The following is a 144,179-nucleotide window of genomic DNA, read 5'->3' on the forward strand; positions in this document are numbered from 1 at the left end:
AACGAGAGGGTCCATGGAGACTTTTACATTTTGAAATATTTGTGTATAGATATAATGACATGCCTCGGTGACAGGACCCAAATTTCAGCATGCGACAGGTTGCATGCACACCTTTTACAGGAGAATACGTTTGCACAATATTTGAATGCATCTGCCATTTGCCTGTGACCCATCGTGTGGGGTCAAGCGTGGAACTCCCTATTTGGGTTTCATGTTACCGCTCAGGAAGCTTCAGATTTGGGGGGTTTTAAGATTTGTAATACCAAGCAGTTCTGGTCATTACCCACAAGTGTTAACTGATGTTAATTCAATCTGTTTCTTTTGTGGTTGCTTTTCCTGTTTCAAATCTGAGAAAGGAAACATTTCTTTTCTCTTCTTTTCTTTTTATCCCCACCTTGAAAAGTAACATTTCTTAGTAGACACTTTTCTTAAATGTTTGACATTTCTCTACAGTCTGGATATTGGGTTCTAGAGCTGTATGGTGTTCCTTGCAAATCTGATGTTTTGTTTTGTTTTGTTTTTTTTAGTTGATTCAGTCTGACAGCACTTGGTGTCCAGCCTTTCCTCTCTCTCCACTCTGGCCCACTAATTTCTGTTCTACTTCGAAATATCATATTATTTTTAATTAAATTTGTCATATACTGTGGCATGCAATAAGTCTCCCTGCTTAAAAAAGAAAAAATTCACATGTAAATCTTAGATAAAAGAAAAATAGGCCACCAAATTGGCAGAATGTCATATCGTCGTGGAAGACCTGGCACCTAAGAGAGCATAAATAAGAACTTTTATTAAAGTTCGATTAAATTAAAGAGCCCTGGTTCTGGCTAGCACTTCCTAAGAAAAAGTCACACATATGCTTATCCATTTCATTATTTTAAGTAAGGTTTTTATAAGAGAAATAATAAATACTTTGAAGCGACCTTTAATTAAATTTGAAGGTCAAAGGAAATAGGAAAGCTCCACATTCATTTCCTAGATTAATTCATTTATTTCAACAAACATTTGGAAGGAGCCCATTGCATGGTAAGATCTGTGCCAGGCAAGGAATTGTAGCTGAAATACCCCCAAAATGGCCTCTACTCTATAGACTGGGGAGAAAATGACATTAAACAGGAAATTCTGAATGACATATCAGATCAGTGAATGAAGGTAGGTCAGCGGTGCTAAGCAGTTTGGGAGAATGGGGGAAAATTCCCTCATGGAAGCACTGAAGAGCCTGGGGGGAATTTTCTCGTCCTAGATAAGAGAAAGGGGCAAGTTATATCTAAAGATGCTTAAAAAAAAAATTGTTCCTATATCCTGTGCAGTCAGAATTGCCGTGCTACTCAACTGAGGGCAAGGCGTTTGGGAGTCTGGCTTTTCCATCCCTTGAAGTCTTTAAGCAGCCACACTGGTTGAAAAAGCTTCTGTGAGGGCTGGTTGTTGAGTGATGTCTTAGCTACTTTTCTTGTTGTAACCAAACCCGGTCAAAAGGAACCTAAGAAAGGAAAGGTGTGTTTTTGACTCATGGCTTCGGGAGATACTGTTCATCTTAACAGGAAAGGTGCAATAACCGGACCGTGAGATGCCTGTCACAGGACATCTGCAGCCAGGAAACCCGGAGTTGTGGAGTGAGGCTCAGCTCACTTTTCCTTTATCCCCTTTTGCATTCAGTCAAGGGTGCCAGCCCATGGATGCTCCTTCCCACATTCAGGGAGGTCCTCAATTAAGATCTGGAAACACCTTTGAGAACCTGGTATCCTAGGTGATTCACAAGCCAGTTAAGTTGACATGAAGATTCACCATCACACAAGAAGGTTATGTCTGTCAGATATATAAGTACCAGTTCGTGCTAGGTTGGAGTCAGGGTGGTTCCTAACGCTCTAGATTCCGTAGGAGATTTGTCTCCTTAGGTTGTCACTGTGAATCCTGACACTTGTGGCCTTCAGGAGATGAATAACCGTCTCTGAAATTACATACTTATGGAGATGGGGAGACAGTGAGTGGGGTAGTCTGTGTGGCAATGGAAAGGGGGGGGGAGGGCAACATTCCCAAAGGATGTGAGACAGGCACTGCAAGACAGAGCAGTCACTCAATACAAAGCTGAATGGGTAGCGCCACAGTTCCCAGGCTGTAGGATGGTGGTAACACACGCCTTTAATCCAGGGCTTGGGAGGCAGAGGCAGGCAGATCTCTGAGTTTGAGGCCAGCCTGATCGACAGAGCGAGTTACAAGAGCTAGCAAGTCCAAGCTAGGGCTATACATAGAAACCCTGTCTCTATTGAATGAAAGAGAAAGAGAGACTGACAGACAAACTGCTGAGGCTAGAGAGAGAGCTTAGTCAGCAAGCCAGAAAAGTACAAGTTCAAATGTTAGGTGTAATACCACATGCTTATGATCCCAACTTAATGGAGGGAGAAATAGGTGAATGCTTGAGGCTTCCTAGCCAGCCAGCCTAGCCTACTTGGCAAATTCCAAGACACAGAAATCTTATCCGCCCCCACCCCTGCAAAAGGACAGCTGGACAGCACATGAGAAACCACACCTGGGGTTGTCCTCCAGCCTCTGTATATACACACAGACATGTTCCCAGCACACATGCACATACTCTTTCTACACCTGTGCATGCCACATACACAAAGAAGTTATTGGAACCACTGACCCACAATCCAGAGGAATTCTCCCATCTGTGCCTAATCATACAGAAAGACAGGCATGTCTGCAGTAGGTATCTTAGTCACTGTCCTATCTTCATGACAAAGCACCATGTCCAGGTCAACTTATAAAAGAAGCATTTAATTGGAAACTAAAAGGCTAGTCCATGGCCATCACAGACGGGAGCACACTGCCAGGCAAGCACAGTGCTACAGAAGTAGCTAAAAGTCCTGGTCCAAAAGGAGACAGAGAGAGAAGGACTGGGCTTGGTGTAGGCTTTTGAAACCTCAAAGCCCGCCCCAGTAGAACACCTCCTTCTACAAGGCCACACCCCCTAACCCTTCCCAAACAGTTCCACTCTCTGGTGACCAAACATTCAAATAGATGAGCCTGGGGGGGGGGGGGGCTATTCTTATTCAACATACGCAGGTGGGTAGTCTTGAATAAGAGCTTTGAGACCCAAATGGTGAGCAGGATCTTCAGGACCAAGAGACACTAAGGCCAGTTCAGTCACCACCAGATACACATGTATTCAGTTAGCTCACCAGGGTCCTCCATACCTGGGGAACACTGGCAAAGCCAACTCCTAAGGAGCTCCTAGCCTAGAAGGAGAGAAAGAATTGTGAGGAAGCCATTACAATGATAGGACTGGCTACAGAGGCCTGCAGGGCATGCAGGAATAGATAGACTGGGGCTCTTGCCTCACCCAGTGGGTCTGAAAGGCTCCTAGACAAAGTGACACATGAAAGGCTTGAAGGAGAAGTAGTTTCCAACCTTGAGCTGCAGGAAGACTACCTATAGAGCTTGCTGAAACCAATGGCTGGGCCCTACCCCAACATCCCTAATTCACCAAATTTGTGTGGAACCAGTTAACCTTCCTTTTGATAAGTTCCCCAGGGATGCCAAGGACCTACACTTTCCAAAGTACAGAAACAAATGCCACAGCCCTGCTCCTAGGCTGGTGTGGCCAGGCACAGGGAGTCTCTTGGAGAGTGGACTTGGGCAACATCATCTGGCCCTTGTTCTCCTGCTGGTGCTGAAGCCCCTAGACAGGTAACAACTACAGTGACATCTACTCAGAGAGGTCTCGCCCATCCCTTCTCTGATCTCACAGGGAACCCACGGTGCTTTTCTCTCAGCAGCAGAGCAAGCTGAGAGCTCAGCCCAACTGCTCCAGACTACAGGAATTTCAGATTTTAAAAACTGAATAACGGGCTGGTGAGATGGCTCAGCGGTTAAGTGCACTGACTGCTCTTCCAAAGGTCCTGAGTTCAAATCCCAGCAACCACATGGTGGCTCACAACCATCCTTAATGAGATCTGATGCCCTCTTCTGGAGTGTCTGAAGACAGCTACAGTGAAATACATATAATAAGAAATAAATAAATCTTTTAAAAAACTGAATAACATTGATATATACATAATGAGATATCTCAGGGATGGAACCCAGGTCTAAACTCATTTGTTTCATATACACCTTATTGCACAGCCTGAAGATAACTTTGCACAATGTCTCATTTAATTCTTTAAATTAGCATACAAAATTTCATTACGAGATTTTCATGTAACTGTGTCACGGTTTGTTCAAATTCATCTCACTCCACCATTATCTGCCCCAGTGTTCCCTGGTACATCTCTCGCTGGTTCCTCTCAGCTCTGGCCTTCTGCTTTCATAGCACATGTAGAACTCCTTCATCTTCCCTCCCACTTACGATTACCTCATCTTTCCTCATGATCCCCTTTCTAGTTCCATGATCTACACACACACACTCACTCACTCACTCACTCACTCACTCACTCACTCACACACACACAAGAGCACACCTAATGAGAGAAAAACTGCAGCATTTGTGGCATTTGTGACTTTGGTTTATTTTGTTTAACATAATGAATGCTTTCTGGTTTGGTCCATTTTCCTGCAAATGTCATGGCTTCATTTTCTTTACAGATGACTAAACCTCTTGTGTATATAAGTTACCTATTCCTCTGTTGGTGGACATCTAGACTGGTTCCATTCACTGGCTATTACACCTTTTCTAAGAATTTTGTACATGCAAGTATTTCGTGATTTTCCAAATTTTCTGTTTGTGGCATTGCATCAGCACCCAAGCTGCTTGGGATTTCAGAACATTCCAGCTTTGGGGGTTTCAGAATAAAGATCTAAAAATGTTAAACCTGAGATTATAATCATAGCAGAGGTGTCAGGCACTGGAGTAAGCATGGTATGCAGGATAGCTGGTTCGTTACTCACTGTAACCCTCTGATACAGTCACATGATACCTCTCTTAAAGATGTGGGTGCTGGGTTTAGCAAGCAAGAGAACCCGAGTTCAGATTCTCCGTATCCCATGTACAAGATGGGCATAGCTGTCTGTGCCTGGAAGCCCCATACCGGGCAAGCAGACACAGGTGGATCCTGGAAGCTCGCTAGCCAGTGAGTTGGGCCAAAATGGGAGCTTTGGGTTAAGTGAAAGATGATATCTCAAACAATAAGGCGGAGAACTATAGAGGAAGACACCTGACATGGCAGAGGCACGTGCATCCACAGATGTGTGCGCATACACAACACACACAAAGGTAGGTAGGTAGGAGGTAGGTAGGAGGTAGGTAGGTAGATAGGCAGGTAGGAGGTAGGGAAGTAGGGAGGTGGGTGGGTGGATGGATAGATAATCTTTAAGTGATTTCATATACAAACAGACAAGTCTGAGTTTGCTCAAGGTCACACAGTTCTACGGGATGATATCAGGGCCTCCACTAAGCTCTCCTCCCTTCCGCCTATTGGTTGGTTTCATGTCTGCCAAGAGCCAATGGTCTAATTCTGTGGGTCCCACCAGGTCTGGAGTCATCACTTTCTGGGTCAGGTGAGGGTAGGCAGAAGCAGCAGATCTCTACAGAAGGCACAGGGTCTCTCAAAACAGCTAAGGCTGACCAGCTACCAGATGGTGTGAACAGACCAGTTGGTGAGTAGCCAATGAATCCCCACAGCTAGCAGCCTGATGCTCCAGTCATGCCAAGCTTACTTTAAACCTTGGCACCTGCTACCCATGTCTCCAAGCTCATTATGTGCACTTTCACTTCCCCGAGACAAAACAGGGTCATAATTCTACTCCCATAGAATCACCACGAAGGGAAAATGGAATAGAATTGGTCTGTCGCCTAGAATGTGCTAAGAGAATGTGACTCTTCCTCCTCGGTCCCTTCAGTGGGCCACCTCCATCATCTCCTGAGACCTTGCAACCTGAGAAGATGGAGACTGAAGAGCAACTCCTGGTAGCTAGAGTCTGGAGACATGATTTCCAGCAGTTGGAACACTCAGCCAGAGGTGCCCTGCTTGTCAACTCAACCGGTAACCAGGGCAACCAGATGGGTATGCCCTGGTGCCAGGCAAGGCCTCACCTTGGCTTGTCTCTTAAGGGAAACAGACAAAAGGCATGGGAAGACCTCTCCGAAGTGGTACTCTGGAGATCTCAGTAGAGTGGGCAGGAGGAGACTTCAGGAATTGATGTTGGAAAGAATATTGTCTTTGAATACATGTTTGTGTGGGTCGTTGTCTCTGTTCCGTTCTGTGCCTTAACATTGTGACTTTGGATCAGTTCCATGGCCCTCTTAAAGAAGACAGGATCAATAATCCTTACCTTCTGTTGTAAAGATGAAATGAAGTTATGCCTTGGGACCTTGGTGAGCAGTTAACTGTTTGTAAAGTTCATCTCACGTCCCACACGGCTGGACACACACATACAAACGCACATGCACACACACACTTACACACTTGCACACACACACACATATATACATACATACACACACACACATACACACACTAGAATTATTTGTTCTTTCCTTCAGATATGTGCACTGAGTACTCTGTGCCAGATGTTGTTCTATACGTTGGAAGTAAAACTCTGTATGCAGCACACAGGAAAACCAGATTTCCCAGAGCTTTACAGTGCAGTGATGAGTCAGTCTACACCTGGGCAAGTGAACCAACCAAGGAAATGCTATAGAGGTTTTTTAAACGGACAGTGTAAGAGTGACACTTTCTCCATCTTAGTCCACCAGGTAGGCTCAGAAGAGACACAAGGAAACCGAGGATGCTTGAGGAACCAATCTGCATTCACCCCGCTCCTCTCCATTTCCAGCCATGGCCAAGCCACCTAGTCCCACCTAGTGTGTACAGCCCTTCCCAAATGTGACAGCCTCTTTATTTGGTTTCTAGGAGAGCAGCACCCTCAGCTGAATTCTCAGTGGACAGGACACGCCACTTGATGTCCTTCCTCACCATGATGGGCCCCAGTCCAGACTGGAACGTGGGCCTATCTGCAGAGGATCTGTGCACCAAGGAGTGTGGCTGGGTCCAGAAAGTAGTGCAGGACCTGATTCCCTGGGATGCTGGCACTGACAGCGGCGTGACCTATGAGGTAAGTGTGTGCCCACAGCGGAAGGCAAACTCCCTCAGCAACCCTTCCTGGTCTGCCATGTTCTAGGTGTCCTGGGCACAGAGGTGGGTGTGACTCAGCTATATCCTAGAAATCCCTTGTCTAGTAGGGTGCATAGTTGGTACTGAAGCTATCACAAGGCCCAAGAAGTAGCTAAGTGGTTAAGAGCACTTGCTGTTGGTGAGGATTAATTCAGTCCCCAGGCCTTGCAAGGCAGCTAACAAACATTTGTAACTCTGGTTCTAACTGGAGGATCTAATACCCTCTGCAAACCGGGTACTAGGCAACAGGTGGTGTACATACATGCAGACAGGGAAAAACAAAAACCTTAAACATGTAAAATAAATAAATATTTTTATTTTAAATAAATGTTCTTTTAAAGTCTGGAGCCATCAGAAAACTAGTAGGGGATGGGTAGGGAGACAGAGAAATCAGTGAAGTTCTTGCCAGGACTCAGTCAAGTCCCCAGAACCCAGGCCTTGTTTTGGTTTTGCTTTAGACATGTTGTCACTGTGGAGCCCAGACTAGCATCCGACTCGCCATCCCCCACAGGTGTGTGCTGCAATGGCTAGCTGGTAAATGGGTTTTCAAGCCTGCCGCACTCCATTCTATAGTCTGGGGCTGCCTTCCCACAGCAATGGCTGAGCTGCACAGTCATCAGAGGCAGTGTGACTCACATCTGACCCAACACGGGAACAGTTTGCTGCCTGGCCCAGCAGAAAAAGCCTTGGATCCAGGTCAAGCTGGCTCAGCCATTTCTAAGCTTGGATGACCTCATTGGAACTTGGCTCCTCCGGCTGGGCACAAACTTTTGGTGCTGTGAAAGATTCTAAGCATAGATTTATGGATTTCTAAGCACAGGATCCGCACAAGTGGAATTCTGTAAATACAGTTATATTTTATAAATTCAATCAGAGCAAGGCTCCATGTTTGATGCCCAGAACACACACAGACATACACACATACCACACACACACACACACACACGGGGGGGGGGGGGGGCATGCAAGGTCCTATTAGAGTTTTTGTTCAATAACCAATTGCTTTGAAGTTTTCACACTGTATTTCCCACGTTGTCTGTTTTATTCCTGCAGTCACCAAACAAGCCCACAATTCCTCAGGAAAAAATCCGACCCCTGACTAGTCTGGATCATCCTCAGAGTCCTTTCTATGACCCAGAAGGTGGGTCCATCACACAAGTGGCCAGAGTCGTCATCGAGAGAATTGCCCGGAAGGTACCATGAGAAGGGCTAATGTGCCTAGACACCTTTCTAGAATCAGCGGGGTCTCCGGAGGGCAGGAAGCACCTCTGGGTATGGGATTTCTGGGCCTCCTGAGGGCCCAAGCATAAAAATTATCTTTTAGATGTAAATCAGTAAAAGCAACTCAGAGAGAAGCCAGGATCAGATGAATGATTTGATCAAGTTTATTCTGAGTTCTACAGTCAATTGCTAATGTCTGCCATGGTCAGGATGTCTGTTTAATCAATGCTTTTTTTTTTTCTTGCTTCCCCCCCACCCCCCGCCCCATTTAAGGTGTAAATTTTGGCCCAGAAATCTGCCATTGCAGGGTTTTGTGCCAAGATTTACCTATTCTACCTCTCCCTTGCCCATCCTCCTTTCTGGAATGTGCACTCTCCATTTCTCTTGCAGGGAGAACAGTGCAACATTGTACCTGACAACGTGGACGATATTGTAGCCGACCTGGCTCCAGAAGAGAAAGATGAAGGTATGTTGTTCTCCTTTGTTGCAGGTGGCAATACAAACTGATGTGACCAGTAGCCTCTGACAGGGTCTTTGAAACAACCAGGCCTGGGGTGGGGGGTGCTGGTGTCTTAACATGTGCTTATCATGGACCATGCCCTGGTTTCTATCTCCAGCACCCTAAAAGAAAAAGGCTAAAATCCAAGGCCAACACTGGGCACCAAGTGTCAGCCACCTGGTGAAGGAGTGATGTTAGAATAAGTACTTAACATTAGCTGTCTATCGTGGCAGTAAAGATGGCATTTGGTAGGTGTCGTAGCTTCTAGATCACTTGCTGTTTTGATGCTTGTTCTTCCATGACAGTTCATCTACCCCTCATGGAGGACGGGAGTCCAGGTACTACAGTCAAGAGAAAGAGGCAGAGCCTTGGCTTGAATTTAAGTTTCCCCACAGATCCTAGACTTTGTTACTGTTTATAACCCTGACAAGCCAACTTTCCTACCTCTCTTCCCTCAATGAAGAAATGTTCATAACAGAGGCTGCCTCGGAGAAAATGAGGATCAGTAGGCTCAGTTAAGTAAGGTTCTTAAGGATGCCAGCACAGGGCACTCGCTCAGTGAACTGACACCAGTGGGTGGAGCCAATGAGGTTGCAAAAAATTCGTGAGCTTTCTAAGACTGCCTATGAAGTACATACATGCATGGAAACAATGTCTGCCAAGGACAAGGCAGTGACCAGAACATGCACACATGCAAACGGTCCTTACAGGGAGAGCATGGTCGCTATTCATTAGATATTTACCAGCAGGATGTTAGAACGTCATTTTCAAAGGAAAAGGATGTCTGCTCTCATCCCTGGACCACACAGATGGGCCTCTATGCAAAGAGCCAGTCATAGGTTCCACAGGCTCCCAGGGAGAACATGTCAAACACTCTTTGCAGATGACACCCCTGAAACCTGCATCTACTCCAACTGGTCCCCATGGTCGGCCTGCAGCTCTTCCACTTGTGAAAAGGGCAAGAGGATGCGGCAGCGCATGCTGAAGGCACAGCTGGACCTCAGTGTCCCCTGTCCTGACACCCAGGACTTCCAGCCCTGCATGGGCCCAGGCTGCAGCGATGAAGGTCAGGAGACAGACACTCCAGGCCGCCTGGAGACAGACACTCCGAGGAGGGAGGGCTTCCTGGCAACATGGCTCCCTTACACCCTTTTAGAGTCGCATCATTGTCAATGACGTCCAGCCGGAATGGGTGCCTCCTACAGTATCTTGAGGCCTCAGAATACACAGCCCATCATCTGATAACAGAATTCCAACACCAACTGGATTCTTCCCTCATGCTACTTTTATGTCACCTAGACCAGACCACCTGTTAAAACATTAGGGGGAAAGGATTTATTGGCCGTTAGAGGATTTAGCCAGTGGTTGCTTGACCCATGTTCTTCATAGAACATCATGGTGTGGAAGAGTAATGCACTTTCCCAAGATAGGCCTGCTTCCCAAAGTCTCCACAACCCCTTCCCCCCTTCCCCAAAAGACCACTGCTCTGACTGGTGTCTGGACAATGCAAACTTTACTCTTAATCCAGAGAGTGTTAGGGAAGAGCGCACACACAGGAGACAGGAAGAGTATTTGGTTTTTACTCTAAAGCAGGTGGTGGCTATGTCTTTTATCCATTGGTTGGGGTCCCACCTCACAATCTTATTTAATCGGCCTGTCTGAAAAGAACTGGTGCACAGGACATGGAGGAAGGAAAGAAGGGTCCCTTCTCCAGGCCATCAGTGTCCTAGAGAGAGCACCATGTAAGGGAACAAGTGCTGCTATAGACGAGCTTACAAGGGGACAGGGAGAAGTCACTGTCAACACCGAGGCTCCTTTCTAGGGACTAGAGCTAGGACGCTAAATGCCAGTGGTAGAGCTGAAATCTCTGCCCTCCTCTTGTTTTTGTACGGGCAGGTTCTCCCAGGAGGAATGAGAGTTCTAAACCACTGAGGCTGTTCCTTGAACCTGGGGCACACTCTCTGTAAACACCTCTCCTTCCAGAGTCAGAGTTCTCTTATACCGACCCCAGATTCTTTTCTGCCCCTCCTCTGCGCATGCTTGGTGTGTTACAGATGGCTCCACCTGTACCATGTCGGAGTGGATCACCTGGTCGCCCTGTAGCGTCTCGTGCGGCATGGGCATGAGGTCCCGGGAGAGATACGTGAAGCAGTTCCCGGAAGACGGCTCAGTGTGCATGCTGCCCACGGAGGAGACGGAGAAGTGCACAGTCAACGAGGAGTGCTGTGAGTTGGGGGCGCCCTGGAGGTAGGTGGGGCAAGCAGGTGGATCCCAGCACAAGCTGCACAACTCCAACCGTTTGGACTCCCTAGCTCCTAGCAGCTGCCTGGTGACTGAGTGGGGTGAGTGGGACGACTGCAGTGCCACCTGTGGGATGGGTATGAAGAAGAGGCACCGTATGGTCAAGATGAGCCCCGCGGACGGCTCCATGTGCAAGGCAGAGACATCGCAGGCGGAGAAATGCATGATGCCTGAGTGCCGTGAGTGGATATGGGGAGGGCTTTGGGTAGGGAGCTTCAAACTGGTGGCTCCTGGATAGAATTCACCTGTGTTCCATAGAAGCATTTTCCTTGGGACAGTAAATTTACATAAGACATCACTGGCTAAGTCTAATCGATTCCTGGTTTTTTGTTTGTGGGGTTGATATAGGGTCTCACTGTGAAGCCCTGGCTAGCCTGGAACTCGCTATATAGACCAGACTTGCCTTGAACTCACAGAGATCAACCTGCCTCTGCCACCAAAGCACTGAGATTAAAAGCACACACCATTGTATGCAGCATATTACCATTTTACAATGGCCTTCTTAGTTGAAATAAGGCACAACTCTGGCCACTCTATGCACAAATGCATATCGATGTGCACATAAGCACACACACATTCCAGGGATTTCAGTTCAGACAAGCAGAATTGCAGCACTGAGCCAATCTCTGTCTGGGGTATTCTTTAGTGAGGCCCCATTAAACCTATTGTGACTATAATTGAATTTAGTGATCCCATTAAATCAGTGGTGCCTCTGTTGAGAGAGACCTTGCACTCTACTGCATTGTCCTCACCTGTATCGGGCCATGACCACCGGCTGGGCCACAGGAGATGCAGAAGAGTAGCAAGCCCAATCGGCAAAGAGCCACTTCCTACTCTAAGCTGTTCGCTCTGAACCCAGGGTCTAATTCTATTCTATTCCAGTGGCTAGTGGCTGGTGGGGAAATCGTAGGGCTAAGATCAAACCCAACAAAAGGTGCCTGTTCTCAGTGCCAAACTTGGCTCTTGACCTAGATACCATCCCGTGCTTGCTGTCTCCCTGGTCCGAGTGGAGCGACTGTAGCGTGACCTGTGGGAAGGGCATGCGGACCCGCCAGCGGATGCTCAAATCTCTGGCAGAGCTGGGTGACTGTAACGAGGACCTGGAGCAGGCGGAGAAGTGCATGCTGCCAGAATGCCGTAAGTCCTGGTTATGGAAGTTCACCGTTCCCTCCTCCAAAGTTCCTTGGTCCAGTGAGCCCCTAACCAGCTATTTGCTAATACCGCCAGATAAGGAGATGGCTAAGTGGATAAAGCATTTTGTGTGTAAGCATAAGGACCATGGTTTGGATCTCCAGAACCTACATAAAAGCCTGGGGCAAGCTGGCTAGACCAGCCAGAATCAATGATCTCTGGGTTCAGCAAGAGACCCTTTTTTCAGTAATGTATACAGTGGAGAACAATGGAGGAAAGTACCAGAACTCATCTTTGGGCTTAGAGATGCTGTGCACACACATACACATGCAAAAGGATATATGCTGTTAGATCCTATAGTGAGACTAACTTGTCAGAGAGTGGAGTTTGGATCTGTGTTGGCAGGAAGTCTTCAATCTTGTCGTCTGCAAAACACATAAAGTGACTGTGAGGTCTGAATGGGAGACTGACTAAATGTGAAGCACACACAAGCCAATCATCCCCAGTCCTTCCCCTCCCCTTACTTGCCAGCTTGTCTTACCCATTAACTTTCTGAATCGTTCAGTTCTTTTTTTTTTTTTAGTTTTTCAAGTTTTTAATTGAAGATAGATTTTTTTTCATTTTTTTATTAAATATTTTATTGACATTTCAAATTTTATCCCCTTTCCTCATTTCCCCTCCCCCTGCTCACTAACCCACCCACTCCCGCTTCCCTGTCCTGGCATTCTCCTACATTGGGACATCAAGCCTTCACAGGGCCAAGAGGGCCTCTCCTCTCACTGATGTCCCACAAGGCCATCTTCTGCTACATATTCGGCTGAAGCCTTGAGTCCCTCCTGGTGTACTCTTGGGTTGTGGCTTAGGCCCTGGGGCTCTGGGGGTACTGCTTGGTTCATATTGTTTGAACCTTTCAGTTCTATCCCGGCACCATGTGATCGGTTTACTTACCCTTATGTGAGGCTGCCCATTAAGCCAGTGACACCAACAGACCAGTAAGGAAAAGGGAAGAGAAGGAAAGAAAAAGGAAAGAAAAGCCCAGGTTCTCAAAAACACAGTGGCCAAATCTCCCTCTGAAATCTGTGTAGTCAACTACCAATACTGCTTCTCCCTGTTCCTCGGTTTTCAGGTCTGTATAGCAGTAAAACTTTCTAAATTACTCTGAGCACTAAAATCAGCTACTGGCACCAAGTGTAAGCAGGTGCAGGCCTCAGCCAATGAACAGTAGCCTCCAGCTTTAACTAACTGTAGTTAGCTCACAATTACCTCTATGACTGAACTCTAGAGCCTTTAACAAATGGTGACAAGTCACCAATTCAAATAAATCTTTATATCCATAGTTGATTATAGGAGATCAGGAAATGAACATCTGCAGGGCACTGCTGGAAGCAAACTGCTCATTTAAGCCTTGTAGCCTAATTCAAAAGCTGCCATTATCCCCATTTGGCAGACACACTCCCTCCGGGAAAGAGGCTGGAAAATGCTTAAGAGTGAGACTGGTCCAGGCTTTACAGGAACAGCGGAGTGTGGAATCATTTGCCTCCTTGGACACACCCTGAAAAATCAGACCACAATTGCTGTTTCCCCCTACATTGTGAGGTGCTGGCTTTGTAAGAATTTCCTATATCTTTTACTATGAGAAGCCATAAAACACCTCCCGCTCTTGATCCTTTGTGGAATTTCCTATCTCAGGCTCCTGTGTGCTTTACACTGACCATCATATGCAGGATGCAGACGAGATGCAGAGTAAGGAAAGCTGCATAGGTTTGGGAAAGTCCTAGGTGTGGGGCCTGTAGGGGACCACCTGCTATCTTGTTCTCTCCAAAAGCTACGAAGTAGGGGGCCATTCTCTGAAGACCACACTACACCTTCCCTGCAGAAATCTAAGGTCACTGAGGCTGGGGATGGGGGAGGAGGCTGGTCAGTCAGTGCTACTAGCTGATATGACTACTCCAGGAAGACACAAGGCAGGCCATGGTGCTATGAGAACCTTCAAAGTTCCCCATCACCTTCTCAAGTCATACAGGAGTCAGAATGGGAAGAGTGTGGGAAAACTGCCACCAATCTTTGCCCCTGCTGCTTACAATGTGGTCTAGATAATGCCACTGCTGCTAAAGACCAGTTTCTCCTGGGAAATGGCTTATTGCTCTTGGCAGCCTGGTTGAGATGGTCAAAAGTGTACACTGGACTATTTTGTTTCAGACATAGATATACTCACACCTGTCTGTATCTTGCCAGCCATTGACTGTGAACTCAGCGAGTGGTCCCAGTGGTCTGAATGTAACAAGTCATGTGGGAAAGGTCACATGATTCGAACCCGGACAATCCAAATGGAACCTCAGTTTGGGGGTGTACCCTGCCCAGAGACTGTGCAACGCAAGAAGTGCCGCACCCGGAAATGCCTTCGCAGCCCATCAGTCCAGAAGCTGCGCTGGAGGGAGGCCCGAGAGAGCAGGAGGAGTGAGCAGCTGAGAGAAGAGTCAGATGGAGAGCAGTTCCCAGGTACTGTTCCCCGGGGGCGTGTGCTGGCCTCCAGGACATGGGACAGCTCTGGGCTGAAGAGAGAGGCACTTGAATTATTCAGCCGAAGTTTTAATTCCTAAATACTAAGAAAGCATAACTTATATGGAAGAAATTGGGTTAATGTTTGTAGCAAGAAAATATTGGATATGATAATTGGCTGTCAAAATCCGTTTTCAAGCAAAAAGCCTCTAGAAATTGTACAGTTCTTTCTTCTAATTTGCAAAACACCTTGCTCACAATCAGCTGTGACTAACCAACCCCATTTGCTTTTACAGAAAAGGGAAATGCATTGTATTTCAATGCACAGATGTGTTGAGAGGAGCCTGGTTGGTAGGGAAATTTTCATTAAGCCTCAGATTAAATCATCCCGTTAAAGGGAGGGCTGAGACAAGACCACTCTGACCTGGTGGCTTCCTGGTTTAATGTTAACCACAAAGCTTAGCATTTAGATTTTTATTCCTTCAAATTAATATGGACTCAGGTTGCCACATAAGCAGTTAGCACTCCAACAGAATAATAATGAACCAAGAGCAAAGGAAGCCAGAGAATGGGCATAGTGCCAACTGGGGTTCCAGGAGATGCCAGAAAATGGGCACAGTACGAACTGGGGTTCCCAGAGAATGGACACAGTACAAACTGGGGTTCCAGGAGATGCCAGAGTAGAGAAAGCCAGACTGTGTCTTAGGGAGCTGTTAGGCGCTCGCCAGGAATCACAGCTGCTGAGGCAGAGACACCACAGGATGCACTAAGTAACAGGAGGGGTGCAGATATGGAAGGATACAAGGAGAGAATCGGGTGTAAGAGTCAGCGGCCAATGGTAGAGGAGTTGGGTCTGAGTCTGTGCTTTTGAGAGTGGCTTAACAGACCCAAATTAGGTAATTTAGAGAAGACAAAGACAGAAGCTGGTTTTGTTTATATCTGGGGGACAATTATGTGTCCCCCTTCTCCAGAATAACATGAAAAGTTATAGGACCCACCCCTCCAAAAAAAAGCCAGGCAGATGTCTCAGTAGATGAAGCCTAAACACTCAGGCTCTGGAAGCCACATGCTGGAAGAGAACCAGCTCCGAAAAATGGCTCTCTGACCAACACAAACACATACTGTTAACAGGCACTCATGCACAAATAAATAAGAGATATAAAACCAATCTTTAAAACCATCATCCCGGAACTGGAGAGATGGCTCAGTGGTTAAAAGCACTTGCTGCTCTTCCAGAGGACCCGGGTTCAATTCCCGGCACCCACGTGGTAGCTCACTCCTGTCTGTAACTCCAAGATCTGACACCCTCATGCAGACATACATGTCAATTCACAACAAACAAACAGGAAAACATAACTTTAAAAAAATCACCATCTGTGGGCTAGAGAGATGATTTCAAAGGACCCAGGTAGAACACCCAGCATGCACATGGTGGCTCACAACATTCTGTAACTCAAGTCCTAGGGGATTTGATGCCCTCTGGCCTTGACAGGCAAAACACCACACATCCACACCCACACCCACGACAAAGAAATTTTTAAAATAATAATCCTTACATGGAATGGCACTGGGGAACGAGCTGGTGCAGTGATTGGCAGGCCAACAGAATGAGTTAAGATAAGATCATCCAATGCTTACGCACCATTAAGTGTTCTTGGGATTCCCAGGGTGCAAAAAAGGGCAGCCATATAAAAATGAAAGTCTCTTAAGATAGTCCATTTGAGGGCTGGGGAAATGGCTCAGTGGTTAAGAGCTGGCTGCTCATCCTGAGTTCAAGTCCCAGCAACCACATGGTGGCTAACAACCATCTGTAATGGGATCCAATGCCGTCTTCTGGTGTGTCTGAAGATAGCTACAGTGTATTCACATACATAAAATAAATAAATCTTAAAAAGAAGAAAAAAAAAAAAAAGAAAAGAAAAGGAAAAGGAAAGACAGTCCATCTGGCTGGCATGCCTTTAACCCCAAGCACTCAGGAGGCAGAGGCCAGCCTGGTCTACAGAGCTAGTTCTAGGACAGCCAAGGACACACACACAGACACACACACACACACAAACCTGTATAAGGAAAACAAAACAAACAAAAAGACAGCTCATTCTCTGGCATAGAGATGGACTAAGTTGACAGATCCTTTCCTTAGGGAGTATGGCAGGCAGGCATCAGTCCATACCAGTTAAAGGCTATGTGCTCAGCAGTTTCTCCAGGAAACTGTGCTGCGGTGTGGTAAACAGGTATCTAATAATAGTCACGAGCATCTGTGTTCAAAGGAGAGATATATGGGAAGCGATGACAAGTGCAAACAGGAGGCTTCATCTGTGGAGTCAGAGGAGGTTCTTTTGAGGAAGGCATGTCCATGTTTCATAGGGAAAGAATTGCTCATTTTACTTACTATTGGGTGGGCTAAAAACTCAGGCAGGGAGGCTAATGAAGTAGCTCAGTGCCCTATGGCTGGTCCCTGCTTACAAGTCAGTGCTTTAAACAAACCTGTATTAGCGTGAGCCTGCTGCTCAGAGGCAAGCTGGCTTGGATTCCCTCTTCTGAGGTGTAGCTGTGTTGGACTCAAGTCTCATTTGTGCAGCCACAATCAAGTAGGGGTGGCGCAGCACCCCAGCCTCACCTGCTTTCCTGGGGCCTCTCTCCGAGAGGTCTCTGCAGTGAGGTCACCCAGTCTTGCCCTCACACCTAGCAGTGGCTTCTCAGGTATGGTGTCTGCTCACATCCCATTTGCCAAACCAAGCCCAGCTTCAAAGGGGTGGGGAAACAGACCCTGCCCTTCGACAGGCAAAGATCCAGTGCACTAACAGCCACAGCTTTTGCAAACCATCACATATGAGCTAACAGCCCCTAATGAGGACAGCAGGCATTAATGAATTCAACCACTCCTTACACAGAGGAGCGGTGAAGGGCAAGACAACGCATTGGACAGTCCTGCTGGAAGTCGCTGCTCTCATATTCTGCTGGCCTAACCAGGCGCTCTCTTACTTTCAGGCTGTCGAATGCGCCCGTGGACAGCCTGGTCAGAATGCACCAAACTGTGCGGAGGTGGGATCCAAGAGCGCTACATGACTGTGAAGAAGAGGTTCAAAAGCTCCCAGTTTACCAGCTGCAAAGACAAGAAGGAGATCAGAGCGTGCAACGTGCACCCTTGTTAATGGGGGTTCAACTCCCCACGGCCGCATTCCAGATTCTAGTCACCAATGGTTGGGTGGTTTGTTTGCTTGTGTAAGATGATTTCAATTGTGTCCACTAGTTTTCTTTCTTTTTTTTTTTTTATTACGATGTGGTTTGCCCAATAGTCTTATGATGCCAAGGGACAGCCTGTCCGAATTCTTCTTGGTGAGTGCAGGCCAAGTGGGGCATCCTTGTCCTCAGGTGGCCCTCTTCCTACACTGAGTGAGTAGTGTTGGCTCACCTTGTGTCCCTCTGGAACATCCCCCTGGTCAAGCAGGGTGAAGACCCTGGCCACATCCACAAGGAAAAGCAACCATGTTCTCGGGTGCCAGAATGCAGCATGCAGGAGACACAGCCATCAAATGCAGAGGACAGATTCTCCTCTCTCATCTGCGGCCTGCTCACTCTTACAGAAACCCGTTCACCCATCTCTTTTTTTATTTAGCACAACTCCAGGTATCTTGGTAAGTCTCCAGGGTCACGGGTTCTTCAGTGCCCTGAAGGAGGAGCTCTAAGGTAGGGGTGGCGTTTGTTACAAACCTCCTGATACTGCTTTGTTGACACCACAAGGGTAGCAGGTGATGATGGCTACTTTATTTGTGAGCCATGATTTCCGTTGAGTTCTGATTGTTGGTGCCATAAGTGTCCGAGGGTGCCGGACGGACGCACTAACCTTTTCTCGGCAGATCCTTCTCTGAGCCAATGCAGACGGTCTACTGGGCACTGGTTCCAAAGCCACCCTAAAATCTTCCTACACATATGCAAACCTTTTAGGTTCCCCAATCTTCCTTAGAATAAAACATTTTAGCTCTGAGAACTACCTGATAAGTCGGCCAGAGAGCCACCAAGTCAATCCTCAACAAAAATACCATCTTCCCTACTTAAAAGTTTTTTTTAAAGTCGTGATATTTTATAGTTAGAGGAGAGAGAGAGAGAGACAAACTATTCCCATGACTAAGATACAAACCTACAAGTAAGGGTTATTCAGTCATGCCTGTGCCTGATTTCTGGACCAGGGCCCTGGTTTTCATGGACAGTCCAGAGGAAAGTCGGGGGTTTCCACTGATTTCCAAGCTATCAGCAGCACACTAAACCCAGGAGTCTAAGAACCAACAGTCAAGAGTAAGAGGATGTTGATCTCAGCTGTGAGCTCATTAGCAGGTTTTACTCATGCATCTGTTAAAGCTACCACCACATCCTTTTGCAAGTCTGTTTATTACCGCTTTATCCAAATACATACTGTGGGCAAGATGCACACAGTGCTATGAATACAGTACTTTAAGAATCTCCATTCAACATATCAGAATATGTCCAGCCACATCTATGTACAACCCCTGAATATGTATTTTCCTTAACACACGAGAGCCTGTTCAATTAAAAAAAAAAAAAAAAGAAAAGAAAAGAAAATCTCGCTGGGTCTGTCTTTGTTTTTAGGATTATTAAGTGGTGGGAGAGTTGGGTCTTTTTCCAGTTGCTACCTAGTTCATTTGCAGGAAAAGATGGCGCTTCTGTCCCTTCTAGGTGGGCCGCTGCCATCACATCCCTCAGCCACCTGGATTATTTCCAATGCTATTTTTAGATTAATGAATTGCTTTCTCCTTCAAAGGAGTACAAAACAAAGAAATGAGAGGCTTGGATTTCCACCCTCCCCATAAATGCTCTGCTAAAGGATCTGTCCCGCCTACTTTGCAACATCCTCCTAGTGGTCTTGTCAACTTATCCTCAAACCATGACAATCTAAGCTCCTTCAGATGGTGGCAGGCTTCGCTAGCAGCTTGGGTTTTCACCCAGTCCCACTTGGGTATAATTTTAACCCTGGTTTTGGAGACTTTTTTAAAAACCAGAAAACTGACTAAAGAGAACAAGAAACATGCTTTCGTCATGAACTACATTGCTCCGTTTGTAATGGGGAGATTGTGAATGTCAAATCTTTCCTGCCAAAAGCCTTGAGTTAGGTGGTTGTCACTTTTCTGGCTAACCAATCATTTTGGAAATAAAGATTTTTCTTACTATGAGTGAACTCTGACTGGACTTCCACCCTGGCGAGTAACAACTTGCCACGTAAAGAAAACTAGAGCCAGGCGTGGCAGTGTGCACTCAATCAAAGAAAATTTTAATTGTATATATATTTTACACCAACCCCAAACCAGCTGTAATCTGGTCAAACCCACATTGTAAGATGTTTCCCAATCAGATATTGAGTCAATTTCCTATCACCATGCCAATGTGTTTTATCAGAGGGCAATCTACTGAAGCTACTGAGACTAAAACCTGGCCTCCTTCCCCCCTGAAGTGAAAAGGTTAAAAGACTCTGTGCTGTGCTTTCTTTGCAAGGTCTGCCTGCAAGCAGCAGAACGGGCACACTTTCTTGGATGCCTTCTGCACTCTGGAAACCCATCACAACCCGTCTATTGTATCAATACATAAACATTCTCTCTGTCAAATTACCGCTGTGCTCTGTTTTCATTAAGCCTCCATGTTTTAGACAATAACAAGTTAAAAACAAAATTTTGGATCATGCATGGTGGAAGCTATATTCTCAGAACTAGAGAAACTGTCCCAAGCCAGCAAAGGTTGTTGAAGTCAGAAAACTCTAAGAGCTACATTTTTGACAGTCTGACCTGAAGTTTTCAAAGCCTGGCTTTAGAAAATTCTGTTACATGGAATTATCTATGAAGAAGTAAAATATTTATACCCTAAAAAAATGCATACTATTATCCAAACAAGACTAAACCATAAATGTTTAATTCCTACTTAAAACTCCGAATCAAGGAAGCCAGCCATTTCCACCATGTTGCTACTTGGCAAGGTCGATTTCAATATCCCCATTCTTCTTGTTCATATTGCCCAAAGTAGACAGAATGAACATAAATTCCCTTTGAAAAATGATTGAAATGCAGTAACGAATTATAAATAGCAGCTACATGTTAATTAGCACGGGGCTAATTCTCCGATTTAGATCCTGTGGAAAAATGAAAGCAAAACATCCATATTAAAATGTCACATTTAAATGACGGTGCCTGCTTTCGAACCCCCATGGGCTCAGAGGCGATGTATGTATCCAATGCATGTATCCAGGGACAGAAGGGCAAGGACAGTAATGGTGGGGCCCAGGGAATCTGGGTTGGCACCTGAGCAGCTGTGACAGCCGGCCCAGGTGGGTCCTGCTGTTCTGGTGTCAGGACTGACCTCCGAGCCTTACCCCTCGCCTTCACAGTTTACCAAGTTCTCACGCAGAGAGTGGGTCTCCCAGCAGCCAGCTCTACTCCACCTGCCCCTCACTGCTTTGTAGTGCACACCTTTGTACTGAATCTGACGAGAGCTGCATTTTGGTCATCTGTAACTGAAAATGTCTCGACAAATAAAATTTGCATACATAATTTTTAACAGTTATCATCAGAGCGCAATGCTATCTCGGGCTGTTTTCACTTAACATGCATGGTGTCTTCACATAAGATGGCATTCATTAACATCTCACGGAGCTCAAAATACCCCCGCTCCGGCATACTGATTAGTAACAGGCTCATGTTTTAAGTCATTTCATGCTTAGACAATTTTCCTTTACCAAGAGTAATTTGTAAGTATTAAGAGAAGAGTGGGGGCTGGTGAGATGGCTCTGTGGGTAAAGGGCACTCGCTGCCAAGCCTGACGACCTGACTTCGGTCCCCAGGATCCATACGGCAGGAGAGGACCAATGCACAGAAGCAAGCTGTCCTCTGACCTACACATCCTCATGAGTGATCCTAACCCGGAATAACCAGTCTAGCTCGGTCGCCAGAAGGCTCACCAGGAAACACTTGACTTCCTGCTGATTGTGCGGGACGCCCGGTCTGCCTGAAGCAGGACCTGCCCTTCAGTCATATCCACAGAGAGACCTTTATAGTAACTTGACGCTGCAGTGATAGCCAATAGAATAATTACGTTCCTAGTTCATTTTCTTTTCCTTGCACTTAGCAAAAATATGTCAGTCCACACACTGGGGACTAAGAAGTCTTAAAACGGGCTTAAGCAGCTTGGAGAAGCACTGAACAACCATTCTCAGCCATAGAGAATCTGCCCTCACCCCACCCCCACCCCCACCCCAGGGCCCTGCTATGTAAACCACGGTGGCCCTGATATCACTTGTGATATCACGATTCTTCTGCCCCAGCCTCCTTAGTGCATGAATTCCAGGCCTGCTCCACCCTATACAGCCAAACTATAGACTTCTCTCTTCTAGCCAATCATCCCAATTTAACAACTAATTCTAGGTTTGCATTGCTACCTACTTGGACTGACCACTGAGCACCGACTTGCTCTCACTGTTCTTAAAGCAAAACATCTGTCACCCAGCTTTGTGCCAAAGAACTTCCTCAAACAGCCCACCCCACACTCACTGCCTCCATTTCCTTATCTGCCAACCACACTGCAGCTCCTACCTAATGCCCCAATCAAACAAACCTACAGGAGGCCGATTGCTGCTGCCCCTCACTCGCCACAAAGCTTCTTTCCATCTCAAGGTCTAGGGTTCCTTAAAATACAGGCTCTTGGGACCAGGAAGATGGTTCCACAGGTAAAAATCTCTAGCTTTACAAGCCTGAAGAACTAATCTGAACCTCAGAGGTCAATCTCTGGAACCCATATAAAAAGCCAGCTGTAGTAATGCACATCTGGAATCCCCAGCCTATGTAATGCACATCTGGAATCCGCAGCCTATGTGATGCACATCTGGAATCCGCAGCACGCCTATGGTGGGAACAGAAGTGGAGGTAGGAGAATGGCCCAGAAGCTCTGGGGCCAGCTATCCTTAAACACACCGTGCAGAGACAGAAATGAGACCCTGCTGTGCCAATCAGAAACTGAACTATGGTGGGCGGGTACTATTCATGATCCTAATGCCCCAGCAGTTACCCAGGAGGTTGAAGCAGGAGGATAACTTGAACCCAGGTGAACAAGGCCAGCCTGGATAAGACCAGGTCCTGCCCCAAAAAAGGAAGGTGTAAGAGAGACTAAATATATAGTTCGTGGACAGTGAACACAGACTGAGTCTTAAAGCTGCCCTGGCTTTCAGCCTAAAGCAATATTCCTGGCTATAGAGGAAGGCCTGGGAGATCCCAGGCAGGACACAAGTGTTTCCTTGAACTGAAATCAAGGAACCAGAGCTCAAGGAACCTTTGAAGCAGCTTGAAGTTGCTGTAAAATATTCTAGAATGTTTCAAAAGGACTGGGGAGGGTGGCGGGAAAGAGGGGATCCCAAACTACGCACAGGATAAAGAGTCTTTACCAAATACTAAGTATATGTTTGGATCAACTGGACTTTGGTGAGGAGATGAACCATGAGCTGTGGCAAGCTTACTTCTCAAGGGCTGGGGACTGTCTGCATCCCAGAAGCCATGCTGGAAAGTGCTGACCCGTCAGTCACCCAGGACGTTCAATAGTGGACTAATCTATTCTTAGAAGAAAAGCTACTTCAGACTGCATTTAGTTCTGGATCAAACTGAACAGCACATATACAGACTGGTTACCAGGACAAAGCCAAGCACCTTCAGATGAAAAACCTATGTCCAGACACCCAACAACATAAAATATTAAATTTCTATCACCCAAGCAAAATTTAAATATATACAGAGTCAGGATCATAGCTAAATAAAAACCACACAACAGAAACAAACACAAACTACAGAGATGTGAGGTCAAAAGACACCTTGCCATTCTAGATGTCCAAGGGAGAAGTTAAGGTGTGACCCAGCTTCAGGGCTCTCTGGGAAAGAGTGAGAAGGGCTGGGTAAGAGGCATGCATAAACCTAATAAGGAGTGACACTGGAGATGTATACACACACAAGAAGGAGGAGGGTGCTTTCAGCACATGGGAGGACTGCTGGAAACTCAAGGCCAGGCTGTATACACGGTGAAATCTAGGCCAGCCAGAACTGACCATAACTCAAGAGATGGAGAGGAGGAAGAAAGAAGGAAGGGAAAAGAAGGAAGAGGAGAGGACTGGAGGGGAGGATCAAAAACAGGCAGGAGTGGGAGACACACCTTACAACCCCAACACTCAAACTCAAACAGGAAACTCTTGGGTTCAAAGTCTGCTTGAAGCACACAGTAAGTTTCAGATCAACCTGGGCTACTTAGCGAGAACTTATAAAAATAAAATAAAATCCCTAGAAAACAAAACACAGTCTGAAATAACCCACTGGACAGGATTAACAGGAGACAAAAAAAGTGCAGAAGCAAGCTCACAGAGGTTGAAAATGCAGCCATGAAAATATACAGTGTGAAGTTCAGAGTGGAAAAAGGAGAAACAAAATCTGAGGGACCCCCCAGGAACCTAGATATTAACGGCTAGCTCCTGGTATTTAAAGACACAGGTGACAAACAGGAACCCCTCCCACAGGGATATACAATGGTTCTTGAGAGGCTTCAGAGCCAAAGATAAATCCACTAGCTTCCCAAGCAGTAATTTTACCAGAAACTTAAAAACAATAATGTAAACATTTTTGAAACACAATAAAATTAAGTGATTTTGTTTGTATTTAAATAAATACATGGCCCTCTTTGCCAAAGACATTTTAGGATTCATCCTCTGGGGGTCTATGTGAATATATTCACCTCCCTCTCTCCTCTACACCTGGGGCTTCTCTGTTAAGAACACTTGAGGAAAAAAAGTTAAAACCCACTGACCTCAAGAAAGCAATGGAACAGTAAGATCCCCTGCAGAACTCCCTGAGACACGGTGCAGGAAAGGCACAGGCTACTCCAGCCAGGTCTATTTCCCTCACCAAAGCCCTGGCACAAAAAAGGAGCCGTCAAGCGTCGTCTGGTGACAACAGATCAACTTTAATTCTAGCACCTGAAGCTATACAAGGGTCCACTTTATAAACTTCATGGGGCTGTTGTACACATTCAATAAAGTGACCACTGTGCAATACCACTGAGTCTCAAAATCAGGAGCGCACTTCGAATTGCTTAAACACAATCCACAGAGTTAAAAACAAAGTCAGAAGCCATCCACAGTTACACTAATTGTCAAGTAGAGGTTTTACACGTAATACTTGATATAACAGTCAATATCTAGCGGGGACACTGAACGTGACTTCGCACTCTCGTCCTGTTGCGTTCTGTTGGGAAGGTTTTCTGATTATTGGCCACCAGTGGATGTAAAAAGGACCAAGCCAGCAAGCAAAAGCCATGGTCTCTTTGTCAGTTAACAGTGAACAGTGAGACTTAAATACTCATCTTTACATATACACAAGGTGGAAGCATATCCGCTTACAAACATATAAAAATACTTGTTAACTAGTTTGATAAGAAAATAACGTATAAAAGTATATAGCAAAAACATTAATCATCTCTGACTTTGGAAAGATCAATTCCATATTTTATATTACATCAAACAAAAACAGCTTTAGCTTGTGTGGGTTTTCTTTTTTAATCCCTTAACCAGGAATACTTGAGAAGGAAGACAAGACAGGAACCATCCACTCTTACCCTTACCACGGCTGTGAAAAGATAGCGAGTTCACCAAAACACCCAAGTGCAGAACCAGTCCAAACATTTGGCCACAGAGAATATTGTCATCTTGAAGGAAGCATGATAACAAAGGCTTAATCAGCAGTTTTTAATCCATAAATACAACAGGCATTTTGGTATTTTGGCCACTGGAAAAACAAAAGCCGTAGCATCAGGAAAGGTCTGAGATGTCTCACTTGTGTTGATTCCATTCAGTGTATTTAAGGTTAATGAAAGTTGACAACCAAAGTTTTAAAGATAGGCAAAAATTCACATTTAAAAAAACAACAACAACAAAAAAAAAACCTTCCCTATATTTCTATTTAGAGTAACAGTAGGCAACATGATTCCAGAAGTTAAAAATTACTTTCCAACCTATGACTTCAGCTTAGCAAACAGCTCAGGCTCCAAACTTGGTTTACCTCTATTAAAAGCCCTTGAAGACTGCATCTGTGTGTGTAGACATGTGTTTTAAAGGAATCAGATAACGTCTGAAGCAGCCTTAGTGTTTCCTTTACACAAGTCTGGGTAAGACCGTTACATTAGCTTCACATAAAGGATTTGCCAGCTTCTTGGTGTAAGGCTAACACGGTGATCATCGGTCTAAGGCTACAAAGGTACCGGATGATGTAAACGGTAGCAGAGATGAGGGCTTCCCTGGCAGTTGTTAGCTAAACCTCAAGGGACTCTTAGAAAATGACACAATGGCAGCCTTTCTTGTCTTTTTCTTTCCGGGTTGGTTCTGGTGAAGGAGGGCATTCTTGCTCTTGAAATTTCCTGTAAGACAGAGAAATCCGAATAGCATCACCACTAGTAATCTCCCAACACATGCAGGTCCCTTCTGGACAGGCTGCACTGAAATGCACTCACTTCTCAGTGTTCCACTAGAACAGTGGTTCTTAACCGTCCTAGTTCTACAACCCTTTACACAATGGTTCTCAACAGGTAGGTCATGACATCTTGGGGGGAGGTTGTCACATATCAGACATCCTGTATGTCATAGATTTACATTACAATTCCTAACAGCAGCAAAATTACACTTATAAAGTAGCAACAAAAATAATGTTATGGTTGGGGGTCACCATAACATGAGGAACTGCATTAAAGGGTCACAGCATTAGGAAGGTTGAGAAGCACGTATTTAACACAGTTCCTCATGTCGTGATGGCCCCAAACATAAAATTACTTCATAACTGTTATTTTGCTACTGCTATGAGTCATAAACATAAATATCTGTGTTTTCTGATGGTCTTAGACGACCACTGTGAAAGAGTCATTTGAACCCTAAAGAGGATGCACCCCACTGGCTGAAAACTGCTACACCAGGGGATGAGAGCAAACCCTTGGAAAGTCCTCAGAGGAGCAGGGGAAGCTCAGGGGTCTGCCGAGCATGTGTGAGGCCCTCACAAGAATGAAGAGACGTGCAGACTGCTTTCCTGGTCAAGCCTGAATCAATGCCTCTATAGTCTCTTCCTAAGTTGAAATTCCTGGACTGAAAGATATGCTTAGCAATAAGCATGCATCATCAGGGACAATGGAAAACTACCTCTTACAGATGCACATAATTAATTACCCCTCTTCTCTGCCACTTAAACAACAACCACAACAAAAATCAATACTAGACAAGTTAGTTGGTTCTGACTCTTTAGTTTTTACATGGGAATAATAAAAACCTACCCCTTCACAACGGTCCTGAGGGCTTAAGATTCCGTGGTGTTTAAAAATAAAATCTTCACACCTAGCTGATTGACAGGTGAGAATCTGGGATTCTTGAGAGTCAAAGGGAAATATGGGTATTTGATTAAGGTAGTAATTATTTTCACAAAGAAACTGCCTCATAGGTTAATCATTGAAACGGAAATGGGGTGGGGGAGGGCTGGGAAGCAAAGCCCCCCAGGTCAACACTGTTAAGTTACGGTTCTCTACTTAACCACCGTCACTGCCGGTCCATCTACATCAAGAACGTTTCCATCCTGCAGAGCTGAAACTCATCAAAAACTAAACCTTACAGCCTCTTCCTTCCCCTCTCACGGAGACACACAATGAACCAGGGCCCATTCAATATACCCATCAAGGCTATCTAACTAGCAGGGAGAGCCAGGAGATGGGAAGGGGGGTGGGGGGGTGGGGGAAGAGGCCACAGGAAACCACAGTCTAGTCATGAGCAGCTTATCCTGGGCTACATGCACAGCAGACCTTACCTGCCACCTCAAGCCGCTGACTGTCCACGAGGAGAACTCCTAGGCCACCTATCAAAACACCTCTTTATAGACTGAGTGTTTGCATCTGTGTCTTAGTGGGGCAAACACCCAAGACATGATGGAGTCTCTGCTGCTTGGCTTGCCCTGAGCCTGGCAGGGATTTGGCAGGAACTAGGAATTTGAGATTTGGATGGGTTCAAGTCCCACAGCTTAACAGACATAGAGACTGAACAAGTTATTTCAGTTGTCCGTACCGTTTCTCACCTGAAAGGGAGAGTAAAGAAAGCATCCAGCTTTCTGGGTTGTCGTAAGGATCCAACGTACTAACTTGAAAAGAATGTCACTCAGTATCTGACAGGGACTTGATTAGTGGCTGTCATCACTACCGTCAAAGCATTTACTATTTTCAAATTCCTTGCATGTACTTTCCTCTTCAACTTCAGACAAATGAGATTTTTATGGGTTGGAAATGCCTAGAATACACCATGTATTTAACTGAAATGTAACCCACAATGTGGACCAGCCCCTACTTCAATCACTCCTCCTTCCAATTCCGTCTTTCTCACTACACAAGCTGCACGGTCATCTATTAAAAACACACACACGTAGCACATGTTCTGCTTACCTTATAACCCGGACAAGTTCGTGGAAAGCTTGGTCTACATTCATCCTGATCTTTGCCGATGCCTCCATATATGTGACCTTGAGCTGCCTTGCTAACTGCTGCCCTTCTTCCTGTGTTACCTGAAACGGACGGCAGCAGTTGTGTTTAAGGCACAGTATTAGCAACCCCACTGGACCACATCTAAGCCTGGCTACAGACATATGTTGCTACTGCGCCACCCGGAGTCCAGGCTGACTTATTGTAAGGAATAGACAGATGCCACAGTGCCACACTCTATGAAGCCCACCTCTGCACAGCTCAGAAGACTGCACCTATAATACCAACAGAGTTGGCCTGCAATGTCCATGGGCTCAGCCAACTGTAAGTCTAAAACACTTGGGCTGAGCTAGATGTGTTAGTGGAAGGAACATCAGGAATTCAGGGCCATCCTTGGCTACATAGCAAATTGAGAATACCAGAGACTCTGTCCCCAAAATAAAATAAATCCAACTCCTGGGCTGAATGGTAACTAGAGTGAGCATATTCATCTTTAACCTGGCCATTATCCCTAAACAATACAGAACGAGTGTTTACATAGCATTTATGCCACATTAGATATTATAAGAAATACAGATTTTTTTCAAATATACAGGAGAATAAGCAAAGGTTATATACAAATTCTCTGCTTCCGTTTAAAAGGGACTTTTATACATCTAAAGATTCTGGTGTCTATGGGGGGTCCTGGAACCAGCCCCTATTGCTATCAAAGGACATCCTGTAATGCTCAAGGTTTAATCTGGAGATGACACCAGAAACAGATGTGATGGTAAAGGAAAAGAAAACAGAAAGTGCTGAAACTGTGCCTATCAAGGGGTCAGAGAGAGCCTGACTGAGGCAGTGATCTAAGAACTAAATAGAGTCTCTAGCTAAGTGTCAGCAGAGTAAGAAAATAGCCATGGCCAAAAAAAGGTGTGTGTGGGGAAGAGGGGGATACTGGTGGGAGACGACCTTAAGAGGAATCAGCTTGGCTAGCTCAGGCTAGAATTTAAAAATGGACATAGGCTTCTCAGGCCACAGGACCTCCTTGTTGTCCTGGCCAGTACCTGGTACACAGGAAGCATCAGGATGTGGGGAGGGGTGGCAAGTAGGAGTGTTAAACAGGACCACGGCTGTGGAAGAAGACAGACAGACAGACAGACAGAGAGAATGGGGGAGGAAAGAAGCAAGCAAGCAGGGATAAAAAGGCAAGGCAAATGCCATTAATTATCACTAACCCGCTGTATTTTAAACACAAAGAATCCTAAAAGCAGTACTTCCCTAAAGTTATTATGCAGTATTTGTTTATATTTGCATAAGCCCCAGAGCTTTAAGCTGAGGTTTGCTGGTGCACACATCTCACTGCTGTCTTCAGAGTAAACGCTGGAGAAAAGTTGGAAAGTCAGACATGAAGAGCACTTGAGACCCACTTCCCCTCCCAAATATCACAACCTTCTGTTCTCTCTTCAACTATTAAAGCCTGTTCACAGTAAGAATGCAGTCATAACTTGTATATATTTCAAACTCTGGCACATGCTGAAGTTATCTGAGTTTCTGGACACTCAGGAGCCTTTCCCACGCTGCTTTGCACATTCCTCTCTGGCTGCTCTGGGGTCTCTGCGCTGGCCAGCAGCACCCACCCTCTACACAAGCAGTGGCAGGCAGTGAGAGTGTGCTCCTGACTTGTGTGGTCTGGGGTCAAGGCACTCACTCTGCCTCCTACCGTTCAGTTGTCAGCTGTAGGATTTTATTAAAAACTGTCCTTTATCTAATTAACAAAATTTTCAACCATCCTTCTTATAAAGAGAATTATTGAAAACAAACGTTAAGATGTTATCAAATGTTTTTTTTTTCTCTCTCTATTGAGATAATGGTGTGATTTTTCGTTTTTGGTGTGTTGACATGATAAATTGTGATGGTTTGTTTCCACTCCTGAAATAAACTCTTCTGGGCACACTGTCTACTGTTAAAATTTGATTTACTAACGTTTCGTTAAGAATTTTTACATGTATGCTCGGCAGAGAGAATGGACTGTGATTTTTTTTCCTATCTGTCTGATTTTGGTTTCAGAGTAATCCTGGCTTCATACAACAAGCAAGAAAGAGTTCTCACATCTTCAATATTCAGGAAAAGTTTGATACCAGGACTATACCTTCCTTAAAAGTTTAGGATAGGCCACCAGTGAGTCCATCTGGCTAATGCTTTACACACATACTGACTTGCCCTCCCTTCCTTCTTTTTCAATGGAACTCAAACCTAGAGCTGCACATGCATTCGTTAAGTTCATGTCTGGTTGGTAGGTAGGTAGCTAGACAGATGCAGACACACACACAGACATGATCTCTTTATGGCTGGAGGCTTGCCAGTTTGGTCTACCTTACAAAAGCCATTTGGGTTTTTACTTATTCCTATAGTTTTTTTTTATACTCCTCTTCTTTGTGGACAATGGGCCTTGCCCACACCAAATACACATTCTACCACCGGCCCAGTTTCTCTGCCTCTCTTCCCTCCTAACTATGGTTTAATCTGTTGTTTTTCTTTTCTAATATACCTAGTGACACAGCATCTCTTGTAGCAGCCCACAAATCTTGACACTCTGTGTTTAAGTGAAACCTCATTTAAAATTCTTTGTAATCCTTTAATTTTTTTCCTTTAAGTGTTAGAAATTTGCTTGGGAGTTTGGAGCTGTCCTCGTATGTTATTGATGTCCGTATCAATGCCGCTGTCACCAGAATGTGTTATCTGAGGGGATGTTTCCTTCAGATTTGTTGAGGCTTGTTTCATGAGCCATTCTCTGACCTGATGCAGACTCTGTGCTGTTGGGTGGAAAGAATGTTCATCAGGGGTCAGTTGGACAAGCTGCTCGGTGGTCCTACGTAAGTAAGCTGTCTACACATCACTTTTTCTTTCTATTTCTCTCTGAAAGTCTTTAAGTCTTACTTCAGGACTTTTGAAGCTGTTTTGAGGCCTAGGAATGGCTAGGACCAGTAAGTCCTCTTGGTGAGTTAGTCTCTGTGACTGTGAAACAGCTTTCTTTACCCTGGTAATGCACTGGTTCTAAGATATACTTCACAGCTATCTCTATGGCCACTTTATCTTCAGTGTTGGCAGCACGGGATACCTTAGCCCATCCTTCTATCGTAACTAGGCGATGTCTTTAAGCTGCAGGGCCTTGCTTCTTCATTCAGTCTGACACCATTTGCCTTTCCATTGAGAGCCTGAAGACCTGCTCTCTTCCACTCTTTGTTCTGTGCACGCCCCTCTCCTGCCTTTTAGGTTAAGAACGACTTTACCTTGCCTTTTCATTCCCCCATTGGCTGATTCACTTCATGTCTGCTAGGCTACCTCAGTGGCTTCATTGTCTACTTTGTAACTGCACATACTCGATGAAGTCAAACCGGTTTGCACACAGCCTGAGGCCCGGACAGTGCTCTGTCTTCCTGCTCTTCTCTGGTGTTACTAGCTTTTACTTCACATTATTTTATTTTTGCCTCAAACATTTAATTATACTTGAAAGAGGTTTAAATAACGTCATTTATATTTGCCCACGTAACTGCCAGGTCCTGTGTTCCTCATTCCTCTGTGCTGACTCAGACTCTCATTGGGGTCATTATCTCTCAGCTGAGGACCTCTCTGCATATTTCTGATTATCCAGGTCCACTGGTGCTGAACTCTTACACTTCTTACGTCTTTTACTTGACTTGATTTTTAAAGCAAGTATCTGCTGGGCATTGGTTTCTAGATACCAGGATTTTGCTGTCAGTGTGTAAGTTATGTCATCTTCTGGCTCACATCATTTCCAGTGAGAAACAACATGGATGTCACCTGTATTAGCTACTGTACACATTGATGTATCAGGTACTTCATACACTGCTGGGATAAAAACCCCTAACACACGAATCTTAATTAGCTCATAGCTTCAGAGTACAGTCCATTAGGACAGGAAAGTCATAGGGGCAAGAGCTGGTCACATGACTCCACAATCAGGAAGCAGAGATTGATAAATGCCTCTGTTCAGCTCATTTTTCTCATTTTTAGGAAATCCAGGTCCCCAGCCCATGGAATGATGGCACCCATAATCACCTTTCAGTTAACTCAGTTAGTTAATCCCTCTCAGAAATGCTCAGGGGCTAACCTAATGTAGATAAACCCTCACAGGCACAGCCCACGGTTACCCTAATCCAAGTAGTCCCTCATGACATCCCCAGAGGCCTGTCTCCTCCTGTCAAACTGACAGCCAATATTAACTCTGCACCCTGAATTCTGCCCCTCTGCATGCAGTTTTGTGTTTCTTAACTACTTCTCAGATTTTTTTTTTTGCTAATGTAGATCATTAAGAGTTTTATTATGACCAGTCTTATAATTGTCTAACTATTGCTTGTGCTGAGGGTTTGCTGAGCATCATGGATGTGTTCAGTGCAGTTTCCACCAAACTTGGAACTCTGCGGCCAGTATACTTCTACAATCAGTAGCATCTGGTGCAATTGTCATCTCATTAGCTTGGGCTTCTGGAGGCTTGACTGGGATCTCTGTATACAGCCCACATCACTTCTACCTCATGCAGACGGTGTTTCTATAGCCTCGTATTGTTGGAAGAGAGTGGACATCTGTTCAGTGTCTCTCTACTGAGTCCAGTGTTTCTATAACTCCTGGGTTTCGTGACTGGTCTTCATAACAGGAGCTGTGCTTTGGTCTTTATTTACGTGATCTCTTTCTAAGTACATACATGGGATTTAAAGCCCCATTCCCCAAACCCTGAAACCATTCACTACTGTAAGGCCCAAGGCTACTTCCTGTGGTCCATGCCCTGCTGCAGCTCAACAGAGGAGCACACAGGTCCCACAGTATTGTCCCACAGCAACAGTTATATGATGTTTTAATTTTCCTGGCCTTCCTTCAAAATAACATGCCTGCCCTAAGGCTATGAGGTTGAAATACATACCAGATTCTTCAATCAAGTAAGAGTAAGTTAGAAAGTAGGCTTCATAGGACAGCTTGTGAAGAAAGAAAGGTTTCTGTACTGAGAAAACCAGTTATGGCAGATCCCTTCCTACCCGAAGAAAAAACTTCATGTAGTCACAGATTCTCTCTCTTCCTACAATAGTCTCCATTTTCTGTCTAAAGTAGGAGTGTGTGTGTGTGTGTGTGTGTGTGTGTGTGTGTGTGTATGTGTGTGTGTGTGTGTGTACATGTAGAGACCAAAGGTCTCAGTTGACTGTCCTCCTCCACCACTCTTCTCCTTATTTTATGGCACATGGTCTCTCACTAAGTCAGTTTCAGCTGCTTGCTTTGTTCTCTCCAGTACACACCTGAGCTTGCCAGCAGATACATAATTCAGGTCTGTGCACACACTTTGGGAGAAAGATCAATTCAGAGAAGCTTACTCCAAGCTGGTGACTCACACTTTTAGGTGACAGAAATGTGACTGATTACCTAGGTTGCTTCTCATACTCCTGGTTTTTATTTCTCTGAGAGGCCATCACATTTTTACTGACAAGTACTTTTTATAATCCCGTGACATATAAACAGACAAGTGCTACAATATGTTGAATACCTGCAGACAGATGGAAACTACATGCTTCATACTGGCAATCTTTAGTATATAGATAACTTTAAAATAACTAACACCGGGCCAGCAAGATGGCTCAGCAGGTAAAGGTGCTTGCTGTGCCAGCCTTAGGATTGCAGTTCAATCCCTGGAACCCATGTAAGGTAGAGGAGAGAAACAGCTTCCAAAAGCTGTCTCCTGATCGCCACAAGGATGCTGTAGCATGTGAGCCAACACATATTACACACAATGATAATAATAATAATAATTTTAAAAACACATGTAGACCACATCCGTGGCTAATAAATGAGATCTGTTGCTTCCAGGGGGTCTGTCTCCCCTCAACTGCTCCCACCTGCTCCAGAGACATCCACACATCCCATGGTTCTCTTCCGTTCTTTCAGTGGAATTTCCACATTTGAGAAAGAACTTGCTTCTACAATGGGGGCAGGCAGCAGCGAGGGGTGGGCAGAAGTGAGTACGAGGTGGGGAGCAGAGCCCTTCTCTGCATGTGGCTTTGTGACCCTCTCACCCCCCAGCAGAGCAAGTCCTAGAACACACAAAGAAGAGCAGCAGAGAGGCCCCCTGGGCAGCAGATAATAGATGTAATTATGTTCATATGCGAAGACATGGAGACAACAAACACCCAATTGTACACTTTGCACTGATGGCTATAGAGATTCTTTCTCAGCAATGCAACTTTGTAATAATTCAAATCAGAAAGAGGCCTAACAGGAACATTTATTCTCCACTAATAGCATCAAGACACTTTCTGAGTTTTAGCGTGAGACCAAGTATATCCTGCCTGTAGTCTACATGCTACAGGCCTCCCAGATCAGCCACCAACACAGTCCAGTCCATCTGTAGATGACAGCTGCACATAGAAATGCCAACAAGCTGAACACCACTGCCCATCATGTGTAGGCTAATCATCCCCTCATGTCTGAAATCCAGTATGCTTGCAAAATAGTTTACAGGGGTTGGGAGATGGATCAGTGGTTCAGAACACTTGCTGCTCTTCCATAGGACCAGACTACTTCCCAGTACCCACATCAGGTGGCTCACACCCATCTCCAGCCCCTGAGGATCCAATGCCTTCACTCATGTGCACACATCCACATGTAGCCACACGCATACATAGTTAAAAAAAATAATAAAAATCCTAAAATCTGTTGGACAACTACAGCTCCACATCAATTCATTTTCCTGATGTCTATACTTAGCCAACAAAATCTTAAGACTATTAACAGCAGCTGGTAACATGGCTCAGCAGGTAAAGGCACTTGCCACATAAGTCTGGCAACCTGAACTGATCCCAGGTAACGGTGGAAGGAGTGAACTGACCCCAAAGTCGTCCTCAGACCTTCACACACACACTCTGGCTTGAACACACAGACTCTAATGCACACATACACACACATGCACACACTCTCTATGTACAAACATAATCACTTAAAAAAAACAACAACAACAATAGCAAAGTAAAGAGAATCTGTTAACATCAGATTACATGAAAACAAGAGAAAACGCTAGCAAGAGAGACAATTTCAATGCTAGGTTCTAGATGTGGGACAGAGACTCTAAGAAAACACGAGAGGAACTCCCCAGCAGTACGGGTAGCACTAACTTACAGCTGGTTCCGTTCTGAAAAGAGATGGTCGACAATACACAACAAAACAGTTTCAAAGAAACTAATACTAACAGTCACTAGCATTAAAGCTGGCCAATGTAGAGCAAAGAAAATTCAGTTATTAATTAAACTGAAGAAAAATCCAAAACCAGGTACGGTGGTGCATTCCTATAATCCCAGAAGGCCAAGGCTGGGGGATTTCCCTTTTGAGATCAGCCTGGGCTACAAACTCCAGGTGGGGGGAATAGTTCTACTTACTATTACACACACACACACACACACACACACACACACTGCAGCCATTCCTTAATTAAAGGTAATTGTGGATCAGCAGTGAATAAATTAGGCATGTGTAAGTCTTTAGATTATATAATGTGACCTAAGCATGGTGGCTTAGGCCTATGATGTCATCACTTGGGAGGCTGAGACAAAGAATCAAAACCAGCCTGGGCCACACAGGAAGACCATACCTCAAAACAATAGAAAGGGAAGTGGAGAAGAAGACATAATGAAATGAAAATTCTTCATAGGAGTTTGACAAATTAAATCATGGTTTGCTTTCTCTCTCTCTCTCTCTCTCTCTCTCTCTCTCGACTTAAAGAAGAAAGCTGATTAAATTTTCTTCAAAAAACAGAGATGGGGAAGGGGAGGAGAGGGGAGGGGACGGGAAGAGGACAAAAAATTATCTTAACTTATAGTTTTTAGCTGTTATCCAAGAAATCACAGGAGCCTGGCACTAATACAAACACACACAGACTTATATAGAGAGCTTTCTGGGATTCCGTGTAAAAATAATGAAAACCTAATTCCCCCCCAAACTTTCTTCACACTTCACACATGCCATTCTGTGCGACCTAGTGTGCCAGACTCAGCAGCGAGCTGGTGCTGTGCTGCACCGCACGTGTGTGTGTGTGTGTGTGTGTGTGTGTGTGTGTGCGCGCACGCGCGCGCGCGCCACACAAGAGTTTCTTGGACGCGGGTCCTCCACTCTTTCATCAAGTGCTTCTTTACACAGCTTCCCGAGCTCAGAACTGCCTCCTCCTCACCTGTCTCTGATGGTCCAGGTCAGCTTTATTGCCAATTAAAATCATGGGAAACTCATCACGGTCCTTTACTCTGAGAATCTGTCTTTGAAACTTATAGATTTCTTCAAAACTAAAAAACAAAATAAATACATTATGCTAAGAAACTAAAGGTAGTGAGTTTTATATTGTTTATTACTGTATTGCCATTTTTCTACTGTAAAAAAAATGAAAATTTTAATTCCATAAAATAGCAATCTGGACAGAACCTAGCACTGCTAACTTGAGGTTTTTATTAGCAATATTATATTGATTCCATATAATAGTTGGTTTCTATATGACACTTTCACACGTGCATACGATGATTTTTTTTTTTGATCATATTGTCCCCGACACATTAACTGCACCGACCTGCCTCTATCCGTGACTGAGAAGACCAACAGGAAGCCCTCGCCTGTCCTCATGTATTGCTCTCTCATGGCTCCAAACTCCTCTTGTCCGGCTGTATCCAAAACTAAAGAAAAACAACAAAGCAAACGGTGTAGTTGCGCATTATAAATCATCTCTCACAAGGGCAGCCCCCACCAGGTCCTCAACAGAGCCTCCTATTTGATGTGAGAGGCAATGCATTCCTGTCTTAATATTTCATTCCTAGCACCAGAGGCAGACATAATCTTCTAATGGCAGACAGTTTCAGAGTTTATCTTCATCGCACAGATTGATTTTGTAGCTAGAATATATTAGCATACCAATTACAAGGTTAAAAATATCAAACACATCCAAGCAGATGGAACCAAATCAACTCTAAAGTCACTTGGTTATTTATCTTCTCCATGTACAGATCTCAGAAAAGATGTCTGTAAGCTCAATCAAGAAACTGGGGCTGGGGCTGGAGAGATGGCTCAGTGATCAAGGGCACTGGCTGCTCTTCCAGGGACCCAGGTTCTGTTCCCAACACCTACATAGGTCTTAACTGCTTATTACTCCAGTTCTGGGGGATCTGAAACCCTCATGGTTTCCTTGGCATATGGTACACATACATACATACATACATACATACATACAGAAAATCCATGCACAGAAAAATAAACCTTAAAAACAACTATGTCTTATCTCTGTGTGTCTGTGTCCATCTGTCTGTGTATGTTTGTCTCTTTGCACATGTGTCTGTCTCTCTGTCTCTGTGTGTTTGTATATGTCTATGTCTCTTTGTCTGTGTGTGCCTCTGTCTTGGTGTGTATGTGTGTCTGTCTGTCTCTGTGTGTATACATCTCTGTGTTTCTCTCTCCATACTTAGCTCAGCCACTAATGTATTTCTTGATCTTCCTGCTAGTTAAAATGGCAGGGTTTTCTTTAGTGGGGAGAGACTGTTACTGTTAAAGTCTCTAAGCTATAAATTCCCCCATTAAGTGGCTATGGGCACTTCCCCTACTTTAACATTTGCCAAATGACATGAATTGCTGAGACCTGATATTTCTTCCAACTGCCCCAATAAACAAACTTCAAGAAGTTACAGTAACAAGATCAGTTTCACCAGAACTTTCCATCTGCTGAAGAATATCTGAATTGTCCAATACACAGACGCACCTACCAGACTGATGACAGTGAATAAGTGGCCAGGGCTAGCTCGGAGGGAGAGACCTTGCCAAGCATGTGCAAGGCCTGCTGTTTGAACCCCAGAGTTAATAAAAGGTTTATATTAAGATTATCTAATAGTTCAGTTGTACTACTTAACCTGAGGAACATCAAATGCAACACTTGAAAGCCAGAGCATTTTAGAAATAAGGTGTGAGCAAGCTATCAGGGGTTTACTTACTGTCCAGCCGGGCAGCTCGGTCATCGATCACACATTGCTTTGTGTATGAGTCTTCAATGGTTGGATCATAGTCCGTCACAAAATAGGACTGGTAAGACAAACAAACAAAAGCCCCATTTAAAATTCCATATCACATGCCTTCCTACCTAACACTATCAGTTTTATTGAATTCTGATTTTCAAGAAATAATATATTTTAGTTGTATCAGGTTATCATAAAGATTTTATTTTTAATTATGTGTACATGCAAACCTGTGCATATTAAGTGCAGGTATGCACAGAGACCAAAAGAGGGCATCGGATCTCCTGGAGCTTGAGTTCCAGGCAGTTCTTAGCCACCCGCTGTGGGTGCTAGGAGCAGAATTCTGATCCTCTGCATGGACAGGCACAGAGTGCACACTCCTAACCACCGAGCTGCTGCTCCCGCACACACACACAGTGCACACTCCTAACCACCGAGCTGCTGTTCCAGCCCACAGTGTACATTCCTAACCACTGAGCCTGCTCCCGCACACACAGTGCACACTCCTAACCACCGAGCTGCTGCTCTAGCCCACAGTGCACACTCCTAACCACTGAGCCTGCTCCCGCACACACACACACAGTGCACACTCCTAACCACCGAGCTGCTGCTCTAGCCCACAGTGTACATTCCTAACCACTGAGCCTGCTCCCGCACACACACACAGTGCACACTCCTAACCACCGAGCTGCTGCTCCCGCACACACAGTGCACACTCCTAACCACCAAGCTGCTGCTCCCGCACACACAGTGCACACTCCTAACCACTGAGCCTGCTCCCGCACACACACAGTGCACACTCCTAACCACCGAGCTGCTGCTCCAGCCCACAGTGTACATTCCTAACCACTGAGCCTGCTCCCACACACACAGTGCACACTCCTAACCACCGAGCTGCTGCTCCAGCCCACAGTGCACACTCCTAACCACCGAGCCTGCTCCCGCACACACACACAGTGCACACTCCTAACCACCGAGCTGCTGCTCCAGCCTACAGTGTACATTCCTAACCACTGAGCCTGCTCCCGCACACACAGTGCACACTCCTAACCACCGAGCTGCTGCTCTAGCCCACAGTGCACACTCCTAACCACTGAGCCTGCTCCCGCACACACACACAGTGCACACTCCTAACCACCGAGCTGCTGCTCTAGCCCACAGTGTACATTCCTAACCACTGAGCCTGCTCCCGCACACACACACAGTGCACACTCCTAACCACCGAGCTGCTGCTCCCGCACACACAGTGCACACTCCTAACCACCAAGCTGCTGCTCCCGCACACACAGTGCACACTCCTAACCACTGAGCCTGCTCCCGCACACACACAGTGCACACTCCTAACCACCGAGCTGCTGCTCCAGCCCACAGTGTACATTCCTAACCACTGAGCCTGCTCCCACACACACAGTGCACACTCCTAACCACCGAGCTGCTGCTCCAGCCCACAGTGTACATTCCTAACCACTGAGCCTGCTCCAGCACACACACAGTGCACACTCCTAACCACCGAGCTGCTGCTCCCGCACACACAGTGCACACTCCTAACCACCGAGCTGCTGCTCTAGCCCCTGCATCGGTTTTCAGTTCTGTCAGCTGCACAACAGTCTCCTCAGCGCACTGTTCAAGTAAAGAGAAGCTACTAAATGTCTTAACTTTCCCCTTCTAGAGTATGCAGAAAGATAGCAAAAGATCTATTACATCCCCCCAATTGTTTAGTACTAAGTATCTAGGAGAATTAGAAACTGTAATTCAGACCTACTCAGATTTGGTAAGCACCAGTTGTAAGAACCAAAACAGATAAGGATGGAGATGGCAGGAAGACGGAGCGTGCTTGAAGAGACTGGCGTGAAGACTGCATGCACCATCCACGGCAATCATGTGCTTTCACTGAGATCTCTGGGTACCTTTTCCTTAAATTATATTTCTCTTTATATGAAAGCCTTCCAACTGGCATCTTCAAGACTGAGTAATTAAGGAATCACAATTTCCTCTTAAGATTAAAGAAGTCAGGCACAGTGGCTCAGACCTCCCAGCACTCGGTAGGCAGAGGCAGGTAAATCTCTATGAATTCAAGGCCAGCCTGGTCTAAATAATACAGGGCTACAGAGGGAGTCCCTGAGATAGACAGACAGACAGACAGACAGACAAAGATGGATGGATGATTAGATAGATGAATGATACATAAGTAAATGGGAAAGCAAGCTCCTAACATTGCTCACTTCTCAGGAAGGGCATGGAAGGGACATTGACATCATCCCTTCTCAAGATCCCTTGGCTTTGCCAAGGCTGACGTCCTTGGGCTACTTTCCCACTGGCTTGAAGGAGTAGTTTGTTCCACAGAGAAGCCTGTGACAAAGGAATTAGCCACTCCTCAGGCAAGGGTTCCTGGAAGCAGGCAGTGTAGTTCTAGGGACACAATTCTTAAGTAGCACATCTCAGTGTGGCCACCTAAGCTCAGAAAGCAACTCATCAAGCAAAGTGTAAAAGAGAGAGAGATCGAGAGACGAGACGAGACGAGACGAGAAGAGGGGAGGGGAGGGGAGAGGGGAGGAGGGGGGAGGGAAGAGAGGGGAGAGGGGAGAAGAGGGGAGGGGGAGAGAGGAGGAGATGGGGGAGAGGGGAGGAGAGGGGAGGGGGAGAGGGGAGGAGATGGGGGAGAGGGGAGGAGAGGGGAGGGGGAGAGGGGAGGAGAGGGGGGAGAGGGGAGGAGAGGGGAGGAGAAGGGAGAGGAGAGGAGAAGAGAGGGGAGGGGAGGGGAGGGGGAAGGGGGGAGAGGGGAGGAGAAGGGAGAGAGGAGGAGAGGGGAAGAGAAGGGAGAGAGGAGGAGAGGGTAGAGGAGAGGGGAGGGGAGGGGGAGGGGAGGGGGAGGGAGAGGGGAGGAGAAGAGAGGGGAGGGGAGGGGAGGGGGAAGGGGGGAGAGGGGAGGAGAAGGGAGAGAGGAGGAGAGGGGAAGAGAAGGGAGAGGGGAGGAGAGGGGAGGAGAGGGGAGGGGAAGGGAGAGGGGAGGGGGAAGGGGAAGGGGAAGGGGAAGGGGAAGGGGAAGGGGAAGGGGAAGGGGAAGGGGAAGGGGAAGGGGAAGGGGAAGGGGAGAGGAGAGGAGAGGAGAGGAGAGGAGAGGAGAGGAGACACTGGCCTGCCTGCTACTGTGCTTTGCATACTTATTTTATTTTGGAAAGAAATGTTTCACATTTCATTTATATTTTAGGAGTAGCCTTAAATGTGGAGTCATTACCCATAATTCTATTTCCTTCCTGACACATTCATTTAAAGACATGAGCTATTAAACAAAGCCAGCAATGAGCCACGTGCCGACAGCAGTAGCTTTTAGTAGGAAGCGGCTCCGTCACCACCCTGTCTGCATGTCAAACAGGTATGAGAATGATCCTGAGCAGGCTTGCTGGCACTCTCTCTTCTCAGAGTGACCACAGCAGCACCTGGCAGCCTCTCTGCTGTGCTCTACCCGACATGACCTCAGTCTGAACAGATAAAGCAAGCTGCTTATACTTGCAGGGGAACGGGGCGGGAGGTGAGGGACCAGTTTCCCATGGTAGGGTCTCACGTAGCCCAGGGTTACCTTGAACTCCTAATAATCCTGCCTATACATCAAGCATTAGCTTACAGATGTGCACCTACACCTGACTCATGATGAATTTCTCAGGTGTTTCCTCACAGCAATCTGATGCTTCCTGCCTGAATCTCATGACTCCTTCCCTTTGCAGTACAAGGATAAAACTGAGCTCTGTTTGTATGCCCGACAAGGGCCCGGCTACCCCACTTCACTCCTCCATCTAAAAACACAGCGAAGGAATAAGTGAACACGTACTTGACACGTTGCTTAAGTTATGTGCTAGCTCTTCAAACATCAGTGTTCTGTGAGACTAAATGAAGGCAGCGGCATGTGCTGCTGTTGGTTTACAGGCCCTTGAAGGCCACAGCAATTGTTTGATTTTCCTTTTAGTGCCTGCACAAGTTTGCTTTGAAGGATAATTTCTAGAACACACTCTTAATATTTTAAGATTGCCACTTTCCTATCTGCTCATTAAACACATCTGCCCACATATTTTTTTCATCTTAGTGTTAGTAGAGTATACATACATGCACACACATGTTCTGTATTTCCACATACAATGTATTTGTCCACCTCTATCACCCTCTGCCTACCCCTTTTGAGTCAGTCTCTCCCTGAACCTACAACTCCCAGGTTTGTGACTAGAACAGCAACCAGATAGCATTGGCTACCTCATGTCCCTATACCCTCAGCGTTGGAGTGTACAGCACACATAGCTTGTTCCACGGATGCTGCCGTCCTAACTCTAAGCCTCAACCTTGTGTAGGAAGCAGTCTTAATTGCTGAGCCCCTTCTCTGGCCCACCACTTACACTAATCTCCAGCATAAGCCTGCTGCAGCGGTGCGCTTGCCTCAGCTACATATGTAGTTCTAGGCCAGTCTGGGATGCAGAAGACCCTGCCTTTAAAAAACAATAGAGCTGGTTGTGGTACACAGGCACACACCAGGGAGCCAGAGAAAGGTGTATCTCGGTTAGTTTGAAGTCAGCCTGATCTACAAAGTGAGTTCCAGGATGGCCAGGGCAGTTATGCAGAGAAACCCTGCCTCAAAAACAAACAAACAAATGATTGAATAAATAACTATAGATAACAAATAAAGAAAGAAAGAATAAAAAACAACACTTGAACTTAGAAACAATGAGCCAGTGGGGTTACCAATAAAACACAGTTTCTATGGCTGGAGAGATGGCTCAGGGGTTAAGACCACCTGCTGCTCCTCAGAAGGCCTGCATTCAGTTCCCAGCACCCGCATGGCCATGTGGGATCCCATGCCCATTTCTGGCCTTCATGGGGCACTGCATGTACATGGTGTGTAGACATACCTGCAGGATAAACCTTATACACATAAAATAAAAATAAATCTTTATTTTAAAGAGAAGAAAGTCTCCGGCAAAGTTGAGTTTAACTCTCACTGCTACTTCCAAGCTGCAGGATCTGAAGCCAATGTCCAGGCCGGCCCTTCAGCACTCGCAGCAAAGAGACAACACTGAGGCAGGAGCAGGCCTACCAAACCAGGGATCAAGGAGTGCAGGCAGGCTGCTGCTCTTCAGCCACAACCGTAACTGGGCTGCTGTCACCGGCAGCCACACGCTGAACCAATGGCTTTCCTCAAAGTCCAGAGCTGTGTTCCTCTGTGGTGGGGGAGGGAAGGCAGCTCTAACAACTCCAGGCCCAGTTACCCCACAGACCCTGCATGAGCCTCTGGAATGTGTGCCTGAGTGCTATGAACCCAGTGTTCTGAGTTCATAACAGTCTGAGTGTTCAGCTCCCATCCGGGCTTCTGAAAATATCCTCAGGGTCTGAGCAGTAATTACACAGATAAACACACAGGCATGAATCTATCTTGTTCATTTAGCATTTGTGTATTTGTATGTGTAAAGATTACAACCATAAAACGTACAAATGGCAATCGCTCTCCTCTTCCTCCTTAGAACCCACGGTTTGTGTTTGTTTGTTTGTTGATTGATTGTGTGTTTGGAGTGCTGGGGACTGAAACTGCAATCAGATCAGATCAGGCACGGTTCCAACACCGAGCCACATCCCCGCCCTCCTCTTTGATTTCTGAGACTCAGTCTTGCTAAGCTGCCCAGACAGGTCTTGAGCTTACAATCCTTCCACTTCAGTCTCCTACAGAGCTGAAACAAGTGTGTACCTCAGGGGACCCGTAGTTAGTTGCTTTCCACAGAACACAAAACTTTCCAGTTTGATTTGTGCCTCATTTCCCACTACCAGAACCCCTCCTGTAATTTTCCTACAATGTTTGTTTGAAGTTATATCAGTAATATGGGTGATACCCACTCTGTACCCCTTAACAGGTCCCACTGTCCCTTTGACAGAACACCCAATCTACTGTTAGGAACAACGGGGCTGTGGCTTGGTGGTAGAGCGCTTGCCAGACATGCTTAGGTCAATTCCTAACAGCAACAAAACAGTAAGAAGGATAGAGACAGGCCAACCCCAAAACACATGAAGTGTAAAACCATGCCTGCTCAGAAGGCAACACAAATTAAGAGGTATGGCTGCCACTATGCATGGGAACTGTGTTCACAGAGCCCCAGTAACTGTCCAAGGAAAAACAAACAAACAAACCCTCCAGCAGCAGATAACATGGAGGCTGGGGGACAGCACTAGAAAGCGGAAAGCAGGGTAGACCAAAAGCTACAGAAGGGAGGGTGGGTTTCCTGGGGCTTTGCCGGCAGCACATTAAAGGATATGTGGAGGGGAGTCCTGGCGAGAACAAAGGACAGGGAGACCACCCACACTGGATAAGTTATTCCACTTGCGCAGAGAGATCTACTGCCTTCCCCCATACGATCTGGTCTGGGTAAATTTGTCTGCAATAGCTACAAAATGGTACGCCCAGGTGAGCAGGCACGCTTCCATAGCCTCAGTCTGCGAACTCTCTGCTTGGCCTCCAAAGAGGACTACTCACTGGCAGCAGGCTTGGTGGAGCAGGAAAATGGGGAAGAGGTGACAAGAATGAATTGCCCTTCCGCATTCCAAGGGGCAGTGGCGACAACCACTTTCTCTTAAAGCCAGCCCGGTGTGAAAGTGCAGTTCCCAAACACTGCCACAGGGTGGAGTCTGGTCCACACCGGAGACTAGGGATCCAGCACTTGGGTTAAGTCTCACGGGCCTGGTGAGGAAAGGGGGCTGGATCAGAGGGACTACAGGACAGGGCAAACACAAGCCTGAGCATTTCTGAGCCCATGCCACACTCGGGAGGCTTGGCAGCTTTTAAAAGGACACAGTGAATAAGGAAGGGTATAATAATAAATTTTAAAAAAAAAAGTAAAAAATCTCTCAAAGTATCAGATATTGAAAGGCACAGGTGTGTTACATGGACAACAGAACTACTACATGTATCTGACAGATTCCACCCTAATTTTTTTTAAAAAAAAAAATGCAAACTGAGCCGGGCGTGATGGCGCATGCCTTTAATCCCAGCACTCGGGAGGCAGAGGCAAGCGGATTTCTGAGTTCGAGGCCAGCCTGGTCTACAAAGTGAGCTCCAGGACAGCCAGGGCTATACAGAGAAACCCTGTCTCGAAAAAACAAAAAAAAAAAAAAAAAAAAACAACAACAAAAAAATGCAAACTGTAAAAGCTACAGAGTTAGATTTGGGAAGACAGGGGTGGGGGTGGGGGATTCTGCAGAAGTGGGAGGGAGGGCAAGATCGGTTAATGGGAGTGAATACGATCAAAATGAGTAGCTATCACTTAGTCATTATTGTATAATTCATACATGCTAATAAAATGAAGAGAACTGCATAGTCAAATCGAGAAGCTAAGGGTTCATGCCCTCATCCTGAGCTGACCTCAGGAAACTTTCTAGGCCTCCTCCTTCTTTCTCCCTCTTCCCTGCTCCTGCCCTCTCTCAGCTACACACGTACATTAAAAAACAAACAAACAAACAAACAAAAACAAAACAAAACAAAACAAACAAAAAAAAAACCTTAAATCATCCATTCCTTCCCCCACCCAGCCAGAATGTAAGCAGGGTAAAGACAGGAACACTGCCAGAGAGGAAGGAGAAGGCCTTCCCCAGCAAATCACAGGCCAGGCAAGACCTGCAGGCAGTGCGGCTGCGCATCTGCCTTGCTTATTACTCAGTAGATTTTCTCATTTATCCTCACAAGGACCCTCCAACAGATTCCCCCCTTTTACAAACATTTTTACATCAGAGAACTGCACTACTTCTTCAAGGCCACTCAATAAACAAGCAGGAAGACTACGGTTTAAATTCAGACCCAATGCTAATAAGGTCATCAGAGCCTAAGAATTATTATTTAATAAAAATTCACTGAATACCAAATTTTCTATTGGCCTATAAAATAAGGAAGAATATTTCCAAAAATATGAGAAAAGGCAAGATTTATAAACCCACACCCCTGTCATCTTCTTGAGGTCCTGCCCAGTTCTCTTGGGAGGGGATTCTGAAACAGTCTAGATGCAAAGTCCTTAAGAGCCTACCCTGAACACTGAAATTCAGCATGGCCCTACAGACACTTTTACCCACAGAACAAGTTTTACATTTCCCTATGACAAAATAGAGCAGAACCTGAGATTTGGTAGCTGCTTGGTTTCTTGATTAGAGGATTTATAAAGGCTGGCTGCAGGCAGCAAGGCGAGACGATGCATGATTATGCAGTCAGGGGATTGAAAGTCAAGTCCAGAAGCCACGCTGGACAGATGCCTGAGCCCTTAGGCGAACTGAATAACTCTGCAAGGGCGGAAGAGGTGGCTGAGCAGGTAAGAGCACTTGCTACTCTTGCAGAGGACCAGCGTTCAGTTTGCAGCACCCACGTGGTGGTGGCTCACAACCATCTGTAACTCTTGTTCCAAGGGATCAAAAGTCTGTCCTCCTGAAGCACCAGGGACAAATGCAGCGCCCATACACACGGATAGCAAAGCGTTCAGGCCCGGAAAATACATAAATAAATCTTGCTTTTAAAAAGGATAAGGTAGGCATAACCCAAAGTCTACTTTAAATGTGGCAAGAAGGAAGATAACCTCCTAGATAAGAGGTGCAAGGACCCATTCCCTCTTCCAAGGAACAGAAGTCCACACCGTTGCCCCTGGGAATCAGGCTGCCAGTCTCGAGTGACCACCATGTCCTCTATTCTCCCCACCCAGTGTGGGACACGCTGGCTGAGTTTCCCCACCTCTGTCCCGTGTGTGTGTGTGTGTGTGTGTGTGTGTGTGTGTGTGTGTGTGTAGGCAGCGGAGAGAAGCAGAAAGAGACTGAGGGTAAATTAGCTCTGTTTGTCCTCCATGTAGGAAACCACACAGCTCGTGTGCGTCTGAACCTCAGCTTCCTTGCCTATGAGACAGAAAAAAAACAAACAAAAAACCTCACTGCCTTGGGGGGAGGGGGGGGCACGTGTACAGAGCACAACACATGACACACAGTAGGCCTATTAAATTACAGTGCATATACCCCACACTCTCACGGGAAAATGATCACATGTTCCCATGCCAGCCTCTTCCCCTGGGGCTGACGGGGCAGCTCTGTGGTAAAGCGCTTGCCTAGAGTGCACAAGGTGCAAGGTTCCAGCCATGCCCACAAAGAAGGCTCTTAACCTTCAAAAAAAAAAAATCTTACTTTCTCACCTAGGATCCTGTAAACAACCTAATGAAACTCACTGAGTCATAAAAATAAAATCTACAGGCAAATAAAGAGGGACTAGGTAGGAAGAGAAATAGAGTCAGTAGAAGGAGAGTAATGGGGCATATCTGATTATATGTGTGTGTGTGTGTGTGTGTGTGTGTGTATGTATGTATGTATGTATGTGTATATATATATGTGTATATATATAATTAGCATGTAATTAACACCTACCTGTTTACCCGTTTTCAGAGCCATGAGGTAGACTGAGTAAAACTCAGTGTCTCTCTTGTTACCTCACTTCCCCTTTTCACAAATGTGCACGTGGGACATGTATAAATAAATAACCCCGCTGGGCTTTACATGTAAACTTCTCCCTAGGCCCTTCTACAAGTTGCTCCTTGCTCCTGAACAGAATCCAAGAGAGCACACATTGTCTTCACTCTGTAACTAGTATCTTCTTCAAGTGGTTTTCAGGAACTTTCTAATTTCAACATTCAATGCACCTCTTCCGGTGTCTCGATCATATTTGCCGGCACTCACCTGGCAACCCCCCACCCAGCCCCGCCTCAGTAAAACACGGGTGGCCAAGGCAGCACTGTCCTTTATTATGCATCTCTCCTGCTCCACACCAACATTATCTCTGGCTCCTGGGTAGGAACTGAAGGAGAGCATAGAGTCAAAGACCACACCAATCAACTTTGATGTTCTTTCTCATGAATGCCTGTGGGTTTCCTGGGAGAGTCCCTAGAATGGGGTGTGTGACATAAAATTCTCAGGCTCTAGAGAAACCTACTTACAACTCTCAACCCTGAATCAAAGAGGCTTTCATGGGTCCCTCCTGGTGCAAGTCGTCATCTGTCAGTTAGCCATCAGTGCGTGGCGTCCCTGTATAGGTGGCTTTGTGTGGGCTCCACCCAGCAGTCAGGACATCCAGGCAGCTCACCTTGCAGCTTCTTCCGTTCCCTCCACTCCACCCTCTTGCACTATGGATCTGCAGATTCCCAGCCTGATCAGCGTGTGCACCCACAAGGCCAAGCTCTCAGAGGACTGCTAGAGGTCCCACCATTTGGCCTACATAAAGAGAACTTCAAAGGCAACCCAAGGGTCAGAGCCAAGATGACTCAGTGGTAAAACTCCATAGCTTCCAGCGGGTCTGATTTTGATCCTCAGTCACTCTGGTGACTCACAACTACCCCTAGGGGTATAACTCCAACAACCCCAAGGGCAGCAGTTCTCAACCTTGGGGTGGGGGGGTTCCTCCAAACCACCTTCTCACAGGGTCACCTAAGACTATAGGAAAACACTGGTATTTACATTACGATTCATTAAAAGTAACAAAATTATAGTTATGAGGTAACAACAAAAATAATTTTAGGGTTGGGGGTCAGCCACAGCATTAGGAAGGTTGAGAACCAGTACTCTAGGGGATCCGACACCCTCTTCTTGGCCTCAAGAGAGAACTGGGAGACACACACACACAAACGCACATGCACATGTGCACGCATGCACACACACAAATGCACACACACACGGAAGAAGTCTCTCGTGTACTCCCTAGAAATGGAAAGAAGGCACCTAGAACACATCGCAGCTCTCTGCAAGCTTTCTTATTAGAACCCTGAACTTTGAACACTTCCTTGGAGATGAGTGTGACCTAAGCGTGCGATGTCCTTGGAATGAGGAGAATGGGGCACCACAAGCTTTATTCTCCATCTTTGGGACTTCAATAAAATTAAACAGATTTTTGTTCCAGTTTAAAAAAATCCCACCATGAACTCCCCGGGCCAGGCAGCTCTAGACCTGACACTCCATAGCACAGCTCACACACCTTACTTCCCCATAGTAAGGGCCTTGCCATCTTGGACACAGCCACAATCTCAAAATACGGCGGTGGGGAAAGCCATCAGTGATGGGGAGCCAGGAACCCACTTCCCTGAGCTGGTGAGGACACTTAGCCATCAGCAGTCTCTAGTCACTAAACAAATGCAGTGGGAATTCCTCTGGAGACACCAGCACCTCAGCCACAGGCAGCTGTGGGCAGAGCAGCCTCCTGTAGTAGTCTCTCTGTAGCAGCAGCTGTCAGGGCACAGAGAACCTTTGTTCTCACACCGCCCTCTCTAACCTTTGTCAAATGTTCCCATGTGATTGATATTCCTCAAGCAATTATATTTTTAATGAATGAATGAATGAATGAATTACAGATATGGTCATAATAAACGCCCTAGGGCACTAAGTCCGGAACCCCTTTAGTTTATTTTATTTAAAAAACTGAGACCTCTGGTAAACACTAATTGTCCCAGACCGCCTAACGCCAGCAGGGTGTGAAGGGACTCGAGGTCACTCTGTAGACCATCAGCTCCTGTGCACAGCCCCCACCACGACCTGGGGCTGGGGGTGAACGGACTAGTTATACTATACCACCAAGAAGCCCAGCCCAGTGCATGACGAGCCTGCTCTGCTGCAGAGTGTGTTTCTACGTCAGTTAGAGGAGTCTTGTTTCCCCAGGGAATTTTTTTCTAGGCTGTGGTTGTCCCCATAGTCCAGAACACAAGACATACAGTCCTGAGGCAGTATCAGCTTCCAGGCCTAAGAGGAAGCAGAAAGTAGGAGTCTGGCTTTCCCCAAGTGCAGAGCCAGCCCGATGGAGGAGGAGCCTCCTGCCCACCCAGCCTCTGCTGCTCTCCTTTCCCCTCCTCATGGCTCTTCCCAAGCTTCTGCTTCCTTCTAAAAACAACATTCTTAGCACCATGTCACCTAATACCGGCTGTCACCTAACACCCGCCTCTGTTCCCAAATTAAAAGTAACAATTCCCCACGGACCCCTCAATCTCACCCAGCAGTAGCAGGTGAAATATTCCGGGGTAAATCTAGCACACTGCAGCAAGCCAGGTCACCTTAAGGAAAGCAAACTCTGGGCTGGCGGTGTAGCTTGGCGGCCAAGCACCGAGTGAAGGAGCACTCAGAGCCTTGAAATCAACCCTCAGCACTGGCCCCTCTCCCAAACAGTCTGAATTAAAAAGGAATTATCAGTAATGTTCTGGTCAAAACAAAAAAAAGAGCTCCATTCTCCATGGAAGAAAAATCACTCGGGGGCAAATCACAAGTTCATGGTGTGAGCTCCTGAGCAGGCCTGCCTTATGAAGCTCCTTTTAGTCCCTTCCTGTCTCCTCCCCGTCCCTCCATGATCCTAACCTGTTAGACAGGTTATTCACACCTGAGTGGACAAGATGACACAAACATTCTGCGTGCAGCTTGAAAACTGCACAGGAGGGAGGGGGCCATGATGGCCACAAGCACTGTTCATACAGATAAACCATTTGGGGATGAGACAAGCTGAACTCTGTTACCAACGACACAGCTACACACGAACCCACTAATCACATTTACAAACCATTTGTTCCTGTACAGCCACCTACTTATCTTTTGGAGCTGACATAATAGTTAGCAGGCAATGGGCAACAGTAGGTCAATGGCCTATTTCATGTAACATAATAAAAGCTATCAGAGCCAAAGAAATGGCTCTGTGGGAAAAGGCTTTTGCCACCAAATCTAAAGACCTGAGTTCAATCCCTGGTACCACAGGGTGGAAGGAAAGAATCAACTCTCATGAGCTGCCTCAACCTATCTCTATCTTTCTCTCTCTCTCTCTCTCTCTCTTCCTCTCTCTCTCTCTCCCTCTCTCTCTTTTTTTTTTTTAAAGATTTATTTATTTATTATATGTAAGTACACTGTAGCTGTCTTCAGACACTCCAGAAGAGGGCATCAGATCTCATTATGGGTGGTTGTGAGCCACCATGTGGTTGCTGGGATTTGAACTTCGGACCTTCGGAAGAGCAGTCGGGTGCTCTTACCCACTGAGCCATCTCACCAGCCCCCTTCCTCTCTCTTTCTGTCTCTGTCTCTCTCCACACACAAACACACAGAAAACATAACCAAAAAATTTTAAGTTTTAAATTCATAGTAATTTTTGTATTTTTATTTCAATAGATAATACATAAACCCTGAATAAATTTTTAAGAATAAGAATTAGTCATGTTTATCTGCACATGCCTATAATGTAAGCATGTAGTGCTGAGGCAGGAGAATCACGAGTTTGGGGCCAGTTTGTGCTACATAGTGAGACACTGTACCAAAAGTATAAAAAAAAATAAAAATAAAAAGAATTACAGTACAGAAAGAAGTTACACAGCAAGGACAGCCTGGCTGCATATCACTCTGCCCCTGTGAAGGGTCTGAGTTAATCAACAGTCTCTTTCTAAATAAATAAAATTATGGAAGGAAGGGAGGGAGGGAGGGAGGGAGGGAGGGAGGGAGGGAGGGAGGGGAGGGGAGGGGAGGGGAGGGGAGGGGAACCTGGAGAGATGGCTTAGAAGAGGGGCACTGGCTGCTTTTTCAGAGGACCCAGGTTCGATTCCTGGCACCAACATGGCAGTTCACAAGTGTCTGTAACTCTAAGATGTGACTTTCACAAAGACATTCATTCAAGCAAAACTTCAATGCAGAGGAAAGATTTAACTTTTTAACACACACACACACACACCTACGAAAGAGTTCAAGCATGTCCTTCGAGTGTTTCGGTCCTTGCTTGGTAGAAACTCACTCTTAGGGTACTCACACACCTCCCTCATCCTGTGTACTCCCATAGCTGCTCCCTAACTTAGCTTTCTTTGCCTCCATCTCACAGGGACCATGGCTGCCTGAATAGCACGCCTTAGCTGGACCTCTGAGGCATACAACTGTCATGGCTTCATCTGGACTCTGCTCCCTGTTCCAAGCCCTCTGCCAATCGGTCAGCACGGGCCTCAGAGCCAGTATAGACAGCTGCAGAGTCGTCAGCTTTGGTGCTCATCTGACCTTGACATAAAAGAGAGTGACCATTGCTTCTATTTGACCCCTGATCTTTTATACTGGCCGTGACCTTCCCAATCACAAGGCGGCCTAGCTCCCATGTGAGTTTGTATGTTTGGCCTCGTCTCTGGAATCTTTTCTTGCAATAATAATCTCTTCAGAAATCCGGGCTCTTTTCAGAATCCGATCATACTTTTCCTGTATTTTTCTTTTTACAGTATTGATTTTGTGTGTCTGAATGTACATATGTGCATATGTGTGTGCACACCACAATGTTCATGTGAAGATCAGAAGGCAACTTACAGAACTCAGTTCTCTCCTTCTGCCATGTAAATTCTCGGGAATCTAACTCAGGTTGTCAGGTGTAGTGGGGCAACCAGTACCTTTACTCGCTGAGCAATCTCTCAGGTGACTTTAGTGGTGCAAAGTCCACTCTAGGCTTTTTCAGTCTTTAGAGGTTGTGCAACATCACCACTGCCCCCCTAACCCCAAAACATCTCCCTTATCCACTAGCAGCCAGTTTCCCTCCCCCAACACCCACCCCTAAAGCCACCAACCTAGCATTGCTCTTGCTGTCTCTCTAGGCATCTCCTGAACATGGTGTCATAGAATGTGGTCTGTGCCTGGCTTCTTTCTTTCTCTCTTCCTTCCTTCCTTCTTCCTTCCTTCCTTCCTTCCTTCCTTCCTTCCTTCCTTCCTTCCTTTCTCCTTTGTTTCTTTCTTCTTTCTTTCTTTTCTTTCTTTCTTTCTTTCTTTCTTTCTTTCTTTCTTTCTTTCTTCTCAAGGTCATTCATGTTCACCCTCATTCCTTGTTTTATGCCAGTGCACATATAAACACACTATATCCATTCACTATCTCCAGGAAAGCCAAATTTGGGCAGATACATGAATACTAGTTTTTGTAGTACATGTGTAAGAAAAGACACATTCATGTCCACTTTTCAAAAGCATATTTTTCATGACTGGATCATATAGTAACTTTTCTATTTGGGTCAGTTTTTTTGTTTGAGTTTGACTTTGGGAAGGGTGTTTTAGTTTGGTTTGTTTTTTGTTTGTTTTTGGTTTGGTTGAATGGTTGATTAGTTGGTTGATTGGTTGGCTGGGTTTTTCAAGACAGGGTCTCTGTGCAGCTTTGACTGTCCTGGAACTTACCCTGTAGACCATCTGGCCTTGAATTCAAGAGATCCACCTACCTCTGCCTCCTGGGTGCTGAGATTAAAGGTGTGCACCACCACTGCCCAGCCTGGTTTTTGTTTTGAGACAGCTTCTCACTATGTAACTTTGGCTGACATAACCATGTAGGCCAGGCTGGCCTTGTATTCAGAGGCCAGCCTGGGAATCCTGGTGAATGCTACTTTTAACTTTCTGAAGAATTCCCAGGTTTGTGCCACAGCACACTCCTGTGCGTCTGTATGCATCTGAGGCCCTTGTGTCCCGTGGATCTCACTTATGTCTAATGTCTTTCTGATTACCACCGCTACCAGACACTAAAATGTTACCACACCAAAGTTTTGGTCTGTATTTCCCTATGGGATACTGAGTGTCTTTTTTGTATAGTTATTGGTCATGTGTGAATCTTCTCAGTAAGAATGTCCATTCAAATCACTGCCCACTTCTAAATGGAATGAGAAACTACTTTATAGCCAGCCATGATAGCATATAACTTTAATCCTGGCACTGGGGAGGCAGAGGCAGGAAGATCTCACTGAGTTCAAGGCCAGCTTAGTCTACAAAAGTGTGTTCCAGACCAGACAGGACAGGGTTACATGGAGAGACCCTGTCTCAAAAAGTTGTTTCTAAATTTTGGATGCAAATCCCTTACCAAATAACAATTGGTGCCTCTTTCCCCCCATAGCCTCATTGTTATTCAAATCTCCTTGCCATAAATCAGGATCCCATTTCTAAATTTCAGACTGGGGCCCAAAGCCCTGCTATCCCCAGTAAGTCTCTGAAGTCCAGCATACACCCAGACCCTGGGCAGGAACTGCCCACACCTCACAAACAACCCATGGCTATTCTCCTCCCATGCACACTCGCCCAGTCCAGAGTGAAGCTCCCACTGCTGCAATCCCACTCTAGCATCCATCCTCCGTCCAGCCATGAGCTTCCTCAGCACGCTGCACTCCCGTGCCCACACCAGGTTCACTCTTTCATCAGATCTGAGGTCCGTCCCATCAACAGCACCATGTCTTGTGTCTGTACGACTGATGTTACTATCCCTATTTCACAGATAAAATCACTAAGGCTCACTCAACTGATTATGGTCAGATAATCCATCAAAGGTCACAGTCAGTAGTTTCGTAAAACTAGGATCCTAATCAGGTCTGACCAAATAGACAGACAGACAGATAAATTTGCCAGACCACTTCTGTGCTGTATTCATCAATCTGCAATGCTAATATCAAAGTTTATAGCTTACACTTTTTTTTTCTGACGCTGTTGCCCCTGTGACATAGTCAGTCATGAATTTAATTACAGATGGTGCAATGGTTCTTCACTGTTGCTCTAACTGGATTTGGGATCACCTAGGAGACAGGCTAATTCCAGACAAGTTTAGTTAAGAAGGGAAGACCCACCCTGAAAGCAGTGGCACCATCCCACAGGCTAGGGTTCTGACGAAGGAACAAAAGAGAAACTGAAAAGTACCAGCGTCCGCTCCCTCTGCTACACAACTAACAATGAGATGCACGTCTGGCTGCCCCATGTTCCTGCTGCCCTGCCTTCCCGCCATGATGGGCTCTGTGTTTTCTCTTAAACCATGACAGAAATAGATCATTCTCTTAAGTTACTATGATCACATATTTTTTTCCAGTCATAAGAAAAGTAACTAAAGCCGGGAATGGTGGCGCATGCCTTTAATCCCAGCACTCAGGAGGCAGAGGCAGGCGGATTTCTGAGGCCAGCCTGGTCTACAAAGTGAGCTCCAGGACAGCCAGGGCTATATAGAGAAACCCTGTCTCAAAAAACTAAAATAAATAAATAAATAAAAAGAAAGAAAGTAACTAAATAAGCAGCTACTGACCATAAAGATGGCAAGAGTAGTTTCAAGGTCAAACTGCTGTTTCTACATTTGTAGTAGTAAAGGCTCAAGTGTGTCAAGGCTTTAAAAAACCACAAGGGCCAGGGGTATGGGTAAACCGTTGAGAACTCACCAAGCACACTACTTGGGTTCCATCACTAGCACAGGAAAATTAATTTCACACACACACACAAACACACATATACGCACACACGCACATTCATACACATATATAAAAAACAGATAAACTTTGACCCAACAAGTTTACTTCAAGAAATCTATATTAGGAATGCATGTTTATCTGTGAAAAACCAACACATTCAAGGTCTTCATTCATTATTGAATTATCTTTCGGTTCTTTCAGTATCAATATAGCCCTTACTCAGGGCTGGGTAGGTATGTGAAGGGTGGAGGTTTGCCTAGCACTCAGAAGGCCCTGCATGTAGCATCCATATCACAAAGCAAAACAAGTCAGAATAACTCTGTGTACTAATCATCGTAATCCTCATCATAGGTGCTCACTTTATATATTTGCTCTATGTGCATTAAATGTTTCTAGAAATATATAAAGTAAGTAATCAACTTCTACTACACAAGGAAAGAACTGAGTTTCTAGAGATATGAGTAGGAGGAAATACTTCAAGTTTTTGAAATTTGTTTCTCTTTTGAAAAGAGAAACAAGGGTTTTGAAAGACCCAGATACATTAAACTCAACAAAAGCTAGATCCAGTCCCTCTCTTTGCTTTTAGCTGTAAGAGAAGAATTTGTTCTTTCTGATCAAGGTTTTGCCTACCTCTATGGTACTGTGATGTATTTAGCTAATACAATGTGTCAAAAATAATGTTAGGTTTTAAGAAAAGTTTTGCTACAAGTTGAATCTCTGCTATGTCTTAGCTGTAGGGTTTACAGTCAACCCCAGATCCCTATAGATACACCAAGGTTAATTGCTTGCAAAGTTAAAATGATAATTACTCGCCAAAGTTTGTAATAAAGACTGAAATGCAACATGGGAAAATTCTCTAGCCTTGCAATACCATGCACCCCTCTCTAGGTTTTGCACAGTAAATACTGGAAGGAGTACAGCCTCCACTGGGTCATCAGACCAGGTCATCTCACTCAAAAGCTACATGGCCAGGAGAATGTTTCTTTCTTTTTTTTTTTTTTCCTTCCATTTTTTTATTAGGTATTTTCTTCATTTACATTTCCAATGTTATCCCAAAAATCCCCCCTCCCCTCCCCTCCCCCTCCCGTCCCCTCCCTCAGAGAATGTTTCTTCATCTTTTGAAACTTAATTTCCTTACCATTAAAATGCATATAGCCATTCATATTTGAAAAGTCCATATTGTAACATACTTGCTATATTGGCTTGGCTCAAAATATAAATTCAAAACTTGGCTCTTGTCCCTTCCACACATAGAAAGGAAGGAAGGCTGCTTTATCTGCAGGTAGATGGCCAACTCACACAGAGCTGTAACCTTTGCCACCTATCCAATGTCCTAAATCCCAATTTCTTTTCCTAACTCTTCTAGAACAGAGAAAAGTCTGTAGATATAAAACCAGGAGCTCATGTAAACAAAAAACAAAAACAAAAACAAAACAAAAAACAAAAAAAAACTCTACTGTTCTTCCAGAGGTCCTGAGTTCAATTCCCAGAAACCACATAGTGACTCACAACTATCTGTAATGGGATCTGATGCCCTCTTCTGGTGTGTCTGAAGATAGCAACAGTGTACTCACATAAAATTAATTTAAAACAAAACAAAACTTTATGTGAATCTGTCAGAGTCACCAGCTCTTACCAATAAGGAAGCTATACCTGCCAAACACACTGTACTTGAGCTGGGGTTCAAAGCCTGGCTTCTCACCCCGCTTACAAGTTCTCAGAAGGACCTCCATCAACAAATAAACATTGATAAATAAATCAATAGGGATGTGGACTCTGAAGAAAAAAAGGAGACTGTCAGTGTCATGTGGACAGGAGAACAGAACACAATGACCAAAGAAGACTTCACTGATCATGACACAGATGAGAGAAGCGGAGATGGCGAGAAGGCGAGAGCCATGCAGCTTCTAAAGAGAAGATCCAGGGGGAACTAACAGTGAAACCCTGTGGGGCTGGAGGAGCAACAGGAAGTGGCCACATAGAAAGCAAGACTAGCCCCTGAGGTCACTAGGAGGCAGGCTCCTCCTGTGGGCCACAGTGAGGACTCTGGAATGTATTCAAAGAGTGAAACCACTGGCATTTGAAGCTGGCACCTACCTGAGAAACTTTTGATAAATCATGAAGAGCAATGGTTTGCCCTGGGATGGTGGCTGTACCAGCGACAAGAAGTAGCCAGATCTGTGTGTGGAGAGGCCAGTAGGTGACAAATCGGATGTTGACTCAGGGTCTGTCAGAGGGACTTGATGGTACGAGGACTTCACCGCTAACTGGAAGAATGGCACTCTCATCTATGGAGCCTCCCCAGGCAGCAGGAGGGAGAAGACTGAGAACTAAGAGGGACCCATGCTCTGTTGTCACACTTCCTGCATGTCTGTTTCGCGGCATAATGGAGGGAAGCATAACACTGGAAGCAAGGTCCTAGGATCAGACGATCAGACAGAGGGAAGTAGGGGTGGTGTCCAGGACTGGAGGGTGGGGAAAATGCCCATGGGGGCGGGGTGATGAAAATTGAAAAATTGTTGGAAAAGAACAAAGAAAATGGTAGCCAGGAGATGGAAATGGCTCAGCTGGTAAAGGTGCCAGCCGCCAAACCTGAGGAGCCATGATTGACTCTCTAAACCCATGTGGTGGAAGGAGAGACCCATCAGCTTAGACGATAGCGAGCTGTCTCTAACCGCCACAAGTATGTTATGGCCTATGTGTGTACTTGCACACACAGCTAAGTAATCACATGTAATAAAAAGTTTTTAAGGAAAAAAGTCAGGCAGTCAGAAGGAGAAAGTAGTTTACAAAGTTGGCAAAGATAAACAGGTGTCAGTGGTAGACATGGCATTGAGAACAGCAACAACAAAGAGTGCTTCCGTGTCCTCCAGCGTGGACCAGGCTCTGCTCTATCTTAAACACACAGACAAGGCAACTGGAAGAAAGAGATTACCAAAATGGCTGTGTAACCTGCTTATATAGCAGGCGGAAAGGAGAGCCCAAGTTTCTCGAACTCGAGCTCCCCTTGGGTTAAGCACCTGTTTTAGACAAGCAAGGTCTTTCTTTACTACTTAGCCTGTGTCTATCTCTTCTCTCTCCCTGAATGCGGCTTTCCTTCAGGCCTTGCCAGGCAATGACCAGAGGGGTTCTAATACTTCCTATCAAAGGGCATGCCTCAAGAACCTTCCAGACACAATCAGGACAGTGTGCATCCATACATCACGCCTGGTACTTCTCTCAAGGTTCTGAGGGAAAAAAAGTTTCATTGGTTTAAAAACATTTTTATATAGGTCAGACATAGTTAATCTTACCTCTCAGAAGGCAAAAATCAAGGGACCTCTGTTGAATGGAGGCCAGAACAGGCACAGTGAGACCCTGTCTTCAAAAAAAGAGTATTTAGGAAAATGTAAGTCTGAAAGTCATTTTGGTAACGTATTTTTAATGTGCTACTTCACAGGAACATAGCAGGGGATGAAGGGAACGCACGACACATTACCATCAGTACACCAGCATGGTGTGTCTCAGCAGCAGCTGCTGGGAAAAAGGGAATGACCTGCATGCCCCTGAAATGACTGGATAACTGAACCACAGCATATCCAGCACAGGACAGTAAGCAGCCACTGAAAGGAAGAAGCCAAGGGCTGGAAAGATGGCTCCGTGGGTCAAGTGGTTGTTAGATGAGTATGAGTTCCAGATGAGTGGATCCCAGCTCCTCGCTCGTCAGTCAGGGTAGCCATCAGGGCAAGCTAAGGGCTCAGTGAAAGGTTCTATGTCAAAACACAGCAATAGAAGAAAACACCTGACATTGGCCTCTGGTCTCCACGGGCACACACACATACTACTGGATGTGTGTACGTGTATACACACACACACACAGAGTATCCACAGCACACTAAATTCATTCATTCAGCAGATACTTGTGGGACGCTTCCTGCCTGCGGCTGGTGGTGTAATTTCTGAACTTTACATTTCAGCATCGAAAACACAAGCACAAGAACAGATGACCATTTCTTGAAATGCATGAAACAAAATACCACACCAGACTAATGTGGGTAGAAGGATGAGAAGGGAGACGGGCTGTTGTTTTTATAAACTGTAATGTCAAACGGTATAGCTGTGAATTCACCTCAAGCTTTACCATTTCGTTCCCACAGTAAGAACTTCGTTCCCACAGTAAGAACTACATTCTCGGGGGGCTGTCCTCTCAGAATGGGGAAGAAGAAAGAATGTCCTCGGCAGGTTCCCTCCAAACCACATGCCTGGAGGCCGGGCCCATATTTCTCAGAAAGAGGCTGGGCCAGCCTCCACTCCCGAATCTTAATCTCATACACCCACTGGCAAGCTGCAGTTGTTTTTGTAAAAATTCCCTTCTCGTGGCACACAAATTTAACTTAGGCTGGATCGCTGGACGAACCGTGAGTCTTTTAAGTGGAGACAAACATGACTTATATTAAAAGGAACCACAAAAACGTTTACAGAAATAACCAGGAATGTAGGTTTTTAAAAGTCAAGACAAAACGGCACAGTCACAGAATTTAAGACCTTGCTCACACCATTTAAAGGCTTAAATTATAGCTTGTGCGTGAGTTCTGCCTAATTTCACAGCACAAGACTGCCACATCAGCCGCAAGCCACATGAAGAGAAACCACGAAAATGAATTCCAAATTGCATTTAGAGTGTGACGTAGCTAATCCATATCTATTATTACATTTGGTAAAACGTACTTTCACCTGCTTATTAGCAAATTTGCGGTGAGGGTAACTCACTGTAGCGGTGGGTTGAAATAGGGTACCAAGAACACATACATACCCATTCCTAACCCCTGGTGCCTGAGACTGTGACCTTATTTGGAAATAGGGACTTCGGTAGATATAATTAAGAAGCTCAAGGTGAGATCATGCTGGAACTAAAGCCAGTGACTGCCATACTTATGAGAAAAAGGAGAGAGTTGACTGAGGCACACAGAAAAGACCACGGGAAGGAAGCCTGGAGTGAGCTGCGACCGACTGAGAACACCCAGGCAGGCCGGCAAGTGGCCTTCCCTTTGAGAGTTCAGAACTGACCAACTGATGAACAATCTGGACTCTGAGCGTTCAGCAATGAAAATACAAACTTGCCTTGCTTCAGACACCAAGTTTGTGATCATTTGTCACAGCAGCCCCAGGAAACTAACAGGCACCTATCAGATTGACCAGCCTAAATGTTCTGCGCATGTAAAAGCCAAGAGGAATAGTTAACAAAAAGGATTTTCTCCTCCTCAACTACTGAGACAGAAGGCAAACTGTCCACAGGCCAGCTTTATACAGGGAGAGTAAAATGAGACTTGTTTCCTTTCACTAAACTGGAGACTCAGTTTCCAAAGGCACAATAAACAAAAGCGGGGGGGGGGGGGGGGGGGGAATCTTACTATTTGTTTCTTAATGTATTACAATACATCTGAAAGAAAGAGAGAGAGAGAGAGAGAGAGAGAGAGAGGGAGAGAGAGGGAGGAAGGGAGGAAGGGAGGAAGGGAGGGAGGGAGGGAGGGGGAAGGAGGAAGGGGGGAGAAGGGAGGGAGGGAGGGAGGGAGGGAGGGAGGGAGGGAGGGAGGGAGGGAGGGAGGGAGGGAGGGAGGGAGGGAGGGAGGGAGGGAGGGAAGGCACTAGGACTAGCATACAGAGGCCGTGCCAGAGCAGGGCCCTGTGCATCACAGACTCGCACAGGTGCAGCCACTTCAGGGTGAACTGGATGGAGTGTGCCAGCCCACACCTGTAGTCCCAGTCACTGCTGCTGGTGTGGTTAAGGCAAGGGTCATACCAGCTGAGGAATTAGAACAGCCTAAGGAACAAATCAGGATTTGGGGGGGGGGGGGGTCATGGCAGACCACACCTTTAATCCCAGCACTGGGGAGACAGATCTCTGTGAGGCCAGCCTGGTATACATAGTGACTTAGAGTCCAGCCAAGACTACACAGTAAGACCCTGTCTCAAAAAAAATTTTTTTAGAAGTAAATTTTACTGTTTATTTTGAGTTTGGTTTCTGCTTTAAAATAGTAATCATCCAAATTGAAAAACTGGAAAAATATTGACAGACAGACAGACAAAACACACACACACACACAAACCCTTTAGGCCTCATCTTTAAAACACAAATCCTTCTTTCAATTACTTCTTACATTCAACTTAACACGTGAAATTAAATACCTATTTTCTATTTTGCAAGTCCATTAACTTTCTGAAACTGTTCAACTGAAGTTCATCCTTTAAGGTTTTGTTTACAATCAGGTTCACACGGCAGTTACAGATAACTAGGAAGCTGAGAACTTAAGGTGGAAATTCTGATCTAATTATAAAGTAAGCCTTGTAATTGAAAGAGACAAATGGGAACTCCAAGGAGAGGTCCACTGTAATGGGGGTTTCCGACTGGGTGCTTTCCCTTGGGCATTTTGGGTTCTGGGCGGTTCTGGTCTATAAGCATAATTTACATATCAACTAAGCCCTCAGTTTAGAAGTAACAGTGAAGAAGTGCAGGAAAGCAAGAGAGACCAAAACATTAGCAGGTCTTATCAAAGACCAATGATAGTCCACATTTCCCTTTAATTGTATCTTTTAATATATTTATATATGCACATGTGTGCACAGCACTTAGATGGCATCACCAGTAGATGCAGAGGGGCTGGAGAGATGGCTCGGTGGTTAAGGTGTGCTCTGGCAGAGGACCTGAGTTTGATTCCTGGCACCCACAGGGCAGCTCACAACCATCTGTAACTACAGTTCCAGGGGGTTCGGGGAAGTAAGGGGTGGGGATGAAGGAGGTGGGACATGCTTTTAATACCAGCAATTCAGGAGGTGAAACCGACTATGGCTAGACTAGTCTACAGCGTGAGTTCCAGGAAAGCCAGAGAAACCCTGTCTTGAAAAAAAGGTCCTCTTCTGGCCTCTTTGGACACCTGGCTCACACATGGTATGACAGACAAAACATTCATATACATAATCTAAAAAAAAAAATTGCAAGGCATGGTGGCTTATAACTACTCTAGAGGTAGAAGTAGGCAAATATCTGAATAAGGCCAGCCTGGTGGTCTATACAGAGTTCTAGAACAGTTACGGCTACACAGGAACACACCATCTCAAAAGGAAGGAAGGAAGGAAGGAAGGAGGGAGGGAGGGAGGGAGGGGAAGAGAAGAGAAGAGAAGAGAAGAGAAGAGAAGAGAAGAGAAGAGAAGAGAAGAGAAGAGAAGAGAAGAGGAGAGGAGAGGAAAGAAAAGAGAAAAAGTAGGAGGAAGAGTAACTCTCTTACAGTGGAAAAAGCTAAAACTACAATAAGCAAAAGCTTGATTTTTCTGCCAAATAAAATCTCTGAATGCATTTCAACTTTTTTTTACGATATCTAGTTTATTTTATTTATATATGAGAGTTGTGTTCTTCCTGTTTGTACCTGCATGAGGTGTCACATCTCCTTGATGGATCCTTGTCACGGAGGTGTGGGAACCAAGCTTGGGTTCCCTGGAACCCAAGACCACCAAGGAGCCTCTCCAGCTTCTCTGAAAGCAGTTTTAAATAGCCATGTTTTTGATAAGAACATAAATTTTACCAGCCAGAGGTTAAATGTTTATACTACAGTCCTATGTAGGTATGGTTATTCAAAACTGCAATGCCAAGTCTGGTGACTCACAAAGACTGCCTAGGTTTTATAGTGAGACCCTTTCTCAAAAGCAAAACAACTAAAACCATAAACATCCCACACATTAAACACGAGCTATGCACAATGGCTTCCTCCAAATAAATAAATAAATAAATAAATAAAGCAGTGGGCAGGGGGGGTCCTCAGGATTCACAGACAAATATGGCCGCCAGTCAGAGTCAACTCCAGCAGTCATGATGGCCGCCAGTCAGAGTCAACTCCAGCAGTCATGAAGCACACACCAGTTTGCACCCTGGGTATGACATAATGAAACCAGTGCTTTAGCTCTGCATCTCTCTTCCAACCCCCATAACCCTAGGCTTGCCGTGAGAAAAGAGTCAGGGCCAGCCAAACAAAGGTAAGCCACCCAGGAGGAGTCCAAGAAGACATGGATGGGGGTGCAGTGTGTTACCCTGGTGGGACCCAGACAGAAAAGGCATTAGATAAAAACCACAGAAATCTGAATGAAGATACTTAGAAATTTTATATAGTATTTTTTCAGGCTTTCTGTAAATCTAAAGTTCTTAATAATGATAAAAATAATAACAACAATATTCTCCAGTACTGCGGAGGCTGAGGCAGGGTGACAGGGAGTTTCAGGTCAGCCAGAACTCCACAACATGATCCTGTTTCAAAACGCAAGGTCTAGGGATACGGCTCAATGGCAGAGCACCTGCCCGTGGCAAGCACCATTTATTTGTTTTTAATTGTGTGGTAGTCATCTCTAGACAAATACTAATTCAGATTCTAGACAGTACTTTTCTAATCATTCACATTGTCAAAGTTAATTTAAGAAAAACACACAGTAGTTTCTCTCAATGCTAAGATTAAATCTAAGATTTGGGGTACATGAGGTCAAGTTAAAAAGAGACCAACTCCACCTATTCAAGTAAACACTTGGCTCACTGTGATCCGGGTGTGAAAACCAAAAGCCTCACAATCGCACAGCTATTTATAATAAGAGGTTACATTTAAATTTCACAAACAACATGGTTCTGAAGACACTACTAAAGCAGAAGGCGCATCCACAACTGTATCAGAAGCTCAGTGAGGAAGTCTGGCCCTGTGTGCACCATCAAGGACTAAGTCTTATGCCCCAAACATGGTTCCCCTGGCTTCCTCATTTACATACTAGCTCCATGCAATAAGCAAAAGACGATAAACATTCTCAGCATATCAAAAAGATAGGAGATGAGACTTTCAGAAGGGGGGGCAGGGGACAACTAACCTCCCCTTTACTGACTGGGACTCACCAAGTGTTCAGCTCCAGCCTGGAAAATTTCACACTGCAGTTCAACGAAAGCAGAGCTCACTAGAGACAACAAAATAAACAAGGACTCCCTCGCTCTCAAGGAGTCTCCCTTGAGGAGGCAAAAAAGGAAGAGGAAGGTGTGTCTTGGAGTGGAGGACATTTGAGTGTTGTTATAGTGGGTTCAGCACAAAGTCCTGCAGAAGCATCTATGAGACATGGGGGAGGGATCCCACAGTCTTCATCATCTCAATGAACAACAAAAACAAAAGACTCAAACTGTAAACGCCTAAAGCAGGGTGACGAGCCCACAGCTGTGATCTAGGTGCTTGGAGGCGGGAGGAGCAGGTGGTCAAGGGCTGGAGAGAGGGCTGAGATTAACTAAGAACTCTGCTCTGCCACAGGGTAGGGGGTTGGTTCCCAGCACCCACTTAGGGCAGCTCACGGCCACCTGCAACTAGCTCCAGAGACTCTGAAGCTCCCTTTTGACCAGGACAGGTATCCCCCAGTGCAGACACGCAGGCATAGAAGTTAGGGACCCCATCCAAAGCCAGGAAGCTAATGGCTACTGGAACTGAATGGCCCCCAAACCTGCCCCCGCCCCCAGCAGCCACCTTCAGAAATATAATGCTGCAAGCAGGGCAGTGCACTTGTGTGGTCCCAGCACTCGGAGCAGAGGCAGGAAAACTGCCCCAAGTTCAAGCCCTAGGTTTAACCAGGGCTCACAGTGAGCCCCAGCCTCAACAGAGGGAGGCAAAGGGGGAAGATGGGAGAGAGGGGAGAAGGGAGAGTGGGGGGAAGGGAGAGAGGGGAGAGAGGGGAAAGAGGGGAGAAAGGGAAGAGAGGAGAGGGGGGAAGAGAGGGGGCAGAGGGGAGAGAGGAAAAGAGAGAAGACAGGGGAGAGAGGGAAAGGGGGAGACAGGGACAGAGGGAAAAAGAGAGAAGACGGGAGACAGGAGGGAAGGAACGAAACACTTCTACTTTCTTCATACGTGTGGAGTAAATGTTCAGATTTTTTCAAGAGTTTCTCCCACACACTCAGTCAACCCTGGCATTTGGCAATGACGCCAAGCTGGCAAGCAGGCAGAGGATGTCCTAGGTCTGGGGGCAGAGCCTCACTCTCTCCTACAACTGCAGATAACAACGGTACCTTAGCCACGAATAATGAAGGATTTCTTCTCCTTGCCCAAGGAGGAGATTTTCAACACATTTATCTCATTCCTGGTATTGAAGTGATCAAAGGCTGGGAACCTCCTGAGGAGCTTTGTAGTAGAGGGACATAAAATGGGTTTTATTTTTCAGAGTTAAAGAAAATAGCTATGTGTGATCAAAACAGCCAAAACCTTCAAAAATAAACCAGCGAAAAGAATCCCACGTGACATTATGAAAAGGATTAGTTCCCTTGACCACAATGTGAGGATCTAAAATTCAGACCTTCATCAACAAGGAGCTGCCCACCCAAAGGGAAAAGGAGCTTGCTGAATAAATGATCTCAAAGAAGACTTAAAAGCTACTAAACAACACGCCTGCAGTCGCAGGTCTACCGTGGGCTAACCATCGTGAAAATGTTTAAACAATAAGGAACGATACCAGAAAAAAAGTCAGTGCGAAGAGTGCAAAGATCAAAGGTTTTCTTCCTGCGTGATTCAATTTGTTTATTTAAGTTGTAGACTGCCCACCCACCACACCCCACAAAAAAGTCGGGTTCACTTGAGGGCTTCACCCTCCTGCTGTTTCCTTTGCAGTGAGGCTGCAGGCACAGGCTGTAATCTGTTCATTGAGCAGAAAGCAACTGAGTGAGACACAAGCGCCTCTGGCACCCCGTGAAACCACAAGAGAGCAGATTCTAGTTTTCCCATGTTCTAACACATCTTTTCAAAGCTGTTTTTCTTCAAGGGCAATACACTTGTCTAGAGTCACGCGATTGGTACCAAAAGCCAAAGGCCAATTGACACTGAAGGCTATAAATTAATCAAAACAAAGATTTTAAAGAGACCTCTGTGTGTGTGTGCCTCATTTACACACACGTTTCTTTAGTGAATTTCAATCTATAAACAAAATAAAAGCACCAGACGCACTTTCCTACAGAAACACGAGCAGTCTTCAGCGCTAAAGTAGACATCAAAAGATTCCTTCACCAGCTTTTTGTTGCTCTTAGGAAAAGTTATCAACTTCGCTAACAGTGAAATGAAGTAAAAAGCCCTCTGGAGAAACTTTTCCAAAACACTTATCAGGAAAAAGAAAATACAAAATAAATTGATTTCAAAGTTCTTTCTTCACAACCTTTACAGCCACAGACAGAGTCATGAAAAGTAGCATGCTGTGGACTAGAGAGATGGCTGCCCCTGGGAACTCCATTTCCAAAGGATTTGGTGCCTTCTTCTGGCCAGAGGACACTTGTACACATACATACATGCGGACAAAACATTCACACACATAAAATACAAATAAATAAATCTAAAAATAAATAGATGTAAAGAAAAAAATAAAGATGTCTGATCTAAAAAGGGAAAGAACTGTAAGCGCAAGTTGACCTCTGTAAGAATATAAGCAACACAAAGATAAAGGTAGACTGCAAACAAGTAGCTTATTGTACTTCTGGTCCCTGGGGAGTGTCAGTCACCCACATGACTCCTGCCACTGACAGGACCCAGGGCAAAGTTTAGGATAGAGGTGGGACTCTACAAGGGTAGCACTAAGGAAAGCGTCTTTCCTTAGACTCACACCTTAAGGAGTGATCAAGGGGCTGGGAACACAGCCAGGGTGATACTGTTTGCCCAGTGAGGATCGACTGCTGAACTGAATTGGAGATTCACTGTCGAAACTGAATGAGACATGGCGGTGGACAACTCTTCAAACTGTGGGAGCCTGGACGACAAGACTCTGTCCCCACAAAATCTAAGAGTCTGAAGGTCTGCAGTCCCTGCACCACATTGGGGTGCAGCCTAATCCACCACAGGTCCTGCTTTATGTATGAATGCCACCCAGGAGCAACAGCCATAGGGGAGATGAAGCCTCTGCCTTCAAGAGCCACTGTAACCTTTTCTCCTCGTTGTAAAGGATCCTTCTTCGGGTTGCAAGGCTTTTCTGATTTTTGTCTCTCACTTACTCTCTGACCCTTTCCTCAGTGGCTTCCCCGTGTTTTCTTACACACACACACACACACACACACACACACACACACAGAGAGAGAGAGACACACACAGCCCTGCCTCCGATGTGAGCTCACCCTTGCATAGGGAAAAAGAGTAAAGATCTGGAAATGTCTTAGGGGTCCTCCTGAACCCAGCAAGGAGTATCAGACTGATAAAAGCACACACTTAGAGCACTTGAGAGGCAGAGGCAGAGATTTCTGAGTTCAAAGCCAGCCTGGTCTACAGAGTGAGTTCCAGGACAGCCAAGGCTACACAGAGAAACCCTGTCTCAAAAAAACAGGGAAAACAAACAAAAAACAAAACAAAAGCCCATTAGCTAAAACTGGACTGTACTTCACTCAATGCTTGTATGTTCCTTGCTGTAATATGGCTATCTACTATGTATCTTCTTCTCAAGTGGCCAAAAAAGGAAAAATGTAATACATAATGCTATAAAAATATTTTATGTTCATGAATTGTCAAAATGTTAATTTTACTTTATGATCCCACATAGTGTTTAAAACACTGATTCAATAAACTCTATGTGTGTAAGCTCTGAAACTATGTCTCTGACTTAGTGCTATCTTCCCAGCACCTAAAATGCTCTGGCATACCACAATTGTCAGACATGCATGAGCTGAATCTGATCTTTAGTGAAGAATATAGCAGAGACATTTATCCTGCCGTTTCTGACATTTAGAATAGAAGGGAGACAGGAAAAGACAAATGAAGTAAACCAGAAGGCTGAGAAACACATGCTCATACATGAAATTGAATATAAAAACCAGCAGTAGAATGGGTCATAGACAGACTCCTCAAGAAAGGATGCTGAGCCAAGCATGGTGACTCACGCCTGGACTCCAAGCACTCTGAAGGCAGAGGCAGGTGGATCCTGGGCTTGAGTTTGAGACTATCTACAAAGCAAGTTCTAGGACAGCCAGCGCTACACAGAGAAACCCTGCCTATAAAATCTGAGGAGGAAGAGGAAGGAGGGGGGAGGGGAGAGGGAAGAGGAAGAAGATGAAGAGGAGCTATGCTTCTGGCTGTACTCCAATGCAGAATGTTGGGGGATGAAGTGATAATTCATCTATAAATCTAAAAATTGAGCCTGCACACTCTCTGGATCCTCCCTTAAACTTTATTACACGTATTTTTATATATCGTAAATATATTTAGATGACATTTAAATGAGACTTTATATTAATTTACCTAGAACACTAATGTTTAATAAAGTAAAATGTTTGCGACATGTGATGATCAGTGCTAACTTTACTTCACCCTGACAGAATCTAGAAACACCTGGGGTATGAGCCTCTCGTTATACATGGGGGCATTCTCTGGACTACTTTAACTGATGTGAGAAGACTGGCCTTAAATGTGGGTAGGAGCATTGTCTGGGTAGGGGAGCCTGGACTGCGCAGAGAACAGAGCCGAGGATTGGTACAAATGCATGCATACGACCAGCTGCTTCAAGTTCCTGCTGTCGCGGACTTCCTGCCTTAATGGACTGAACCTTAGACTGTGAGCTACAATCATCCTTTTCTCACTTATGTTGCTTATATCAGAGTATTTTATCACAGTAATAGAAACAACTAAGACACTAAAAACTCACCACTTTGTGTGTCTGTGCACCATATGCTTACAAGAGCCTTCAGAGGTCAGACGAGGGTGTCTGGTCCCCTGGAACTGTAGTTTCAGACAGTTGTGAGCCAAACGTGTGGGTGCTGGAAATCAAAATCCAAGTCCTCTGGGAGAACAACAGTGCTCTTAACTACTGAGCCATCTTTCCAGCCCAACCCTGCCCCCACCACACACACACACACACACACACACACACACAGCTTCTTGAGCTTTGTCGTGCTTGTCAATTAAATATGCATGTCACTGAGATCCAAATCTGGTAAGATTTGCTACGAGGTGGTTTCATTTTGTTTTGTTTACATGTATGAGTGTTTGTTTGCACATCTGTGCACCGCCACAATACCTAGTGACAGAGGAAGCCACAAGGAGACATCCAAGTCCATGGAAACGGCATTACAGATGGCTGCAAGCCTCCATGTGGGCGCTGGGAGAAGAACTCGGGACCTCTGCTAGAGCCTAGCATTCAGTGAGCTGAACCTCTGAGCTTCTCGCCAGCCCTGGGGATCTTTCCTTGATGCTTTTAGTGTTAGCATGTTCTTATGTCAAGTTGGCGTCAAGTTTGTTGAGTAACTTTTTAAAATGACATAGTTTTGAACTTGTACCATCAGATCCAATATAAAATACGTCTTCATTTACTTAAGTGTTGTCAGCCTTGGTGGAAGGAACTCTATCAGTGCAAGGAATTATGGCACTGATATTCCACAGTGTTTGCACTTCTGGGAAAGGGTGTGTGTGTGTGTGTGTGTGTGTGTGTGTGTGTGTAATTTGGTTTGGATGAGAAGGTGTCTTGCTCATCTTATCAAAAGCTGGCTTCAGATTCCCCCTATAACCAAAGATGACCTTGAACTTCTGACCCCTCTGACTGTACCTCCCAGGAATTACAGACCTGGGCCTACCGACTACATTCCCAGGCCCAGGGCTCATATTTGTTTGATGTTGTACAAATACATCCTCTTCATTTTATCTTCTAGTTTATAAAAACGTATAATTTTGTATAAAACATTAGACTATTTCCCCTACCACACTGCCCAGCTCTGGGGACAAGTGAGGACTTGAGAGAGGGCAACAATTAGTTCTATTTTGAGCAAGGCTTTTCTCATTAACTTCCTCAAATTGAAAATTTTTAAATTCCTGAAACCACTCAAATATCCAAACTCTTTAAGTGAATTGGGCTTTCTTTTCTTGAGCAACCTCATTATCCCACAGTATGGGATCAGCAGTGGTAGGAAAGGCTTCCACACAATAGCAACAAATCCAAAATCCCACAAATACACCTAATGCTGAATTTGCATCAAACTGGAAAGTGGCAACTTAACACATTAAGTAACTGGACTATTATCCAGCTTCTAAATTGAAGCTATTAAAAAAACGCAGGAAAAGATGGCTCAGCCTGGCAACCTGAAGTCTATCCCAGGTTCCCACATGGCAAAAAAATAAAAAAAGGGAATCAACTCCCAGGGATTGTCCTCTGAGCTCTCTGACACACGTACATACACATGTACATAAATAAATGTAACTTTAAAATGTTCTCAGTGATATCATTATGATTTTTAGCCCTCTGTATATTGTAATTTTGGGTTGGGTTTGGAGAACGTGGGAGTTGGAGGAGGCTGACTGCTGGATAGGGCAGGGTCCAAGGCTTCCCACCTCAGGGAAAGCCACCTTCCTTCCTTCCCTCTAAGCTACATCCCTGTCCCCAGCATTTTACTTCAGTTTCTCTTCCAGGAAGTATGTCACTGTCTCCACATCTGTTTAAAAAGAGTTACACACAAGCCAGGTGTGGTGGCACACGCCTTTAATCCCAGCACTTGGGAGGCAGAGGTGGGCGAATTTCTGAGTTCGAGGCCAGCCTGGTCTACAGAGTGAGTTCCAGGACAGCCAGGGCTGGGGGGGGGGGGGGGAGGGGGGGAGCAAAAACAAACCAACAAAAAAAGAGTTACACACGTCAGATTAAACTCTACTACATAAATTACCACAATAAAACGTCTCAAGGAACCTGTTCCTTTTGGGGGCTAATGTGTGAGAACAGACAATACTGTTTAAAAAAAAAATTCAACCTTCACAGTTCTGACATTGGCTCAGTAAACCCTGTGTAACAGTCAAAGAATAATTTTAAGGGATAAACACTCTACACCTTTATTCCAAGCATGCAATCCCACAGAGGACACAGTGCCACTAAGAACAAAGTGCACAAAAGTCTGTATCATCAACAACTGGAACTCTTATGCCAGCCTGTCCACCACTTGCAGTCCTACAAGCTAAACACTGAAAACCCATTATGATCTTGCTACTCAATTCAGGTGTATAAAATGCACTTATTTAAAAAAAGAAAAATTCACAGGCTGGGTAGTGTCTCAGATTAAAGTGTCGGATCTAGGGGCACAGACAAGAGGACAGAGGCTCACTCGCCGTTCTAAAGGGAAGAAAAATAGCCATCTCAACCTGTCACACAAGCACCACAGCAGACGCGCACCTTCACACACAAGCGTATATCACACACCCACACAAACATACAGATGACAGACACAGACAGAAAGAGATGAAACAGAAATTGCACAAATCAAATTAGGTCAAAACAATAGTGAGGTTTTAAGATATGCATGCACGCACGAATTTCATTACAGAAGAAACAGTTACTGATGTACTCAAAGTAGCATGTAAAAACAAAAATAGCCCAGCTGGTGGTTGGATCTCAAAACAAGGGCTGTAAGTCCCACCCAAAAATGCAAAATAAAATAGGTATCCACAGAGTCAAAGGGGAAAAAACAGTCTTGCCACTCACTCACTCACTCACTCACTCACTCACTCTACTGCACTGGGAGGGGGAAAACAACTCATGCTTCCTTCTGAGTGCTTAAAGCAGTCAATTTACTAATAAACTATGTTGGTATATTCCCCCTTTCTCTTTCTCTGCCTCCCTCCTTTCCTCTCTTTTCCTCTGACTGCCTAAAATGACCCCATAGGAGTGAGGAAAGGAAAGGGAAAAGGAAAAGGAAAAGGAAAAGGGAAAGGAAAAATCTCTCACAGACTCTCCCCACTTCCATGTGTTCTCTTGAAGACAAGCTTGCACACTCATGCGCACACAAACACACACACAGAAAGAGAGAGAGAGAGAGAGAGAGAGAGAGAGAGAGAGAGAGAGAGAGGCAGAGGCTAAATAAACACATCTTTGAAATTTTAACTAAAAAAAGTTTACCAAGCATAAGCAGCTACCATATGAACTCACTCGATTGCACTTGGAAGTCAAGCCATTTGTAAAACTGCTATTAGAATCATGACAACAAGCATCCCTGAAATGCAATACGACAGCAAGAAGTTTCCTCTATGAGCCAAGCTCTCCACAAGAAAAGGAAACTCTCGCATACAGAATGCTGGTCAGTTCCAAGATGTCTTCCAGGAGCCATCCCATTGCGTACCACAATTTACCAGAGACACGTGTCATGGATGAAAATGATTTATTTATCCTTTCCTATGCTCTGGGAACTGAAGACAAATAAGTGCCTCTGCTCAGTCACTGGAAAAATAAGGCCTCAAACCCCAGTCAGACCTGGGGGTGCATGAAGAGAAAAACAGAGGCTGCCTGCACCCAATGGTGACTGAGATGAAGCCAAGCAGCTCCCTGGAAAGAGGCTAACAACAAAAGGGCGTGGAGATGTACCAGAGTAGGACCACACTGGCAACAAGCAGAAACGTGTCAGCAATAAGCACAGCAGGCACGGGGCATGAGAATCAGGAGTCAGTTACCCTCAGCACATAATCAGGCTGGAGGTCAAGCGGGAGTTACCGAAGACTCTGCCTCATAACTGAATGAATGAATGAATGAATGAATGTTAAATATTAAATGAATGAGTGAACATTAAATAAATATGCTCCAAAAGAACATCTGACAAAACTATACTGTTACAAACATTAAATTAAAAGCATTAACAAGATATTCACAGAACTCGACCAAAAAGTATTTTTTGAAGAATTATGTCTGATGGCAAGGAAAATAAATGGTAACAAAATGAGACCATCTGCTGTTTCCATTCTGATTTAACTGTTTTAACATCGCCAGGACTAGTTCAGATTAGCCCCAGCACTTGTCCCAGGTTTGATCCCAGCAACAGAAGGGTGTGGAGGACTTTCCAGCCAGAGCAATCCAGGACACAAGGACAAACAGGTGCTGTGATGCCAGCACCTGAAGGTAGAGGCACTAGAGGATGAAGAGCGCCGTTATCCTTAGCTACAAGGCTGCATTCACAGCCAGAGACTACATATGAGACCCTATCTTTAAAAAAGAAAGATCTATAGAATTCATTTACATAAAGAATCTAATTTGCAAACCACAAAAGATCTGAGAAGATAACAAAGAAGCTACAATTAGCCACTGTGCAGTTGAAACCACTAGTCATTAGGAAGAAGCAAATCAAAACCACGGTAAGATAGGTAGCTCTATACACTCAGGAGATCAGCTAACTAGCAAGTGGATTCAGGGCCACCGGAGTCCTCCAGACAGGCTGTAGCTGTAAGTGGTATCAGCCTTATGGGACACTGCCAAGCTGCTTTCCAAAATGATGCACTTAGTCTCTGACCCAAGTGTGTCAACCTCCAAAGAGACTTTATTCACAGTTTCTAAACACTAGAAACAACCTAAATGTTCCATCGACAAGCAGACACGAGTTACTACCAAATAAGGAACAAACTACCAAAAGAGTCAACATCATGGAGGAATCACAAAGCAAACATGCCACCCACAAAAGAATACACTGCAGTCATATCATGTCAAGACTGAAAACAAGCCAAGGGCTGGGAGCCGGTCGCTGGGTAAAGTGCCCGCACATAGTTGCACATCTACAATCCAGGTCCTGGGGACCCCTGGACCTTGCTGGCCAGCTAGCCTAGCCAAATAGGCGAGCTCCCGAATCAGTGAAAGGTATCTTTCCAAACTAAGGCCAGCGAGACAGCTCAGGGGGTAAAGATACTTCGGTTCCTGAGACTGATCCCCACTGATCCCAGAATGCATACAGAAGTGGATGGAACGTCACAAAGCTGTCCTCTGACCTCCAAGCGCAATGCACAATGCACACCTACACATATAATAACTAATAACAAACACGGTACGGTGTTTGAAGAAAATATCAAGGCAACCCCTGGCCTCCACATGGACATATACACAATTAATAAATTAACTAATTAAATAAAAAAAGGAAAGTATGTCTAACTAAAGGCTGATCAAAGTCAGGTGGTTACCTGTGGAGGCTGCTGTCGGGGCAGAGTGACCTTGGAGTGCTAGAACATTGCACTCGTTTGTCAAAACTCATATAACACATCTATAATGGGTGTGCCATCGACTGTCCAGTTACTACTACTTATCATGATAAGCATGTCAGCAGCAAGAAACAAAAAACAGGGAAAGCCCTTGCCTCCCGTGGCAGTCTTCTGAATTGCTTCGGCTGTGTTATTTGGTAAGGTGAGCATTTTGTATTTTTAGTAATTTTCAAAAGTATTCACTCAGTTTTCTCAGTCAGTTAATAAGTCAGTTACAGGAGCTGCAAAGATAGATGGCTTAGTAGTTAGCATGTTAACAGAGGACCTGAGTTTGGTTCCCAGCACCAACATAGCAGCCCACGACCATCTGTAACTCCAGTCCCCAGGGACCCGATGCCCCTCTTCTGGCCTCTAAGAACATAACATGAATATGGTGCATCGACAAACACATGTAGACAAAAATGCTCATATACATAATAAACACATTTTTTTTAATTTTAAAAAAGAAATGAGAAGGGAGGTTGATGAAATAGGAACACTAGCAGACTGCAGTACTGTGTATATAAAAATGTAGAAAAGAAGAAGCTAAGTGGGTGTCCACCACAAGCCCACACCCTCAAGCACCATGACCACATATTATAGCTCTGGAAACTAAGACTGGGAGTGGGAATGATATACATGCCAATAAACCCTGAAAGAAGACTCAACGCTATCCAGCTCATTAAAACCAGGATTTTTGAGTTCTTGGGATTAGAAAATGGGGAGAATTTTCAACAATGTCTCAGTTTACTGGAACTCACAGGCAGCCACTGGTTTAGACCAAGTTTCTACACTAAGCCTTACAACAAAACCAAAATGCTGCTACTCAGCCTGAAAAATTACACTCCCAAGCTGCAATTGATTGTCTGACCTCCCAAGAAGTCAAGAGGAAGAGAAAAATAACACCATAGCTGGACAGGCAAGCTGAATGAAGAAGATGGTCCCTCCAGCTTAACCCTCACAAGCAAAGTTAACTGAACAGCCAACCAATCAGCATTAGCCGTTTCTGCTTCCGAGTCTCTGCAGGAACCTGTAGTAGACTTCAAAGTCAGCCCTCTCTGCAAAAGTGCTGCCAGCATATACAACAACGATTATTAAAATAATAATAATAATCAAAGCCAACTCACCCTTTAAATCTGCTCAGCTCTGGAAACTAAGGCTCGGAGCCGTAATGATACAGATTCCAATCAACAGTGAATAAGATTCACAAATCACGTGACGATCAATCTTACTATCAAAAAACAGGGTTTTAAATCTGTGATTGTGTTCAGAATTTCTCTCAACAACTATGACGGAAACACCTTTGACCACCACCAACAGAAATCAGATCTGGGGTGAATAGGAGACACTTGTAATCCCAGCTCTCTGAGGCAAGGGAATTCCACGTTTGCAACCACCCTGGTCTACACAACAAGACTTTGTTTCAAAAAGAAAAGATGTTTTTAGTTGAAATCTGTATTTAGATGTATTTGCTGCCCTTTATAATTAGGTACATATAATATAGAATTAAAAGAGTATTCTGTGGCGAGAGCATAGTAGCATAGTTCAGTGGTAGAATGTCTGTTGAGCATGACAAAGATCCTAAATCTATCTATCTTCAGCATCTCCTGTTGAGGAGTTATCACCTAGGCTTTATTTAACAGATTGACAAAAGATTCCTTCACACACACACACACACACACACACGGAGGGGTGAGTCTGCCAGCCACTTTCAACAGCCCATTTTCCAAACGTGTTCCATTTCAAGATTTTTAAATGTCTATATTCTTCAGCAGCACCACCACCACCACTGTGTGTGTGTGTGTGCGTGTGTGTGTGTGTGTGTGTGTGTGTAAAACATGCATCATCATCATCACTGTCATTGTGTGTGTGCATGTGTATATACACATCCTCAAACATGTGGCTGTCAGAAGACAATTTTGTGGAGTTCACTCTGTCTCCTTTATGTGAGATCCAATGCTCAAACTCCGGTCTTCAACAAACAAGCACTTTACCACTAAGCAATGTCACCAACTCCATCACAACAGTTTAGTGGCTCTATTTACAACAGGACAAAATGAATGGCTCTGCTTTGGGGATCACACCAGTGAAAGAATAAGTATCTTAGGAAACCCAACCACGCCAGAAGTGAAACACTGTTTCCAGATCTCAAAAATTTACAGAGAGCAGGCACCGTAGCTAATGCCTGGGATCCCTGAGTTTGGGAGGAGGAGGCAAGAGGAGCCTGAGTTCAACCTAGACTACATTGTAACACCCTTCTTCAAAGACACCAAAGCATCAAATGGGACCCCAGACCAAAGACCACACTGATTTTCAGAGATTTAACTGCTTAGTCATCATATCCCAAAACAGCGGACAATTACAATGTAAACCTTCAACTCAGAAGAGCATTTAGCCCTCTTTCCCCTGCCTTTACCCTCCCTCACTCCCTGTGCCCCTCACCAGGTCCCAGCCACTCCCTGTTAAATGCATGCTGCTGTAGTGTTTGGTTTATTTAGGTGCTGAGGACTAAGCACACACTCTGCCACCCAGTACTACATATACCCCGAGCACTGATTAGTTTCTTTCTGTTTGGTGTGGTGGGGGAGGGAGTTGTATGCATGTTCAAGTACTAAGATGCAGCAGTAAACTATTGAACCCAGCTCTTACCAGTATTTTTCTTATGAAATTTTTTTGCCTACTGTCAATCAAACATCCCAGGGTTTTCATACATGCCAAGCAAACACTTGTAGTACAGCCTACAACCCCAGCCTCTTTAATATGGAAATCAGTAATGGTCACCTATCTAGGACCCAGCAAGTGTGGTGACCTCAAATTCAGTCCCCAACAATACATATAAGAACTAGAATATTCTTAATGTCTAGAAACCTAAAGTCCAAAATTCGCTGAGATCCAAAACTTTCGTCATGGAATATTTGCAAAGGCCTGGATTTATATGCATTCTGTTTTGTTTGGTTTGGTGACAGGGTTTCTCTGTATAGCTCTGGCTGTCCTGGAACTCACTCTGTAAACCAGGCTGGGCTCAAACTCAGAAATCCGCCTGCCTCTGCCTCCCGAGTGCTGGGATTAAAGGCGTGTGCCACCACTGCCCGGCTTATATGCATTCTGAATTTTTGAATTGGGAATGCTCACCTATACCTGAGGGAAGTGGTGACACCCAAACACTTCTGCTCCAGGCATTCTGGGTAAGTGACAAACATAGATCTTAATATTCCTCCTACCCCATCTCTCCAAAAAGCAGACTTTTCCAAATAAGAGCAAGTTCTGTAGAACAAGTGCCAAGTATTTTGTTTGTTTGTTTGTTTGTTTGTTTGTTTTATCCTAACCTTATAATCACCTAGCCTGTAGCATCGGCACACACCTTTATCCTAGCGCTCAGGAGGCAGACGCAGGGCGATCTCTGTGTGTTCATACAATTGGAATTTTTTTTTTTTCAGCAATTCACAAGGGGAAGCAGCACATTTGCTAAATAAATAATCCTATACTGCCAGGGAATTTTTAAACTCCTGATGAAAATGTTCTCCATTCAAGTTATCCTCCCCTCTGCTTCCCATTCTCTACTCCAACCACCACCGCCCTCTTCTTTGAGACAGGATCTTGTATTCCACGCTACCTGCCAATTTGTTACATGGTGGAGGTCAGAGAGCACGGTGCCAGTTTATGGTGCTAGCCATCAACCCAGGAACTAGTGTGCTAGGTCAGAACTCTACCAACTGAGCTACACCCCCAGGTCCCCACACCACCACCACCACCACACCACCACCACCACCTCAGCCTTTCTGAGACATGGTCTCACTGTTCAGCCACGGCTGGCCTCTAGCTTGCATGCCACCACACCTAGCCCAGTTACCCATTTCATAAATGAGCGAACTGCATGGCCAAGGTAGTAAAAGGCATAGCTCAGAACCCAGGCTTAGTATTTGGATAGTCCCTACTTTCTTTTCATCTTGATCCACACCTGCATAAAGCCGTATTCTGTGAACACGCATTCTGTATACATAGTCGTGCTATGAGAAGCTAAAAGCATCATTCCTCAAACAGAAAACTTGGGGCAAATTAATCATCAGTTCCAGTAACTACCCAGATTAAATCAGACACAGAGATTCAGAGTAATTTGTAGAAACCATATAAAGCCATTTTAAAAGCAAATCACAACACACATCTTTCTGTACAAGTGTGTGCACACACGCTTGCAGACACACATTTTACCCACAAATAGAAACTTCTGACTGCAAAAAGAATCATAACCAAGTTGTATTTATTGTTTGAGTAAACATGGAGGGTCAATTATTTCCCACCCTTAAGGAAACCCCCAAAAGAACACATTTCTACCTTGTCAACAAACCATGATACCGTTAACATCAAATCAAGAGCTAGGTTTCCATCTGACTGCATAGTTAAGCCTGAGCACACACATTCCCTGGTCTGTCTTAGCTATAACTAACTACAGTATAACAATAACTCAGAGACTGCTGTAAACAAGAAGCAAGATGATCAGCACACTTGTGCATAAACACTAGCAACTGAAGACTCTGGTGTCACCTCTGTAACCATCTCCCCGCCCAGGCAGGAGGTGACAATAGCCTGAAGCTGGTGTGTGGTACTTGTGCATGTACACAGCACTGGCATTCCCAGGACAGAGGGCTCAGTCTTAAGCTACATTTCAGAGCAGAGCTGGCCCTAAGCTAGCTTTATCAGTAACTGTCATTACCAGAGCTGGTAGAACACGGATGTGCTTCCAGAGAGACCTCAGCTACGCTTTCCTCTCCCAGAGCACCCATCTGTGCTCCTCTCAGGTCCTCAGAGGACAGAGAGGGTTCGGGTTGAAGAAGACACATTGTTCTTGCAGAGGACCTGGGTTAGGTTCCCATGAAGCAGCTCCAGCTCCGGGGGATCTGACACCTCTGACCTCCACAGACAACATATTTAAAAACAAAAGAAATACTTTTTAAATATAATTACTTTGGGCCTAAAATTTTTGAAGACATGAGAAATATCATGACATAAAATGTAAAGTAGAGGCAGTAGTCCTATCAGGGAGGGACGTGAGGGCAGAAAGGAAAGACACAACCCAACAGCTAAAATAACATTAGTCATTGAATTGGTCTCCCGTACTCCTAGCCACACAGTTGTTTACTTATTACAAAGGCAACAACAGTACTTTCTCAGTGCTTAATAAGCACTGAGGTCTCCTGCCATCAATAATGGGACAGGCAGACAACACGAGCCTCTTCACAATGATGTGCTAGATAAAGACAGAACAGCACTGTGTGACATAGCTGCCCCAAACACACCATTTAATTCTGGTAACTGCATATCACACAAACCCAAATGTGGGATCTCTTGCAAACAAATGGAAGACTAAAAATACATGACAAGGTAAAAGCAACAGCAGTCCTGGCTAAATCCTGGTCGGAAAGGACGTCAGAACAAGGTAAATTAAATTAAGTATGACTATGATTTCCTGGTTCTTATAACAACAGTGTGGTATGTGAGCAACTCATCAGATGACACACACTGGGTTTCAGCAATTGAACTCCCATACATGCAGAAAGGTTGGAGCACAGCAACTGGGGCGGGGGGGGGGGGGGTCAAAAAAAAAAGTCTCCAAGATACTACAGAAGCAGCTGGAGGAGACCAGGGCCTGATCTGAATACTCCCTCAAAAAAGTCCTACTAAGAAGAAAATCTGAGCCAAAAAGATGACTAAGAAATAACTCAGAAATAACAGAAAATTTGGTAAAGAATCCAGCTTTGAACCAGGTGACAGTGGCACAAAGCTCTAATCCCAGCACTTAGGAGGCAAAGGCAGGTGGATCTCTGAGTTTGAAGCTAGCCTGGTCTACAGAGTTCCAGGACAGCCAAGGCTACACAAAGAAATCCTGTCTCAGAAAAAAAAGCAAAACAAAACAAAACAACAACAACTCCAGCTTCACAAGTGTCTTGTATATGACTGTGCTGCGTGAGACCTTTTCTCAAAGTGAGAGTTTTAAGGCCAGACATGATGATAGCTCATACCTTTAATCCCAGCACTTGGGAAGCAGAAACAGGTGGATCTGGGTGAGTTCAAGGCCAGCCTGCTCTACAAAGTGATTTCCAGATCTCATAACAGAGATCCTGTCTCAAAAAATAAAAATAAAAAACAAACTAAGAGTGTAAACAGAGTAGAAGGGCTGGGGGAAGGAAGAGGGTCACACAGGCAAGTAATTAATACCCCAGGAGAGCAGTCCTTCTCTTAGGTGTGAGCCAGGGGCGAGTTTTGATGACTACACTGTGGCTGCCCAGCTGAGAGCAGGCAGTAGCCTGAGAACCATGTGTAGATCCAGCAACACGGATCACAGATCAAAGGACTGGAGGAGGGATGCCGGAAAAAGCACTGTGCTTCCCATTCAAGCCCCGCTCTGCAGTTATTAAATAAGTGGCCCCTTTTGTTTTGGTTTGTTTTTTTTTTTTTCTTCCTTTGGTTTTTCAAGTCAGGGTTCCTCTGTGTAGCCCTGGCTGTCCTGGAACTCACTCTGTAGACCAGCCTGGCCTCGAACTCAGAAATCCACCTGCCTCTGCCTCCCAAGTGCTGGGACCAAAGGCGTGTGCCACCACTGCCCGGCAGCGGCCCCTTTTGTAAAAAGACAGAAATACATGCACAGTGACACTGAAATGTCAGGATTAGCCAACTCTACACTGGCTTCAACATCAGAAAATGTGAATTCAAATCAAATCTGTTGCCACTGCAGGATTTTGAGCAAGTACTAAACAACTGAGTGTGGGTTTCCCCCGATATGAAACGGAAATGATAAAGTAATTACAGATCAAGTAAGGCAACTCCTGTAACATACATGCAGCCAGGCTTGGTGACACACATCTTCTACCCCAGCACTCAAGAGGCAGAGGCAGGCAGACGTTATCTACAAGGGTTCCACACAGCCTAGTCTACATAGCAAGCTGCAGGCCAACCAGGGCTACATAGTAAAAAAACGTATCACAACATATAACAATGGAGTATTATATGGCTTTTCCTTTTACACTTTTATTGAAACCTACTAACACAGGTAAGTTAATAAATGAGAGGATGCAGGGCCACTACCCAGATACCAGCTACTTGCTTGGGATATCATCAAGTTTGTTACCCTCTTCAATGGCAATCACTTAATGGTTGTATATCAATATTTCACAACCGTAACATTAACTCATAACCCAAAATTACAAAGACCGCAGGGCTTGAATCTGTTACACAACACATACCGGGACCGGTCTAAGCAAACAGTGATTAGTGGTGGAGAAGTCATCCAATGTAACGATCGCGGGGATCCGCTTAAGTAATAGTCTAGAGTATGACAGGAGGGTAGGGAAAGGAATGTGGAGTATTCTGCGACAGGCAGAGAGGACAGCTGGGACAAAGCCGCTGGAGCAGCAGCTGTGCACCACGCACTGTCCATCCAAAACCAGAGACTCAAGTAACCCGCGTCAGACAGCTTCATCTGCCTAACGCTGCTTCCTGAAACCCTGCGCCACAGAGAAGCCTGAAGCAGGCACATCACAGACTGCAAGAAGACCACGGGAGCCTCCACGGTTAAAACTGAAAACGGAGATGTGCAGCCCAATCACAGTCGGCAGAGGTGCCTGCCCTATTTTCATACCTACTCAAGCAGTGTGTGCTGTCATCGGCCACAGGCCCAGGTGCTCGGCAGGCGGAGGCAGGACAGCTGGGGTCTGTGCTCCAAAAGCAGTCAAGGCAACAAGCACTGGGAGAGCCAATCTCACACATAAATAAAAGGGTTTGATTAATGAGCGGATGACCACAGAACCTCCCCGACTTCACAATGGTAAGGAACTCCAAGACTCAAGATGTGGTGAACTCTGAACTACTCAAACACAGCCCTCACCATTCCCACCCTGTTCTTAACGTCTTTAAGCAAAGCACTTGGGAGGCAGAGACAGTCCAGTCTGAGTTCGAGGCCAGCCTTATATACAGAGCAGGTTCCAGGACAGCGAAGGCTAGACAGAGACACCCTATCTCAAAACAAATAAACAAAAACAAAACAAACAAACAAAACCAACCTCCGCTTTAAATTCTGTTTCTATGTTCTTTATTTCAAAACCCCACAAACTTCTCCCTCAGTTAAGAGTCTCATCTGTAGCCCAGGCCAGCCTAAACTCCTGGTGATCCTTCTGCCTCAGCTAGGATCACACAGGCAAGTGCCATGATGACAGGCACCCTCTAAGGATAAACCCACTCGAGTTGAAGACAAGCCTGTGTGTACATGTACAAAAATGCTCACAGAAAGTTTAACGCAAACTCCTACCTCAGCTAGCTGCCACTTCTTCATTTCAGAAGCAAAAGACCTGAAATCACAAACTGCACAGTCACGTCTGTCTCCGTCATTTCTGAGCCATCAACATTCTGCCCTGTCACAAACCTTCCTTGAAGTTGGACGTGACTACCCACTCAAAGATCCTCTCCTTCCAGCCACGGCTGACTGTTCTAGTCTCAGCCACACGCCATGATGGAACCCAAAATAAGGCATTAGGAGAAAAACCCACCAAGAAATAAGGCAAAAGTAGCAACTTTCCAACTCCTTTCTCTCAAGGCTCTCTCGCATCGCTCAAATCAGAATTTCCAGAGAAATTAAGATATATAAGACTATCTTGTCCAAAGACCATTTGGGCTAAAGAAGACTATGTGTGGATCCACTACCATAACGTACTTATGTGTGTATGTACGTGTGCACGTGCATGTACACATACAGAGTTTCGCTGGAGGTCAGAGGACATGTCGTCTACCATATGGGTCTCTGATTGAACTCAAGTCTCATCAGGCTGGGCAGCAGGCACAGTTACCCCAGAGCCATATTGTCGACACATTTTTTTTATCTCTCTGAACCTGAAGCATGCCCTTTTGTCTACACAGCTAGCCAACAAGCCCCTGGGATCTATCTGTCTCTGTCCACCAGCTAGTTTAAAAGTGTACACTATTGTGTCTGGCTTTTATATGCATTCTGGAGAGCCAAACCTCAGGCATATATAGCAAACACTTTACCCACTATACCGCCTCCTCCAGCCCTGCTGAAACAAAACCTCAAGATTCAAATCCGCACGTATCATATATGATCTTCTCACTACAGAGAAACTCTGAAATCCGAAAGGAAAGCTGGCTCTTTGCCCTCTTCAGTATCAGCTGCTAGGGGGACATAAATAGACACAACTCATTTCTTCCTAAGACCTTGTTTTGAAACAGAGTTTCATACAGTGCAAGCTGGACTCAAACTCCCCATACAGCCAAGAGCGACCTTGAACTTTGATCCTCCAGCCTCCATCTCCCCAGTAGAGTACAAGTGGGGGCCGTCATGCCTGCTCCTAAGAGCTCTTTGATTTCCGATTAAGTTTTATTCAAGACCCAATGCTAACAGTTAAGAAACATTAACGGATATTTGGCTCCTCTTAGCTACGTACAGCAAAGGTGTTCCTGGCCTGTGAGTCTCTGAATCCAGTTAGCCCAATATGAGGCACAAGCAAATACAAGTCTGATGTCAAGATAAAGACACAAAGTATTCATTGACACACTTGCTTCTGTGCCAGCAAACAGGGTCAAAAATAGTGTCAAGGTGAATGGAGCTGAAAGCAATGTCTAGTCTGAAGTACTCGTGGGGATGCGGACGCAGCATCTAAACATGATTCACAAGCAGCTCGGTCCAGATGAAAACAACTTTCTACCTAGGACAACAGCAAAGGCTGAGGGGAGTCAGCCTCTACTTCTGAAACCGTCTCTACACCGATATCCTCAGTGCCAGAGAAATAAAATCAGGGTTTCAGGCTAGGCTACAGAGTACAACTCCATCTCAAAACACAGAAGAAAATAATGAAATTCTTAATCTTGCCAGAACAGCAGCACATGCCTGCACTCTTGGCTATTGGAGACTTAAGTTATCTCAATGTAGAGGTCAGACTGGGTGACAACTGGAAGACCTGGGCTCACATAACAATAATCCATCATTAGTGCTGCCTCGGAGGATGTAGCTTAGTCATAACAGGGACAAAGCTCTTAGTTTAATCCCCAAAACCACCAAAATGTAAAAGTCCTTACTGTTCTAAGACACAGAAAATCTACAGGTCCTTTCCTTTGACCTTTGACCCACAATCAAAAGGACCCACTCAACCTTTCTCCAAACATAAGTTACATAAAACTTAAGATGACGGGGATTAGAGAGACAGCTCAGCAATTAAGAGCACATGTTGTTCCTATGGAGGACCCAAGTTCCGTTCCCAGTACCCACCCACCTCTGGCAGCACATAACCATCTATAACTCCAGCTCTAGAGGATCCAACGCCCTCAGTCAGCCTCCATGGGTGCCTGTGCACGCGCGCACGCACACACACAATATAAAAAATAGGCAATAAAAAGAAATCCAAAAGAATAAAGAGGATACCCAAAATAAAATTACAAATGTCCTAACAGTAAGTACTAAACACTATCTAAAAAAAATATATAGTTCATGGAAAAAACACCATAGTGAGAAACAAGTATTCATTTACCTGATTTTGGAATAATGAAAACCAGCAAGAGTCTATAGATGAAATCATAAACAAGATAACAATGTTCAATATTGTGGCACACAGGCACACACACACACACACACACACACACACACACCTCCCCAACCTCTTTCTACATGCTCCAGTGCTGAAAGATGAACAGTGAAGGATCTAAAACTTGAAAGCTGGGCTGGCATTGTAGCTCAGTAGTAGAGCATTTGCATAGCATGGGCAAGTCCCTGGGTTCAATTCCAGCAATTAAAAAAAAAAAATCTCAACTGAAAACCCTATACCCTCTCTCTAAAAATCATAACGCTCTGCCAAAAGTTCAGGCATAGTAACTACACTGAATTTCTCATGTTGAAATCATCTTGATATTCTAAAAATGCAAAAAAAAAAATAAAAATATTGCTGGGCGGTGGTGGTGCACGCCTTTAGTCTCAACACTTGGGAGGCAGAGGCAGGCGGATTTCTGAGTTCGAGGCCAGCCTGGTCTACAGAGTGAGTTCCAGGACAGCCAGGGCTACACAGAGAAACCCTGCCTTGAAAAACCCTGAAGGTCAACTAGCCCTTTTGTATCAAATTTATGAAAGGTTCAGAATCCTACAGCAGTGTCTCTCGGCACAAATCAGTTCTTGACTTCCAACATCATGAATGCTTCTACATAAATAAAGAAGAATACATTCTTCTCCACAAAGGCAAAAATAATAACCACCCTAGAAGAAATGGTTTCATTAAATAGTATCAAGATTTGGAAAAAAAAATACCAATTTTGTGGTCTTAAGAAAATACTGCCACCATTTAAATCAGTCTGAGCTATCAAAAGACATTAACCCTGCTTCAGATAATAACGCTAGACATCCAGAAAATGCCAGCCACAAAGGCAAATCTAACAGAACTTCCTAGAATGGAGTTACTTAGAACAGTATGGAAGGAACATTACACAGCCAATGAATGCAGGAATCGCCTGGCACTTCAGAAGATAACAGAAAAAGATAAACACAAAACTGGAGATGAAAACCTTCCCAGCCCTAAGAGTATCTCGTCGCCACTTTCCCAGGCAAGCTAGGAACAAAGAAAAACTTGTAGTGGCATCCTGAGAAATGTTTCCACTGCAATGATAAGTGGGCCAGGCACACTGGGGAAAAGTTACTTCTGCAGGAGAGAAATGAGAGGGAGCCAGATAAAAGCAAAGAAAACAAGATTTCCACCATTTCTATACATCTGCGCTCACCATCGACATGCAAAAGTAAATACAAGCCTATATATGCTCTTTTAAAAAGTGCCCAAAAGGGCTGGAGAGATGGCTCAGCGGATAAAAGCACAGACTGCTCTTCCAGAGGCCATGAGTTCAAATCCCAGCAACCACATGATGGCTCACAACCACCTGTAATAAGAATTTAAAAACAAAACAAAACAAAACAAAAAACCTTTGCGTCTGAGCAAGTGGAGCCCGAAGCGAGTAAGAGGGAGAAGGGAAGGGAACAAAAATTGCCTGAAAGTAATTCAGTGCACGATTCCCCCCCCAAAAAAGAGTGGCTGAGTGGGCAAGGGAAAGGACACCAATGCAGCTCACTGTTTCTCACACCTGAGGTCCTGATTTTCTAGCCTCAGCAGTGAGAGTAGGAGGAAAACATCAAACAAGTAAAACAAAAAAATCACAAACTAACAAAAAAGATAAGCATAATTAATAACATATACTATATATTCTTTGCTTTTATTGACGCTTATAGAGTGTATGTACCACAACATATGTGCAATACCCACAGAGGCCAAAAGAGGCATGGGATACACACAGACAGACAGACAGACAGACAGACACACACACACACACACACCCCACCACCCCTGAATTGGAGTTACAGGTGGTTGTGAGCCTCCTAGTGTGAATTCTGGGACTAGAACCAGGGTCCTCTGCAAGAGTGGCAAGTGCTCATGACCACTGAGTCATCTCTCTCTCCATCCCTCAACATACTGTATTCTTGAAAGCCTGCTGAGTGGATGTGTGGTGGCTTGAATAAGAGTGGCCCACACAGGCTCACGCTGCGTTTGAATGTCTAGTCTCTAGCTGGTGGAATGTTTGATTAGCTTTAGCTCTGGCCTTGTTGAAGGAAGTATTATCACTAAGGGTGGGCTCAGTCTCTCCCTCTGTCTCCATCTCCCTCACCCTCTCCTGCTTTCGGATCAATATGTCGCTCTCAGCTACTTCTCCAGTATGTCTGCCATCTATGTGCCATCATGCCAAGACACCAACTACAAACTTAGGAAAGGTGTCTTTAAACAGAGAAAAGGTTGGTTTCCTTTATGCCTCAGTCTGGTTATGTTCAATGCCCAGCTATTCTTTAACTAGACTTCACTGCTATAACCAAATGGTATCAGTCCCAGGGAGGTGGCAGAGCCAGTGATATGTTAGCCATCTTGGTGCCAGCTTACTCCCTGGCGTTCACAAGACAAAACTACCCAGCGACACGCTTCTCGGGATAAGCAATCCATGGTTAAGCTATGAGCCTCTAAAACAAACTGTTGTTAACCTCAAGCAACATTGAAGAAGCTGGCTGGGGGGGGGGGGTGACTCTGAGGCAGGGCACCTCCCTCGGACGCCCTAGGGCTGACTGACTGTAGGAGTGTCATCTGCGGGGCAGGAAACCTCCCTGAGATTCACCGATTCCAGTAAACTTGGGTATCAAAGTGAGATCAGCCAAGTACCTCCTCTGTTTGAGAAATACACACTGGCAGGAGAAGAAAAGCCAGCTACTTCCGCTACAGAGCCCATGCTAGCCGGGAACTCAGGACCCTCCAGTTGCAGCCTCCCGAGAGCTTGGATCAATAGCATGCCCCACCACACCCATCACCTCGCTTACTAGTTTTAATACTCATTTATGATTCTTGCTTAATCATTATGGTTGCCAAATGGTTATTTTCTCTCTGATTCTGCTATTTCCTGTGTGTTCATTCATTAGTCAAAATTCTGCTCATTTATTTATCATGATCAAGTTTACCCACAGATCGAGTTCGTGCTTTGTTGAGACAAGATCTTGCTATATAGTTCAATCTGGCCTCAAACTCACAATCCTCCTGCAGCCTCCCAATCTCCAGGGCTGGGATTAACCGCATAGATTCTTTATAGACAATAAGCACTTGTCTATTTTAATGATAAACTGTGCCCAACTCAGCACAGAGGAATTCTTCCAGGCTTGCTTGTCTTTCTCAGAGAAGTTCTCATCATTTTGGGGTTTTTTTTAGAATAATTCCTTATACTGCAGGACATTCCAAGCTCTCCTTGCATTTTCTGACCCCAGCCCTGGAATCAGATGTCTCTCTGAAGTTCCATCTGGCACTCTGGATGTTAGTGGTCCACCATTTCTACAGCCCTCAATGGAGCTGGAAAGGTGCTCAGCAAGGGACTCAGATGCATACACATTTCTGTGTCAACTTTTTACCTTGTGAGTTCAGGCTAACCTTTGCCCTTGCCGATTCTACAGCCTCCTCTCCAGCAGTGAGACAATGGCCCCTAGTTTCCAAATTACATTTTCTTATTTGCTAATATTAGTATTCAAAAGTGCCACAAACTGTAGACCAATGCCTATGAGAGAAAGAAAAGGAGGGAGGGAGGAAAGGGAGGGGGGCAGAAGCTGAAGGAGACAGGGAGGGGTAGGGAGGGGCAGAGCCTAGCAACCAGAGTTCAATGTTTGCTTCAAGTCCCTCTCTAACCTGAGGATACAGTCCAAACACTGGGTTCAAAAGTTACCTGAAGCATTTCCCCTGGTCTTTTCAATGTTTGTTGCTATGCTGACCAATTAGTTCATTTGTTTATCTGTAGCCCATCGTCTTTGTTTCTTGGGACAAGATCTCACATAGCCCACACTGGCCGTAGACAGCAGACCGTCCTAGCTCTACTTCCCAAGTGCTGGGATCACAGGTGTACACTGCCCACGCCTGGCTGTACCCCTCAAGATGCCCCTTTTCCTTCATTGCTTGACTGCCTTACTTACTCTTTGCTACTTACATACCGAGTGGATAAAACATTAACATGATTCCAAAAAGGGTCCCTGTCCCTGTTCCCACCACCACTTCCAGTTCATCCCTCCTCCCTCATCAGTCTCTCAAGCATCCCTGTGTTGTTTTGGTTTTGTCCCCACGAGCAAATACAAATTTATTTTCTGCGTTTTTCCTTCATTTATATAACAGGAGGGTTTTTTCTTAATGTGTATGTAATGTACATATATGCATGGAGGTGCACAAGAGTGTGGAAGTGTGCATAACCCACGTGTGGAGGCCAGAGGCTGAAGGTGAGTAATCGCTTAATCCTTAATCGCTCTCCTCCTTATACTTTGGGGCAGGGTCTTTTCCTTCGACCCAGAGCTCAGGGATTCATCTACTCTAGCCAGGCAGCTTGCTCCTGAGGGCTCAGATGCCCAGAATCCACCAACATGTTTGTCCACACACGTGCATGACAAACGCTTTACCTACCGAGCTGTTGTCCCGTCAGCCCGCAGGAGTTACTTCTGAACTTTTTTTGAATTTTTTATGTGTATCAGTATCTTCCTGTATATACATCTGTGCACCATTACATACACGGTGCTTGGAAAGGCCAGGAAGGCAGTCAGACTTCCTGGAACTGGAGTTACAGACAGTTATGAGCCACCACATGGGTCCCAGGACTTAAATCTAGGTCTATGAAAGAGCAGCCAATGCTCTTAACCACTGAGTGATCCCAGCCCCATGTCATAAGGGGAAGGTTGGGGGGGGGGGCTCACAGGGAATCATGATCTCCTTATGTAGTAGCCCTAGCTGACCTAGAACTCACTATACAGACCAGACTAACCTCAAACTCACAGAGATCTAACTGCCTATGCCTCTGCCTCTCAAGTGCTAGGATTAACAGTGTGTTCTACCACGCTGCCTCTTAATCTATGTTGAGGAAACACCCCACAGTTCACTGGGACCGCTCTCAATCATTCTTGTAGCTGTGTTTCCCTGGGGAACACATCACTGTTTAGTCCATTGTTCCTCTGTGTAGGTGGTTTCCAATTCGTGCAATTGACTGCACCTATCATAGCCTTGTACATGTGCCATTCCCATGATGCTCAAAATGTACCTTCAAATTTCTACAGGATTGTTGAGCCTATAGGTAAACATATAGGTAATCAAGTAAGTAGGTATCAATTGTCCTCTAACCACCAAATACAGTGCACTCACTAAGAAGACACTGCCATGCTGGTGCACACTGGAGGGGAATGCAGCACAAGTTCAAAGTCCTCCTCAGACAGACAGCAAGTCTGAGACCAGCCCAGGCTGTAAGAGCCTATCTCAAAATAGTTAATTACATAAAGTTTAAAATCTTAAAAGTTGGCTGGGTGTAATGGTACACATCTTTAATCCCAGCACTTGGGAGGCAGGCTGATCTCTGAGAGTTCAAAGCCAGCCTGGTCTAGATAGTGAGTTCCAGGATAGCCAGGGCTACACAGAGACCTTATCTTTAAAGGAAAAAAAAAATCAAATTAGCACACACAGGTTAAGAGGACAATGATCAAGGGTTGGTTCTCTCCTTCCATTATGTGGGTTCCAGAGATAGGCAGGCCTTTCCTCACTGAGCCATCTCACCTGCTCTTCGGTGTCTAACTTCTAACTACAGTGTCTCCAAGATGCAGCAAGAGAACAGCATTGATGTTAAAGGCCCAGCCTTGGAACGTGGATCAAGTAATTACTGACACAAAAACAGGACTCCAAATCTATCTAGGATAGGACATGGAAAATGCCTTCCTCAAAAGGCAACATCTAGGAAGAAACAATTTTTGAGGCAGCTGTCCTAGCTAACAAGATCTTAAGATGAATGTTCAAGAATAAGAAACAAGCTGGGCAGTGGTGATGTACGCCTTTAATCCCAGCATTTGGGAGGCAGAGACAGGCGGATCTCTGAGTTTGAGGCCAGCCTGGTCTACAGAGTAAGTGCCAGGATAGCCAGGGCTTCACAGAGAAACCCTGTCTCAAAGGAAAACAAACAAACAAACAAGAAAAACAAGACTAAGAAACACAAGCTGAGCACAAGCCTGTAATCAAAACACTCATGGGGCTGAGGCAAGACAACCTCAAGTTCCATCCAAGCTAGCCTGGGCTACAACCTGAGACCACCAAACCCCTAAACAGCTCAAAAATCTGACCAACAGATTAAGTAAAAAGTTAGGATTCTAAAAGAACAGCAACGGGGTAACATATGTCTTTAAATCCATGGGAACACAGACAGCCTCTTCTCAGAGCTGCCAAAGAACCATTAACCCCCAAAACTTAATGATTACAATTTTTGTGTTGTTGTCCATGTCTTGGTTTTCTGTAACTGAGAACTGAACCCAGGGCCTGGAAAATGCTAGACACATATTGCTAAAACTATGTGGACAGGAGAGCAGAGAGAGTAACTTTTGTGCCATCCAACTATTGGAACAACGGACCTCAAAGAATTAAAGCTTCCTCCAAAAATCTCACGCTGGAGGAAGAGAAAGGCTGAAGCCTGGTGTCAGCCAGAAGAGCGGCATGAATCCAAGATGAGACTTCACACAATTCTGACAACTGACCAGATCACCTTAAAGGACAGATTAGAACTGAAGTTAGGATGGGCAGGACCACATCTTGACCCAGTCTGTTTAGTTATGCATGCCTCTTTCCTTCCATTTAAACCCAAACGTCATGGCAGTACCCCAAAGATGACACAGGGATCACCAGTCCCCTTGATTTGTTCCTCTTCCCACTGCCATCTTCAATAAATGTACTTTCTCTGCTTTTCACCATTACATGTCTCTTTAATTGGTGTGTCAGGGACAACTGGCAGAGCCTGGCTTGTCTGGGGTGACAGAGGCCAGGCTTTGACCCTAAATGCACCGGTAACAGAACTACCACTAAGCTATGCCATCATTTCTTAAAAATCAATCCCAAATTAATAACGTTTTCCCAACTCTAATGAAATCAATACTCACCGTCTAAGTACCTCCTGGTGTAGGTGGAAAGGGCGAAGCCTGAAAATAATGGACTACATTATGGATTGAGGAAAAACTACAAATTTTGTTTTGGAAGAACATCAAGATACCAAATCGCCACAAATAAGGTGGTCACTGACTTACCCAGCCTTGGCTGTGCTGCCTGGTTTGATTTGCCGGCATTTTATTTACTCCAAAAACCCTAAGCCCTCTGTTACTCTCCCTTTACAGATGGGAAATTGAGACCTAGAAAACCTAAGAAACTAGACCAAAGATACCAGCGAGTCAGAACACAGAAGAACTGTAGAATTACAAAGAGCCAGAGATCTGTTCAATGAAACTCAGTGTTTCACAGGAAACAACTCAAAGCCCTAAAGGAAAAAATGGGAGAGGCAGAAACCTCCAGTTATCTAGTCTGGAAGAAGCTGAGACTCCCAACTCTCTGCCTCCCACTCTATGTCAAAATCATGTCCTAACCAGAGGCTACTCACCACTTAGGTATTCTATTCACAAATAGAATGTACAATGGTTTTTTAAAAATAAAAAAAGTATGAGCAGCCAAGCTAGATACATACCGGTAATCCTAGCTAACTGAGATGCTGAAGGCTAGCCTGGGCTACAGAACTTAAGACTATTCTTAGAACCTTAGCAAGATTCAATCTAAAAAAACAAATAAAATTAAGTGTTAAAAGGATATGCCGAGGTTAAACCACTGCCAAAGTCCTGGGTTTGACCCCTAACACCGGGTGAGGTGGTGGAGAACGGTCAGGGTTGGGAGGGGGAACAAAAACTGAAATGCCATCTAAATACACACCCCCCTTTTATGGGGAGGGGGCACTGTGAGTGTGGTATGTATGTTTCCGAGTCGGTGCGGGTGTGTTTATAAGTGTGTGCTGATGTAGATGATAGACTGCAGCTTTAGTTACTTAATCTAAGAGTGGCAGAGTAATGGAGGTAGCCTTTGTAGACCTACACCTTGTCCCAAGCCCTTGATGTGAATCCATTTGATTTCTACAGCTGTATAATTTTATTACCCCAGCTTACAGATGACTGAAAGCCGGAGCACAGGCAGGTTCAGTAACTTACCCAACATCAAACTCAGGGGAATGGCTGGGTCTCCACACAGGTGCTGTGTTGTGCCTCCTTCCTCCTCACCAAGTCAACCTCAGAGCCTATGTTCCTGTTTCACCAGCCCCAAAAGCCCCAAGTCACATATGCCTCTCCCACTCCCAGCTCCCCACACATCGGCCTCCTCTTTCTAATCTGGCCTGTGGCTCCCCAGATCCATCACATTTCCACTCACACAACCCCTGATAAGACACAGTGCTCTTTTTCTGGCACTAGGGCTCGAAGGCAGAGCTTTCCACACACTGGACAAACCACTCTACGCTGAGCTACATCCCCAGCCCCACAGTGCATCTTTGAAGCCTTCCAACACTGACTTCTTCAAATCCCCTTGCATCTAAAGGTCTCATCTCTCACACTTACTAAAGTGACTATTATCAACACAGTACACATTGCATGTTCAACACAACTCGAAGATCTTTCTCATAATGCAAAAGTTATAAAGGACATGTACTGAGAGCTATTTAACTAGTAAGAAAGTTGAGGCACAGAAAAGCTACTTGGGTGTTTTCATAGCCAATAAACCAAAGGCACATATTCAAGTCTGTAGAATTCAAAGGTCCTTATCTGCATACATCATGGCCATGCATGTCTTTACTTGACCTCATTTTTGAGCCTCTAGATACCAGACTACTCACAAAGTCGTCAACAAATGAATTCGAGAAGGTCCTGAGGAAGACAGTAATCACCTGGAGTGTAAGGGTTTTTTAAACTATTTCGCAAATACCCTAACTTGTGGAAACAATCATATTCAGATAGTCCTTCCCTCAAAAACTTAAATGCTTCTGACTTAAATCTAAGTAATGTTATCCACCGGTTCTGGGACCCAGGACCATCCTCTGCCTTCTTGGTTCCCTCCAAAACCAGCCACCAGGGAGACTTAGCTGTGACTTGTTTTGCTGTCAGCCACTTAAGTCTCTTTTGGTCCCAGGCAAATAACAACTGCCAAAAAGCCAGACTGAAGACTGGTAAACATAAACCAACGCCCCCCACCATTGCAGCCGCTGCCGCTGCCACCGCCACTGAGCATACTGTCAACGCTCATGACATAAGCATCCTCTCTGAATACAAAAGTTGAGCAGCACTTTTTTAATTCCATGAATTACTACAGGAGCAGCTACTGTTCATTCACGCGATGTGAAAATTATCATTTAGGTTATGGAACTGTGCGTCTTAATAACACTATAAACACCACAGTTACATCGAAATAAAATAAGCTATTTAACTCTATCAATTCAACAAATGGGTGAAACAAAACAAACACACACACACACAAAAACATTTTGCTACCCGTCCTCTTTAATACAGTAAAAATACCTTTGTTACTTAGCAGGGTACCTGCGCTCTCTTCCCAACATATGCCACGCCTTTCAGGGTGACAAAAGCAAGGAGATCTGCATTTGCTTTTAAAAATCAAAAAGAAGAGAAAGGAAAATCACTCGGGCGTCTTAACCTAGAATAAAATCTAAAGACAAATTTCACCTTCCTTTTCTTTGCCACAACCCGACTTTCCTCCTCCAGCAAACAGAAAATAGGGGGGGGGGGGGAGAAGGGTGCAACACACAACTCATACTCGTCCCCTCCTAGCGGGGCTCACCCCAAACTTCACCTAAGCGCGAAGCAGGCAGGCACCGGGAATTCCAAGGAAATGGTCTCGCCCCTATCAAAGCACATTTTTAACTTCCTCGAAGCCATTATTTCCCTAGGGCACGATCAAACACTCCCACCCGGACGTACCACCAAACAGACTACTTGTAAGAGAAGCTCAAACACACACAAAGAGAAAACACTATTGGGAGCCGGCGGCGCGAAGCCGCCGCCAAGTAGCCCGGGCCAGCGCTGCCACCGAGGCAGGCGCGGGGTCCCCACTCCGGCCCTCAGGGCAGGAAGCCCGGCACCGCGGCGCGGCTGCAACCCGCGGGCTCCCGCCCTGACCGCAGTGATAAGGTGGAACTGCGCTTCCCACCCGGCCAGCTCCGCCCTCCGGGCCACATTCCTGAGAAGCCCGACTCCCCGGACGCCGCGCCGGGCGCCTGGCGGGCAGTAGCGCGGCGCCGTGGCCGCAGGGCAGGAGCGCAGCGCCGACTCCTCACTGTTCCTGCCCTCGCAGCCGCGCGCCCTGGCCCCGCGCAAACCGCACCCGCGCGCACCGCACGCGCCGGAGCCCCGCACCCGCGCGCCCCGGGCGGGGTCGCCGCGGCCACAGGTAGCGCCACCCCGCCGCCGCCGCCACCCCGCAGGCCGTCTCCAGGCACCTGGATGAACTGGATGGTGAGCGCCGACTTGCCCACGCCGCCACCGCCGACCACCACGAGCCGGTACTTCTCCTGGCCGGAGCCGTCGCGCCAGCCGGCCGCGGCCATCGGGACGCCCCGAGCCCAGCCCGGCCGCCGCGCGCCCTAGGCCCGGCTCCGGGGACGAGTGCGGCCGGCTGGGTTACAGGCGGTAGAGCGCGCGGGGTCCGTGAGTGGCCTGGAGGGCCGCGGAGCGCTATCCCTCGGACCGGCTGGGAGTTGCCCGAGACGCTGGAGAGCCGGGAAGGCTCCAGGGCAGAGGACGCAGCGGCCAGGGAGCGCGCTCTTCTTCGCGGATCTGCAGCGCAGCCGAACGCAGCCTTCGGCACCGCTACAAATGGCCGTCTGGGGGCCGGGCCGCTGGGCTGGGGTACTACATATGCATGAGGGGGCGGGGCTAGGCCGCGCCCGCCCAGGCGGAGACTCTGGAGCGCCCTAGGCAGCAGACCCTGCAGACCTGCCCTCAGAGCACCGGGAGGAGAAGGAAGAAACCGGGAAGATGGACGGCGGTGACAGTGATTGCATAAATCAGGGATCGTGTTCATGAAAGAAACAGCCTGTGATGGCGTGGATGAAAAATAGAACTGTTGTCATATTCACTCAACTCCATACCCTGTTTTCGGAATGCAGATGGTGACTGTATTTGTTTAAAAAAAAAAAAAGTATAAGGCAGCGATTGAAGAAAATGAGACCTGTAGCGGTACCTGAACATATGATAGTCTAGTGACAGTGAGAGAGTGGGTAGTGATTGAGCTTGCACGGGGCCACAGTGCATGTGGACAGATCTGGGGCGTAACATCTTTGTTCCTATGTCTATGTGTGAAAAAATGTGTGATAATTGTGTATGAGGGTCGTGAGAAATTTGCAGGTTGGTGACATGTTTTTTAGGAGGAGCGTGTTCCTTGCTAGCACAGCTTCTACGAACATGATCAGGCCCTTGCCCTTAGAGTCCAGAGGAGGAGGCAGCCGGGACAATAGGCACCTTGTGAGACATAATTGTAAGAACAACAGCTGCTCAGCACTGAGGTCCAAGGTGCACTTACCCCAGAGCTGGCTAGTCAGAGAAGGTTTTCCCAAAGACCCGAGGAATAATCTTGTAAACAGATGAGTGAATGGGAGAAAAGTATTCCAGGGAAAGAAAACCAAGCTGAGCCGTGTGTGGTAACCCACGCCTTTAGTTCCAGTATTCTGGAAGCTCAAAGAGTTCAAGGCCAGCCTGACCTACATAGTGAGTTCCAGGCCAGGGCTGGAAGAGTGAGACCTAGTCTGAAAAGATAGGAAGAATGAAAGAGAGAAAAGAAAACCATGATATGCAGAAGCCAGAGATGGCAAAAGGACACATTCTGTTGTGTGGTTTTGAACGTTCTCGGGGGAGTTTACAAGCTTGCAGATATAAATAGAAACTCACTGTGTGTGACTTGGATGTGGTAGGGATATCTCTATAGAGGCCACGTAAGATGGAGGCTGTGGTCTTCTCAGAGGGTACACTGGTTCAAATCCTGCCTGCTTTGCTAATGGCATAGCGATGGGAACTTAAGCTCTGTGCCTCAGCTTCCAAATAAGCTCTCAAATAAGGGCCCGAGCCAGTGGATGGCGCACCCGCAAGCCTACCGACCTGATCTTTGGGACCCACAGGCAGGGAGAAAAGCAACCCCCAACACTTGTTCTCTGCCCTCCACAGTTCCTTCACTGCCGAGCAGACATCCCACCCAAACACATATATACACAAAGAAACGCAGTGCTTAATACAGTGTGGGCTAAGCATGGTGGTTTTACAATATGCCCTCCAGTTCTTGAACACTTCGTGCCCTGAATGAAGCCAGTAGAATACAGTAGGGGAGATACAGAATGGCTTCCGAGGCCACAGCGTAAAAGACCACACAGTTTTTAACTCTCTCCTGGGAGTCAAGTGAAAATTGATTACCATGAGATGGCTGTGTATACATACCAAACAAAAGTGCCCCTGAATCCAGAAGGGAACCAGCCAGAGAGAAGGAGGAGGGTCCTGGGAGGGCAGTATAGGGGAGGGGCAAATTTGAATGAAGCGTCATAGTGCATGTGTATGGAAATGCCATAATGAAGCTTACCTATTACTTTGTATCCATCTTGTAAATTTAATTTAAAAACACAGAAATGGCTGGAGAGTTGGCTTAGGGGTTAAGAGCACTGGCTGTTCTTCCAAAGGTCATGAGTTCAATTCCCAGCAACCACATGGTAGCTCACAACCATCTGTAATGGGATCTAATGCCCTCTTCTGGTGTGTCTGAAGACAGTGACAGTGTACTCATATACACATAAAATAAATAAATAAATAAATCTTAAAAAAAAAACACTGAAAAATATGAAGTATGGTGGTACATGCCTTTAATCCCAGCATTCAGGAAGCAGAGGTGGGTAGGTGAGTCTCTGTGAATTTAAGGCCGGCCTGCTCCACATCTTGAGTTCTAGGACAGCTAGGTCTGCATAGTGAGACCCTGTCACAAAAAATAAAAAGAGGTAGGGGTCAGAGATCAGAGGTTAAGAACAGTTGCTGCGATCTTGGTCCGAGACCCGCCGAACTTAGGAAATTAGTCTGAACAGGTGAGAGGGTGCGCCAGAGAACCTGACAGCTTCTGGAACAGGCAGAAGCACAGAGGCGCTGAGGCAGCACCCTGTGTGGGCCGGGGACAGCCGGCCACCTTCCGGACCGGAGGACAGGTGCCCACCCGGCTGGGGAGGCGGCCTAAGCCACAGCAGCAGCGGTCGCCATCTTGGTCCCGGGACTCCAAGGAACTTAGGAATTTAGTCTGCTTAAGTGAGAGTCTGTACCACCTGGGAACTGCCAAAGCAACACAGTGTCTGAGAAAGGTCCTGTTTTGGGCCTTCTTCTTCGGCCAGGAGGAGGTCCAAATACAAGATATCTGCGCACCTTCCCTGTAAGAGAGCTTGCCAGCAGAGAGTGCTCTGAGCACTGAAACTCAGAGGAGAGAATCTGTCTCCCAGGTCTGCTGATAGACGGTAACAGAATCACCAGAAGAACAATCTCTAAACAGAGTCAACTATAACTACTAACTCCAGAGATTACCAGATGGCGAAAGGTAAACGGAGGAATCTTACTAACAGGAACCAAGACCACTCACCATCACCAGAACCCAGCACACCCACTTCGCCCAGTCCAGGGAACCCCAACACACCTGAGAACCTAGACCTAGATTTAAAAGCATATCTCATGATGATGGTAGAGGACATCAAGAAGGACTTTAATAAATCACTTAAAGAAATACAGGAGAACACTGCTAAAGAGTTACAAGTCCTTAAAGAAAAACAGGAAAACACAATCAAACAGGTAGAAGTCCTTACAGAAAAAGAGGAAAAAACATACAAACAGGTGATGGAAATGAACAAAACCATACTAGACCTAAAAAGGGAAGTAGACACAATAAAGAAAACTCAAAGCGAGGCAACACTAGAGATAGAAACCCTAGGAAAGAAATCTGGAACCATAGATTTGAGCATCAGCAACAGAATACAAGAGATGGAAGAGAGAATCTCAGGTGCAGAAGATTCCATAGAGAACATCGGCACAACAATCAAAGAAAATGGAAAATGCAAAAAGATCCTAACTCAAAATATCCAGGAAATCCAGGACACAATAAGAAGACCAAACGTACGGATAATAGGAGTGGATGAGAATGAAGATTTTCAACTCAAAGGTCCAGCAAACATCTTCAACAAAATTATTGAAGAAAACTTCCCAAATCTAAAGAATGAGATGCATATGAACATACAAGAAGCCTACAGAACTCCAAATAGACTGGACCAGAAAAGAAATTCCCCCCGACACATAATAATCAGAACATCAAATGCACTAAATAAAGATAGAATACTAAAAGCAGTAAGGGAAAAAGGTCAAGTAACATATAAAGGCAAGCCTATCAGAATTACACCAGATTTTTCACCAGAGACTATGAAAGCCAGAAGAACCTGGACAGATGTTATACAGACACTAAGAGAACACAAACTGCAGCCCAGGCTACTATACCCAGCCAAACTCTCAATTATCATAGAGGGAGAAACCAAAGTATTCCACGACAAAACCAAATTCACGCATTATCTCTCCACGAATCCAGCCCTTCAAAGGATAATAACAGAAAAAAACCAATACAAGAACGGGAACAACGCCCTAGAAAAAACAAGAAGGTAATCCCTCAACAAACCTAAAAGAAGACAGCCACAAGAACAGAATGCCACCTTTAACAACTAAAATAACAGGAAGCAACAATTACTTTTCCTTAATATCTCTTAACATCAATGGTCTCAACTCGCCAATAAAAAGACATAGACTAACAAACTGGCTACACAAACAAGACCCAACATTTTGCTGCTTACAGGAAACTCATCTCAGAGAAAAAGATAGACACTACCTCAGAATGAAAGGCTGGAAAACAATTTTCCAAGCAAATGGTATGAAGAAACAAGCAGGAGTAGCCATCCTAATATCTGATAAGATTGACTTCCAACCCAAAGTCATCAAAAAAGACAAGGAGGGACACTTCATTCTCATCAAAGGTAAAATCCTCCAAGAGGAACTCTCAATTCTGAATATCTATGCTCCAAATACAAGAGCAGCCACATTCACTAAAGAAACTTTAGTAAAGCTCAAAGCACACATTGCGCCTCACACAATAATAGTGGGAGACTTCAACACACCACTTTCACCAATGGACAGATCATGGAAACAGAAACTAAACAGGGACACACTGAAACTAACAGAAGTGATGAAACAAATGGATCTGACAGATATCTACAGAACATTTTATCCTAAAACAAAAGGATATACCTTCTTCTCAGCACCTCATGGTACCTTCTCCAAAATTGACCACATAATAGGTCACAAATCAGGCCTCAACAGATTCAAAAATATTGAAATTGTCCCATGTATCCTATCAGATCACCATGCACTAAGGCTGATCTTCAATAACAAAATAAATAACAGAAAGCCAACATTCACATGGAAACTGAACAACACTCTTCTCAATGATACCTTGGTCAAGGAAGGAATAAAGAAAGAAATTAAAGACTTTTTAGAGTTTAATGAAAATGAAGCCACAACGTACCCAAACCTTTGGGACACAATGAAAGCATTTCTAAGAGGGAAACTCATAGCTATGAGTGCCTTCAAGAAAAAACGGGAGAGAGCACATACAAGCAGCTTGACAACACATCTAAAAGCTCTAGAAAAAAAGGAAGCAAATTCACCCAAGAGGAGTAGACGGCAGGAAATAATCAAACTCAGGGGTGAAATCAACCAAGTGGAAACAAGAAGAACTATTCAAAGAATTAACCAAACGAGGAGTTGGTTCTTTGAGAAAATCAACAAGATAGATAAACCCTTAGCTAGACTCACTAAAGGGCACAGGGACAAAATCCTAATTAACAAAATCAGAAATGAAAAGGGAGACATAACAACAGATCCTGAAGAAATCCAAAACACCATCAGATCCTTCTACAAAAGGCTATACTCAACAAAACTGGAAAACCTGGACGAAATGGACAAATTTCTGGATAGATACCAGGTACCAAAGTTGAATCAGGATCAAGTTGACCTTCTAAACAGTCCCATATCCCCTAAAGAAATAGAAGCAGTTATTAATAGTCTCCCAGCCAAAAAAAGCCCAGGACCAGACGGGTTTAGTGCAGAGTTCTATCAGACCTTCAAAGAAGATCTAACTCCAGTTCTGCACAAACTTTTTCACAAGATAGAAGTAGAAGGTATTCTACCCAACTCATTTTATGAAGCCACTATTACTCTGATACCTAAACCACAGAAAGATCCAACAAAGATAGAGAACTTCAGACCAATTTCTCTTATGAACATCGATGCAAAAATTCTTAATAAAATTCTCGCTAACCGAATCCAAGAACACATTAAAGCAATCATCCATCCTGACCAAGTAGGTTTTATTCCAGGGATGCAGGGATGGTTTAATATACGAAAATCCATCAATGTAATCCATTATATAAACAAACTCAAAGACAAAAACCACATGATCATCTCGTTAGATGCAGAAAAAGCATTTGACAAGATCCAACACCCATTCATGATAAAAGTTCTGGAGAGATCAGGAATTCAAGGCCAATACCTAAACATGATAAAAGCAATCTACAGCAAACCAGTAGCCAACATCAAAGTAAATGGAGAGAAGCTGGAAGCAATCCCACTAAAATCAGGGACTAGACAAGGCTGCCCACTTTCTCCCTACCTTTTCAACATAGTACTTGAAGTATTAGCCAGAGCAATTCGACAACAAAAGGAGATCAAGGGGATACAAATTGGAAAAGAGGAAGTCAAAATATCACTTTTTGCAGATGATATGATAGTATATATAAGTGACCCTAAAAATTCCAACGGAGAACTCCTAAACCTGATAAACAGCTTCGGTGAAGTAGCTGGATATAAAATTAACTCAAACAAGTCAATGGCCTTTCTCTACACAAAGAATAAACAGGCTGAGAAAGAAATTAGGGAAACAACACCCTTCTCAATAGCCACAAATAATATAAAATATCTCGGCGTGACTCTAACGAAGGAAGTGAAAGATCTGTATGATAAAAACTTCAAGTCCCTGAAGAAAGAAATTAAAGAAGATCTCAGAAGATGGAAAGATCTCCCATGCTCATGGATTGGCAGGACCAACATTGTAAAAATGGCTATCTTGCCAAAAGCAATCTACAGATTCAATGCAATCCCCATTAAAATTCCAACTCAATTCTTCAACGAATTAGAAGGAGCAATTTGCAAATTCATCTGGAATAACAAAAAACCGAGGATAGCAAAAACTCTTCTCAAGGATAAAAGAACCTCTGGTGGAATCACCATGCCTGACCTAAAGCTTTACTACAGAGCAATTGTGATAAAAACTGCATGGTACTGGTATAGAGACAGACAAGTGGACCAATGGAATAGAATTGAAGACCCAGAAATGAACCCACACACCTATGGTCACTTGATCTTCGACAAGGGAGCCAAAACCATCCAGTGGAAGAAAGACAGCATTTTCAACAATTGGTGCTGGCACAACTGGTTGTTATCATGTAGAAGAATGCGAATCGATCCATACTTATCTCCTTGTACTAAGGTCAAATCTAAGTGGATCAAGGAACTTCACATAAAACCAGAGACACTGAAACTTATAGAGGAGAAAGTGGGGAAAAGCCTTGAAGATATGGGCACAGGGGAAAAATTCCTGAACAGAACAGCAATGGCTTGTGCTGTAAGATCGAGAATTGACAAATGGGACCTAATGAAACTCCAAAGTTTCTGCAAGGCAAAAGACACTGTCTATAAGACAAAAAGACCACCAACAGACTGGGAAAGGATCTTTACCTATCCTAAATCAGATAGGGGACTAATATCCAACATATATAAAGAACTCAAGAAGGTGGACCTCAGAAAATCAAATAACCCCCTTAAAAAATGGGGCTCAGAACTGAACAAAGAATTCTCACCTGAGGAATACCGAATGGCAGAGAAGCACCTGAAAAAATGTTCAACATCCTTAATCATCAGGGAAATGCAAATCAAAACAACCCTGAGATTCCACCTCACACCAGTGAGAATGGCTAAGATCAAAAATTCAGGTGACAGCAGATGCTGGCGAGGATGTGGAGAAAGAGGAACACTCCTCCATTGTTGGTGGGATTGCAGGCTTGTACAACCACTCTGGAAATCAGTCTGGCGGTTCCTCAGAAAATTGGACATAGTACTACCGGAGGATCCAGCAATACCTCTCCTGGGCATATATCCAGAAGAAGCCCCAACTGGTAAGAAGGACACATGCTCCACTATGTTCATAGCAGCCTTATTTATAATAGCCAGAAACTGGAAAGAACCCAGATGCCCCTCAACAGAGGAATGGATACAGAAAATGTGGTACATCTACACAATGGAGTACTACTCAGCTATTAAAAAGAATGAATTTATGAAATTCCTAGCCAAATGGATGGACCTGGAGAGCATCATCCTGAGTGAGGTAACACAATCACAAAGGAACTCACACAATATGTACTCACTGATAAGTGGATACTAGCCCAAAACCTAGGATACCCACGATATAAGATACAATTTCCTAAACACATGAAACTCAAGAAAAATGAAGACTGAAGTGTGGACACTATGCCCCTCCTTAGAAGTGGGAACAAAACACCCATGGAAGGAGTTACAGAAACAAAGTATGGAGCTGAGATGAAAGGATGGACCATGTAGAGACTGCCATATCCAGGGATCCACCCCATAATCAGCTTCCAAATGCTGACACCATTGCATACACTAGCAAGATTTTACTGAAAGGACCCAGATGTAGCTGTCTCTTGTGAGACTATGCCGGGGCCTAGCAAACACAGAAGTGGATGCTCACAGTCAGCTAATGGATGGATCACAGGGCTCCCAATGGAGGAGCTAGAGAAAGTACCCAAGGAGCTAAAGGGATCTTCAACCCTATAGGTGGAACAACATTATGAACTAACCAGTACCCCTGAGCTCTTGACTCTAGCTGCATATGTATCAAAAGATGGCCTAGTCGGCCATCACTGGAAAGAGAGGCCCATTGGACACGCAGACTTTGTGTGCCCCGGTACAGGGGAACACCAGGGCCAAAGGGGGGGAGTGGGTGGGTAGGGGAGTGGGGGTGGGTGGGTAAGGGGGACTTTTGGTATAGCATTGGAAATGTAAATGAGCTAAATACCTAATTAAAAAAAAATGCAAAAAAAAAAAAAAAAAAAAAAAAAAAAAGAACAGTTGCTGCTCTTGCAGAGGACCCAAGTTTGATTCCCAGAACCCACATCACTGCCTGTGATTCCAGTCCCAAGGGATCCTATGTCCTATGCCCTCTTCCAGACTCCACAGGCACCTGCACACATATGGCATGTGCATAGACAAAAATAGTTTTAAAACACAAAAACAAGCCAGGCGGTTGTGGCACATGCCTTTATTCCCAGCACTTGGGAGGCAGCAGCAGGTGGATTTCTGAGTTCAAGGCCAGCCTGGTCTACCAAGTGAGTTCCAGGACAGCCAGGACTACACAGAGAAACCTTGTCTCAAAAAACCAAAAACAAAAATCAAAAAACAAGCCGGGCGTGGTGGCGCACGCCTTTAATCCCAGCACTTGGGAGGCAGAGGCAGTCGGATTTCTGAGTTCGAGGCCAGCCTGGTCTACAGAGTGAGTTCCAGGACAGCCAGGGCTACACAGAGAAACCCTGTCTCGAAAAACAAAAACAAAAAAAAAAAATCAAAAACAAAAACAAAAAACCACACACACACAAACAGTCACGCAGTAAAGTATACAGGGCACCCTTAGCCCCACTGACCATCACCAGTGCTATCTAAAGTCATCTCCGTGACACATCTAGGACAACCACCCTAGTGTAGGCTTCAGAAGAACACAGCTCCTCCTGGCCTCTGGCTGTGAAGCTTCAGGAGAGAATGGCCCAGCCCAGCTGTGCCTTAACCCCTGACCCACAAAGTCACAACAAAAACAAAATTATGGCTTGTGCATTCTGTGTATGTGTGCAAGAGAGAGAGGAGGAGAGACAGAGTGGGAGGTAGAGAGTTTGTGCTTGGGACAGACTTCAGGGCCTCTTGTAGACTGCAAGCACTCTGACACTGACATACATGCCAGCCCACACAGCTGTTTATTTTTAATTTTTTTGGATGTATATGATGGTTTGCTTACATGTATTTCTGTGCACCATGTGTATGTGTGGTGCCCACAGAAGTCAAGAGAAAGTGTTGGATTCCTCTGCAATTGGAACCAATTATGAACAATTGTAAGCTTGTATATTGAACAATTGTATGTGGGTACTGGGAATCAAACCTGGGTCCTCTGTACAAACAAGAAGAGTTCTTAGTTCCTAGCCATTTCTTTAGTCCCAGTTCCCCACCCACCCCCCACTCCCCACCCCACCCCCGCTTATGGGGTCTGATTATGTAGCCCACACTGAGATCACAGGGGCAGAGAACCAGGCAAGGCTCAAGCAGAATCTTTAAAAGATTTGTTTTACAACTGTAATAGCTAGAAATGCCTCCATAGAAAATATTACTACCAATACAAAAAGAGGAAGAGAGAGAAACAGACAGAGAGAGACAGAGAAGAAAGAGAACCTGTATCAAATGGGTGCAAAGGAAGAGTCTGTTGTGGTTGCTATGGATGCCTCTCCTGTGTGCCTGGTCCTGCATCTTCCCATGTGCACCATGTGCATCCTGGGTGTGGCTAAAATCCAATATGGAAGCCAAGCCAGCAAACCTGTCCTCTAGACTGCTTCCCAGGCATCCATAGCTTCTTCCCCTTTCAAATACTACGGTGCTTCATCATTCTGAGGAATAGAACCTCACTGGATGCTTGGAAGATGCAACTAGAATCTGATCCTATACATATAAACTTTGACTAAGTTTAATTATAAGTTAGATATGATAAGAGATCATTAATAATTAATGACCAAACATTATACGGTGATAAAATTTGAAGTTTTGCTATATTGTGCTTGGGAATCATTAAATATACAAAAGTTTCTGGAACACTAACAGTTCCATTGCAGGATAGTTGATCTTATAACTTAAATTCATACTGTCTAATAGGATAGGCATCACATAGGACATACAGTATGGATACAATGGGCAGAAGGCAATTCACTTCCTGGATAGGGCAGAAGTGGGCAACAGGAGAGTTTATCATGCTACTCAGAGCAGCATTCAATTAAAAACCTACAAAGGGAGGGAGGGACCGGGCCAGTGAGACAGTTTGGTAGCTGAAAATGCTTGCCATGAAAGTCTGACTGCCTGAGTTCGATCCCCATAAATCACCATAAAATGAGAGACTCTACTCCCAAACTTTTAGTACACATGTGCCTACACTCACACATGTTATATATGTTCAATTAAATTAATAAAGATAAAAAACTTATAAACTGCTTTTTTTGCTTGGTATTTTGAGAGGGTTTCTCTGTGTAAGTCTTGGCTTTCCTGGAACTGATTTTATAAGCCAGGCTGGCCTCGAACTCATAGGGCTCTGCCTGCCTCTGCTGGGAATAAGGGTGTGCACCACACCCACCTTTAGTGGAATTTTCCATTTAGTATTTTCCTACTGCAGAAGACAAGATGTAAATGAAACCTCAGAAAGCACATTGTCTCTAAATTTCACCTCGAGCCTGAGAACAGCCTAACCCTACTTCAAGCTCCGTGACTTAAGCCAAGTTTACTTAAAATTGCCAACCTTTCCGGGCGGTGTTGGCGCACACGTTCAATCCCAGCACTTGGGAGGCAGAGGCAGGCAGATTTCTCAGTTCCAGGCCAGCCTGGTCTACAGAGTGAGTTCCAGGACAGCCAGGGCTACAAAGAGAAACCCTGTCTCGAAAGAAAAAAAAAATTGCCAACTTCCAGGGGCTATGGTAAGTTTTTACATTGTTTCTTTCTTTTGCTTCTGTTACTGTTTTTTAACATTGTCCTACTCAGTGGCCCAAAGTGGCCTCAAACTCACAGCAATCCTCCTGTCTCAGCTTCTTGAATGCCAAGATTACTGCCATATTCAACTTGGCCACAGAAATTAGTTAAAGGAAAGTTATGGGACAAAACTCAAACCAAAAAGGACAGAGTCACTTGTAATATCAAAGATGACAAGGTATGATGGTACATACCTGAAATCTCAGCACTCCGGAGGCACAAGCAGTTTAAGGTCATTTTTGGTTGCATAGTAAATTTGAGCCCAGCCTGGTTTATGTGAGACACCATCTCAAAACAAAACAAACAAGGTGGGTGTGGTAGAATAGTCATCCAGCACTGAAGATGCAGAAGCAGGCAGATCTCTCTGAGTTTGAGGCCAGCCTGATCGACACAGCAAGTGCCAGCCCAACTTTGGCTACATGACCCTATCTCAAAACAAAAATTCAAACAAGGTGTCTAGAGAGTTGGATGAGCAGTTAAGAACATTTACTGCTCATACAGAGGACAGAGGTTCAGTTCCCAACACCTACAAGGCATCTTCTATCTCACAAGCATCTGTAATTCCAGTTCCAAGGGCTCTGACGCCCTCTTTTGGTTTCCACAGGTACTGCATGCCTGTGATGCACATACATCACACATCATCTTAGTTCAGGTTTCTATTGCTGTGGAGAGACACCATAACCAAGGCAACTCCTATAAAGGAAAACATTTAACTGTGGCTAGCTCAGTGTAGAGGTTTAGTCCTCTCTCATCAGGGTGGGAAGCATGGCAGTGTGCAGGCAGACATGGTTCTGGACACATAGCTGAGAGTTCTACATCTGAATTGTCAGACAGCAGGAAGAGCAAGCACTGGGCCTGGTTTGAACTTCTGAAACCTCAAAGCTCACCCTCAGTGACATACTTCCTCCAACAGCATCATTTATAAGAACCAAAAGAATGGAAACAACTCCGTTATCCTTCAGTTAATAAGTGGATGAACAAATTCGGTGTTTTCATACAGCAGAATGTTATTTGAAAAATAAAAGGGAATGATATCATGATATAGTTGTACAGTGACCAAACCTTAAAACCATGCTGAGGGGAAAGAATACAGACACAAAAGATCACATGCTGTCAGATTTCATTTTTATAAAAAATCCAGGATAGGCAAATTTAGAGATAAAAAGTTGGCTGTGGCCGCCAGGCAGCAACAAGTGATAAAGGTGTGTGTGATAAAGGTGTGTGTGTGTGTGTGGGGGGTGATAAAAAGTGTTCTGAAATTAGATAGGGATATTGATTGCACAACTTTGCATTTTTACTGAAAACCACGCACTATGTATGTTTGTCAATTTACTGTCACTGTGACAAAAATGCCTAGCAAAAATAAAGGAGGCAATGTTGATTTTGGCTCATGGTTTCAAAGGTTTCAGCCCATGGTTCATGGGCTCCATTGCTCTGGCCCTGAGGTGAGCTTTTTCAACCAAAAAAAAAAAAAAAACCCTGTGGGCCAAGGAATACCTACTGGCAAATGGGACCCTGAATCTGCCTGTTGATATCACTCAAACAACTCTTTGGCCATTCAATCCAGTCCATGTCTAAATGCCACAGTAGAGAGCCTGCTCAAGACTGGAGATACACACTGTGTGCTGTGGCGTTCTCTGGGCTCTGGGCAACATGAGGCTTGGGGCAGTGCTTGGAGTTGAGTCAGGAGTCCTATGTCCAAACTTCTACTAACAACTTGCTGGAAAAGAAATGACCTCTCTCGTCACAGAATTTCTCTCCACAAGGTATGGTGTTGAGAAGTGCCTTTGTGCTATTTATCTGCTTTTCAAAGTTCTGGGTCAGTCTCAGGAAGACTCATGTATTTCTCTGTTATCACACATAGCCCAGGTGTAGTGGAGGCTGGCCCTAAACTTACACACCTAGAAACATGGCTCCTTTACAGATGACATAGAGCCTTCCTTGCCATTGAGTCTTTTGTCACGTGGCTTTATCTCTTCAGCCCTCATGAGCGTTTTAAAAAACACTTTAGGGCCCAGAGTATATAGCTCAGCCATGTAGTCCATGCTTTGAATGTGCAATCCCTGGTTTTAATCCACAGTACCAAGAAATAAAAAGTAAAACACTCCAAATGAGCAAACTTTGTTGAGTGAAAAGATGGCCCAGAAGTTAGGAGGTCTTGCTGGGGTTGTTTGTTTGTTTGTTTGTTTGTTTGTTTTCTGAGACAGGGTTTCTCTGTGTAGCCCTGTCTGTCCTGGAACTCACTCTGTAGACCAGGCTAGCCTCAAACTCAGAAATCCACCTGCCTCTGCCTCCCAAGTGCTGGGATTAGAGGCGTGCGCCACCACTGCCAGGCTCTTGCTGTTCTAGAGGACCCAAGTTTTGTTCCAAGCAACCAGATTGTATGTTCACAACTGCTCGTAACTCCAGGAGAGTCAATCACCCTTTTCTAGCCTCTGTGGGGACCTGTACACATGTGGAGTGTGCACACACAGGTGAATGCACGCCTGTGCACGTGCACACACACAAATAAATAAATGATTAAGTAAATAAATAAATAAATAAATTTCTTATGTTTCATTATAAAGTGCCTTGCCCCTCAGCTGCCAAGAAAGAAAGAAACAATCAATCAAACAAACAAACAAACAAAAAACCCAAAGAAACAAACAAAGAAATCAAGACTGGTGTGTTGTTGAAGACTAGATCTCCAGCTGCTAGAATCATGAAGTTGACAGCCAAATAAAAGAGTGAACTCCCTAATGGGATCATGACGTGATGGCTTTATTAGGTGATGATAGAAAGTTCTGGAGAAGGGGCCTGTTGGAGGAAGTAGGCCACTGTGGGTATGCACATGTGTACAAGTATCCAAAGAGGCCAGAAGAAGGCCTCAGGTTCCCTGGTGCTGGAGTTATAGGCAGTTGTGAGCTACCTGGCTTGGGTGCTGGGAACCAATCCCAGTCCCCTTCATGAGTAGTCTGTGCTCTTAACCACTGAGCCATCTCTCCAGCCTCCATTTTAGTGGGCTTGTTATTGCTATAGTTGTTTTGTGATAGGGTCTCACTTTGTTGCCTTGGCTAGACTAGAACTCACTGTACAAACCAGGCAGAGTGCTGGGATTAAAGGCATGTGCCACTATACACAGCCCATTTTAGAGTTTTGAATATGAAGAAACTAGGCTCTACCTCTAGCCCTGCTAAGTGAGAAGGTCTAAGGCTGGGAGCCCAGAATCTGAATTTGTTTATTTAAATATCCAAAGTTATTCTGAGAAACTGTCACAGGTGAGAACTCTTGGAGTGGCAGAGACTCATCAGTGCCCAATTTTTATTTTAGAATAAACAATGACCCCCTCCTTTGGAATGCCCGCTTACTCAGTACCATGAAAATCTGCTACTGACCGAACAGCAGCCCTGACCCGCCCCAGAGAACGGATCTAAAGGTGGACCTGGCAGGGAAGCACAGAAACCAAGATTCCTCTGATCTCATCTACCACTGAATCAGATAAAGTCCAGGCTTGGCGACGAAAGAGAGCCAGGCCCTGCTTCCCGAATCAGGGAGCTGTCGGGCCCATCCCAGTGGAAGAAGGAGGGTGTCTTCTCATTTCCTTAATGGGCTATTGCTTTTTATGTGAATGAATGGCTGAGCGTGAAACAACCCAGCAGGAGCTGCATGCGCCAGAGATGAGACAGAAGCACAAATCTATTCCTTGTTTAAAGATCACCCTGCTAAGAATAGAAACTGAAACACACGCTCAGGCGTGTACACACACACACACACACACACACACACACACACACACACACATGCCTATGAGGAAGGGCATGATCAGATGGAGAAACCCCTGGCTTAGTAGAAGATGGTCTGAAATCACAGAACCTCCAAGCAGGAAAATCAGCCAGTGACCATTCTCTCTAGAGCTTGTCTGCTAGAGAAGAAACAAAGATCAAGAAAGGCAAAGCCCAGCATGGCCTGGGAACGCCACACGCTGGATTCCAGTTTGCTTCTCTCAGATTCAAGCACATCTCCAGCACACTGCCTTGGAAGCCACCAGCTCAGAAGGCTGACCAGAGCCAACAGGGCACCAGACTTCCAGGACTTGGCTGCCAGGAGGATTAAAAAAAGAGCATCCATCCTTGCCCTCATACCTAAAAAATGCTAACCAACCAATATCACTGCACTGGCAAATTTGTTTGTTTTAATTTAATTTATGTATTTTTATTTATGTATATTTGTACATTGGTGTTTTGCCTGTATATAAGTCTATATTAGGGTATCAGATCCCTGGAACTGGAGTTAAGAAGGTTGTGAGTTGCCATATGGATTCTGGGAATTGAACCCAGATCTCTGGAAGAGCAGCTAAGTGCTCTTAACTTCTGAGCCATTTTTCCCAGCACTGCAAAGTTATTTTTAAAAGTTGAAAACTAGGGGGCTGGAGAGGTGGCTCAGCAGTTAAGAGCACTGACTGTTCTTCCAGAGGTCCTGAGTTCAATTCCCAGCAGCCACATGGTGGTTCATAACCATCTGTAATGGGGTCCGATGCCCTCTTCTGGTGTGTCTGAAGACAGCTACAGTGTACTCATCATATACAATAAATAAATAAATAAATAAATAAAATCTTTTTTTAAAAAGTTGAAAACTAGATGTCCAATAACAAGCTTGGTCAAAGCTAAGTTTAGTGCCTGTGCCTGTGATTCCAAAAAAACCTAAAGGGGAGCCTTGTTGTGAATTTCAGGTCAGTCTGGGCAGAATGAGCCTCTTTCTCAAGGAAGAGGAGGGGGGTGGAGGAAAGGAGGAGAGTGGAACAGTGAAATTATAACCATCATACCAAATGTTCCATGTCCATTAAAAATGGATTTTATGGGCTAGAAAGATGGCTTAGCAGTTAAGAGCACTGGCGGATCGTCTAGTGGACCTGGATTCGGCTCTCAGCACACACGGTGGCTCCCAACTGAATGGAAAAAAAAAAGAAATAAAAAGGAGGCTAGAACTGCTCTAAAGGTTGAGGTGAAGGTTCATTGTAGACAGATATGAGGAAGAGTACAGCCAGAGACATCTGGAAGGGTCCGGAGTGAGCATGGCCAGACTGTGTGAAGAGAGGGGAGAAGAGCCAGGAGACCAGGAGAACAAAAGGGCAAAGGGTAAAGCGGGTAAAGGACTAAGGCAGCCGAACCAACTGGATTATATAGGAAAGAGCAGCTGGGGGAAGGGCAGGTGAGCCCTGGGACCTGAGAGTTCAGGGTAGGGGTCGGAGTGCATAGGCACAGAGCACCCTACAACAGGAAGGGACTGAGGGAGGCTGGGAGAACCTGGGGGCCAGGACCATTTGATATGTAAAATAGCCACCTCAGCCTTTTGTCCTGGGTTTGAGACCTAACAACACCCATTTGTAACTCCAGTTCCAGAGATCCAACAACCTCTTCTGACCTCACAAGGCACAGACGTACGTGCAGGCAAACCACCCAAGGAATGGAGGGAGGGAGGGAGGGAGGGAGGGAGGGAGGGAGGGAGGGAGAAAGGAAGGAAGGAAGGAAAGAAGGAAGGAAGGAAGGAAGGAAGGAAGGAAGGAAGGAAGGAAGGAAGGAGAAAAAGAGAGAGGAAAGAAAGATAGACAGAGAGTGAGAGGGAAGGAGAAAGGAAGGAAAAGGCTTTTCTTCCTGGTGTGTATGACTGTAGTCGCCGTTACCTGGGAAGCTAGCAGGGAACAGCTTGATCCCTGAAGTTCAAGTGTAGTCTGAGCTACATACCAAGACACATACATATGCACATATACATACATCATATATATCATATACATAGAGAGAGACACAGAGACAGAGAGAGACAGAGATCTACTTATGAAGAAAAACAAAACAAAAATAGAAGGTGGGTGTCTTGATCTGAATGCACCTATCCGCCCCAGATTTTTGTTGTTGTTGTTGTTGTTGAAATCTGATGCCCTGTGAGCTGAATCTGTTACTGGAATCTGAGGTGTGCCATTCGACACCTTACCAAAACAAACAAAACAAAACAAACAAAAAAAACAAAAACAAAAACAAAAAAAAAAAACCAGGGGACAAGAATTTGCAAAAGAAAATGAAATTTTATCTAGTTCTGTCCTGATAGAACTGGAAAGATAGAAATTCTCAGCTTCCCTCACCTTGCCTGTAGCAGTGATAAAATGTCTAGAAATGATGAAACAAAAGGCCAGGGGGAGATTTAGCTGCGAGAGAAATGATCAGAGCTGTGAGATCCATCTCTTCCTGGGAGACTGTTCATCCTCTGGCGCGGGAGAGTTCCTAGAGAAAGGTTAACCCCTTAGAGCCCTTGCTGGAAGTCTTTTAGGAGGGGATGAGGTAACGAGGGGCTGCACCATGAGAAGAGCAGGAGCGTGCTGGGCTCGTGAATGGGGTTAGTGCCCCCCATGAAGAGCCTAGGGAGCCTGCCTGGCCCTTCCATCTGGGAGGACGCAGAATCACAGCTCATGATGCACAGCTCTCTCCGGGCAATCCTAAACTCAGATTTCCCAATCTCCAGAAGTCAGTTTCTGTTACCAAATGTAAGGTCTCTTGTTAGAGTAGTCTGAATGGACAGATAGAGAAAGCTACAAACAGAATATGCAGTAGCTTACAGTTATGAGGCCAGATGTGGAGCTGGGCATGATGGTAGACACCTGTGATCTATCTCAGCACACAGTAGACCGGGGCAGAAGGATCCATGAGCTCCAGGCTCCTCTCCACAGAGAGCTCCAACTTAGCCCGGGCTAGAGAGAAAGGCTCTAACACTGTGCTAGCTGCTTACCTCAGCGTCTACTTTAACCAGGTGCTCAAGTGCAACTACAGCACCTAAACGGGCAGTGAGGGAGGAGGTGAGGGAGGGAGGCAAAAGTCATCCTCTGCTATGTAAAGAGTTCTACATCAGTGTGGGCGACATAAGACTGTTTCCAACCTCATGCCCTGTATGAAGACAAACAAAAACACCCTGTCTCATTTAATCGCTTTTAATTTTTGAGGAAAACTTCCCATATTCTTTTACCTTCAGTCTGTTTTGTTTGTTTGGATCTTGCTATATAGCTCAGGATAGCCTCAAACATGCCATCCTCCTGCCTCTACCTCTCAATTACTGGAATTACAGGTGTATGTTATTCTACTTAGTTTAAACTTATTTCCAAGTCTACAAATGTTCCTATTCCAGACATTTCATGTAAGTAGAATCATACAATATTCATCTTTTGATGTCTCCTTTATCTTGTTTAATAGAATGTCTTCTTAAAATTAGAGCCAGTTATAGTACATTGTAGGATACAATTGTAGTATAATATTGATATATTAATACTGTGTTCTCCTTTGTTTTGCTATTTTTGTTTGTTTATTTATGGGTGTGTTTGCCTCTGTATATGTGTGTATTTGCCTCTGAGTGTGTGTGTATGTGTGTTTATGTGCACACATATGTGATATATATTATAGAGTTCATGTTGTGCTCTGCCCCATGTTACTCACTAGTGTGTGGACCGGTGGCTTCAGGCTGTGCCTTGCCTTGGTGACTCCACCTTAGAAAGCAGCCTTTAGTCCTAGATGACTCTGCATCCTATTTGTGCACACAGACACTACCACCTGCCCAGCGTGAACCACGAGGCACAGACTGATACACAACTTACTCACGCAAGGGAACCACTTGCAGAATCACTGAGGTAGACTTGAGTACACATGGATAAATGGACATATTAAAGTCATATCAGAAAGTCAGGCCCTTGAATTGAACCCGCCACACCAAACAAAGGATTCAACAACCGTACTTGGATCCCATAAACAGAGGGAAATACTGTGATGGCGATGGCGTGGAGCCGGGCCCACCAGTCCGTCATTTTATCTCATAACAGGTGCAAAACTCCAAGCTGTAGGGCTTCAGCCCAGTGCAGTCCCCACTTCTTGGCCTGTTCCCATTGTCATAGACCTCTGTCAGGAACTGCTCTGCCCTTTACAATGACTTGCCTTGTACGAGCTTCCAAAGCTAGGGGTTCTGTGCACCCCTAGCAGTCCTGAAATGGGGTTCATTAATACCTAACCACTGCTCGATCTCTGCCTCTGTCTTCAGTAGGACCTCTCATACTCTGTGGTCTCTTTCATCCTTTTGCAACCATTCTGTTTTACACACACACACACACACACACACACACACACACACACACACACTATAATGTATGATCTATACATAGCTAAGATTGGAATAAAAGAGCCAGTAACTGCTAACAGGCAGCTCTCCAGAGAAATCCAGATTACTTGGTAACAATGTGGCTTATAAATGTACCGTTACCCAATACATTCTGGCATTGTGAGGAGACCCAGATGTGTGCATATATTTTTCTGCAGGCTCACAATACTTGTGCTTCTAAACAACTATTAATGATGCAGCCAAAGCGGGAGCCAAATTGTCTATCTATCAACTGGCCGTTGAAAACCCTCGAGTGGTATTCTAGACAGGAGAATTAGCCATTCTAGGAAAAGTGAGGGTGAAGTTCAATATACAAGAAATATATATTGTTTTTTTTGAAGACAGAGTTTTTCTGGTAGTTCGGACTGTCCTGGAACTCACTATGTAGACCAGTCTGGCCTCAAACTCAAGAGATTCTCCTGCTTTTACCTCCCAAGTGATGGGATTAATAGCATACACCACTACGTCCAGTTTTCTGGGGGTAGGGGAAGGATATTGAAAAATACTCTACCTAATTTATTATTATTGTATAAATGTGTATATGGTGGAAGGTGCACCCCTGCCACAGTACTCAGGAGGAGGTCAGAGGGCAACTCCGTAGCCTCTGTCTCTGTTCTTCCACCTTTACATGCGCCTGAGGGATTGGACTCAGGTCTTCAGACTTGCACGGCAAGTGTTCAGCTGGCTGAGCTGTCTTGCTGGCCCAGAATATAACTTAGATCCTCCATCCCGGAGGCTGAAATGTGTTGATACCTTTGTCTTTTTGTCACAGATTTCTTTAGAGAGGTGTGTCTGCAGTCCTAGGGGACTGAGCCCTGAAAACTGAGCTGGCTATAACACCTAGCTTAGGTTTTATACTGTCAGCCGCACCTTTCACACATCTCACAAGGCGGCTGCTTCAAAGATGTGCAAACTCAAAAAAGAGCAACTAGTCAGATCAAGGAGGGGAAGTCCTTCCTTCCTTCCTTCCTTCCTTCCTTCCTTCCTTCCTTCTTTCCTTCCTTCCTTCCTTCCTTCCAATGACAAGCTGACACCTCTAGCTTCCAGGGCCTAGGGCAGACCCTCGGGAGCTGTTGAATTTAGGTTGGCTGGCGAGAACTGGAAACACAGTAAGGTAGGCGGTTCCTGGGATGCTTTTCTAGTGCATTGGCTTCTGTCCCCACAGAATGACACTGTTTCAGGACAGAACTGAAAGGAAATGCTCTGTGATAGAAATCTGGCCCTCCTGTACCCCCAGAGGCCCTGAGATGGGCTGTCAGCCTCCTGCAGGTGCCACAGCAATGGAGAACAAACAAGGTTTGCTCCCAATAGCTCTCAGTATCACTGGAGAGAGAGTAGAGCTATGGAGTGCTAGAATGTGCTGGGACACAGGACTTGCCACCCCAAAAGATGACTGCAGGAGACCAGAATATGCTATCCCCAAATATAGTGCACCATCGGCATATTTTAAGCTGGTTATTCTGAGAAACTGCGGGCTTGGGAGAAGCTTTCAAGTCTGTTTTGTGTAAAAAAAAAAAAAAAAAAAAAAAAAATTGCATCTAGAAAGAAAATCTTGAGGGAAGGATCTGAATTAAGAAGAAAGCTCCAGGGGCTGGAGAGATGGCTGAGCCTTCAAGAATACTTAGTGCTCTTGCAGAAGACCAGGGTTCAGCTCCTAGCACCTGCACGGTGGCTCACAACCATCCATGACTTTGGTTTCAGGAGCTCTAAAGCTGTCTTCTGGCGTATACAAGCACGAGGCATACATTTGTTTGGCACAATACATGCAGTCAGGCAAAATACACACACGTGTGCAATCGGAGAAATCAGTCAGAATGTTAAAACCGAGAGCGCTTCTCCCACAAGTGTTTTTGCCTGAGGGCACACCTGCACACCAAGACAGCTTTCATGTCCCCCTCTTCTTCCTCCTCTTCCTTATGAGACATCTCCTTCCAGCCCCCCAAATCCCTTTCCTTTCTGTTGATTTGTCTTATGTTGGTCAGTTTGCATTCTAGCCAAGGAACCTAGCTGAGTAGGGAGAAGCCATTTTCCTTTTCCTTACAAACGTTAGAAGGGACAGACCCAAATAGATCTATGTCATCTTCCAGGACTCAGAGTTAAGAGAGTTACCAAGTGAGAGCTCTCATCACCTTCTGAAGCAGTTGAGAATTGGAACCCAGAAAGATGCACATGCACGGGCACACACACACCCACGGGCACACACCCACCCACCCATGCAGAGAGAGAGAGAGAGAGAGAGAGAGAGAGAGAGAGAGAGAGAGAGAGAACTCACACTGGTACTGCAGTAAACGGGAGCTTGTTTTCTAGTCCTCTGTTCTCTGTGCTCCACAGGTCTGTAGTCTGAAATCATGTCTCCACTCCCATGCTCTCACCTCAGCTGCTGTTTCTCATCCTTCACTATGAATCAGATCACCTGCTGGGCTCTACCCCTGGAGTTTCAGATTTCAGAGTAACTAACACCTAAAACTTGACATTTCTGTCCAAACCCACAGTTTCTAGAACAAAGGGGGATCCCCTCTCAACTGTTCCCTCCCATACCACTCAAAAAAACAATTAAAAACACAAAGCAAGTACACAGACACACACTCAAGGCAAGATGTGAATTTCCTTGACTCTAACTGGCCACGCTGAGCCCCATTGCGCCAGTACCAAGAACCGTTGTGATGTGCTTTTGGTGGGGAACAAACCACAGCTTTCTGGAAAGTTCTTCAGCAGCACCTGGAGATGCAGATGTGGCCACTTCCACAGGAGCCATCTAGCCTGGAAGTGATCGAGGAATAGATACCACACTGGAGGTACTGTGAAGAGAATGGCAGACCAATGCTGAGGGGCTCCTAACTGTAGTTTTTGTTTTTTATGTTTCCAAGAAAAGGTTTCTGTCTGTAAGTCCTGGCTGTCCTGGAACTCACTCTGTAGACCAGGCTGGCCTCAGGTTTACAGAGATCCGTCTACCTCTGCTTCTGCCTCTGCTAGGGTAAAAGGCGTGTTCCACCACTGCCTGGCAGATTTAACCGTGTCTGTGTATGTGAGTGACTGCACGTGAGTGCAGTCGTCCAGGAGGCCAGAGGCATCCTAGTCCGCTGGAGCTGGAGTTATAAGCAGCCCTGAGTCACACAACAAGGATGCCTCTAGCAGTCAAATTCAGGTCCTCTGCAGGAGCAGAGGCGTGAGCTCTTAACCACTGCCCTTCCCCCTTCATGTTGATGATAAGGTCTTGCTGTGTAGCTTAGGTTGGTCTCAAACTCCTGAGGTTAGGCGATCTTCTGCTTCATCTGAGTAGGCTTAGACTGGTTTGTATTATTATTATTATTACTTGTTGTTGTTGTTATTTTGGTGGGAGTAGTAGTAGCAGTAGGTGTGTGTGTGTGTGTGTGTGTGTGTGTGTGTGTGTGTAGATGTCACAGCATGTATATGGAGGCCAGAGAACAGCTTCTAGCGGTTGCTTCTCTCCTTCCTTCCACTGTGGTCCAGGGAATAGAACTCAGGTCATCAGGCTGGGCAGCTGTCACCTTTAATGCTCTGAGTTATCTCACCAACGTTAATAAAAGGCTTTTCAAACAGCAGTTTGGGCTGGGCCTGGTTGTGCAGACCTGGAATTGCAGCTTCTTAGGATGCTGAGGCAGGAGGACTGGAAGCTCAAGTTGTGTCGGGGAAACTTAGTAAGTCCCTATTCTCGTCCCGCACGCCCCCAAAAAGCCAAGACCAAGACCAAGCAGTTTGGTACAGCAGAAAAAGCACGAGAGTCTCCTCCTCCTCCTGCTCCTCTTTAATGATGCAGAACCCTAAGCATCCTGGGTAGGCACTCTATCTACCAAAGAGCTAACCCTACTCAGTCCTAAGTCCAGTAACTTGGTAGAAAGAAAAGACGTGTAAGATTAGAATTAGATAGGACAAGGATTCCAATTCCAGATTTGCCCTTTGTTTCAGGGCAGTTACCTAACCCCTCGATAAGGACAATAGGACGTTTCAAAAGGCCATTGTGAGAATTAAGCAAAAGTTAACTAAACTGTGGACCTTACCCAGTGACTTACTTATCATAGATGGTCAATGAATGATTCTCCACTTCTCAAACACCAAATCCCAGCTCCCCCCCCCAAAAAAAAACCCCCAAAAAAACGGTACCAGGCACTGTAGGAGGGTGCTGGCGGCAGCACTGGAAAGATCTGTAAGGAGGCTCAGGAGACTCGAGACTGGTGGTGATTTGGTCATGAAGATTGGGGCTTCCCATTCTGGGCAGCCTCCCCCGGAGAGAATCGCGCTCACAATCGCTCCTCCTTCGGGACTGTATGACCAGAACCATTCCCAGAAGGACTGCCAAGGACAAGAAAGATTTTCTTCTTTACTCCTGAGATCACACAGACCTGGAGACAATGGGTGTGAAGGGGAATTTGGTACAGTCGCACAGCAAATGGAAACAAAGGCAAAGGGCCTTCCATCAGGATGGCGCTCCCTCTGGGCTTCTTCCCCTTCTCTTTGTCTCTGTTTTAGTCTCTGTTTCAGTCTCTTTCTCCCCACGTTTCTTTCTCAACTGTGTAAAGTTCTTTCTTTGTTTTTTACGATTATTTCCCTCAACAACAAGGCTTGGGCTACCCGAAAAATGTTTCCTCTTACCAAAACCCCAAACAAAGCAAAACAAAACAACCAAGTGCCCAGAAGCCTGCCTTAGTCACACAAATAACCTCAGCGACTCCTTACCAGTGTAATAATTTAGACTCAGATATTTATGCCCCTCTCACATGCAGAGATCAGTCAGAGTAAAGAGTTAACTGTGTAAAGGACCAAATCGCAGGACAACTGACAGGAAATGAAATTCACTATCAGATCTTGGGAGGGATGGTATGTTTGAGACATTGGAAGCCAAAGGAGAGATCACAAAGGAAAAGACGGACAGATCTCATTGCACAGAAGAGTTAGAAGAAAGAAAGAAAAGCAGACTGGGAAAAATTTTTGCAGCAAGCATTCAGAGATTGAACATCTATCTAACTTATGCAAAATTCCTATCAAAAGAAAAAAAAAGCTTCAACAGCTGGGTAAGTTAAAATGTAACTATAAGGCAACACAAGGCAAAGTGTTGTTCTTTTTGCTTGTTTCCGAGATGAGCTCAATTAAAATATCAATAGCGACAACAATTCTGAGCTGGACTAACAAAGAGTAGAACAATACTACCCAACGCTTGTGGTTAGGTAACCTTACACAATATTTTCCTAATGCTATTCGGCAATAATTGTCAAGAAACTTTAAACTATTTGTAACTTTGCCCTTTAATTCCATTCCAAGAGGTTTCTCCTAGAGCAGCAGATTTTAAAAATACGCTCTTTGCAATTCTAGAAATGCAGCAGAGCTGTTGTGGACTTGCTAGGCAGGGTGAGTAATAACTAGGACAAAAGCAGTTCCCTGGGGGAAGCCTTGAACATCTGAAGCAAAAACCGTGTGCCCTGGAATAGCCGAGGCTCGAAGACGCTAGAGAACCTGGGACTGAAAATATTTAGGAAGCAGAAAATTGCAGGAAGCCAACTAGCTGGAACCATACTGCAGGTCATAGGACAGGAACAGGCACTGGGCCCTGCTGCTGAGAAAAGTGACCTTTGGTTCACATCCACAATTGTCACAGGCAATCTAAAACCATTGGGTAGCAAGTCACATTGACAGAGTCAGACTTTAACAAGAAGCAGGAGGTGGGGCTAAAGAATCTAGGACTTTGTTTTATATCTGGAGTTCGGAATTACTTGCCATATCTACACATGTTTATAGAGGGCCCCCAAATTGAGAATCTCCAGAACTGATCTAATGATTGACAGCTGTAATATAGGAAGGAGTAAAGTGTGGGCTTAGCATGCACAAGAACCCAGGTTCAGTCTCAGCTGCATAAACATTAAAGAAGTAAACAATTAGAAGCATTGTGGGGCCAAATAGTATGTAGCCTGGACTAGCCTGGAACTCTCTATGTAGGACAGGCTGGTTTGGGACTCCTAGAGACTTGCTTTTCTCTGACTGTTCTGTGCTGGGATTAAAGGCATGCGCCACCACAGCACAGCCAAATTAGTTGTTATTGTTGTTTTTGGTTTTTTGAGACAGGGTTTCTCTGCGTGTAGCCCTGGCTGTCTTAGAACTTGACTGGCCTCAGACTCAGAGATCTGCCTGCCTCTACCTCCCAAGTGCCTGGATTAAAGGTGTGCACCACCTCCTCCTGGCCACCTAGTTGTATTTTTTGAGAGTCTCCCACACATCCTAGATTGTCCTCCAACCTGAGATCCTCCCCGCTCAGCCTTCTAAGAGCTGGGTTACAAGTGTGTGGCATGTCCATTGCTATTTAAATATTTTTTAAAGATTTATTTTATGTGTATTTTGTGTTCATGCAGATATATGTGTACCATGTTGCCATGTATCCCCTGGAACCGGAGTTACAGACAATTGTGAGCTGCCATGTGGATGCTGAGAGTTGAACCAGAATCCTTTAGAGAAGCAGCCAGTGCTCCTAACTGCTGAGTCGTTTCTCCAGCTCCCATTTGCATCTTCTTAAAGATTTAGCCCCTGTTGGGATTTGCCTGGTCCTCTAGTCCCTCCCCCACTAGCCTTCATCACAGGCTTGTGCAGCCAATCAACTTAAAGGACTAGTATGGACCTACCACACGCCATCAGCTGCTTGGTGGAGGCTGATGTGATTCAAGTTCAGAGTTTTATTGCTGCTCAAGTATTTTGTTTTGAGACATGAACCTGCTACACAGTCCAGGCTAGAACTCACAGTGATCCCCACCCCACCCCCCCACCCCCCCACCCCGGCCCCTGCGCTAAGACTAGAGGCATGTGCAACCCAAAAGGACACATACCACAAGTAGCTCAGAATGTGGTTTTGGGATTGCTTGGCTCAGTTTCTTAAAAGGTGACTGGACATTATAGGGAGCTGGGTTTTATTTATAGCACAGTTATACAGATGCAATGTGTATTTTAGTCGCTTAATTGTTGGTAGGCCATGAAGACACAAAGATTTCAGGAGGTAGTGGTGGGTGTATACCATATGTAGTATCAGCTACTCTGAAGGCGGAAGTAGGTGGATTATGAGTTCAGGCCAGGCTGGACTATATATGAGGCTCTATCTCTTGGGTTGGGAGGAAGGATATTATATTATCCACATAATCAGGCCTAATTCGTGTTGTGTATAAGTGTGCTGGCTTGAATAAGTTTAGTGCTCATAGATTGATGTGTTCCTATACCTGGCTCACAGAGAGTGACACTATTAAGAGGTGTGGCCTTGTCAGAGGAAGTACATCACTGTGTAGTTGGGCTTTGAGGTATCCAGTGCTCAAGCTCTGCCCAGTGTGGAATTTGAGTATTCTCCTGGCTACCTTCAGATCACATTGTACAACTCTCGGCTCCTCCAGCACCAAGTCTGCTTGTGTGATGTCACACTTCTCACCATGATGGTAATGGACTAAACTTCTGAAACTGTAAACCAGCCCCAATTAAAGGTTTTCCTTTGTAAGAGTCACAGTGGTCATGGTGTCTCTTCATTGCAGTAAAACCCAAACTAGTTCCAGGCATGGTGGCCCATGCTTTTAATCTCAACACTCAGTAGGCAGAAGCAAGCAGATCTCTGAATTAGAGGCTAGGCTGGTCTACAGAGTAGTTCTGAGACATCCAAGGCTACACAGAGAAACCCTTAAAAACAAAACAACAAAAAGTTAATTTTAATAATATTAGTTTTTTTTTTAAATACAGCTTAGAAACTTCTATAATGAGCTAATTATCTTTGGGGGACTGGTTTTAAAGTTTTGATTTAATCAGAAATTTGCATGTCCAAATGCTAAAGGTCACCAACTGTTTTTTGATTTATCAATAAGGAGCCAACAACCAATGGCTGAGCAGAGAGAGAAAGAGGTGGGACTTTTAGGTTCCCACAGGCTCAAAGACATTATTGGGGATGGGGGAACACAGGGATCAGATTTAGAGCTACAGAGGGAAGATCATCAGAAAAGTAGTTTGAAAGGGAAGGGCTGCCCAAAGCGTCTTGGGCAACATCGACCAATGAGTCTTATAGAAGGTAACAGGACAACAAAGTTAAAGGTAGATTTAGAAGGTGGTGAGCCAGGAGTACCAGAGGGGAAGTATGCTAGCTACAGGAGGATTAAACTGCCCAGTCTTTGAATAGCCCAAGCATTTCAAAAATAATGTAATGTGTGTGTCTTTCATTCGCAGATCCAAAGAATTCCTGGGTGGGTGGCTGGAAGCATGTGACCGGCCAGGAGCACAAAGCAGTGTAGCTAAACTCATCACTATATTACCTAATATATGTTAATACATACTTTCTTTTGGATTTTTCTTTTAGAGATTTTAGCTACAAGGAATTCATTTAAATGACTAAATGACTTGGCTTTTTTTTTTTTTTTTTTTTTTAATTTTTCTGAAACTGGGTCTTACCATGTATTCCTGGCTGGCCTAGGACTCACTATAGACTAGGTTGACCCCCAAATAATAATGAACCACCTGCCTTGGCCTCCTGAGTACTGGTATTAAAGATGTGCACCACCGGGCAGTGGTGATGCACGTCTTTAATCCCAGCACTTGGGAGGCAGAGGCAGGCAGATTTCTGAGTTCGAGGCCAGCCTGGTCTACAGAGTGAGTTCCAGGACAGCCAGGGCTACACAGAGAAACCCTGTCTCGAAAATCAAACAAACAAAAAAAAAGTGCCCCACCATGCCTGGCTGTTTCGTTTTGTTTTGTTTCGTTTCATTTTGTTTTCTAACTTTTTTTTTTTCAAAACAGGGTCTTGCTTTGTAGTTCAATATGTTAGCTACTTTACCATTAACACAATAAAATACCTCAACAAAGGCAGTGTAAAGGGAAGTGTTTATCTGAGCTTACAGTTCCTGTGAGATAGAGTCCTTCATAGCTGTTAAGGAGCAGGAGCAGGAAGCTGGCCGGTCAAAATGCACAGGAAGTCAGAAAGCACAGACTAAACAGGAAGTATGGCTGCTCTGTACTGCCTCAAGGCCCACCCCCAGTGACCCACTTCCTTTAGAGAGAGTCCACCTCCTACAGGTTCTGCAACCTTCCCAAACAGCTGAAGACCAAACGTTCAAACACACGAGCCTACTGGGGACATTTCACATCAAACCTCAAGACCAAGAGGGCCTCAAGTTCATGAAGCTCCTGCCTCAGTACCCCAAGTGCTGAGATGATGGGTATACACTGTCACGTCAAGTTCTTAGTTTCTTAGTGGGCATACAATGCTCATGTAATGAGGCATGCAGAAGTGGGAAGCTGTTGGCCTTGATTCTCTCGGCCTTTCACTCATAATCTCACAGCAGCTCTAGTTCCAGTCAGGACAGGAGCATGCAGGGTAGAAGCGTGACAGAGAGACTGCCTGGCAGGTCCTCCCTTAGTTTTTGTTATCCTGAGCATCACGGTAAACACAGATTTACATCTCACTTAATGAGAATGAATGTGTTTGTTTCTATGTATGTCATGTTCATACATGTGCTTGTTGTGCACAAGCGAGCGCGTACACACACACACACACACACACACACACAGCTGTGTGTAGAGGCTAAAGGTCAATGTCAGTGTCTTCCCTGTCACTTTCCACCTGACATTTTAGACAGAAGCTCCAGAAGCCCCTATGCTGGGGCTTTACTGGTTGCCTGAGCCATCTCCCCAGCCTCTCACAACTAAAAATTGTTTTATAGTTGTGCCTATCTGTAAATGGAGGCCAGAAAAAGCAAACACCTTTGCAATCTTTGGATGCAAGCGAGAAAGAAGAGAGCCAGCCACATTCCTGAGCCTCTTCCTGGGCCTGGAGTACAGATTGTGATAGACCACTGCTTAACCTGTGGAGAGTGTGATAGACCACTGCTTAGCCTGTGGAGAGTGTGAGAGAGCCTGTGCTTAGCCTATGGAGAGTGTGAGAGAGCATAGCCTTAGCCTATGGAGAGTGTGAGAGAGCATAGCCTTAGCCTATGGAGAGTGTGAGAGAGCATAGCCTTAGCCTATGGAGAGTGTGAGAGAGCATAGCCTTAGCCTATGGAGAGTGTGATAGACCACTGCTTAGTCTGTGGAGAGTGTGAGAGAGCATAGCCTTAGCCTATGGAGAGTGTGAGAGAGCATAGCCTTAGCCTATGGAGAGTGTGAGAGAGCATAGCCTTAGCCTATGGAGAGTGTGAGAGAGCATAGCCTTAGCCTGTGGAGAGTGTGAGAGAGCATAGCCTTAGCCTGTGGAGAGTGTGAGAGAGCATAGCCTTAGCCTGTGGAGAGTGTGAGAGAGCATAGCCTTAGCCTGTGGAGAGTGTGAGAGAGCATAGCCTTAGCCTGTGGAGAGTGTGAGAGAGCATAGCCTTAGCCTGTGGAGAGTGTGAGAGAGCATAGCCTTAGCCTGTGGAGAGTGTGAGAGAGCATAGCCTTAGCCTGTGGAGAGTGTGAGAGAGCATAGCCTTAGCCTGTGGAGAGTGTGAGAGAGCCTGTGCTTAGCCTATGGAGAGTGTGAGAGAGCATAGCCTTAGCCTGTGGAGAGTGTGAGAGAGCATAGCCTTAGCCTGTGGAGAGTGTGAGAGAGCCTGTGCTTAGCCTATGGAGAGTGTGAGAGAGCATAGCCTTAGCCTATGGAGAGTGTGAGAGAGCATAGCCTTAGCCTGTGGAGAGTGTGAGAGAGCATAGCCTTAGCCTGTGGAGAGTGTGAGAGAGCATAGCCTTAGCCTGTGGAGAGTGTGAGAGAGCCTGTGCTTAGCCTATGGAAAGTGTGAGAGAGTGTTTATATTGATGGAAATTCTGTTTGAAATAGCTCCTGGCAATTGAGTTGAGAATGAGAATTAAGCTAGGCCTGTAGTCCCAGCTACCCTGAAGTCTGAGGCAAGATCGTAGGTACAAGTCCTGCTTGGATTGTCTACATGGTGTAAGCTTCAAGGCTAGCCTGGGCCACTTAGTAAGACCCTGTGTCAAAATGAAAGTGGACTGGGGTGGGAGGGTGCTCAGCTTAGTGGCAGACCATTTGCCTAGAAAGTGGGAGGCCCTGTGTGTTGATAAGTGTTTGTCAACTTGACACAAGCCACAGCCCCTACCCCCAAGTTTACTTATAATTAGAGATTATGAATGAAGATTTGAGTTTCTGTGCTCATATCAAAATACTGAAGTAATTTCTGATATATTTTTTCTTTTAAAAGTATTTTATTTTAATATATTTTGAGATGGAGCTCTTCCTATGTGGCCCAGACTGGCTTGGGCCTCCAGACTCCTTTCTCCCTCCCCCCTTAGCCGTTGGAGTACTGGGTACTAGAAACTTTGCTGCCACTGTGACTGACTTGCTCGGTTTCATTCTAAAAGATAAAACACAAAAAAGAAATTATAATGATACTAAAGGAATATGGGAATCAAAACTAGAGGACTTGGACTTGACTCTCAACCCCTGCGACATAAACAAGTCACTTGGCTTCTGTAAGCCTCAATTTCTTCATCTGTGACATAGGGATGATGGCTGTGTGTGTCTAAATAGGTAGCTACGGATCTTACTAATAAAGACAAATATTCCTAAAACATGTGTGTGAACACTACTTTATAAAGTATGGGACTATGGGGACAGTTAAGCACCCCTGTGGACTTTCTTTTTTGCTTGTGAGTTACCTGATGTGAGTTCTGGGAACTGATCTCTGGTCATCTGGGAGAGCAGAACCAGTCTTAACTACTGAGTCAGCTGCCTGGCATCTTAAAAAGTAAGATCTAACTAGGCGTTGAAAGTTGCACAGGGCCCAGTTGGTGATGGAACATACCTTTAATCCTAGCACTTGAGGCAGAGGCAGGATTAGGGGCAGGGGTAGGGGCAGGGGCGGGGGCAGAAGCAAAGGCAGAGAGGGAAAAGCAGAGGCATCTCTGTGAGTTCAAGGCCAGCCTGGTCTATAGAGTGAGTTTCTAGGAGAAGAAGAGAAGGAGGAGGAAGAGGAGGAAGAAGAAGAGGAGGAAGAGGAGGAAGAGGAAAGAAAGGAAAGAAAAGGAAAGGAAAGGAGAGGAGAGGAGAGGGGAGGGGAGGGATGCAGGAGAGAAAGGCATCCAAAAGAGAGGATGGGACTGCACATCTCAGGACTGTCTCCAGGCAGCAGCTTCTGGAGTGGAATCACTTAGAGTTGTGTTATAACAGATCAGAGAGTTCACAAGGTCTAGTCGTCAGGCTGTTAATTAAGAAAGCTAGAGGCTTTGTTCCAGCTCTGCGAACTGTTGAGGAAGTCACTTCACCTCTCTAGGCTTTAGTGTTCTCATGGACACAATTATTTTCCTATTACATGTCCCACTACAGAAATTAGGAAATTTAGCCTCTGAGGTCAGACTGACTTGGTTTCTAGCCCAGCTCCTCTCAAAGGAACACAGAGTTCAATGGATGACACAGACACATAAACAAAGATTTACAACCAAGACCGTCACAGAAACAGTCCTCTCACTGCTTGCTCCAGTCAGCACAGAACGTACACTAGAAAGCAAGGTCTAGACTTAACCTCAAGCAGATAACAAGAATACCTAAGGAAAGTTGTAGATGTGGCGGGTGCAGAGAAGTAAAACTGTAAGGTTGTCCTGCAGATGCAAAGGAGAACGTGATATGACCAGTAAGCCACAGCAGAGATTTTGGACTGTTCCCTGAAAAGTAATCTGAAGTCATCCAAGCAGAGGAGTGACTGAAGGGTCACCACAGTGAGGAACAGATTGGAAGCATGCGGGCGGAAGCATCACTGGATCTTGCAATAATATAGATAAGGGATAGAAATGAAGCAACGGGAGAGAGTTGAGGCATGAAGGCAGAACCAGGAAGGACTCAAAGCATTAAACCCAGGCGTGAATGATTTATGCCTGTCATTCCAGTACTTGGGAGGCTGAAGCAGGAGGATTGTGGCTGAGTTCCAGGCCAGCCTGTGCTATGTACTGAGACTGCCTGAAAAGTGAGAGGGAGAGTTCAAAAGAAGGGAGGAGGGCCACACTGAAGTGTAAATCTGAGAAGATAACGAATGCCTACTGAGCGTCTGGAGCATGAGAAGAGCTTTGGCCACAGGTTTCCTAGCTATAGTGGTCATGTTTTGGTTGGGTCTGGGCAGGTTGTTTGCCTCTGAAATTGAAAGGGCAGTTGGGGAGTCCTTGGTCAAAGACAGGATTGGGCTTTGGGGGGTAACTGAAGCCACTGTAGACAGGGAGAGGCAGACAGTAGGGGTGAGCAGAAATAGGCTTTGGAATGGCTTGTGTTCATTCAGGGTGCCTCTCTGCTACTACCACCCATGTGACGTCCCCCAAGTTGCTTAAAATTCCTCATCTGTGAGATGGAAATTATGGCTCCTGGCTCCCCCAAATTAGTAGAATTGTATGATTAACACTTCAAAAGACTTTCATCTAGTATTTGTAAGGCTATCTCACTTTGTGAGGTTATCATATAAGTCTGGAGTGAAGTCCTCCTGGTGAATTAAAGGTCTGGGTTCCCTAAAATCCTATACTGAAACCTTTCACTCCTAAGATTACTAACTCTGTAGGTTTGAGTGAGAATGTCCCCCATAGGCTCAGGCATTTGACTATTTGGTCCCCAAGCAGTGCTGCTATGGGAAGGCTGAAGAAGTGTGCCACTGGAGGCAGGCTTTCAGAGTCAGAAGATTATAGGCATTGTTAGTGTGTTCTCTTGGCTTCCTGCTCTTGGTTCAAGACATGAGCACTTAACTTGTTACTCCAGCCTCCACACCGCTGCCTCTGCTCTACCATCATTGGCTCTAACCCCCTGGTATCATAAGCTCAGATAAACTCTCCCATAAGTTGCCTTCCTCATGGTGTTCTACCATAGCAATGGAGAAGTAACGATGTACTAATTCCCTGTAGACTGGGAGACAGTGCCTTTGGGACATGGTTAGGCCACACAAACGGGACCAGTGCCTTTAGAAAAGACCCAAAACCAGATGTGAGGGCATATGTCTGTAATCCCTGAATTTGGGAGGTGGAGAAAGTAAAATCAAGAATTCAAGGCCAGCCTCACCTAGACAGTTAGTTTTAGACAAATCTGGGCTATGTGAGACCCTGTCTCAAAAGAGAGAGAGAGAGAGAGAGAGAGAGAGAGAGAGAAAGGAAGAAAGAGAGAAAGACAATCCCTTGTTGCTCTGTCATGTACAACTCCAGGGAGGAGATGGCCTTGGATGAGGACACTGGCCTTCACTAGATCTCAGTCATGCTAGTATCCTATTCTTGGTCTTCACTAGGCTTGCACACATGGTAATATAGGCCTGGCACACAGTGAGTGTTTATTAGGTCTCTGTGTTCCTACCTCCTTCCCACCACTCCTCTGGCTTCTCCATATCCATCTGCACACATTTGAAGTATGTGAGCCTTAACTACGTACTGTTCACAGAGGAACGGAGGAACCAGACGTCTCCGAGTCTTTCCTTCGTACAGCACTTCTAAGCCAGCCTTCTCCACAGTGATCTGGTCTCCTCCTTCATCCTACAAGCATGACAGATAACACAGAACATTGTCCTGTTGTTCTCTAGTACCACCAGCTCCTTTCCCTCACTGGGAATGCAAACACAGAGAGGCTCTAGGCCATATGCTCACAGCATCAGCTGTGTTTCCATGGTGACCAACCCACCATAACTAGATGTTTCAGCAAAGAGGAGCTGTGACACTGGGGAGCCACAGAATGTGGCAAACTAGCTATTATTGTTTCTGTCACCCCACCCTAAAGACTAAAGCAGGTTGGCTCTGGCTTGAAGAGGTAGGGAAATTTATGTTTGCATAAGTAGGGGACCAAGTTTGAGAGGGCACTTGGCTTCTTATCACAGCAGAAACTGTTTTGTAGTTTAAAATAAATCTAAAAGAAAAATAGAAATTCAATTGAAAATACCACAACATAGGAAACAGCCTGTTGTCATGAGAACAATATGGAGATTTTGATCTAATTCCTCCGAAGAAGGTCAATAAAACTTCATTTTTACAAATCCCGTCATATTTTTCCTCTTAAAAAATTTAAATGTTATGTGTATGTGTGTGTGCCTTAGTGTGCATGTGTGTGTACCACATGCATGTACAAGCATGTGGAGGCAGCTTGCAGAAGTCAATTCTCTCCTGCCACAATTTGGGCTCTGATGATCAAAGCCTGGTCATTGGGTTTTGCAACAAATGCCTCTCCCTGCTGAGCCATCTAGCGGGCTCCTGCCCATTTTTACCTTGTGATGTTTCCCTTTGTGATGGGATTCTTGGGGTCAATCTCAACGTAAATCAAAGAGTCTGACAGGGTAGTTAGACAGTTATTGCCTCATTGTCTACAGAGGCCCCTCCAAGGCTCAGGGATATCAGTAAAACCCAGGACACTTACTGTACATGTAATGCTTTACTTGTGCTTAAAGGAAGACCAAATGGGGCTGGAGAGATGGCTCCAAGGTAGGAGCACTTACTGCTCTTCCAGAGAACCAGGGATCAATTCCTGACACCCACATGGCACCTCACAACTGTCTCTAACACCCTCACACAGACATACATGCAGGCAAAACACCAATGCAGGAGAGAGAGAGAGAGAGAGAGAGAGAGAGAGAGAGAGAGAGAGAGAGAGAGAGAGAGAGAGAAACCTTAAAAAAGAAGACCAAATCTAACCAGGTGGTGGTGGTGCATGCATTTAATCTCAGTTCTGGGGAGTCAGAGGCAGGAGGATCTCTTGAGTCTGAGGCCAGCCTCATCTACAGAGCTACAGAGCAAGTTTCAGGAGAGCCAGGACTGTTACACAGAGAAACTGAGTTTCACAAAACCCAAAGCCCAAAACAAAACAAACAAACAAAACGGAAAACCACAGGTTTGGGAGGTGGCTCAGTCAGTAAACTGTTTTGTAAGAATGAGGACCTGAGGTCAGGTCGTCAGCATCTCCATAAAAGCTGGGCCCAGTATCATGCATCTATACCCAGTGCTGGAATGCAGAAGCAGGCAGCTCTCTGGGAATTGCTGACCATCTTAGCCCAGTAAGCTTCATGTCTAGTGAGGAGCCCTGTCCCAGAAACTAAGACTAAGATCTGAGTGTGGTGGGACTTACCTTTAATCTCAGGGAAGGCAGATGCAAGCAGATCTCTTATGAGTTTGAAGCCAACATGGTTTACTAAGGAGTTCCAGGGCAGGCATTGCTATAGGGTGAGACTCTCCCTATTGCTATCCCCTGCCCTCTCTCTCTCTTCCTCTTCCTCTTCCTCTCTCTCTCTCTCTCTCTTTCTCTCTCTCTCAGACAACTGAGGTGAAGAACAATGGAGGAAGATATTCAATGTTGACCACTGGCCTCCATGTACGCGTGCACGCATGTGTGTGCACTCAAGTGCACATGTGCATACACCCGACGAACACATGAATATCCCCTTCCTCATACATAAGAAGACCAACTCATATCCAGGCATCACAAGCAGACATTTCCTCTCCAAAGACAAGTGATTGTTTCTGTGCTTTTCTGCTTAGTAGTGAGGAAGACAAACTTCTCCCACCCCTCCCTGCCTGCAGACATCCTATCAGGTCCCACTGGCCATCATTCTTAGGGCCCAGAGTCACATTTTTAATCACAGATCCAGTGTCAAATATAAGGATTTTGTTTGTTTTTCAAGATAGGATTTCTCTGTGTGGGAACCCTAGTTGTCTTGACACTTGCTTTGCTGACCAGGCTGGCCTTGAATTCGCAGCAATCTGCCTGCTTCTGCCTTCCAGGGCTGGGATTAAAGGTGTGTGTCACCACATCCAACCCCAAATAGCTGGATTTTATCTGGAAGGAAATAAGCAACCATGAAGGAATTTTTCAGTGAGTCCATAATGGGATCATAAGTTTTGGGGGTTGTTTTGTCTTTGACACAGAGTCTCAAGTTCTCAGCCTGGCCTAGAAGTTACTATGTAGCTGAGGACAACCTTGAATATCTGATCCTTTTGCTTCAAACTTCCAAGGGACTGGAGTATAGGCGTATACTACTATGCCAAGTTTTTATATGGGTTCTGTGTATGCTAGGGAAGTACTCTTCTAACTGAGCTACAGGGCCAGCCCAGATTTAAGTTTTCAATAGATCAGTAAGAGAGTAATATGAAAGATGGAAATAGACAGAGGGAGAGATGAGGACAGAGAAACCTGTTAGCAACTACTCTAAAATCCACATGAGGAATGAGATCTGAAGTAAAGTGGTGGTGGCAGCCATCGAGGAGGCAGAGCGGGACAGACCGAACTGGACGTGTTAAGCTGTGTGCAGTAGACACAGAGCTCAAGACTAGACTTCTGCTTAGATCTCCTGGCTTTGTAGATAAATGAAGAGAGTTCGTTACCAACTGAACTAAAGAGCGGCACAGGAAATTAAAAAAAACAAACAAACTGATAGTTAACTCAATTGAGTAAATATGGAGTTTTGGGACCAAGACATATTAGGCAAACAGACAGTTTAAGGCCTAGAAGCTCAGGGCTGTGGAACTGGGAGCTGGCAGCGTGTGAAGAATTGGGTGAAGCCAAAAGAATGAATGAGATCACCAAAGCGAGAAGGGAAGGGCCCCAAGGAGAGAACCCAGTGTGAACGCATTTGAGGAACGAACCATGGATTTTCCTTTGAAGAAAGCCAAAGAGAGAATCTGGAGAGGATGCTATTACAGAAGCCAAAGGAAATGGCTATCCAAGGAGAGCATCCCAGAAGGTTAGGTAGCGAAGAGGGTAAGAAAGACAAGGGAGAAAGGGCAAGGAACTGATTGTGTGTCTATGTATGCGTGTGTGTACATATGTACACACAAGTGCAGGCCCCCAAGGAGGTCAGAAGAGAGTGTCAGATCCCCCAGAACTGGCATTACAGGCTTAGAGGCTGTTGTGAGCTGCCTGATGTTAGGTCCTGGAAACCAAACTTGAGTCCTCTGCAAGGGCAGTTAGTGTATGCTCTTAATCAAGGAGACTCATTTCTCCAGCCCTGGCTTCAATTTCAGTGGCTGGTGAGAACCACTGAGTGAGATCGTGAATGTGGAAAATGTAAGCTCTCTCCTAAGTCTCAGAATAAAGAGGAACAGAGAGACAATGAAATACAGGAGGTGTGCTTCTGTTTAGTAGTGAGGGAGAGTTGTATAAACAGGACTAACATGTGAGCATGCTTGTAGACTGAAGAAAGGAAGGCAGAGCCAGAGAAATGCTGTAGTTACGCAGTGACCCGGACCTGGGCCAGTGTTGGAGCAATACACTGAACTTTAGAATTTTCTCTTTCTCTAGGGTTATTCCAGAAGGTTCCCAGGACTGCCCCTCTTAGCCTGTCTCTCTGAGACAGTTGCAGTAGTTCAGGCTAGCTTCAAACTCACTGTGCATTCCTGACTCATTTCCTGCCTCCATCTCGAAGGGGTTGGGATAACAGGTGTGTGCCATCCCCACTTTCACCCCCACCCCCACCCCCACTCAGGCCTTGGCCTCTGCTCCTAAGGTTGGGTGACACAGTCATCCACATGTGCTTACTGTTTTTAGAAAATAAATGGGAATCCATCTTGGTCTCATTACTGGCTCACTGGGAGTTATGCAAAATACTGGCTGTCTTCAGGATCACCTCATTAGTGTCACTGTGTGGTAATTTCATGGAAATGACTCCTAGGCACATTTGATCTGGCTAGCAGGGAGCCATTTACAGCTCAGACATCTATCATCCTTATCTTCCCTGCCTCCACTGTGGTAGGTCGAGCTGTCCCAGGGCAGGCTTCCAGGGGACTGCCTGTCATACTCACTGCCCTGCCTAAGCTTAGAGCATCCTTTATCCTTGACAGCCCTTCACAGTACTTCTGGCACATCGGCAACTAGGAGCAGAGTAAGGTCTCACCATTGTGAACATCAGGGGCGTGTAACCTGAAGGAAACCCAGGAAGATGTGTGGCTCTGCAATGGTCTCCTCAACACCAGCCCAACTGTCTCCCCAGGCTTCAAAGGTAGTCCTGGCTGCCCAGGAACTCACTCTGTAAACCAGACTAGCCTCAAAGTTACAGAAATCCTCCTGCCTCTGCCACCCCAGGGCTGGAATTAGTAAGACACTAAGTAGAAATGTGATCCCTACCCCCACCATCTGATAGCTGACAGCTGGAGCAGAGAGATGAAATCTCAGACTCTCCTTCAAATGGAAGGCTTCTCTGGATCACTGATGAGTACATTCAAAATGACTCCCCTCAACTAGCGGGACAGAGTGTAGAGCTTACTTGGAAACGGGAGGCACAATTGCTTTGGTGCCTCTCTCCCTTCCTTGTTGGTGTAGACCCTGCTTGAAAACATCGGGAACATCATGTCTTTCCTTTGGGTATCTAATTTGGACAGTTGGTCAGTTCCTCAGCTCTGGAGGCCTGAGGTTCAGGGGTTCCCCACGGCGTGGTCGCCCCACCTACTTCTGGAGGTTGTTTTGCTTGTTGTTGAGACAGTGCCTCATATGTAGTCCAGTCTGGCTTGAGACTTGCTAATGTAACCCAGGTTGACCTCAAAGTCTGGGTCCTCTCCTCACTCCCTCCTAACTGCTGGGATTACTGGGTGTGCCAACTAGAGCTTATTAGCTGACTCACTTGGCAATTACTGTAACCCATATGCCTCAATTTAGCCTTTATTACCAGAAAGGTGATTTTTAAAAAAATTATTCTTACTACCTGCATTTGTTTAGAACTCAGGCAGGTTAGATGAGTTCTCTGAGCCACATCAGAGACTTGACCGGCTTTGTTCCCCTACTCAAGCCTAATTCTTCCAGCATATTAGAGTGGAAAAGAATGTTAAGCCGTCTTCCTCCTGCTGGCTAATCTTGGCTGTCAGAATGAATTGAGCAACACCTAGGAAATTAGTAAAGCACACCTCCTGGTGTATATGTGAGGTCGATTCCGGTTGGGCAGGAGGAACGCACACCCTTCTGACCGCAATTCTGCATCCCGGGAAGGGTGGTGAGCGAGAGGGATTCCAGCCCCCAGTGTAAACCGTTCTCTTCAAGAGGTGAGGTATTTACTGTTTGCTTTTTTCAGTCATAGACTTCATTGTCAATTGAAGGGCAATGGGGAAAACCATAAGGGAAAGCCATAAATATCCTGTTAGTAAGTACAGATCTAATGGAGACAGCGCAGACGCCTCTTAACCTCACCGCCATGATGAGAGGAGGGCGGCAGGGCAAGCGGCTGGACACACTCCTGCAGCTCTTCTTAAAATGCGTATACTAACTTTAAAAGGGGGGGGGGGGGACGACATAATGCATACAGAATCTTGTAGCTTCCTCCACTGTTCGTAACTAAGAAAATATTCTGACATTGATAAGTTTTCTCACTGTCAGAAAATAAGGCTGAAAATACACTAAGACAGAAAACTGGAAGGAACCTTCTGGTGTTGATTTAAAATTAAAACAGTGGAGGAAATGTGTATTCAATATATAGATACATTTAGAAATAAATATACATAATTGCCAGGTGTATAGGCATGGCTGTAATTTCAGCACACAGGAGGTTGAGGCAGGAGAATAGTGAGTTCAAAACTAGACTACACAGTGTTCCAGGGTAGCCTGAACAGACTACATAGGAGGCCCTATTTTTATTTTAAGCAAAAACAAAAACAAAAATGAAAAACTAAAGCCACCAAAAGGGAGTCATAAATATCATATACATAAACACCAGCATGCATGCATGCACACATGTGGTGTGTGTATGTGTGTGTGTGTGTGTTGTGCACTTGCTTAAATAGAAAGTTTGATGAAGAATAGTTGTGTGGGAATGGGGTGAGGGGAGTATCATGGGTGCATGGTTTAAAACACCTGCTACAAAATCCTTATTAATTACAAAGTGAAAGAGAGTAAGATTTTCAGTGGGGAAACCTGGCAGACACCACGCTAATCAACGGATCAAAGTGAGCATAATTAGCAACAGGGCGAATTGAAACCACGTACCACCTGCTAGGATGAGTGAACAGGAACATCATTCCTGCAAATGCAGAACCGGAATCTAATTACGAGAAAATATCAGACAATCCTAAAATGAAAGCTAGGCCAGCAAATAACTAGAACCGTACTTTTCTAACAAGGTCGTGAGCATCAAGGGAAGAGTGAACTGTGCCAGATGAAAGGAGACCTGATGGCTCAACCGCATGTGTGCTGCTGAGCTGGCTCCTTTGATGGAGAAGACCTTAACGGGATAATTGTGAGCGCCTCATGGGTTCTGAAGCTTAGTGAGCTGTCTTGTGTTGTAGCCAAATCCCTGATTTTGATGGTTACACTGTGAATGTGCGAGAATGCCTTGTATTATGGGAGGCACTTTCTGAAGTACTTGATAGTGGTGGGTTATTGTGTCGATGTATTAGCCTTGAATGTGCAGACAGGTGTGTTGTGTTTTTCTACCATTTTATTATTGTTGCTTTGGTGGACAGGCTCTCATTTAGCCAGGCTGGTTCTGAACCAACTGTGTACCAACAATGACCCTTAACTTCCAAACCTCCCGCCTTTGCCTCCCACGTACTAGGATACAAATGCCACCATGCTCAGCTTTCTTCCCATTTTATGACTTTTGCTTTTAAAGCGTTAAAATTGTTTCTAACATTTAACTTTCTCCAAGAAGCAGAAAAATACAAGGTACTAAACCAGCAACTGTGATGTGTACAGAAGCCAAACTTGTTGACCTCAGGGCTTCTTACAGCTTGCTTAAGGAACAATGTGCCTCCTACCCAGGGTACAGTGGAGAGCAAACCATAGCCTCATGCATGCCAGATCAGTGCTCTACCACTGAGCTACACTCCCAGCTAAGGACTGATGTCTTCACGGGGGGACAAGACCCTCCCCTTCCAAGGATTCTGGTGCCTTCGGTTCTCAAGTCTTCCTGGTGTCCTGCCAGCAGTCTCAACTTGCTTGTTATTATTAATTTTTATTAATTCTTTGAGAATTTCATAATGCCTACAATGTATTTTGATCATATTCACCTCCCATCCTCCCCTTAATTCCTTCTAGATACACCCTTACATCTTTGCCATCAGGATATCTAATTTCTTCTTGTTGTCTCTTTGTATATGGCCACTTGACAAACCACAACAATAGCAACCAGCAACCAACAACAGCAGCAGCATTAACTAGCAACTAACAACAGCAGCAGCATTAACCAGCAACCAGCAACTAGCAACCAGCAGCAATGAATCAGCAACTAACAACCTGAAACAACAGTATCATCCAGCGACCACCAGGAGCAGCCACAGCCACACCCCTCTCTAGGCTCTAGCATTTATATACCCTCTTAAGAGTCCCCACAATCTCAAAAATCATACAATTGCAGAAACTATCTGCAGCTGGAAAAACTGTGACACCCCTGCCAGAGCAGTCATAGACAGGTGCTGTGGACAATCTGAAGCAGACCCATATCCCACACCTGGGATTAAACTGAAAACATATTTTTATAGCATCTCTGTGTTTTTAAAGAAACCAAAATTCTCAATACACATGGGTGTGGAGCCATCCACTAGGCCATGGCCAACCTATCAGAAGACAGTAGTTCCTCAGCGATGGGCAGGCGCTGACTGGCTTCATCTTGTTCTTGAGTGCAGCAATCATGACCTGTCCAGAAGGCTCTTTCACTCAAATCCTCAGGACCTCTGTCTCTCTCTCTCTCTCTCTCTCTCTCTCTCTCTCTCTCTCTCTCTCTCTGTCATGGTCCCTGAGCCTTGCAGGCATAGATGAATGACTCGCTTTTTGTCAGTGACTCCCTCTGCCAGTGTCTCCTGCTTTAATTTGGTTTCACTTAAAAGTAGAAGGTGAAACAGAAACCTTGGTCTAGGTGTTTGTTTTTGGAGAATAGAGGTAGAGCAAAACAGGTCAAAGAGGGAAAAGATGAATATCAAGACTCTCACTGTGGCAGTAGGGGCTGTAGAATCGACCACAGGATTATTTTCCTGAGCCTGGGGTACTGTCACATGCACTTGAGGAGGCTGAAGTGAGATAGCTTGAGCCCAGAAGTGTGAAGCCAGCCTGGTTTACATAGTAGAGAACTTAGGAGTTGGATTAGAGTTGTAGCTCGATGGGAGAGTGTATGTTCCCCATGTACAAAGTCCCCAGCACCAAAAATGTCACCTCGTGCTTCTGAAGCTCTGCACACCAAGGGATGTGTGTCTACTTCCTGTGATCCTGGCTGACTGAGGACCATGCCCAGTGACTTCGATTCATACCCCAACTACATTGCCTGTTCCCGTGCGTGTTAGCCAGTTAGCTTCTAACAACATGCACGAAGCTCCAGGGCAAGAGGGAAACATGTGAGTCCCATCCCTGTGGGGCTCTGCTGTTGGTTCAGGTGGGTTTGAGCTGTGACCCAAGTAGGAAGTGCCAGGCTCAGCTGTCACATGCTTTGTCTTTGACCAGAGACAAGGTCTCCATCCACTTCCTCTGTTGCAGATGCTACTCTATGTCACTGAAGATGTAGTTTGTGTTCTTATTCGTCTCCCACATGGGATGGGTGATTCGGAGTAAGAGAAAAGGAGTTTGGTCTCGCTGTGGTGTCATGGGATTTTGATGGACCCCACCTTTACGACTAAGAGAGCACAAGCTTATGGATTGTTAAGTATTGAGAGCACCTTTGTGACCAGTCCCCAAACCCTGTCCCTAGCCCTTCCAGCTGTCTCATCTCTCAGTTTCTTTGACATTGGTAGTTAGCAAAGTAGGGTCTGCTCATCTGAGGCCACAAACTAGACTCCTGTGCAGGAAGGTATTCTCAGAATCAGACTCTCACAGAAGCTGGACAGCTTCGCTGGCCATCAGTCTTACACTGAGAGGCTGTCTTCAGTCATTACATGGACGGCATTAGCTCTAACCATGAGCATGACATGGACCTGAGGGAAAAAAACCACCTTTTGGAGCAGGTAAAATGGCTCAGGAAAAAGTCACTAGCTGCCAAGCTTGGTGACAACCTGAGTTCTACCCACACAGAGGAAGGAGAAATGTGACTCCAGCAAGTTGTCCTCTGGCCTTTGCATGTGTGTGGCAGCATGAATACCTAATTTCTCTTTCCAAATGAATAAACAAACAATTAATAAGCTAAAAAATTAAGCTCTTCTTATGGATGACAATTAAAACCAGCCAAGAGACAGAGAAAAGGACATGTCACTCTCGGGAAAGCTCAGATCCTCTCATGTACTTTCTCCTCTATGGCATTTTATCCTTCTGTGGTTCAGTATTTAATTGTGAGACTCATCGTCTAATGACCAGCCCTCTGCCTTTGCCATTGCTAAGCTTGATGAGAGGAGCAACGTGTTACCATCTTAAAACCACTTCCTTCTGCACCTAAGCAGTTAGATTCTAATCAGTGTTGTACAGTGTGCGCATTCAGTGGCTAGGGCTGCGCCTCCAAATGATATGTGCTTCACGGAGAATGGGGTATTGTGCATAAGAGGAAGGTTAGAGGTCCGGTTGCTTCCCAGATTTCCTGACTCAGAGGCTGAACCATGTCGTCAGGATCCAGGTTCTTTCCAGCTGAGTATTCCACTTTCAGTAGTGATGTCATCCTCTAGTGACAAGATGCCTGGAAGTTTCAGGCATCACCCAAAATCCAGAAGAAAAACAGAGAACTTCTCTCCTGGCCTTCCCCTTTCCCCTTGTATTTTGAGATTGAGTCTCATTCTCAGACTGGCCTAAAGCTCGATGTGTGGCTGAGGTTGGTCTTGAACTCCTGATTCTCCTGCTTCTCCCTTCCAGGTGTTGGGATTACACGCATGTGCCATCATGCTCAGCTCCTCCTGGATCTTTCTTTGACTTCTGCAAGACTGTGTTTAGGGCTGACCTTTAGGAGTAGGGAGTAAGGAAGAGTGGCCTCCTTCTCCCGATACTCTTGCCTATGCGAGGGAGAAACAGATAGGAAGGGAAAGAGTTGATTTTTAAAAACCAGTTCAAATGGAAGCTGGAGGCAACAGAGAACCCACTGTGAATTTACAGACACTGTAAATCCTTGTGGTTTAATTCCTGTTGGAAGCTGCTGGCCTGACACAGCTAATGATGTTAGACATCTAGCTGCCATCCTCCCTAAAGCATCTCTCCTCTTTCTTTCCTGCTACCCACATCCCTGACGGGTTCTGGGATCAACCCTCTTACCTTGAGTGGTCTGTCCCCTCACTGAGGGCACTGTTTGCACTTGTGGTCAGTCTGCCTTACAGAAGACTCTCTGATGAGTGTCCTCTTGAATTGCACGTCTGTATCTATGGACAAGAACCCTCTCATTAAAAAAACAAGGACAATTATATCATCCATCATCCCTCTTTCTCAAAACCAAGAGACTTAGAGCCACACATAATGCTCAATGGCTGTGGTGACCTCATCCCAGGCTCTTGGTACCACCGTGTTTCTCCTTTCTTTAGAAGTTCACCTAATGTCTGGCTGCACTTGTCTATGCTATAAGCTAAGACTTGAAATGACTGGTTCCCAGAACTTTTGAGACCTTATCAAGGAGAGAACCAAGAGAAACATGGCTTAGTCTAGCATATTCCCCTGAGTCAGTGATTGATAACTCAGATTACATGTCTTAATTTGATTTTTATGAAACAGGATCTCATGTAACGCAGGCACTTCTGGGAAGTTCTAGGTGGTGTTGACTACAGAATCCTAATAGCAGTGCTGGCAGTCCGAGGAAGGAGCTAGGTTTGAGCAGTCATCAGGAGTTGTCAACTATAGATATCCTCCCCCCTTTTAAAGCTGAACACTTCTCTCTGTACTTCACATATCCTTGCCTTTCATGTATAGTTGTCCTGCTGGGACAAGGGACTAATGGCGGGGGTCTTAACTCACTCTTGGGCCATAGAAACTCAGAGGACAGCAATATTCCCTACATGAGGGCCAACCTGTGTCACCCATGAGTCTCCAGATGAGACTAGATAGGACTGGGCAAGCACAATCTCAGGTCTCACTGAGGAAGCAGAAGCAGCAGTGGGGCTGCCTCGTGAGGAGGCTTCATCCCTCCCTCCTTCCCTCTCTCTTTCTCTCCCTCCCTCTCCTCTCCCTCCCTCTCTGCCTCCCTTTCTTTCCTTCTCTCCTTTCTTCCTATGTTTACTCACTCTTTCTTCCCAGCATTCCTTTCTGCCTCTGCCCCCACCCACAGAGCGGAAGTTCCAGGTCCACATGAGAGCACGTGAAGACTGTAGCATGGGCAGAGGGATCTAAGTCAGATCCTCATGGCTGTGTAGTGAGTACTTGTAATCACTCATAACCATCTCCCCAGCCCCAAGCTTCCTCATTTTTTTAGTATGTCAAGAGAAAGTGGACTTACTGTGCCAAAGGTCACTTGTAATTTTGATGCACAGTGAGGGGGGATATTTCTATTCTTTGAGACGGGCCTTGACACGTATTCCAAGCTGACCTCAAACTCATGACTCGCCCTGCCCAAGACTCCAGATCTGACAAGACCTACCTGTTTTTGAACACATGTGGGACAGCAGTCTGAGAGAATCTATGAATAAAATTCCTTTCTGAGTCTGGCACGTTGGTACACATCTATAATCCTAGCTGGGCCAAGGATGCAGAACCAGCCTGGGCTACAAAGCAAGTTCTTCCTCACCATGGGCTAGAAAGCAAAAACTTGTTTTGTCTCAGAAATAAAACAAGTAATGAAAAGGAAGATGCTTTTCTTTTGATTCTTATAGTGAAGTGATGGGGTTTAGTGTCTTGAGATCATTAATTAATTAATTAATTAATTGATTAATCTTAAATCTCCCAGCAATGGTCACTTACTACCCTAAGGTCACCATGACAGGACTGACAATTGTCTCCCTAAACCTATTCTCTTCCTCTTTAATAGTAGCAGGTGGCTACATGTGTCCTTGTGATTAAATTTATAACAGACTGTGAGTGGACGTCAAGGGAACTCGAACTTTGCCGCATTTGTTTAAGAATATTTGCCTTGGACCACTTAACTCCAGCATCTCTTACAGCTGAATCTCGCCCCGCCCAGTGGCCCATCCTTGAGCGTGCTTGAAACTCACACTTCAGGGTGTTTAATTAGGTGATGTCTAGGAAGGGGAAATGTTTTGTTCACTGACAGCCATCAAGCAGGTGTAGGATCGTTGGTCACAGAGTCTGCAGGTTCAGAATTCAGATATGGAATACAAAGTTTGGGACCTTACTGCTGAGATTGGGAAGGGATGAGGTAAGAGGGCAGGGCTGGACCTGGAATCTTCAGCTTTGCATGTTTGCTTCTGAGCGCCCCTCTCTGAGTGAGCTGCTACCTTGTGCTCCGATGGAGTCTGTTGAGTCTGATCTTATGAAGGAAATCCTAGAGGCTTCTAGGATTTTCCACCTCCAGGATGTCCAGCTCAGCCTCATCTTTCCTCGGGTCCTTTTCTTGAGGCTGAGGAAGATGCAGGAGTTTTCATCAATAATATAAAGTAATGACACAATGTTGGAGAAGAAAGAGAACCAGATACAAAATCTAGTTACGACACTTCTCAGGCTCCTAATATGTCAGAAAGGATTCAGAATAGAGGGAAGTCATCTAGTTCCTCTAAGAGTCTCTTTTCCTTGAATATTCTAACAACACAGTCCTGACCACATGGCCCTCAGTCAAGCAGCATTAATGTCACCTGGGAACTTACAAAAAGAATGCATATCTTTTAGGCTATACTAAATCGGAAGCTCTGTAATGAGACTTACTTATTCAGAAATGTTGTCCTATAGCGTGGTGTTTAGGAACCCAGTCTCTCCTAAGCCCATACCTTGCCATTGAAAGAGTATGACACACAGCAGACAGTGCCTGCTGTACTCTCTACAATGTCCTTGTCTTGCAGACACTGTAATTGTGTAGATGTTTAAGGCAAATCTCTGGCACGATAGTAGTGTTTCTTAAAGTCGGGATACATGGGCTGGTGAGAACGTTCAGTTGGTGAAATGTTTGTCACACAAGCATGAGGACCTGGATTTGATCCCCTGAACCCATATCAAAACTCTGGGCACGGTGCCTTGTATTTACAACTCTAATGCTGGACAGGCAGAGACAGGTGGGTCTCTAGCACTTACTGGCCAGCTATCCTAGCTTCCTTGGCCACCTCCAGGCCAGAAAGAGAGAGACCCACCACCACTGCAAAACAATAAGTTACAAAGAAAAAGGAGGCTAGAGAGGTGGCTCAGTGATTAAAAACACTGGCTAGAGCCGGACGTGGTGGCGCATGCCTTTAATCCCAGCACTTGGGAGGCAGAGGCAGGTGGATCTCCGAGTTCGAGGCCAGCCTGGTCTACAGAGTGAGTTCCAGGACAGCCAGGGCTATACAGAGAAACCCTGTCTCGAAAGACAAAACAAAACAAAACAAAACAAAACAAAAGCACTGGATGTTCTTCCAGAGGACCTGGTTTCCATTCCCAGCACCCACATAATGGCTTGCAATCATCTATAATGCCAGCTGTAAATAATCCAATTCCCTTTTCCGGCCTTTGTGTGTACCAGGCAAGCAAAACACCCATACATATAAAAAATAGTAACTAGGAAGGAAAAAGGAAGAAAGGAAGGAAGAAAGAAGGAAAGAAAGGAAGAAAGAGAGAGAGAGAGAGAGAGAGAGAGAGGGAGAGAGAGAGAGAGAGAGAGAAAGGGAAGGAAGAAAGGAAGAAAATAATAGTTGATGCCTGAGAAAGGACACCCATGGTTGTCTGAGACCTTGGCCTGCATGTTCCTCTCCCCACCCCACCCCACTGCTCCCAATTATCTCCCTGCTCTACACCCAGTAGGAAGGAGAACGTGAAATTCAGTCTTTCATAAACTTCACAGGAGTGTTGCTAGTGTTGAGCATGGCCTTGGACAGTTTGGGGAGCTGCATTCATTTGAGTCCAATGCCTCCGGGTAAGGAAAGGGTCTTCGGGCTTATCTCAGACATCCTGAGCAGAACAGAAGGCTTGCTGAGAATGGAAGATTTTCAGGTTTCCCTACCCTGACATACAGTGATGTGAAGCTCACTGTGTCTGCCTAGCAGATTCCCAGGGCCTTCCCAGACAACACCCTCCACTATTCTTTGCCAAGCTGGGAAAGCAGCAGATTTCTCTTTCTTTCTTTCTTTCTTTCTTTCTTTCTTTCTTTCTTTCTTTCTTTCTTTCTTTCTTTCTTTCTTTCTTTAGCTGAGCTCTGAGTCAGAGGTGGCCCACGTGTCAGAACCTATGCTCATGCTGTTAGGGGTGGAATTGCAAAACTGTCCCCAAAGGGTCCAAACACATCGTCCTCAGATAAATAACTAAGCCCCAAAGCAAAGCAGAAAGTCGGAAATT

At 45.2% G+C, this 144,179-nt stretch overlaps 2 protein-coding genes and 1 long non-coding RNA gene across 4 annotated transcripts in view; 1 reads left to right on the forward strand and 2 right to left on the reverse strand.

Moving 5' to 3' along the window:
* Positions 1–21,323, forward strand: part of Spon1 (spondin 1, (f-spondin) extracellular matrix protein) — a 277,378-nt gene extending 256,055 nt beyond the window's left edge. Inside the window, exons 8-16 of the mRNA NM_145584.2 lie at positions 6,849–7,050; positions 8,163–8,303; positions 8,721–8,796; positions 9,713–9,895; positions 10,884–11,054; positions 11,142–11,309; positions 12,103–12,267; positions 14,497–14,760; positions 17,749–21,323. Of these exons, the coding sequence (NP_663559.1) occupies positions 6,849–7,050; positions 8,163–8,303; positions 8,721–8,796; positions 9,713–9,895; positions 10,884–11,054; positions 11,142–11,309; positions 12,103–12,267; positions 14,497–14,760; positions 17,749–17,912 (1,534 nt within the window). The 3' untranslated portion in view covers positions 17,913–21,323. The remainder of the gene's footprint in view (positions 1–6,848; positions 7,051–8,162; positions 8,304–8,720; positions 8,797–9,712; positions 9,896–10,883; positions 11,055–11,141; positions 11,310–12,102; positions 12,268–14,496; positions 14,761–17,748) is intronic.
* Gm51454 lies at positions 8,472–14,497 on the reverse strand. The gene is made up of 2 exons (XR_003946666.1): positions 13,210–14,497; positions 8,472–12,686 (listed from the first exon to the last, which is right to left on the reverse strand). It is a non-coding gene; the product is annotated as a predicted gene, 51454 (long non-coding RNA).
* A 3,406-nt stretch (positions 21,324–24,729) lies between the features above and the next one.
* Positions 24,730–95,729, reverse strand: Rras2 (related RAS viral (r-ras) oncogene 2). 2 transcript variants are annotated; one of them, NM_025846.2, is made up of 6 exons: positions 95,344–95,729; positions 38,280–38,367; positions 36,875–36,977; positions 36,488–36,596; positions 28,249–28,367; positions 24,730–26,199 (listed from the first exon to the last, which is right to left on the reverse strand). In NM_025846.2, the coding sequence occupies exons 1-6, from the start codon at positions 95,449–95,451 to the stop codon at positions 26,112–26,114; spliced, it is 615 nt and encodes a 204-aa protein (NP_080122.2). In that variant the 5' UTR covers positions 95,452–95,729; the 3' UTR covers positions 24,730–26,111. The 2 variants fall into 2 exon arrangements, with proteins under 2 accessions (NP_080122.2, XP_017167728.1); XM_017312239.1 differs by lacking the exon at positions 95,344–95,729 and adding an exon at positions 93,050–94,318.
* Positions 95,730–144,179: the final 48,450 nt, after the last annotated feature.

This window comes from Mus musculus, chromosome 7 (genome assembly GCF_000001635.26).
Source record: "Mus musculus strain C57BL/6J chromosome 7, GRCm38.p6 C57BL/6J".
Taxonomy (NCBI): Eukaryota; Metazoa; Chordata; class Mammalia; order Rodentia; family Muridae; genus Mus; species Mus musculus.

Bases quoted from the DNA above. Each gene is read 5' to 3' on its own strand.
- Rras2 (NM_025846.2), bottom strand. From the start codon at position 95,451: ATGGCCGCGGCCGGCTGGCGCGACGGCTCCGGCCAGGAGAAGTACCGG. The intron at 28,368-36,487 runs GTGAGGAGGAGG...CGTCCGTTTCAG, and splicing joins ACCTGGACCATCAGAGACAG to GTAACACAGGAAGAAGGGCA. The intron at 26,200-28,248 runs GTAAGCAGAACA...TCTGTCTTACAG, and splicing joins GAACTTGTCCGGGTTATAAG to GAAATTTCAAGAGCAAGAAT.